We start from the raw sequence: 142429 nt of genomic DNA, 5'->3' as shown, positions 1-142429 counted from the left end.
ACTGCAAAAACCACGCATCCCTCACAGTCCAAGCCAGTCATCTTCGGAAGATTTTAACTCATGGACCTGGGGAATGCGCAGTAATGAATTACCCAAGCAATTAAGTTCCCGGCTCTGGCGATCTCGAGTTTCCGGGCGGCTTCTGTCTGCGGTCTGCTATCCTTTATTGTGCACCGTTAGGAGGCAATGGCCGCACCGCAGCCTCACCTCCTCACACGGACATGGCCGTAAGGAGCCTCCGTGGGTTCCTCAGGGACAGCCACACACGAGTGATCTCCTAACGCGTTATTTCACTGACTCCTAAGCACTCTGCACTGTAAATTATCATCTTATTTGATGTAGCATTTAGAAAGAAAAATGTGGACCAAGTAGCTGGTGACAGGCCTTGGGTTCTATGATGCAGGCCTACCGAGACGCAAACACCTCCAAGAGGCACTGGCGAAGGATGCCATTTGCACTCTGCAGGCCCCTGCACAGTGTGCGGGAGAGATGACGCAACTGCACTCCTGCAGCTCATTGAGAAACTCACCACCGAGTCTCCCAGTGACGGTGTTGCGCTGAGGGTGTCCCACGGGTGTTCCTCACCCTTCAGTTCTGAGACTGAGGAAGGTCGCCGCGGGCACCACTCGCAGGGACATGTTCCGGGGGACACGAGTCAGAACCACAGGTGCGGGCAACTGACTTCCCCTTATTATTTCTTGGGACAGTTTGGCGTTTTATTGTCCCCTGGGAAGAAATAAAAGACGCACAATGAACTGAGAAACATTTAGTTCCTTTGTTAAGTGTCAGCCACATTTTTTCTGGTTAATACCCGCACTTGTAAGTTTTTTTTAAATGTTGGTACAGCCTGGAAGATTCTGTTATTCTGCTGTTGATACTTTAAGCCCCAGGAGAAACCAACGATGAGCTCTACCAAGCAATCGGGAACTTTGGACACCTTTTTCAAAAAAAAAAAAAAATCAAACAACTGATTTATTTTTCTTGCCTCGGTCTGAATGGTGGCCGGGGTCTTAGTGTGTTTGGTTCAAACTCTGCCCTGCGCCTTTCAAGCTGGGAGACATTTAGGCAAACGTTTGCATTTGTGAAATGAAGTAATACTGCTCTCGCAGGGTGAGAGGAGTTACCGTACATAGTGTTTTCAGCTCAGGGTCTTGTATGTCTTGTTAGTTGTGATGATTCTTTTTCTAATACAAAAACGTTTTGAAAAATTTATTTTCAAAGACACACAGACACACATGGCAGGGGAGTGGGGAGAGAAACAGATCTTGTATCTGCTAGTTCATGCCTCAGTGCTTACAATAGCTACGGCTGGGCCAGGGGGACCTGGAGCCAGAAACAGGCTGGATCTCCCACATGAGAGGCAGAGAACAAAGTACTCGGCCCAGGCATGGCCTTCTGGGGAGCGGGCACCCCCAACAGTGACGACCTGACGGCTGCTGCTGCTACGCACGGCCTCTTTTGACCCAAAGTTGCCAAAAAGTTTCATACTGGTTCCTGAACGGATGCTGTACTGTCTTCCTATAGCTTGAAATTCTCCAATGGTAAACTATCACTACTGCTATTAAAATCATTATTAAGGGGGCCGGTGCTGTGGTGTAATAGGTTAAGCGTCCACCTGCAGTGCCGGCATCCCATATGGGCACTGGCTGCTCCACTTTTGATCCAGCTCCCTGCTAAAGCCACTGGGAAAGCAATGCATGATGGTTCAAGTCCTTGGACCCCTGCCCCCACGTGGGAGACCTGGAAGAAGCTCCTGGCTTTGAATCAGCCCAGCTCTGAGCCATTGTTGCCATTTGGGGAGTGAACCAGTGGATCTCTCCCTCTCTAACTCTGCCTCTCAAATAAAAAAATAAATTTTTTTAAAAATCACTATTAAGGATGTGGTTTTCTTTGTTTTTGCCTACGCTCCCCTCAAAACTTAAAATGAGCATTTTTTACATCTAGCTATGAAAACTGACACTCATTAGGCAATATTTCTACATGAGCTCCCTTTCCTATTTCTTGTTTTTTTTTTTAAAGACGTATTTCTTTGAAAGGCAAAGTTACACAGAGAGAGAAGGAGAGGCAGAGGCAGAGGCAGAGAGAGAGAGAGAGAGAGATCTTCCGTCTGCTGGTTCACTCCCCAAATGGCCACACAGCCAGAGCTGAGCCAATCCAAACCCAGGAGCCAGGAGCTTCCTCTGGGTCTCCCACGCAGGTGCAGGGGCCCAAGGCCTTGGGCCATCTTCGGTGGCTTTCCCAGGCCACAGCAGAGAGCTGGATTGGAAGTGCAGCAGCTGGGACTCGAACCGGCACCCATATGGGAAGCCGGCACTGCAGGTGGTGGTATCACACGCTACCCTACAGCGCCGGCCCCTTCCTTTCCTATTTCTAAGACCTGTTTAGGAGTGGGGTTTTTGAGAGTTCTCACTGGGGAAATGCCCCAGTCTTTCTTTCCCAATGCACTGAAATCGCTACCCAACCCTCAGCCTTGTTTTGGTCTTTGTTTATGGCCGAAGGCTTCCAATTATGATCGTCATTGGTGGTCTCTGGATGGGGGAAACAAACTCTTTTATGCACTTTTAAAACAATTTTTGAGATAAGGAGGAAGCATCTAGTAATCAGAGACTTGAGGGATGCCTGACACCCACATCAGACCTTTCTGTGCACGGACAGCTAGGGCGTGAAGATGGACAGGACGCGGTGTTTGCTGGGAAGAGATGCACAGAGTGAGGGCAGAGGCCCAGACCCGGCCTCTGAACCTGACTTCCTGCGCTGGCTGTGTGGCCATCTGGGGCGCGAGCCAGAGGACAGAAAATGTCTCCTTTTCGGTCCTTCTGCCTTTCAAGTAAATCAGTCTTTAAGAAAAGAAAACTATGACTCCACATCAGGACAGGCAGGGCTTGTGCCCGCCTTCTCACCTCCTTTCTCCTTTGTTCAAAAGTACATACAAAACAGGGCACAGATTTTCAAAAATGCATTCTTTTTTCCCCCCATTTGAAAGAGAGAGAGAGAGAGAGAGAAAGAGAGAGAGAGAGAGAGAGAGAGAGAGAGAGATCTTCCATCCACTGATTCATTCCCAAAGGGCTTCAACACCCAGGGCCAGGAGCCAGGAGCCAGGAGCCCCCTCCAGGTGGTCCACGGGGGGTGGCAGGGACTCCGGAGCTACCATCTGCTGCCTCCTAGGTGCATCAGCAGGAAGGTGGGCTCCGTCCCAGGCACTCAGGCGTGTTCCAAGCCTTGGCTTCACCAGCAGCATCCCAAAGCCTTTCCCAGGCCACGGATTTAAAACCCGGTCGCTCTGAGTGTAAACTCTCAATCTGCCACTCGCGAGCTGGGTGTCTTTGAGAAGGCTACTTAACCTCTCTGGGCCACACTTAAAGGGAGGGCTTTGAAACAGACCCAGGTGAGGATGAAATGCGACCAGGCAGGCAAGAACAAGCACTCAGGGAGGGGGCACCAGTGTCTAGAACAAGGCGGTGCAGCCTTTTTACTGAAACAGTCCTGGCTTTCCCAGTGTCAGCTTGTCACCCCGGTCGTGGTCGTGAGACTCTGTGGTTGGAGGGGCAGCCCAAATGCACCGGTGTGGTCAGTGCGCTCCTGACTCAGCTCAGCGAGCGCGTCCGGGCCAGAGAATCCATGAGGCAGGACTCAACTTCTGCCATCACCACGGACCCTCCTCCCATAAAAAAAAAACTTATTTTTTTATGGTTATTATTTTGGTAAAAAAAAAAATGTTCAACCAGACCCAAAGGCAGAGCACAGGAAACCCCACAGGCCATTCCCTATTCAGTCGTCACCAGGAATTTGCTGTGGCAGCTCCTGCTTAAGTTCCACAGACTTCACGTCATTATAACTACATACTTTAGCATTCACATTTTTAAAAAACAGTGTATTGAGGGAAAAACCCACCCGATGCCGTTCTCGCCTCTAACAAAATGTACAAGGATCGCCTGACGGCCCCGAACACCCCGCCCATCCTCGGGCAGCCCCCAGCACCTGCAGGGTGAGTGTCGGCTTTGCCCTTGGCTTGTTCCCATCGGGAGTGGACCCGCTGCATCTGGCTGTCATCTGAGACCCTGTCCTGGGAGAGCTCACAGTAGGCCGCTGTCGAATCTCTAACAACACAGAACACAAACAAACAAACAAAATCCCAACCTATTTTTCAAACATGTTTATCCAAGAGCAAGGGTGGTTAGCAGGGGCCCTGCAGACATGCAGGGGCTGTGGGGGTCGCCTGTGGTCCCTCGCAGCAGGCCACAGCCTCCCTGGCAGCAGCCCGCATCACAGCCAGGTGTTGAGCCTCAAGCCCACTTCAGCCATTGTTTACCGTCATCCCGCAGACTAATCCCCTGTCAGTCAAGCTGGAGATGCACCGGGAGACAGGCCTGCGTAGCATCCCATGTGTCAAGGCCCCGTGATACCCTTTATCTCCCCTTATCCCTCAGACACACCGTGACTCGGCGCTGGTCACGGCCCTGGGGCTTTAGAAACCGTGTGCAGCCGCTGACTGCAGGGGAGGCGGGGGAGTTTTTCTTTCTGTGCACAGAGATCATTGTTGATCTGATGCGATGTCTGTCAGGGAATCAAGTGTCAAACTGGGAGTGCATGAACCCGGAGTACAGAGGCGGTTACAGGGCCCAAGCCGCTTGCTGCTTCCTTTGGACCATGAGATCTTGCCACAACCGCGGACCCATTTTGTTTATTGATTTTGCAGATGCTGGGGGGTGGGGGGGGAGTGGGCAGGTGCATGTGGAAGGTAAAAGAAAATGATCGTTTTTCAAATTCCAGCGCTAAACTGGCATAACTCCTTACCCAAGAAAAAAAAGACATGGCGGTGACTGTGTTTTGTTGTACAATAAATATAAATGTAAGATTAATAATATTAAACCAATGTGCTCAGTGGAATTATTTTACTAGCTGGGCTGGCACTATGGCTTAGTGGGTAAAGCCACTGCCTGCAATGCTGGAATCCCATATAGGCTCTGGTTCAAATCCCGGCTGCTCCACTTCCGATCCAGCTCCCTGCTATGGCCTGGGAAAGCAGTAGAAGATGGCCCAAGTCCTTGGGCCCCTGCACCCATGTGGAAGACCTGGAGGAAGCTCCTGGCTCTGGATTGGCGCAGCTCCAGCCTTTGTGGTCATCTGGAGAGTGAACCAGCGGATGGAAGACCCCTCCCTCCCTCCCTCTGACTCTCTTTCTCTTCCTCTGTAACTCTGACTTGCAAGTAAATATATAAATCTTTAAAAAAAATTCCGATTAATTATACAACCAGGGCATGAATCCAAGTTGCCCTGTAGAAACATAAATGCTTCAGAGACAAAGCCAACAGTCCTTGTTGACTGTCATCTTACACTCGGTGTGCATACCCTCCCGAGGCAGCTGTGGCTATGAAGTAGCTACATACAGCCTGTAGGCCTTTATTTCCAGGCCTGTAGACAGCATTCACTTTATTTCTTTTTTTAAAGATTTATTGTATTTATTTGACGGGCAGAGTTACAGAGAGAGGTAGAGAGAGATAGTCTTCCATCCGCTGGTTCACTCCCCAATTGGCTGCAACGGCCAGCCGGAGCTGCGCTGCTCAGAAGCCAGAAGCCAGGAGCTTCCTCCGGGTCTCCCATGCAGGTTCAGGGCCCCAAGGACTTGGGCTATCTTCTACTGCTTTCCCAGGCCATAGCAGAGAGCTGGATAGGAAGAGGAACAGCAGGGACTAGAACCAGCGCCCATATGGGATGCCAGCGCTTCAGGCCAGGTTGTTAACCCGCTGCGCCACAGCACCGGCCCCTGATAGTCTTCACTTTAGGTTTAACTTTGAAATTGCTCCTGGGGTCATTATATGGGTGCTTACTAATGCTGCCTTGTGAAGAGGGTGCCTGTTTATTTTCAGGAGCTACCATAAAAAGGGTGACTCTACCAATTTATTGATGCTTATTATATTAAATCTAACCAACCACACAAATCTTGTGTTTGTTTTGCTGGACACAATTCCAATATGAAAAAAATACCGTTATCATGGGACAATGTCAAAAACAACAATTCTCTTACCTTCAGCCTTACATTGCTAAAATTGGCAAAGTAGAATAAAAATTCAGTTTCTTACAGCAAAGGGCTCCATTCATCTCACTTTTGCACTCTCCCATTAATATTTTAAAAAATTATTTATTTTCTTCTTATTTGAAAGGCAGAAAGATAGATAAAAGAGGACAGAGACAGACAACGATCTTGCATCTGCTGGCTCATTCTCCAAACACTAGTAACAGCTGAGGCTGGGCTAAGCAAAAGCCAGGGGTCCCCAACTCTATCTGGGTTTCACAGGGGAGTGGCAGGGCCCAACTACTTGAGCCATCACCCGCTGTGTTTCAAAGGTATGCACCAGCAGGAAGCTGGGATCAGTAGTGGAGTCGGCACTCAAACCCAGTTACTCCAATATGGGGTGCAGGCGGCCCAAGCAACAGCTAACTGCTCTGCCAAAACCCACTCTTTGAATATCATTCTGCGTTATTTTGCTGCCATGCGCCCTTCCTCCAATTTATTGAATATGTCAAAGAGAAGGTGGGGGCCAGCACTGCAGTATAGTAGGTTAAGCCTCCACCTGTGGTTCTGGCGTCCCACAGTGGGGCCGGTTTGACTCCTAGCTGCTCCACTTCCGATCCGGCTCCCTGCTACGGTCTGGGAAAGCAGCAGCAGATGGCCCAAGCACTTGGGCTCCTGCACCCACATGGGAGACCTGGAAGAAGCTCCTGGCTCCTCGCTTTAGCACGGCCCAGCTCCGGCCATTGAGGCCATCTTGGGAGGGAATCAGCAGATGGAAGACCTCTCTGTCTCTCCCTGTAACTCTGCCTCTCAAATAAATAAATCAATCTTGCAAAAAAAAAAAAAAAAAAAAAAGGAGAGAAGATGGAACTGGGATAACATAACCAATATGTACAGGTTCCCTTGTGAAAACAGAACTCATTTAAATATACAATTTCTATCTGATGTGGTCTTTGAAATTTCCCCAAGCTAGGTTTTTTTCTGTCTCTGTGAAGGTTCTGTTGCCTTTGCAAGATGGTTGCCTGTTACTAAATTCCTGACACCAGGCATCCTGCCATGAAGCCAGGCTCAGGGATGTACCGTGTACAGACAGAGAGCCTTGTGATCCCTCTTTTTTTTTTTTTTTTTTTTTTTTGACAGGCAGAGTGGACAGTGAGAGAGAGAGACAGAGAGAAAGGTCTTCCTTTGCCGTTGGTTCACCCTCCAATGGCCGCCGCGGCCGGCGCGCTGCGGCCGGCACACCGCGCTGATCCGATGGCAGGAGCCAGGTGCTTCTCCTGGTCTCCCATGGGGTGCAGGGCCCAAGCACCTGGGCCATCCTCCACTGCACTCCCTGGCCACAGCAGAGAGCTGGCCTGGAAGAGGGGCAACTGGGACAGAATCCGGCGCCCCAACCGGGACTAGAACCCAGTGTGCCGGCGCCGCAAGGCGGAGGATTAGCCTAGTGAGCCGCGGCGCCGGCCTTGTGATCCCTCTTAACATAAGTGAACACATCGAAATCTGAGTCTCCAGCAACAGTAAAAATAATGATCGCGACAGGTATTCGGCATGTCCCATGGCCTACACATCGAAGACCCTGTGCAGCAGGCACTGCTACCGTAGGAACACTAAGGAAATGGCACACGCAGGCACGGCACAGCGAGAGCCGGGGAAGCACGACCCTCCCCTAGCGAACTCAAATACAGACGCACCGATCAGGAGACAAATGGACAGGTCAGATTCTTTCAGACGGTGATGAGCGCACTGAGGTCCCAGGCAGACCAGTTGTTGGCCTCAGACACACGGCACACGGCCGCCGTGCCTCTCTCCAGGGCTGGGGTGGGGAGCCTATTTTCGGCCCAGGCCATTTGGATATTTATAACATCATCGTGGGCCATAGAAAGTTATCAACTTAGGAATTAGCCTGCTGTAGGGTTGTTGAATTCTGAGTCCTGCCTGTGGTTGCCTGGGCAGGGCCAGACCCAGGGATGCTGCAGGTGCCATATGGCCCGTGGGCTGATGTTCCCCACCCCCGTGCTCCAGATGAAGACCCGGGGGTTCCGAGCGAGCCTCTAACACCTCACAGGTGACAAGAGGCAGCTGAAGATGGCACCTAGGGTTCCGTCACTTTTCAATGCAATTTTACGTGGAAAATAGAAAACCAGGGCCGGCGCCGTGGTTCACTTGGTTAATCCTCCTCCTGTGGCGCCAGCATACCATATGGGCACCAGGTTCTAGTCCCAGTTGCTCCTCTTCCAGTCCAACTCTCTGCTGTGGCCCAGGGCGGGGGGCAGTGGAAGATGACCCAAGTGCTTGGGCCCCTGCCTGGTATGGGAGATCAGGAGGAGGCACCAGGCTCCTGGCTTCGGATCAGTACAGCACCAGCCATAGTGGCCATTTAGGGAGTGAACCAATGGAGGGAGGACCTTTCTCTGTCTCTCTGTCTATAACTCTACCTGTCAAATAAAAAACAAATTAGAAAACTAAAGAGAGGGGCTGGCATTGTGGCTAAGCCGCTGCCTGTGTCACCAACATCCCATGTGGGTGCTGATGTGCCTGGAAAAGCAGCGGACGATGGACCAAATGCTTGGGGCCCTGCACCCATAAGGGAGACCAGGAAGAAGCTCCTGGCTCTTGGCTTTGGCCTGGCTTGCCCCAAGCCGTTGTGGCCTTTTGGGGAATACCCAGCAGATGGAAGATCTCTCTTGTAACTCTTTAAAATAAAATAAAATAAAATAAAATAAAATAAAAATAAATAAATACATACCCAAAGACAGCTATTCCATTCTACTAAGTATAGAGAAATTTCGTATGTTTTTCAAAGCAAAAGAATTAAGAGTTCCAACCGCTCAGCCAATTTTTCTTGAATAACACCTGCATGCTTAGTTGCCAGGGATGGCGTGGTGAACTGGAGGCCATGTTCCCACAGGCTAGCAGGACGTGACCGTAACGCTGAGGACAGAGAGTTATGTGTACGATGCAGGCAGCCATGGTGCCCAGGTAGAAAGCAGCTGAGTAGGCGCACGCGTGGTGGTGGGCTCTCTGAGGATCTGAATCCTGGGCTGAAATCCGTGCCGAGATTATGCAAAAACTGTGGGGGAAGTGCAAGCTAGGAGGGGGATTAGCGCGCACAAAGAACAGGCAAGGAGGTCAGCATGGCTGACAGAGGGAGGCGGGGCGCTGGGGCAGGCCCTGGTGGCCACTCTGAGGGGTGCAGAGTTTACCTGGGAAGTCGTGGGAGGCATACAATCCTATCAACAACAATAACGGTACAAGGCAAGCACTGGGTGCACTGTTCAAGCCTTAGCTTGGGCCACCTGCATCCCCTATCAGAGCCTGGGTTCAAGTTTGTCTCTACCGTTCATCCTAGCTTCCCACTGACGCACACATCCTGGAAGCAGCCGGTGATGGCTCAGCGTCTGGAGTCTCTGCCACCCACCTGCGGGATCAGGATTGAGTTCTCAGCGCCTGGCTTTCACCTGGTTCTTGAAGGCATCTGAGGAGTCAATCAGCAGATGGGAGCTCTCTGTATGTCTTTCAAATAAATAAAAATAAATTTTTTAAATTTAAATTAAGATACTACTTCTTTAAAAAGGTACATCTTTTTACACAGGTTGAACATCCCTTATCTGGAAACCTGAATACTCCAAAATCTAAAACTTCTGCCTGAAACTTTTGAGTGCCAACGTGATGCTCAAAAAGTCTTGGCTTTGGGGGCACATGTTGTGGCGCAGAGGATTAAGCCACCACTTGTGACACTGGCACAGAACTGGTTCTGTGGGTGGCAGGCAGAGTTCTTGTCTCCTGGGTTCAACCTGGCTCAGAGCTGGCTAGTGCTGCCTTTTGGGGAGTCAATCAGCAAATGGAAGGTCCCTTCCTCTCTGTCACTCTGCCCTTCTGAAGACTTACTTATTATTCAAAAGGCAGAGTGACAAAGAGAGGGAGAGAAAAAGACAGGGAGAGAGACCTCTTCCATCCCCCAGTTCACTCTCCAGATGGCCACAATGGCTGGGGCTGGGCCAGGCTGAAGCCAGGAGCCTGGAACTCTGCTCAGGTCTCCCAAGCATCCTCTGCTGCTCTCCTGGGCTCGCTGTCAGCAGGGAGCTGATTAGAAGCGGAGCTGGGGCATGCACTGCACCCACACGGAATGCTGGCTTGTAGGCAGCGTTTAACCGACCGCACCTCAATGCCAGCCGCCACTGTGCCTTTCAAATAAATAAAGAGAGCTTTTTTAAAGTTTCAGATATTGCAACACTTCGTGTTATTTCCAAAGTTGGGGGAAAAATTCAAAATCTGAAACACTTGTGGTCCAAGCGTGTGTGGTAAGGGATACCGGACCTGTATGGTGTTTCTGTGAAGGGCGCCAGACAATGAGTATTTGGCACAGAGCCACCGACTTCCCCGGCATAAGGCAAAGGGGGGCCCGAACACCTATGTAAATTGAGTCTTGGAGGCAGGGTGGAAGCTCTGGTCATGTACTGCAGCTTTCAGAATTCGGCCTTCAGCCCTTGTTGGTTGAAGGATGTTAAGGCCAATGCTGTGCCTTAGCAGGTAAAGCTGCCGCCTGCCGTGCCCATATGGGCTCCAGTTCAAGTTCCGGCTGCTCCACTTCCAATTCAGCTCTCTGCTATGGCCTGGGAAAGCAGTGGAAGATGGACCAAGTCCTCGGGCCCCTGCACGTGCACGGGAGACCACCTGGCTTCAGATCAACGCAGCTCCAAAAATTGCAGCCATTTGGGGAGCGAACCAACGGATGGAAGACACCTCTCTCTATATATCTCCTTCTCTCTCTGTGTAACTCTGACTTTCAAGTAAAATAAATAAATCTTTAAAAAAATTTTTTTTAATATTTACTTAAAAGGCAGAGTAAGAGAGAAAGCATCAGAGAGAGAGAGAAATCCTCTCCCCTCCCACCCACTGGATCACTCCCCAGTCGCCTGCAGCAGTGAGGGCTGGGTGAAGCGGGGAGCCAGGAACTCCACATCCGAGTCTCCCACATGGGAGCAGGGGCTAAGCACTTGGCCTTCTCACCTGCGCTTTCCAAGGTCCATCAGCCGGGAGCTGGATCAGAAACAGAGCGGCTGGCACTCCGGTGCACCAGGCTGGAGCTGCAAGCCGCAGCTTCACCCACTCTGCCAACACCCACGCCCGTGGCAAAACATTTCTAAAATCTACACAGAACTTTTCCATACTAGACACTTCCCTCAAACTTTCTAAACTTCTTTACTATCTTGCTCAAAAATACGGAATTGTCTAGACACATAAATTTACTACACATATTCTTCTCCGTTAAACTGGCTGAGTATGTGATGGGGACCTTGTCCCAAATAGATGGTAAGCTGGTTATTTTTTTCCTACATTTTCAGAGTGCTTTTCCTCATTGCAACGCCACCGAGTGCTTACTGAGTGGAGTCCTTTCTGAGATGAACGGCAGACACCACGAAAGGGAAGCCACTTGCTGGTTACACATCATGCTTAACTTATCGTATTCTTTATCGGCTGTTTGTGGCTGTTTAGAGAATTACACGAAATGGTCACTGAGCCTTTATTCACCTGATTATTCTGGGGGAGCCCAGATGCTGGCGATGCCGATAAGGCGTGAAAAGCTGCTGTCTCTGGTGCCTGTTTTCTAAGGGTGTGTTAGGCGACGGTGACAAACACGAAGGTGCCACAATACTCCATCTTTCTGACATGGCTGTCACTGCTCTTTTCTATCAGTTAGTTGAACACACACACACAAAGAAAGGAAATTAAATAATAAGCCCTCAATGTGTGCACAGTTCAATAATTCAGATTTCGATTACCAGCCTGCCCATTGTGTCAGAATTTTTTCAACAAAACCCTAACACACCCACATTGCACACACACACACTCACAGGCGCCCAGGCACCTGTTGGGAATGTTCCTGAGGGTTACCACAGGGCTAGGGGGAAAAGAAACCACACATATGCTATTTGGTTTCGATGATACAATTGCTGTGGCCTACTTTTTAAATTCCAATTCTTTTCCTTTTTGAAAGGCAGAGTTAGAGGGGACAGTGCGGTGGTGCAGCGGGGAAAGCCGCCACCTGCAGTGCCAGCATCCCACACGGGCACTGGTTTGAGATGGCTCAGCTGTCCCTCTTCCGATCCAGCTCTCCGCTATGGCCTGGGAAGGCAGTGGAAGATGGCCCAAGTGTGTGGGCCCCTGCACCCACATGGGAGACCTGGAAGAAGCTCCTGGCTCCTGGCCTCAGATTGGCCCAGCTCTGGCCGTTGTGGCCATTTGGAGAGTAAACCAGCGGATAGAAGATCTCTCTCAGCCTCTGCTACTCTGCCTTTCAAAAAAAAAAAAAAAAAAAAAAAAACAATAATTTCCCAAATCACTTTTTAAAATATGCAGCCGTTTGGGGAAACAACATTTTCTAGAGCATTTGCTGATCCAAAGTCCTGATGTAACGAGGCACTAGTGAGGGGCCACATTGTGGCGTAGTGGGGAAGGCTCCGCCTGCGACGCTGGCGTCCCATGTGGGCACCGGTCCAAGTCCTGGCTGCTCCACTTCCAATCCAGCTCCCTGCTGATGCATCTGGGAACGCAGCAGAGGATGGCCCAAGTGCTTGGGCCCCTGTGCTTATGCGGGAGACCTGGAAAATAAAAAGGCACCTGGCTCCTGGCTTAGGCTTGGTCCAGCCCTGGCCACTGTGGCCATCTGAGGAGTGATCCAGCAGAGGGAAGATTCTCTCTCTCTCTCTCTCTCTAACTCTGCCTTTCAAGTGAATAATGAAATGAAATCTTACAAAAAAAAAAAAAAGTGGCATTGGTGAGCCCAGGTGAGTGTCAGGAACCACAGCACAGAAGTTCCACCTTGGGCAGGAAACAGTCCAGAACCAGGCCAACTCATCTGGATCTCAATTCTACAGTCTCCACTGGGGTGACTTTGAGCATGTCAATTTTTCTGAGCCTCAGTCTCCTCATCTGTAGAATGGACACGATCATAATCCGTCACAGACATAAGATTTAACAGAGGCCTGATGGGTTGAAAATTCTGAATAAATAATTTTGCTGAATGTCTCTGTATCCTTTTCCCTGGTCCAATCACAACGCCAGGTTCAAAGACGGACCAAGCTGGATTTGTTAGGCAGGTGAAGCTCAGGTTTCAGGTCCCTTTCACAGCCCCAGTAGAGGTCCTAGCAGTGCACTGCTTTTGTGGGTTCCGTGAGGAAGAGTCCCCTCAGCCCCTCCTACTGGGAAGGTTCCGGTCCCACCCAGTCCAGGTCTGTGCCTGGAGAGGAAGGGCCAGCCCACAGAAGCCAGGCCTGTTCACACACGGAGAGGAAGGGCCAGCCCACAGAAGCCAGGCCTGTTCACACACGGAGAGGAAGGGCCAGCCCACTCGCGGCAAGGAACCTGCTTCCCTGTCCCTGAGCCAGAATTCAACAATGGCCGCAGCTGCGCCATGACTGTGTCTCCGGACCAGGGACCCCATAGCTGCGGGGACTGCTGGCTCTTGGGCTGTGTGGCGTCCAACGCCTCCCCTCACTCCCCTGAGCCTTCGTGTCTCATGTGTAGCCTAGGAAGTGTTCGGGATAGCACAGAGCCGATCCCAGTGAGACCCTGAGCTCACGCTGGGAAGATTGAAAATGGCCTTCATCGTGATGGGATTCCACAAGCCAACCGTAAACATGGCGTCAACTGAAGCTGGCACTTGGGCCATCTTCTACTGCTCTCCCAGGCCACAGCAGAGAGCTGGATCAGAAGTGGAGCAGCTGGGACTCGAACTGGCGCCCATATGGGATGCCGGCACTGCAGGCGGTGCTTTACCCGCTAGGCCACAGTGCTGGGCCCTCTGTTGGTTTCTGAGGAGACACAGTTCTTGTTAACCCCAGGAGACAACCAGGCAGGGGGAGGCAGACGTGGAGACGCAGCAGAAGCGGGAACGCGGGAAGAGGAGTGTCTACATTTCCTTTGCAGCAATGGAGACCTGCGCTGCCAACTTCTACATTCTTATGTACTTACTGTTTTGTTCAAAATGCAACATTTTTGGCCAAATGGCGTGAGGTCTCCAAGAGCACGAAATGCCTCCGAATTCGGAAGCCACAAGGAAACAGAACAACAGATGGGCGGCTGGAGGCCGGCGAGGAAAGAGTTAATGACTCCTCTGCCTGTCAACCTCAGGCGCAGAAAAGGTCCCGAGTAAACAGAGCGCACCAGATCTGCTCCCTAATTACCAGGGGGCGGCCCTGGCGGGCAGGAGACGCTGGGACCCAGGGATGAGGGCTGGAGGGCTGGAGGGGACAGGGCTGCTGCGCTTCCTGGGTGAGTTTTTTTTAATCGAAGACTATTCAAATCAACAAATACTGAATGCAGTATAAGAAACACCCACCCGAGCCACATCAACACGTACGCAAATGCCTCCGAAGTCCTGGGTGCCACCGCTCAGCCCAGGGACTGCCAGGACCTCCCCAACGCGCCTCTGGGGCCGTGCGGGTCTGCCTGTGTGCGCGCATGTGTGTGCACGCGTGTGTGTGCGTGTATCTCTGTGCGTGCCTGTGTGCGCATGTGTCTGTGTTCTGTACGTGTCTGTGTGCGCGTGTGCCTGTGTGCGTGCGTGTCTCTGTGTGCGTCTGTGCACGTGTGTCTGCGTGCACACGTGTCTGTGTGTTCTGTACATGTCTGTGTGTGCGTGTGCCTGTATGCGTCTGTGTGCATGTGTCTGTGTGCGTGCGTGTCTGTGTGCGTCTGCGTGTATGTGTGCGCGTGTGTCTGTGTGTTCTGTACGTGTCGGTGTGTGCATGTGCCTGTCTGTGTGTCTCCACGCGTGGCACGCGCGTTGCTCAGCGGCCCCGGCTCACTTACCCCTCGGTTCGGTTCTCTCCACTGCGGACTCCCACTGCCCTCTCAGGAGCAGGCCGGGTCTCCCCCGGCTCCGCGGGACGGGCCCTGGCAGCACCTCGCTCCCCCGACAACCTGGTGGCGCGCACACGCCCCTGCCCTGAGGACACCGACACAGCCGCTCTCCTGTGCCCGGGCCTCCCACGTGGGGCTCACGCGGCACAAACAAAGCACCCGAGCCCCTGACCCACGAGGAGCCCCAGACCCGCACCGTCCGGCAGGTCACGGGAGCCCGGCGGCGGCCGTGCGTCTGGGAGCCGCCGCTCTAAGTTCACCGGACGCGAATGTGCACAGCTTCAGCCCCGCTACCTCTCTGGGCATCCGGGACGATGGACACCGGGTTTACCTTTCCAGCCACAAACGCTGGGACGCCAGAATTCAGACCGAGTATTTCCAACCCAAGTGTAGCCTCCAAACGCAGACGTGGCGTGCGGGAACGGACGGAAAACGCCTCCCCTCTCCAACACTTTAAAAAAGCCATTCAGACGCAACTGGGTTGAAGGAAAATAACAGATATGCTTAAAATTAATTCTACCTACTCCTTTTTAAAATCTGGTTACTAGAAACTGAAAACGGCACCTACGGGATTCAGTGTAATAAAACATATAAAAACGTTTAAAGACAAGTAACAAAAAGCAAGTCGTAATAATTCAAATAAAAATGAAATAGAAGCGACGTTAAAATGACCGGCACCTGCTCCTTCGTATCTGGCGACGAGAAACCGAGCCGCGCACGCCCGGGGCCGGCACCTCCTCCAGGGAGCCCTCCGGCCTGGGCCCCGCAGCCCAGTCCCAGCTCGCCAGCGCGGGCGCGGCCTGAGGACACACAGGGCCCGTCCATCGTCCATCGCCGCCCCGCGATGCTATCCGGACCATCCAGCCGGCATCTGGCCGTCAGCTGTCTTCCCCGCAAACACCCACGGCCCCGCGCTCGCACTGGCGCTGCCGCCGGGCTCCGGGTTTAAAGTCCCCACGAGAAACACACAACTTGCGGGTGGGGAAGGCGGGTTTACACTCATAAAATCCTTTGATAGTTTGGCCATCTGGTCAGAGTGACCCTCGCCCCCGCCCCGCGTACGAGAGGCCCGATGAAGGTCAAAGGGCACACTCTCCGCGGGTCAAGGGGCCCTGCCCGCGGTGGCTCCAGTGGACGCTGCTAAAAGGAAGCCTGACAAATTATGGCGCATTCCAATGCTCTCCGCGTTAAGCATTTGATGACAGCGCACAGGAATGCCGCGGCCGGCCCCACCTCGCCTCGGAGGAAGACGAGGGGCAGAGTGCCGCGCATGCGCACAAGAAGATGCCCGCGCCACGTCGGCCATTGCGTGCGTGACGTGGCGCATGACGTGGTGTGGCGTGACGAAGCAGGTGACAGGCGTGGGGTGGCATGACGAGGCGAGTGACAGGCGGCGCGTGGCATGTGGCGTGACTCCGCCCCGGCCCACGCCCGCTGCCTCCTAAGGCTGTGGCCAGAGGGGACGCGTTCCTGCCCCTGACTCTGAGGAGGAAGCGCACAGCGCCTCCCCCAGGCACCCCGGAAGCGCTCTGCTTCCTTGCTGCGTGGTAATAAAATGGCGACGGCCACCGGAAGCGAGCATGACTTCCGGTGTGACTGTTACCGGGACGAACCCCGTTTAGGCCGTTGTCTCTCTGAGGGCGTCACAGACGGGAGGGGACTGAGTGTCGTTTTCTTGAGAGGCCTGGACGAAAGCAGGGGAAATCCCGAGTTTATGGGGTCTTTGAAAACGAGGGCAGCGTGGGAATGGAGTCGAGATGCCGCGCGGCAGGTGTCCCGTGCCTTTGAGATGAGCACGAGCGAGCGGAGCCATGATCGGTAGCAGCACCCCTCGCTGTGGCCCTCAGCGTCACGGGCACGGACCCCGGGGCGCGTGGACAGCGCTTTCCCATGGCACACAGCTGCCGAGCCGGGAGGAAACGCACAGATCCGCCCACGGTGGGGCAAGGCTGCCAGGGACCCCCGAGGCCCCCCACGGCTCCCCACGAGGGACTGCGGAGTCCCAGGCTCCCCGTTTTAAAATTGTGGTTTAATCCAGAGCTGAGACGTCACCACTTGAAAGCGGACAATTCGCTGGTGCTCCCAGCCATCAGCTGTCAGCCCAAAAGGACAGCCCGCCTGCCTGGAGGCAGGACCCCAGCCCTTTAAAAACGGTGGTGGGGGCAACGCGGCGTGGGAGTGGCTTCACCGATTCCTTCCAAGAGTGAAATGAGTAAAGACACGTGCACACCCCTGTGCAGGCAGGCTGCACGGGAGGGGGAGAGGGAGAGAACGGCTAACGAGGCAGGTCAAGGGCAGAGAGGGGAGCAGCATTTCATCACTGCCCCCTTGAGGGAGATTCAAGTGCTGCTGACAGTGAGGGCCCCCGGGTCACTGCAGCCTGAACAGTTTGACATGGTGTGGGTTCGAGTCCCGGCTGCTCCACTTCTGATCCAGCTCCTTGCTGACGCCCTGGGAAAGCAGCAGAGATGGGCCAGGTGCTCAGGCCCCTGCACCCACAAGGGAAACCTGGAGAGGCTCCTGGCTCCGGATTGGCTCAGCTCTGGCCATTGCGGCCATTTGGGGAGTGAACCAGCAGATGGAAGCTTTCTCTGTCTCTACCTCTTCTCTGCAACTCTTTCAAATAAATCTTAAAAAAAAAAAAAAAAATATGACAGATCTTCCTTGCACTGGTTCACCGCCTCCCCCCACCCCCCAAACAAATGCCTGCAATGGCCGGATCTGCGCCAGGCCAAGGCCAGGGGCTGGAATGACATCTGGGTCCTCCATGGGGCAGCGGGGACTCACGCACCTGGCCACCATCAGCTCCTCCCATGGTGCTCATCAGCAGGAAGCTGGATCGGAATGGCAGGGACCAGGGCTCAGACCTACACCAGGAAGTCGGACATGGGCTACGAGCGTCCCAATGGCAGCCTCTCTCCCTTTCTTATTTATGGTTGTCAGAATTCATTTTCCCAGGAAAGGAGAGTGGGGGAGGGCATGAAGGAGAAAATCCTGTTCTCTTTCTAGTCTTCAGCAGTCACACTGTTTTGAAGCAGGGAATAACCTGAGACTTAAATCCAGATTTCTCCCTACCTGAAGGTGAGGGTGGGAGGGAAGCCGCAGCCGTTGTGTAGCTGAGCTGGGCCTGGGCCTGCTCCCTCCTCTCGCCCCTCCCTTACCATCCTGCCCCAGCGCCGGCTCCTTGGTAAAGGGCCTGGCTGCTGTGTCCACTAAGAATGGACTAGGGTTTCAAGGGTCCTTGGGCTCCAGCCTGCCCCTGGTCTCCCCCACCTCCCCTTCGTGGCTGACCCCAGCCCCAGCATCATCAGGGGCAGAAATGCTGGCTTACACAGACCTCTGAGCTCCCACTGTGGGAAGGGCCCTCTCCACTGCTACCCTGCTTCTCCGGCTGCCCCTGGCTGATGCAGACGGACCAGTGTGCAGCGCAGTGTAATGGGGCTGCAGGGTGGCGGAGGGCCTGTTAGGGACCAGACGCTTGTGTCCTCTCCCATTCACATGTGGAAGCCCTGACCCCCAGGGTGGGTGTACTTAGGGCTGGGGCGTTCTTCTGCCAAGGGCCACTTAGGTATTTATAACATCAATCACAGACCACACAAAATCAGCTTAAAAGTTAGCCCGCGGGGCCAGCACTGAAGCATAGCGAGGAAAGCCACCACCTGCCATGCTGCAATTCTGATCCAGCTCTCTGCTGTGGCCTGGGAAGGCAGAAGAGGATGGCCCAAGTGCTTGGGCCCCTGCACCATGTGGAAGACCCAGAAGATGCTCCTAGCTCCAGATCAGCTCAGCCCCGACCATTGCATCCATCTGGGGAGTGAACCAGCAGATGAAAGACCTCTCTCTCGCTCTCTACCTCTCTTTCTCCATTTCAATTAAATAAATAAATCTTAAAAAAAAAAAAAACCTGATATAGATTTATCAAATTCTCAAATTGCCAGTCCCGCCTGCAGTCGTCTTGGCAGGGCCAGACCAAATGATTTTGTGGGCTTTATATACAGCCTGCAGGACCGACTGCCCCCACCCTGCCTTAGAACAGCACGAGACACCAGCGCTGTCTCGCCACCATGAGAGGACACAGGGAGAAGGCAGCCGTCCACAGCCCGGGGAGGGAGCCCTCCCCAGACACTGCTCTGCTGGCACCTGGAACTCAGCCTCCCGGCCTCCCCAACCCTGAGCAAATCGATTCCCGTGGTTTAAGCGACTCCTGCCTCTGGTATTTTGTTACAGCAGCTGGGAGAGACAAAGGCAGACACGGGGAATGCCCCAGAGCACCGGGCAAAGGCGTCCGACTTCATTGGGAAGATCACAGCGCTCAGACCATCCGCTTCCTCGTCCATCAAAGATGACACCTGCGATAACGCCTGTCTACTGCCCTGGGTGGCTCCGGAGGGCGCAGGCTCAGAGCCTCGGCAGCCCTGGGGAGGCTCCAAGCTCTGCAGAGGTTGAAGGACTGCTCCTCCAGGCAGCAGGGGTGCAGACAGCGACTGGAAGACCGGGCTCATGTCCCTGCCATGCTCTGAGCACCTTGATCTTTCTGAGCCTCAGCTTCTGCATCTGTGAAATGGGACTAGGAAAGCCTCTCTCAAAAGGATGCGGCGGGGCCGGCACTGTGGCATCGTGGGTAAAGCTGTTGCCTGCAGTTCATGTCCCGGCTGCTCCACTTCTGATGCAGCTCCCTGCTAATGGCCTGGGAAAGCAGCGGAAGATGGCCCAAGTGCTTGGGTCCCTGCACCCACGTGGGAGTCCCTGAAGAAGCTCCTGGCTTCAGATCGGCCCAGCTCCAGCCGTGGTGGCCATTTGGGGAGTGAACCAGCGGATGGAAGACCTCTCTGTGCCTCAGCCTCTCTGTAAACTCTTTCAAATAAATAAATATTTTAAAAAAGATGCTGTACACATCAAGTTTAGTCACAAGCAATGGTGTCTTAAACACTAAGGATATTTGATTTTTAATGCTTATTTATGGATTTATTTGAAGACAGAGACAGAGCTCCCGTCTGCTGGTTCACCCCTACAACAGCCCACAAAGCCAGGATGGAGGTGGGGGGACTCAAGCTAGTTCTTCCACGTATGTGTGGCAGGAATCCAACGAGTTAAGCCATCACTGCTGCTTCCCGGCATCTACGTGAGCAGGCAGCTGGAATACGCGGAGCCAAGTATTGAACCCAGGCAACCCACGAGGGATGCAGGTGTCTCAACCACTAGTTTAAATGCCCCCCTCACATACGTAACACATAACAGGATGTCTCAGGACAGGCGGCCCCAGGTGGACCTGGTGCTTCAGAGCTACAGGTTCTGAGTGTTCCCTCTTCCAGGCTTGACACAGATGCTGCCCAAGCGGTCACATCCTCTCTCAGCCACAAAGACAGGAACAAAGGGAGTAGACAGAGCACGCCTTCCAGTATGGAGTCCCCCTGGCCACATGATCTGTCCCAGACCATTTAGAAAAAACACAATGGAATTCCTGTTCAGGACCTCTGGCATACCCCTTAGTACAGTGAGAGCTGGACCAAAGACAGGAGAACCAGGAACTCGATCCGTATGGGGGGCAGAGTCCACACACACGGGACATCACCTGCTGCCTCCCAAGCTGTGCACTCACAGGAAGCTGGAATCACACGCAGAGCCAGGATACGAACCCAGGCACTCAGCTGCGGGATGTGGCACCCCAGGCAGCCTACTATGCCCAATGACCACCTGCTATGCAGCAACTTGACAAAACACGCTACCGAGGGCAGGTGTTGTGGCGCAGCAGGCTAACCTGGTTGGGGACCCGATGCCCACATGGAATGCCTCGTTCAAGTCCTGGTTCCTTAGCTTCCTGCCAATGCACCTGGGAGGCAGCAGGTGATGGCCCAAGCACTTGGGTTCCCGCCATCCCTATGGAGAGTCCCTGGCTCCTGGCGTCAGCCTGGTCCAGCCGCAGCTGTTGCAAGCAGTTGCTGGACTGAACCAGCAGATGGACGATCTCTGTCCTCTCTCCCTGTTACTCTTTCAAATAAATAAATACATCTTTTTAAAAAAGACAACACACACACACACAAGGAAGTCATAAAAGATGCGTCTGGCTGTTGGAACTGTGGGGTATCTTTTCTCTTAGAAATACTAAGCTCTCAAGTCGATTAAAAACTTTATCCCCCATTAAATCCTCACTCAGTGATAGTGAACGATGATTGGTCCCACAGTGTCACATTCCCGGGGGGACGGGGTTGTGAAAATCTCTGAGCTGGCTGCTCTGCTAAGCCGTGCACCACCGCGCTCAGTGAGACAAGGGACATCTTGTCCATCCTGTTGGGTCACCTTGAACCGACAGCTGCGGATTTAATTCCGCCCCACCAGAAAGTCACACTTTATAGGGCTGGCGAAACAACCTTGGGGAGAGGGAACTGGCTGTCACAAAAACGGGTGCCGCTTTTACTTCCTGGAGTTGGGGGCGGGGGGGGGGGGACAAGGCAATGTTTTTAAGGAAAGTGCATGAGGTAGGGTATGGAGGTGGGGGGAAGGTCGCTAAGAATGGCTCCAGGCTGGGCCTCCAGAAGGCACAGTGTACATGTTGTAAGACAACAGGGGAGTGGCTGGTATGACCCAGTGAGTGAATCAGTCCTTGCTAGAAGAACTGTAACATCGCATAGAAAGGTAGAAAGAAAAACTGGAAGAAATGCCGGCCAATTTCCAAGGACTCCTGCCCTGGGGGTGCTGAACAGGAGGGATTTTGTTCCCCAGGGGGCATGTGGCAGTGCCTGGGGACATTCTCGGTTTTCACTACCTAGGGGTGCTCCTGGCGTCTCATGGAGAGAGACCAGGGCTGCTCAACACCATGTAGCACACAGCACGGTCTCTTTGAAGTAGGCAGGCATACAGGTTAAAACTGTTAAATTTGTGAACTGGAAGACCACGCCCCTGTGTGACCTCATGCTCCTACCTGATGCCTTTGCCACGCCCCTGTGTGGCCTCATGCTCCTACCTGATGCCTTTGCCACGCCCCTGTGTGGCCTCATTCCCCTACCTGGCCACACTGGGGTGCCCACCAGCCAATCAGGTTAATTAACCACTCCCCTTTGGAGTGGGTTAAAAGCCTAGGACACAGTGTGCCCGGGCCCTGCTCTTCTTCCCTGGCCTCTTGCCAGGACAGGGCTTGCTGTAGCCCTGCGCCTCCAGGGTGCATGGCCTTCGGGCCATGTGCTCTAGGCTTCCTGGCCTAGATGCTCATCCACGTGGCTGGTTCCTGGTGCTTGGTATGAACCCCTATTCACCTCCCTCCCCCAAATAAGCTCTCACCCTTCTATGCATCTTTCTCACTAAATAAAAGCTTAAAACGTACCATGCTGCCTCGTTTATCTGTGCCAGTATTTAGAATTCTTCTCTAAATATTAGGCAAGAACCCTCTCGGGCTTATTAATATCGGGGATTTAGTAAAAAGCCCATGGTGAAATCGTAAGGCACCCCAAATTCCGGTAGCACATGTGGCACTCCGGATAGCATTTCTATGGAACTTTAAGGGGCCACATTTCAGGGTAAATTTTAGGGGGTCTTGTCCGATTTCACCTTGATGAAGGATCCCGCCCACAGTGCCCAGGTGGGGAACCCACGGCCCAGGGTTTTTGAGAGGTGATTTACTGGACTACACTCTTCTTTTTTAAACGTTTGTAAAATTTATTTGGAAGGCAAAGTTACAGAGAGAGGTCTTTCATCTCCTGGTTCACTCATCAAATGGCTGCAATGGCTGGAGCGGGACCAGGCCAAAGCCAGGAGCTAGGAGCTTCATCCTGGTCTCCCATGTGGGTGGCAGGGCCCACACATTCAGGATCAGAAGTGGGGCAGCCAGACTTGAACTGGGGCTCATATGGGATACCAGGTTGCGGAGGCCAGCTTAACCAGTTGCAGTGCAGGCCCCCCAGTGGATTCTCTTGCGACTCCACAGGAATTCACAGCAGGTTCAAGTCCTGGCTTATTCTGATCTATTTCCCTGCTAATGGGACTGGGAAGCTCAACTATTTAAGTTCCTGAGGGAGTTCCTGGCTCCTGGCTGGCACAGCTCCATTTGTTGGGGCCATTTGGGGAGTGAATATGCGGATGGGAAGATTTCTGTCTCTCCTCCTCTGTCACTCTTTCAAATAAATAATCTGTTTTTTAAAAAATTAGAGGATTGCAGTGTGTCACAGTGGGTTAAGCTATCTCCTGGAATGCCAGCACCCCATATGAGCACTGGTTCAAGTCCTGGCTGTTCCATTTCTGATCCAGTTTCCTGCTAATGTGCCTGGGAAAGTAGCACAGGATGGCCCCAGTGTTTGGGCCCTTGCCACCCAACTGGGAAACCTGGAGAGAGTTCTGGGTTCCTGGCTTCAGCCTGGCCTAATCCCAGCTGCTGTGGGCATTTGGGGAATAAACCTGTGGACAGAAGATCTTGCTCTTTCTGATGCTCCACCTTTCAAGTAGATGAAAATAAAATTTTTTAAAGATTTGAGAGGTAGAGTTAACAGTGAGAGGGAAAAGCGGGGTGGGGGGAGGGGAACAAGAGAGCGAGCGAGGAGACAGAAAAGTTTTCTATCTGCTGCTTCACTCCCCAGATGGCCACAACAGCGGGAGCTGAGCCATTCAGGAGCCAGGAGCTTCTTCTGGGTCTCCCACGCGGGTGAAGGGGCCCAAGGACTTGGGCCATCTTCCACTGCCTTCCCAGGCCATAGCAGAGAGCTGGATCAGAAGTGGAGCAGTCGGGGCCGCCGCTGTGGTGTAGTGGGTTAAACTGCTGCCTGCCGTGCCAGCATCCCACGTGGGCGCCAGTTTGAGACCCGGCTGCTCCACCTCCAATCCAGCTCTCTGGCTCCTGACTTCGGATTGGCGCAGCTCCGGCCGTTGTGGCCAATTGGGGAGTGAACCAGTGGATGGAAGACCTCTCCCCCTCTGCCTCTCCTCTCTCTGTGTAACGCTTTCAAATAATTAAAAAAAAGAAAAGTGGAGCAGTCAGGCCTAGAACCGGCGCCCATATGGAATGCTGTTGCCACAGGTGGAGGATTAACTTACTGCGCCTGCGCCACAGTGCTGGCCCCAACTTTTTTTTTTTTTTTTTAAGTGTCTTGTGTATTCTTCTAGAGATATGCTATAGGAATGCATGCAAATGTGCATCCGCACACTGCCTACATGTATGTTTTGGCTACATTACACACGGTTCTATACCTTGCTCTCTTCATTTAGTTTATCTTCCAGATTGTTCCTTGTAAAAGTGGAACAAAAGAAATTTATGCCAGAACTAAATATTTCACATATTACAGTTGTGCAAGCAAATCCACTTAGTTTTTAAACTACTTTATTCAATAATTCTGTAAAACATAATTATTTCCTTTAAAATCCATTTATTTACAACCGATGCTACATTTGCTTGTTGGTTCTCATCGTATTTTAAAAATCTCCAGAGAGCTCTACTCAATTACTCCTTTATTTCCCAAAATCCTCCACCCCCTCCTCCCTCACTGGGGTTGGTAAAGTGGCTGGAGACGTCCAGACTGACCGGGGAGACGTGCCAGGGAAACGCCTCCTCGAGTTACTGGTTCCTGCTAATCAGTTTAGAGAGGATAAACCCTTCCTATTCTTAAGTTCCAGTTTCAAGGAAATGGGAGGCTTAAGTTGGCCCAGATGTGAGTGATGTCACTAAGAGGGCCCTTATGAGCTGGGCTGAGAAGCATCCGAAGGTGGTCAGGCCACACAGAGCCATGCGACGTGGCTCTCTGCTGATACAAGCAGGGCCTGTGTCTTCTAGAACGCTGTGGCCCCTGACAAATGCTGAAGACTATTTGCCTCTTATTGTTTCAATTTGTGAAGAAAGAAGGAAATAAAGAAATTTGGGGGGCAGGGCAGTGTTGTGGTATAGTGGGTTAAACTGCCTGCAATGCCAGCATCTCATATGGACACCGGTTCAAGACCCAGCTGCTCCACTTCCAATCCAGCTCCTTGCTAATGTGCATGGGAAAGCAGCGCAGGATGTCCCCAGTGCTTGGGCCCAGGCCACCTACATGGGAGACCTGAAATAAGTTCCCGACTCCTGGCTTCAACCTGGCCCAGCACTGGCCATTGTGGCCATTTGGGGAGTAAACCAGCAGTCTCTCTACATAACTCTGCCATTCAAGTAAATAAATACATAATCTATTTTTTAAAGAAATACTGGGAATATGTTCTTTACTGGAAATTTAAAAAATGTATTTATTTATTTCAGAGAGAGAGAGAGAGAGAGAGAGAAATACCTTCCATATGCTGGCTCAATCCACAACTTCCCAAATGGCCACAACAGCAGCAGCTGGTCTAGGCTGAAGCTAGGACCCAGAAGTCCATCTGGGTCTCCCACGCAGGTGGCAGGGACCCACGAACTTGGGTCAGCACCTGCTGCATCCCAGGGCACACATCAGCAGAAAGCTGGAGGGGAAGCACAGCCAGGAGCGAGCCAAGGCATTCTGGTATGGCACGTGGGGGTCCCAACTGCTGTGCCAAACACCTACCCTTTGGCTGGAAATGCGACCTGTGCACCCTCATGGGATATTTTCTTTAGACCAACAGGGCAGTGACTTGATGAGTTGTATAAATGCAAAAGAAAACCTTACTTTATTTCTGATTCCAAATTTACTAGGTGTAGTCATCCAGTGAGTATCCTGGGAGGGTCTACCCTGTGCCAGGCACACTTCAAGGTCTGGTAAGACAAGGATGAGAAGGCAAAGCCAAGAAGCAAATCAAGAGTAGCCAAACACGGTGCACAGGCAGCGGAGACTGCGCGTCCACAGGGGCCGGGGACAGTGACGGAGTTTCCCGATGTTCCCCTGGACGTATGCCACCAGGGGCTGCTGGTACAGCTTAGGAGGATGCTTAAAGAATTCATGGACAATGGAATTAAGAGTATATTTTGCTGCAACATTTTTTCATTTAAAATTTTTGAATACTACATGGAAAATATGTGCTGTGAATAAACTGTGCACAGATTTCAAAATTGCTTTTGCACCCAAATAAGCTCACACTTTCAATTCCATTTTCCTGCAAAGTTTTTGAAGCGCCCTCCTGGGCATCCGCAAGAGTAGACACAAGGGTGAGATGCCCGAGAACCCAGGAGGGGATGAGATCCTCCGAAACAACTACAACATATCGTCTTTAGTCTTGCAGGGCTCGCCTCCAAACTGCTGACACTGCGAACTATCCGCTATGCTGAACAGAATTTCCCTGCCTTTGTCGACTCAAGAATGGGTAAAAATGGATAAAAAGATTGTATACATACAATTAAATATTATTCAGCCTTAAAAATGGAAGTCCTGAGGCCGGCGCCGCGGCTCACTAGGCTAATCCTCCGCCTAGCGGCGCCGGCACACCAGGTTCTAGTCCCGGTCGGGGCGCCAGATTCTGTCCCGGTTGCCCCTCTTCCAGGCCAGCCCTCTGCTGTGGCCAGGGAGTGCAGTGGAGGATGGCCCAGGTGCTTGGGCCCTGCACCCCATGGGAGACCAGGAGAAGCACCTGGCTCCTGGCTTCGGATCAGCACAGTGTGCCTGCCGCGGCGGCCATTGGAGGGTGAACCAATGGCAAAGGAAGACCTTTCTCTCTCTCTCTCTCTCTCACTGTCCACTCTGCCTGTCAAAAAAAAAAAAAAAAAAAAAAAAAAAAAAAAAAAAAAAGGAAGTCCTGGCATCCCGCACGGCCCACACGCCCTGCCCGGGCCCTCTGTGACGCGGAGCGTGTCGCAGTGCCACGGCCGCTGCGGGTGCTGAGCAGTCAGCCGAGTGGGTGGCCACGGGCTTGCACCTGACAGCAGGGGGCTGGGTCAGGTTGTATGAGAGACACACTTCCTCATCAGAAACTCAGATCTGAAGAGAATTCATGGCTTTTGCACCAAAGAGACAGGAAGGGCTCAAGTCCCGTGCCTCGCTCACAGCCACACAGTGCCGGAACACAAACCTGCGGACTGGGAGAGGCAGACCCCGAGGAGGGTGGGCTCCCAGAGAGCAGCTTGCCTGAGGTGCCTGATGCGGCAAAGAACAATCCTGGGTCAAGACCAGCGCGTGATGAGACACCTGAGGATCGCCGAGGCCAAGGAGGCTGCCAAGGGAAACGAGCCTTCGACGAGGTGGAACACGGAAGAGAGAGACGCAGCAGCTGGGAGAGCCCAAACCAAGCAGCGACAGTATTGCTGCCGGTCTGGATTTTGGAAACCCTGGAGTCAAGTTGCATCACCAGGCCTGTATTAAAAAGAATGTGGTCCGAGGATCCCTTTCAAAGACACAGGCTTCGAACAAACTTGCGTTGTTCCCCCATTTCTGCTCTAGAGGTACGTTTTCTTGCAGGAAGAAATAAAAAAAAGGAAACGGCACACTCTGACAGCATGGTTGAAACTTGAAGAAGCTAAGCAGCCAAAATAAGGTGATCACAGAAAGACAAATATGCCTGACACCACTTAGACGAGTTATCTCAAAGCAGTCCAGTTCACAGGAGCAGGTGTGGCATGGGGCTATCTCAAAGCAGTCCAGTTCGCAGGAGCAGGTGTGGCACGGGGCTGACCAATCCTCGGACACCAGTGTCAGTTCCCTGAGAGAGGGACTCCACAGAACTGCTGCACCACACGGCACCCAGGGTCCACGCACGCCACACACTCACCCTGCTAACAGGGTAGAGCGTACTAACACAGAAGAGCGTTCTGCCTCTGCTCATCGGTCCACGTCACAGCAGAACGATAACCACGGAAGCAGACAGGATTGCTTATTGACGTCCGGCTAAGAGAGACAGGGGACAGGGCAGAGCGCGCTCCTGGCCCGGCAGTGGGGATCTCACACCTGCCTGGAGAGGCGTGGTTGGCACATGGGTCCTCCCCGGGGACAGACAGAGCAGGTCTGCGTGGCTCCCACACATGCACTTCCCTCTACAAAACCACGTACACAATGAAGAGCATCCATGACATCCATAAATCTGTATGTAGGAAACTGGGCTGTCATTTCTGAGCCACTGCACAAGGGGACTTTAAAAAGTGGCACAGCTGGGGCCGGCGCTGCAGCATAGCAGGTAAAGCCACCACCTGCAGGCCCGCATCCCATATGGGCGCAGGTTCTAGTCCTGGCTGCTCCACTTCCGATCCAGCTCTCTGCTAAGGCCTGGGAAAGCAGCAGAAGATGGCCCAAGTCCTCCGCGTGGGAGACCCGGAAGAAGCTCCTGGCTTCAGATCAGCACAGTTCCGGCCATTGTGGCCAACTGGGGAGCGAACCAGCGGATGGAAGACCTCTCTCTGCCTCTCCTTCTAACTCTGACTTTCAAATAAAGTCCTTGGGTCCCTGCTACCCACATGGGAGACCTGCACTGAGCTCCTGGCTTCCCAGCTTTGGCCTGGCCCATCCTCAGAGATCGAAGGCATTTGGGAAGTGAGCAGCAGATCAAAGATCTCTCTGCCTTTCAAACAGAATAAAAACTAACAATCGAAAGAAAAATTGAGAAAAGTAGAAATAAAAGGTAAGTTGATTGTGGTGCCAAAAAATTTAAAATCCACGCATAGGTTTATTACAATAGGCATTTTTTGGTAGCTTTGGGATCCGCATGGAAGGAAGGCCTATACTTCCAGGAATGGAAGATTCCTACCTGTACTTGGGGGTGGGGGAGTCCTTGTCAAGGTCCCCGTGGGTGCCTAAAGGTCAACCAATGAGGATTAGACCCGCCTCAACCTGTAACCCCCATGCCCTGAATCTATAAAAGGAGCCCTCCCAACCTCTGATGTACGACTTCCCTGGCCCCCACTCTGTTGGGACCGGGGAACCTCGCCCGGGAGCGGAATCCCAGTAAAAGCCTGTGAATTAATTGATTCGTCTGCCTGGGAAGATTTGTTACGCACCGGACACCTTGTATTTTTCATGAACTTTTCTAAGATCCCTTATATACACGGACTTCCAACTTTTTTACACCAAAACAAACTTATCTTTGAATTCCATTTCCCGTAACCTTCTGGTAGTACCCTTGTATTATCTTTTATGTTAAAAAAAAAATTATCTCACTGAATTCGTTTCCTTATTGAGGCGAAGTCGCCAGGATGTACAATGCAGTTTAAAGCAGCAGTTCGTGCATTCCAGATGTGAGGGCCGCTGACTCCATTATCTCCACACACGGGACAGCCTGGGGCAGGACAGGCTTCATTATTTGGCCTTTAGCAATTTAGTGCCCCTCAAGGACACCAGGGTCCAGCAAAACCTTCCCAACCAAGGCCTCCGGTTTAGACCGGTTTTCTGGCCTCTCCAAGGAGCTTTATACCACACCCAGCAAAGTGCAATGGTGAATTCACAGCCCCTGGATCTGTGGTTGTGAGTGGACAGTGAGAGAGAGAGAGAGAGAGAGAGAGAGAGAGAGAGAGAGAAAGGTCTTCCTTTTTGCCGTTGGTTCACCCTCCAATGGCCGTCGCGGCCAGTGCACTGTGCTGATCCGATGGCAGGAGCCAGGTGCTTCTCCTGGTCTCCCATGGGGTGCAGGGCCCAAGCACTTGGGCCATCCTCCACTGCACTCCCAGGCCACAGCAGAGAGCTGGCCTGGAAGAGGGGCAACCGGGACAGAATCCGGTGCCCCGACTGGGACTAGAACCCGGTGTGCCTGCGTCGCAAGGCGGAGGATTAGCCTAGTGAGCCACAGCGCCGGCTGTGGTTGGTTTTCAAAGCAAAGGAACGTGGGGGACTCTGATTGGTGAGTGCCAAAATAACAGAGATAACAGGAGAAAATGTTAATGATAAGCACATTTGGTCTTAAAGGTCCCCAGATACTAAATGTTTATACATAAACCCAAAATAACCTGTGCCATGCTGGTGCCCACGTCCTCCAGCAGACGGTGGGGCAGGTTCAGTCAATGCCTAAGGCTAAACATGTCCAGAATAAAAGCCAGGCCCCACAGCATTTAATATCTTTAAATGTACTGAAATGTGGAAGACAATGCAAGGCCTTTTCCTAGAAGGCGGAACTTGAGCCATGTCTCTTTAAATGCAAATGAGCTATTGGGGGTATTACAGGGAAAAAAAAAGCTTAAACTAGATTATCTGCATCCTACCGCAGGAGTATTATTCTAGAAATGACAAGGGCTTCCACAAGGACCAGCCCTGTTTTAACTTTCAGACAGGTCATTTCATGAAGGGCGAACCTTTATGGAACCTACAAACAAGCCATGCACTTTATGAAACGTGTGCGATCACACCAGTAGCAGCACGGATTTCTGGAAACACCATTTCAACAACACAAGAGTTCCTGAAAGTCTACACTTCCCGGCCAGCCGCTCCCACAAATGGAAACGGTATCAGATCTGCATCAGAATGGACCCTCCCGACTTCAGCCACAAAAGGAGGCGAGAGCAACAGAGAGCAGCAGCTTTTTTTGCAAATTTTCCCTCCCTTGCAGCCACCAGAGTCCAGCAACCAAATGACCATTGGTGGAACCCACCCACCCACGATCCAGGCTGATCAAGAATATGGAGCAGCACAGCCGCGAACTGCAGATCAAAACCCACGGGCGAGGGTTTTTGTTTGTGCTTTGGTTCTTCAAAAGCCAAGCCGGTGGAGGCATCAAAGCGTTCTGCCCCTGCGCTCCACCAGGAAACACGAGGGGGAGGTGCGAGAAAGCACGGGCAAGAGGGGACCGAGAAGGCAAAACTGACAAAGAAGAAGCTAAGCGGGGTTGTCCGTCCCGCTGTGCAGCCCATAATCCAAGCTGGGAGAGGCACCCCTGCTGGGTGGCTAATTAAAACAATTATAAATACAAAGGAGGTATCCATGGCATCCCCAGACTCAAACAAAGAGATAAAGCCCTGAAGATTTAAATTGTCAGGGGCCAATCTCTTCAGGCAGTTCTGGGGAGGCGTCAGAGTCCTGGGGACCCCAAACTCCTTCACACACTGATGCCACGGGTTACAATGGGACCCGTGTCCCCCTCCTCTGAGCTTACAGGCATCAATATGTTAATGATGGAGGTTATTGGTGTGCAGTTCCTTCACTGCTCCAGCAGGTCAGGGTAGTGCACCTGGGTTTAGAAATGTCTAATATGGAAAACAGTACCTGTTCCTCCTTAGGAAACCATAATTTCCAAAACCAGCAACAGAAAAGACCCTCAACGATTCCACACAAAATGAAAATCAAACGTGATTCATTTCTTTTTAAAGTAACATGGGCAATTTGAAGGTTAAAAAATGTAGCAAGTACAGAAGACACCCTTGTGGTACTTAAGATTTATTTACTTATTTGAAAGAGTTAGAGAGTTAGAGAGAAAGAATCTATCCACTCCCCAGACAGCAGCAATGGCTGGGGCTGAGCCAGGTGCTTCATCTGGGTCTCCCGTGTGAGCAGCAGGGGCCAAGCTCTCTGGTCATCTGCTGCTTTTCCCAAGCCCTTAGTAGGAAGATGGCTAGAATGCAGATCGGCTGAGACATGAACCCATGTACATATGGGCTGCCAGCAGCATAGGCACCAGCAGAGAGGGGCCCCACAGTTCTTAAAACTGAGGGGGTCAGCGCTGTGGCGCAGGTTAGGGCTGCGGCCTGTGACACCAGATCCCATAGGGGCGCCGGTTCAGGTCCTGGCTGCTCCACTTCTGATCCAGCTCTCTGCTATGGCCTGGGAAAGCAGCAGCAGATGATCCAAGTCCTTGGGCCCCTGCACCTGCGTGGGAGACCTGGAAGAAGCTCCTGGCTCCTGATCAGCGCAGCTCTGGCCATTATAGTCATTTTGGGGAGTGAACCAGCGGATGGAATCAATCTCTCTCTGGCTTTACCTTGCTGCTCTGTAACTGTCTTTCAAATAAACCGATTTGTGAAATCAAACATATTCCCTAACAAAAATGGAAACCTTTCCATTTTCTTAAACATGACTTTTTCCTTTCTGGGTTTTGTGCTTTGAACCCCTGAAAGGAACACTCAAAAGAGTAACAACCTGGAGATGCAGAAATTAGCTCATTGATTCTGGGCAAACTTGTCAAAGGACACAGAGCCACAAGCAAGACTGTACCTAGCAAAATGCCAGGTGACTGAGCAGCTGGCAGCACAAGAAGAAGTATGCTTGGCAAGCATCTACCAAAATGTGAGACGAGGGCTGGGGTGTGGCACAGCAGGTTAAACACCACATCAGAGTGCAGGGCTCAAGCGTTACACGCAGAGAGGAGGAGAGGCAGAGAGAGAGGCAGAGAGAGAGGCCTTCCACCTGCTGGTTCACTCCCCAGTTGGTCCCAACGGCAGGAGCTGCACTGATCCGCAGCCAGGAGCTCCTTCCAGGTCTCCCACGCAGGTGCAGGAGCCCAAGGACTTGGGTCATCTTCTGCTGCTTTCCCAGGCCATAGCAGAGAGCTGGATCAGAAGTGGAGCAGCCAGGACTCGAACCGGCACCCACATGGGATGCTGGCACTGCAGGCAGCGGCTTTACCCGCTACACCACAGCACTGGGCCCCACAGGTTTTCAACCCAGCTTCCTTCCTGCTAATGCATCCTGAGCAGTTGATGGCCCAAGCACTTGAGCCCCTGGTACCCATATGGGAGACCCCGATGGAACTCCTGGCTTCAGCCTGGTCCAGCTCTGGCTGTTGCGGGCATTTGGGGAGCGAACCAGCTGATGGAAGCTCTGTTTCTTCACCTCTCACTCTGCCTTTCAAATGAACAAAGAAATCTTTAAAAGACAACTGGGCAAGAGCAAGGCTCCAGATTCCTTTATGAAAAGCTAATCAACTTCCCAGAAGAGCCCAATATCCTGCCTAAGGAGCAGGATCCCAGGTTGCGCCGCACACACTCCTTGCAACTTCCTCTCAACCTGTGCCTGCTGAGACAGCCGCCCGGTGCAGTGCAAGGACTCTGCCATCAGCGTGGACTGCAGGAGTTTCTGGCTGGGGGCCGAGGGGAAGGGTCAGGTCCCTTCAGGAACTGGTGCCGCCAGCCAGAGCCCGCATTCTGGGGTCAGCCCAGCTGCGCCGCAGGGCAACGAGCTCAGTCTTAAAGGAAGTCCCACTCAGCTGCACCCCACCCCCGACTTCTTCAGCTCCTCCCTCCACGTCTTCCTCTTCCTCCCTGTGCCTCCAATGGCAAGCCGTCCATAACTCTTCAGGGCCAACAGCAACCTCCCACCCTTCATCCTGTGTTCTCTCTTCCATGAGAAACTGGACACATCTTTTTCCTGGTGTCAAAACATCAATGAAGGGGCCGGCGTTGTTGGCATAGCAGATAAAGCCACTGCCTGCAGTGCCAGCATCCTATATGGGTGCCGGTTCTAGTCCCAGCTGCTCCACTTCCGATCCAGCTCTCTGCTATGGCCTGGGAAAGCAGAAGACAGTCCAAGTCCTTGGGCCCCTGCACCTGCATGGGAGACCTGGAAGAAGGTACTAGCTTAGGATGGGTGCAGCTCCAACCGTTGCGGTCATCTGGGGAGTGAACCAGCGGATGGAAGACCTAACTCTGCCTTTCAAATAAATAAATCTTTAAAAAAAAAATCAATGAAAAGGGCAGGGTCTGGGCCTGAATGACAACACTGGCCCAAAGCATTTGCAACACGTGAAGGTGATGGCTCAAAAGAAAAACAGGATTTGACTGGAAAGACGTTTTCTGGGATGAAAAGGTTGCCTGACACGGCGCTTTGCTGCTTTATGCACTGAGGAATGATTAGGTATCTGTTTATTCACATAAATTCTCCTGGTTACCAGTGTTCCACCGAACCTTGACTGAACTAGGCTCCACGTGGCAGCTGTGCCGCGTGCCAACAGAGGGTGACACTGATCTGTCATCTGAGCGCCCTCAACGTTCTCAGGCCAATGCGAGAACCGAAAAAAAACCTCAGATGCATCCAAGGGGCAGACAGCCAGGCAGACCCTCCAGTGTTTGCGGGCTGTGGTTCACTGGCTGCACGCCGTCATGTGTGAAAGTCACACATCAAACAAAACATCCAACTCTCCCACTCTGAGAAGTATATTTGTAGATTCTTGTTTTTTCAAAAAGATTTTATTTGAAAGGCAGTTATATAGAGAAGGGGAGAGGAAGAGACAGAGCCAGACAGAGAGGAGATCAATCTTCCATTCACTCCCCAAATGGCCACAATGGCCAGGCTGCACCAGGCCAAAGCCAGAAGCCAGGAATTCCTTCTGGGACTCCCATGTGAGTGGCAGGGTCCCAGGTACTTGGACCACCTTCCACTGCTTCTCCCCAAGACCACCATTACCAGACCTCCGATGTGTTACACTGCACTATGCTCGTGTTTAGTTTAAGTTCTTCATCATTAATTCCTCATTTTGATTTCTCAGAAAGGCACAGAGACAGTGAGACATTTCCCGTCAGCCGGTTCACTTTTAAATCCCTGCAGCAGCTGGGGCTGGGCCAGGCTCAAGTCATGAGCAGGGAACCCCATCCAGGCCTCCGCTTAGGTGTCAGCCATCTGTCTCCCAGGGTCTGTATCAGCAGGAAGCTGGGATGCAAACACCTCAGGTGGCATCCTAACTGCTGTGCCAATCCCCACCCCAGCTCCCCGTTTTATTTTTATTTATTTATTTTTTGACAGGCAGAGTGGACAGTGAGAGAGAGAGACAGAGAGAAAGGTCTTCCTTTGCTGTTGGTTCACCCTCCAATGGCCGCCGGGCCAGCGCGCTGCGGCCGGTGCACCGCGCTGATTCGATGGCAGGAGCCAGGAGCCAGGTACTTCTCCTGGTCTCCCATGGGGTGCAGGGCCCAAGCACCTGGGCCATCCTCCACTGCACTCCCTGGCCACAGCAGAGAGCTGGCCTGGAAGAGGGGCAACCAGGACAGAATCCGGCGCCCCAACCGGGACTAGAACCCGGTGTGCCGGCGCCGCTAGGCGGAGGATTAGCCTAGTGCCCAGCTCCCCATTTTAAACAAGAATCACCAGAGCTGGGTGTTGTGGCTCAGTGGTTAGCTGCCGCCTGAGACTCCCGCATCCTGTACCGGAGTGCCTGGGTGTACAGCGGCACTCCAGAGGCCAGCTTCCGGCTGATGCACACCTTGGGAGGCAACAGATGATGGCCCAAGTATTTGGGTCCCCACCACTCACACGGAAGGTCTACACCGAGTTCCAAGACCACATCCAGACCACCCTGGCTGGTAATGTCTTGTACACTCTGAAAGCTTTTGATTTGGGGCTACCATTAGCCCTTCTGTACTGCAAAGATAGTACAGAGATTTCCCAAGTATGCTTTGCCCAGCCTCTCCTAATGTTAAGCCTCCCACATAACCACGTGTATTGGTCAGAAGAAATTACCACTGGGAGCACTAGCAACAGTTTCTGTCTGCATTTCATCAGTTTCCACTAAGGTTGCTTTGCTCTGCTCCAGGATCCAGTACAGAACACATCATCTGTGGAATCCTGCGCTTTGTTCTCTCTTGTTCTCTCTCTCCTCTGTGTCCCTGCCACCCTCCATAAACGACCTGCAGGTGCAAACATTATTGGACATCTCTCTTGAGCTCCACTGACAGCGCCCACACCCGGGAGTCAACCTCGGCGGAGCGTGATTTATGAAGGTTCTGGCTGTAGAAGACAGCACAATGTTCCAGGGCTCCAGAGTATCAGGTGTGCTAATGAAGGGCTCGTAAAGCCAGGTGGGGCACATCAGCACCTTGTCACCGACTCCGCCAGGCACTAGAGGAAGTGGGAGATTTGTTCCTAACACAGGGTCATTTCCTCCCTTCTCCACCCGGTGGCTTTGCTGCCAACAGCCAGTGGAAGCCATGGCCCAAGCCACTTAGTGACATCTTAAGGTGAGGCCAAGAACTGACAGGGCCGGTCCTCCCCTCTGAAGGGACCGTCGGCATCCGCAGTGTCCCTCCCGAGTGGACATCCCAAAATACTAACACAAAGCTTTGCTGCGCACTTTGGCCAGTAGGAGGTTGTGTTAACGGGTGAGGTTCATTCACTCACTCACGTTCACTGAATACCTGCTACGCTCCCGGTTCTATTTCAGAGGCTAAGCGGAAACTGTAAATGATGCAGCCAATGTCCTAAGAGTGCTGACACAGGAAGATCAATAATCAATTGTCATCCACAGACAAGTGGAGTGACAGCCAGTGTGGCACGTCATTAAATAAGTATTTGGGCACTTCTGTTTGCCAGGAGCTGTTCTAAGTCCCGGAGGTGTGACAGGGAGCAAATACCCACAGCTTCAGGGCACTAACACCGTTGCTAACACAAGGGGAGGCTATTTCATTTTACATATTCATTTCAAATTTTTTATTTCCTTGAGAGGCAGAGAGAAACAGAGACAGAGAGCTCCCATCTGCTGGTTCACTGCCCAAATGCCTGTAAGGGCCAGGCCAAGGCTGGGACTGAATCCAGGATCCCATGTGGCTGGGAGGATCCCAGTTACTCAAGCCATCACCTGCTGCCTCCCAGGGTCTGCATAGCAGAAGTGCTGGAGTCAGGAGCTGGGCATCAAACCCAGGCACTCAGATAGGGGGTGCCGGCATGTTTTTTTAAAAAAGTATTTGAGGGGCTGGCGCCATGGCTCACTTGGTTAATCCTCTGCCTGGGGAGCCGGCATCCCTTATGGGAGCCGGGTTCTAGTCCCGGTTGCTCCTCTTCCAGTCCAGCTCTCTGATGGGGCCCGGGAGAGCAGTGGAGGATGGCCCAAGTGCTTGGGCCCCTACACCTGGCTTCGGATCGGCACAGCACCAGCTGTTCCGGCCATTTGGGGGGTGAACCAATGAAAGGAAGACCTTTCTCTCTGACTCTGTCAAAAAAATTTTAAAAAGTATTTGAGGGGCTGGCTCTGTGGCACAGTGGGTTAAAGCCCCAGCCTACAGCACCAGCATCCTATATGGGCAACGTTTTGAGTCCCGGCTGCTCCATTTCCAATCCAGTTCTCTGCTATGGCCTGGGAAAGCAGTAGAAGATGGCCCAAGTCCTTGGGCCCCTGCACTCACATGGGAGACCTGGAAGAAGCTCCTGACTTTGGATCAGTTCACCTCTAGTCATTGTGGTCATCTGGATAATGAACCAGTGGATGGAAGACCTCTCTCTGGCTCTGCCTCTCTCTTTAACACTATCTTTCAAGTAAATAAAATCTTAAGTATTTGAGAGGTAGAGTTCGAGTTCAAGAGAGAAAAAGAGAAGGAAACAGAGAGGAAGGTTTTCCATCACGGTTTCATTCCCCAAATAGCCACAACAGCTGGAGCTGGGCCAGTCGGAAGCCAGGAGATTCTTCTGGGTCTCCCAAGCACTTGGGCCATCTCCCACTGCCTTCCCAGGCCACAGCAGAGAACTGGCTCTGAAGAGCAGCAGCTGGGATATGAATGAATGCCATATGGGATGCCAGTGTCCTAGGCAGAGGCTTGGCCCACTGCACCGACCCCTGGCATTTTTGTTAAGGAATTTATTATTTACTTCTTTGAAAGGGAAAGAAAGGAAAGCCAGACATCTTTCATCTGCTGGTTTACTTCCCCAAGGACTGCAACAGCCAGGAGTGAGCCAGGCAGCCCGGAACCCCATCCCAGGCTCCCAGTTGGGTGGCAGGAACCCTATGACTTGAGCCATCCTCTGTTGCCTCCCAGGCTCGTTAGCAGGAAACTGGATGGAAGGCAGAGGCAGGACTCAAACCCAGGACATGGGCAGCCCAAGCAACTGCTTAACTCACTGCATGACACTCCCTAGCCCTCCCACCCCTGCCTCAGGGATGCACATGTCCTAACCACTAAGCTAAACATCTACCCTAGGGAGGCTACTGCAGGCTTTATTCGAATAGCATGAGCAAGAGTGAGTGATACCCTCAGTCTGCCGGTTCACTCCCCAAATGGCGGCCAGGGCCAGGGCCAGGGCCAGGGCCGGGCCTGCCTGAAGCCAGGAGCCAGCAACTCCACACAGCTCTCCCACGTGGGTGCAGGGGCCCAGGCACTAGCTGTTTCCCAGGTGCGCTAGCGGGGAGCTGGATTAGAAGCAGAGCAGCTGGGACTGGGACTTGCGCTCAGATGGGATGCCGGTGTTGTAGGCTGAGACTGACCCCACTGCGCCACAACGCAGTCTGGAGGTGTCAAAGCTCTTTGAGGTTTTTGTGTCTTTTAAACAAAGTCGGGAATACACATTTCTATATTTTCTTCCACAACAGAGTTTTGCTTTCTGGCTGATTTATTTTGTAGCAAGAGTGAGGATGGGAATCTATGCCTTTCTCTACACTGACAGTTAATTGTCCCAGGCACATTTGTTGAATTATCCCCATTGTTCTTTTTAAGTTTTAGTAAGATTTGAATTGTATTATAAATTATATATTGTTTTCTAATGAATGAAATAAAATTACTTAAAGAGAAGGAATCCATTTTTCTTCTACTTGAAATGTAAAGAGACAGAGACAAGAGCGAGATCTTCCATCTGCTGATTTCCTAGGCACATTAGCAGAGAGCTGGATTGAAGTGGAGCGGCTGGGACTTGAACCCAAGAGTCAGATTAATCTGCTGTGCACTAAGCCCACCCTCAAACCACATACTGAGGTCTCTCTCACGCGCATCTCTGCTGTCTTGCACGATGCCAGACACGTGGTAAATACTCAGCAAATATTTCAGAAGCAGAGGCCCAGCCTTCCTGCTCTCTAACAGTACGTGGGCAGTGCACGGCTCGTGTTAGCTGCTCTACCGCTACAGGCGTGCTGAGAGAAAGTGTAGTAATGAAGGTTTTGTATTTATGGTGCTAGTTTTTAGTTAGAACCACAGAAGCCCGTTCTCCAGATGCTGGGACTGGTGTAGTGGCACAGAGGGTTACGCTGCTGCCTGTGAGCCAGCGCCTCGTAAGCTTGTTCAAGCCCCGGCTACTCCACTTACCATCAGCTCCCTGGCTAAGGAACATGGGAAAGCAGCGGACGGCCCAAGTGCCTGGGCCCCAGCCAACCCCAGGAGAGACTTGGATGGAGTTCTCGGCTTCTGGCTTTAGGCTGGCCCGGCCAGGCCATTGTGGACAGCTGGGGAGCGAACCAGGGGAGGGGAGATTGGTCTCTGCCTTTCAAATAAAACAGATCTTTATTTTTTTGACAGGCAGAGTGGACAGTGAGAGAGACAGAGAGAAAGGTCTTCCTTTGCCGTTGGTTCACCCTCCAATGGCCGCTGCAGCCGCCGCACCGCGCTGATCCGAAGCCAGGAGCCAGGTGCTTCTCCTAGTCTCCCATGCGGGTGCAGGGCCCAAGCACTTGGGCCATCCTCCACTGCACTCCCTGGCCACAGCAGAGAGCTGGCCTGGAAGAGGGGCAACCGGGACAGAATCTGGTGCCCCGACCGGGACTAGAACCGGCATACCGCCGGCACCGCAAGGTGGAGGATTAGCCTGGTGAGCCGCGGCGCTGGCCTAAAACAGATCTTAAACACAGCAATGTTGGGTGCCAGGATTCTGTTAGAAAAATGAAATTGATAAGCCATGGATAAACTTCACGCTGCGCACGCCCGTGAACGGACTACTTACATTTTCAGCCATTCTCACACTCCGCTGCTTAGCAGCCGTCCTCAGTCTTTTCCCAACCAATCAGGGAGACTTTCGACACAACGAGCAGCCCCCCACAGGCACTGGGTACACGTTTCTCCGTGTCACACCTGCGGAGCTTCTAGGGTCTCCAGGACCCAGTTCCTCCCTCCCTCAGGCCCCCCACCCTCCTCTGCCACAGGAGCTCTGTCAGCTGCTCCCCTCGCAGTACTGAAAAGCCAGCAAAGCTGTCCGTTTTATTTTATGGTGGCCCCACCCCCACAGTCCTTCCTGGACCAGATTTACATTCGAATATAGGCGTCTTAGAGGCCATTAGCAGTGAAAGGTAATCAATACCAAATGGTCCCTGAAGGGCGATTTTCATGCAGAGTCATCACCAAAAACCAATCTTGCCAGCAGCTTTGGGCCACAGCGAGCATCAGGGTTCCCTCCGAAGTCACTGCATGTGCGGGGGCCTGGGACTCACGCGCTGTGGTACTGAACACTGCTCAACACAGGGAGGAGCCCAATGCTGTTGGGGCACAAAGTCCAGAATTAATAGGCACATGCACACATGATGTATTTCCAACGATTTTATGTTTGTAGAGCTTTTAAAAAAAATTTTAGGGGCCGGCACTGTGCTTTAGTGGGCTAAGCCTCCACCTGTGGCACTGGCATCCCACGTGGGCGCCAGCTCAAGTCCCGACTGCTTCTCTTCCGATCCAGCTCTCTGCTATGGCCCGGGAAACAGAAGACAGCCTAAGTCCTTGGGCCCCTGCACTCGCATGGGAGACCTGAAGAAGCCCCTGGCTTTGGATCAGCCCAGCAGATAAAGACCTCTCTAAAATACATAAATCTTTTTAAAATTAAAAAAAACTTTTAAAATAAAGATTTGAAAGGCAGAGCTATAGAGAAAGAGAGAGGGAGAGACAGAGATCTTCCAACCACTGGTTTACTCCCCAGATGGCCAGCCAGGAGCCTGGAGCTCTATCCGGGTCTTCCACATGGGTGGAGGGAGTACTTGGACCAGGTGCACCAGCAGAGAGCTGGATTTGAAGTGGAGCAGCCTGGACTCAAACCAGCACTCGTACGGGATGTGGCATTGCAGGCGGCAGCTGAAACTGCTGCACCTCACTGCTGGCCCCTTTGTACAGCTGTGTGTCCTGACACCTGTTCACCAGAACAATCTTGAAATCTTTATTTAATAACTGTTAAATAAAAACTACACAGTAATGCTAAAAGACCTTGTATGGATTTTTACAACGTCCTCTATTGATGTCACGTAAAGTTCCAAATGTCATAATGATGATCAGCATACAGCAGTTCACAAAACAGTGACCAGTTCTGGGGAAGGGGAAGGGGAAGGGGAAGGGGGCGGTAACCTGGGCCACCCAGGGCTGCAGTGGAGAGCAATTTGGCAGTGTCCAGCCAGTCTTAACAACGCTCATAACCTTTGACCCAGCGATTCAATTTCTGGGAATCCCCCTGAAGTATGCAACCCTACATACGGAAAGAGCTTTATGCATTAAGGTGCTAAATGCAATATTATTTTAAATTACCAAAAACTAGGAGAAACCCAAATGCTCACCAAGGGAGTAACAGTTACGTAACTTACATAGAAGCACAGGAGGCAGAGCAAGGGCTGAGAGCGCAAAACTACAGATCTGGGGCTCACCTGGGACTCTTTCTGTGCTGTTTTGATTTTTCCAAAATTTCTATTAAAAAATGGAATTCAACGTATATAATTGAAATTATCTTGTAATAGTTTAAGATATTTTCTTCTGGTGTGAAAATGTCAATACATTATTGCACTAACAGAATATTAATTGTTCCTAAGAGATGCAATAACATGTTGGGTAATATTTTATTAAACGCACAAGAGTGGGAGGTTAAGTTACAGGTGGGATTCAGGGCTGAATTCTTCCTTTTTCCAGAAATGAGGTCAGCTGTTGAAATGACCACTACACTAACAGCATAAATTCCTATTTGACTCTGCAGTTAGAATCCTGGAGATCAGCAAATAAACTGGGGGAAGCTGTCGATTTTTCCAGAACCACATGTGGGAAGCAGAGGGGCCAGGCAAGTCACAAACTACGCTGTAAACAACTCTGTTATCCAATAACTTTCCAGAGACTTCGAGAAAATGCCGTCCAAGTGTCCCAGTGAGGGCGGAAGATGATCTGTGCAGAGCCAGGAAGTGGGTTGTGTGTGAGCGTGCATGCATGTGTGCACGTGAGCATGTACAGCATGCGTGCATGAGCGTAACGTGTGCAGCATGTGCATGTATGTGTGAGCATGCGCCTGAAACTCCTAGCAAGGAAGAAGTAAAATACAAGGTGGCAGAGTCTCCCGCAACGCAAAGGATCTCACACATAAATCAGTGTGTGTGTTCAGAACAGGGACACGAGGGGGAACACGTCAGAACCTGGCAGATAAATGTTTGTTCTTCATGCCCCACTTGCTTGCTGTAAAACGCAGAACAGGCAGGACATAAAGGAATGAAATCGAGGATAAACTGTCCCCACACCTGCTGCACTTACCAAGCCGGCCACCGCTAAAGGTGTTCCATGTCCTTTGAGACAACACCCATGCAGAGATCTTGCTCATTTACTTTACCTGAAAGAGTGACACACGGAGAGGGAGATGCAGATCTCCCACCCACTGGTTCACTCCCCAAATGGCCGCCGTGGCTGGGGCTGGTCCAGGCCGAAGCCGGGGGCCCAGAACTCAGCCTGGGTCTTGCACGTGGCTGGCAGGGGCCCGGAACAACAGTATCCTCCTGTGCTGTTTTCCCAGGCAGCTGGGACTCACGCCAGGGCTCTGCTAAGGGACGCTGGGGCGGAAGCAGCTCAGCCTGCTGAGCCACAAGGCCAGCCGCAAGCCGCGCGGGCGTTACCCGCCTGCGAGGAGAGGCGCCGCGGTAGCCACACGTTGCCATGGCTGGGTTATGAGCGCGATACCCTCATCTCGCCTCTCCCCATTTCCTCCAGTACCATCATCCTGCTCTTGCCGTAAGAGAGCAAAGCTACGGCCCGATCCTGCCGTTCTCAAGAGCACAGCTTCCCACAGGAAGGCGGCTCCCTTCTCACGTGCCCAGCGCCTGCAGCACCCACAGCCGCTCCACCCCAAGCGAGCTGTGTTATGGCAAACCACAGCCCTGCACAGCCCCTGCAGGCCACGTGGGCGTCTCTGACTGCACACACAAACCTGTGCAATACGCTAGGGCCACAGGACCAAGTCCAGACCGGCACATCACAGTTCACCCCTGCAGGGAAGACAGCCTGGCAAACAGAGAAAGCAGGCAGCCAGGGAACAGCCCAGGAGCAGACCCTGAGCAGAGCTACCCCTGCTTTGGGAAGGACATGGAGGCAGGCTCGGGGGCAGCTTAAAAGCCAGGGCAGGGCCGGTGCTGTGGTGTAATGGGTTAATGCCCTGGCCTGAAGCGCTGGCATCCCATATAGGCACCGGTTCGAGACCCGGCTGCTCCTCTTCCAATCCAGCTCTCCGCTATGGCCTGAGAGCAGAAGACGGCCCAAGTCCTTGGGCCCCTGCTCACGTGGGAGACCCGGAAGAAGCTCCTGATGGGTGCAGCTCTGGCTGTTGCGGGCAATTGGGGAGTGAACCAGTGGATAGAAGACCTGTCTCTGTCTCTGCCTCTCCTCTGTGTAACTCTGACTTGCAAATCAATCAATCCTTTAAAAAAAAAAAAAAAAAGCCAAGAGGCTCCAGCATTTAGTGGGAGGTCCCGCTCAGTGGGCCGGGGGCTGCTGCACAACTCCTCACCAGCACCCCCGTGCTGACGTCCGCCTGCTCCCCAGTTCTCAGGGCACCGGAGATCACTGTCGCCAGGGCCGCGAGACTGGCACCAGCCCAGCAGTGGCCGCCGCAGGGCCTGGGGTCTGGCTGCCTGGGTTGGAAACCGGCCTCCGTGACGTCCTCCTCCGTGCCCGGGGTCAGTTCCAGGGCTTCAGCTGACTCGTGTGCAAATGGGGACAGATAAGCTTGTGCTTCCTTCATGCCAGCCCCTGATCACGTGACCTAAGGTGGGTCAAGCCTTGGCAGAATGCCTGGCACAGAGTAACCACAGAACCAGCGCAAGCTGATGTCAGGACAGTGAGGGCACCTGTGGTCAGCGGGAGCAGGTGCCTTTAAAAAAATTTCTATTTACTTGAAATTAGAGACAGAGCAAGAACGTGAGCTACAGGGAAATCTCCCACGCATTGTGGGTTTACCCCACAGACACCGGGAGGCCGAGCCAGGCTAAACCCAGGAGCCAGGAACCCAACCCGATTTCACACGTGGGTGACTGAGTTCCCTGTTGCCTCCTAGAGAGGGGGAATCAGCAGGAAGTTGGAGTCTGGAGACCTGGGACTCCGACACTGGGACATGGGGGTCCTAACTGGAATCTTAACTGCTGGGCCAAAAGCTTGCCCTCTCCTGTATATATATATATTTTTTTTTTAAAGAGAGAGAGAGAAAGGTCTTCCTTTTGCCGTTGGTTCACCCTCCAATGGCCGTCGCGGCCTGTGCCCTGCGCTGATCTGAAGGCAGGAGTCAGGTGCTTCTCCTGGTCTCCCATGGGGTGCAGGGCCCAAGCACTTGGGCCATCCTCCACTGCACTCCCTGGCCACAGCAGAGAGCTAGCCTGGAAGAGGGGCAACCGGGACAGAATCTGGCGCCCCTGACCGGGACTAGAACCCGGTGTGCCGGTGCCGCAAGGCGGAGGATTAGCCTAGTGAGCCGCGCCGCCGGCTTCTCCTGTATATTTTAAGTAATCGCTAGCTGACTTAAAACGCCTTACACAATGCAAATGCTATGGAAACAGTTGTACTATATTGTTTAGGGAACAATGACCAAGAGGAAAACAAAAAGCCTGGACATGTTTAGTAGGGGCAGAGATTTCTTCAAATACTTTTTAAAAGACTTACTCATTTGAAAGGCATGGTGAGAGAGAGGAGGTGGAGGAGACACACAGAGAGCTCCATCTTTCATCTGCTGGTTCACTCCCTAAATGGCTACAATAGCCATGGCTGGGCCAGGTTCAAAATAGGAGCCTGGACTCCATCAGGGTCCCCTATACAGGTTGCAGGGGCCTAAGCACTTGGACCATTTTCCACTGCTTTCCCAGGCACATTGGCAGGAAGCTGCATCAGAAATGGAGCAGCCAGACTTGAACCGATGCTTTTATGAGATCCAACATTTTTGATCCGTAGCTGGCTGAATCCACACATATGGGAGTCGAGGACACTTGACCAAACTTACACAAACAGGCGGTAGGCGAGCTTGCTGACCCCAGGCATAGACTCTCCGGTTCTAGCTCTTTCCTTCCCTGTCATGGGATCACACAGCCACATGCTATATCCTACACAGCTCTCCACTGCCAACCAGATGCATTTTCCCAACTCTGACAGGTGCTGGACTTCCACGGATGCGATGCAAGCGGAAATTCGAGTTTTGAGTTTGGCTTGCCCTTCTTGCCCTTCTGCGAGATCACGGTCACCCTTAACCCCAGCACAATGTGCGGACCCATGGAATAGATCTGGGCTCCATCTAAAACCTGGAGCCAGGCCCAGTTAACCAGAAACTCATCGCTGAGCCCCCTGGTCAGCCATAAGCAAGAAAAATAACCACCTGTAGTAAGGCCCTCGGATTCGGGGGTGGTGTATCATGCAACATTATCTCAGCAATGGTTGACTGATAAACCGTCTAATGCTCTTAGCCAACAAGCAGTGGGGTGTGGCATCACACGGCTGGAGCAGCTTCTTCAGGGAGTTCCAGGATCAGTGCTCCCCACTGCAGTCTCCACTCTCCAGAAGGACTGCTGGCTTACAGCAGATAGTTTGACAAAAAACAATGTGGGTTTTTAAAATATATTGATTTTCATTTTATTTGGAGGACAGAAGATCTTAACATCATTGGTTCACTCTCAAATGCCTGCATCAGCCAGAGCTGGGCCAGGCCAAAGCCAGGAGCCTGGAACACCATCCTGGTCTCCCACGTAGGTGGCAGGGAACCTGAGCTGTGCACTGACAGGAAGCTGCCAGTGGAAGTGGAGCGAGGACAGGAATGCAGGTCCCACGATAATACGGGAAGCTGGTGTCCCAGGGAGCATGTCAACAGCTGGGCCGAACACCTGCCCACACAGGATAATGGCGATGGCCAGCCACACCCACTGGGTTAAGACGCAAGTTCTACAGCTGGAGGATGAGGCAGGGGCCCTATCTCCTGTAAGTCTTGGCTTACCCAAGAGCAATTTTTAATGCCCAAGTGATTCTAAAGAGCAGACGGTCAGGGTGCACCTCCTTCTCAGGGCTGGGTCTCCCAGTGTCCGCCGTGACTCTCACAGGAGCCTTGTACTCCACGTCCATCTCAGACGGAACAAACGTGAGGCCGGGGAGGGTAGGGAAGGACCGTCCCTTACAACTAGCCCGGAACTGGGGGCCTAGAGGGAGGGCCTTCCACAGCGTGGGCGATACCTCTCACGCAGGCCACCGGGAGCCTCAGCAAGGCATGCTCTGGAGCGCCCCCTACCGATGGCTGCTGCCTCTGCCTGCAGGAGTCCGAGCTGTAAGGCGGGGCCAGCATCCTCAGGTTGGCAAAGTTGTGGATGGAAGAAAGGTGTGAGCGCGCACAACATCTGGCACTGGGAGCAACAGTTCTTACTTTGGCAGCCAACCTGACACGAAAACATCCACGATGACAAATTTTAAATCAAAACTTTTATAGGAAGTTCCGGTTCTTGGAAGGAAAAATGAGCTACAGTGTTGAGACTTTCACTGCCCTTTTTTTTTTTTTTAAGAAAACATGTACACGTGTTATTGCTCTTTAAAAAGATAGAAGTCAGTGTTGTAGTGCAATGGGTTGAGCCACCGCCTGCAACACCAGTTCAAGTCCTGGTGGCTCCACTAATCCAGCTCCCTGCTAATGGCCTGGAAAAAGCAACGGAAGATGGCCCCTGCCACCCATGTGGGAGACCTGGAAGAAGCTCCTGGCTTTGGCCTGGCTCAGCCCTGCCCACTGCAGCCATCTAGGGAGTGAACCAGCAGATGGAAGACCGGTCTCTGTGTCTTCCTCTTAGTGTTTTTTTTTTTTTTTTTTTTAAGATTTGTTTAGGGCTGGCACTGTGGTGCAGTGGGTTAAAGCCCCAGTCTGCAGCGCTGGCATCCCATGTGGGCGCCGTTTCAAGTCCTGGCTGCTCTGCTTCCCATCCAGCTCTCTGCTATGGCCTGGGAAAGCAGTAGATGACCCAAGTGCTTGGGCTCCTGCGCCCACATGGGTAGACCTAGAAGAAGCTCTTGATCAGCTCAGCTCTAGCCGTTGTGGTCATCTGCAGAGTGAACCAGCGGAATGGAAGTCCTCTCTCTGTGGTTTTACTTCTCTAACTCTTTCAAATAAAATAATTCTTAAAAAAAAAAAAAAAAAAAAAAAAAAGATTTGAAAGGCAGAGTTACAGAGGGAGGGGGGAAGAGGAGGAGGGAGATTCCATCCACTAGTTCATTTTCCAAATGACTGCCACAGGCAGAGCAGGGCCAGTCTGAAGCCAGGAGCTTCTTCCAGGTCTCCCATGTGGGTGCAGGGCCCTAGCACTTGGGCCATCTTCTACTGCTTTCCCAGGCGCATTAGCAGGGAGCTGGATCTAAGTAGAGCAGCCGGGTGTTGAACCAGCGCCCATATGGGATGCTGGCACTGCAAACAGCAGCTTTACCTAGATCTGCTTTTTAAAGCTACTTCAATACAGCAACCGGTTTCCTTTGTAAACCTATACTTTAAAAAAAAAATGTTTTAAAAAGATTTATTTGAATCTTAGAGTTACAGACGCAGAGAAAGACAGAGAGGTCTTCTATCTGCTGGTTCACTCCCTAAACGGCTGCAACAGCTGAACCTCAGCTGATCAGAAGCCAAGAGCTTCTCCCAGGTTTCCCACATGGGCACAGGGGCCCAAAGATGTGGGCCATCTTCTACTGCTTTCCCAGGCTATAGCAGAGAGCTGGATCAGAAGTGAAGCAGCCGGGATTAGAAGTGGTGCCCACATGGGATGCTGGCACTGCAGGTGGCAGCCTAACTTGTTATGCCACAGTACTCGTCCCTTTCTTTAAATTTTTAAAAATATATTTCTTTTACCTATTTGAGAGGTGGGGAGATAGGCAGAAAGAGATCTTCCACCCACACTGGTTCACACCCAGATGGCCAGAACCACTGGAGCTGGGCCAGGACAGAGCCAGGAGTGCAGAACTCAATCTGGGTCTCCCACGTGCAAGGCAGGGACCCACGCACTGAGCCAGTACCTGCTGCCTTCCAGGGTGCACATCCGCAGGGAGTTGAAGCTGGGCCTGGAACCCAGGCACTCCAATATGGGACACAGGAGTCCTAAACAGCATCTTAGTCACTAGGCCAAAGACCCTTGTGTTGTAAAAATCACTGAGGGGATTATACCTGGATGACCAGAGGGGTCCATGATTCAAAACAGTGAAGAGCTCAGACTTGAAGCAGAGGTCTGGGCTGTTGGAGCTCCGCCTGGAAGCCCTGGGACGCAGGTTCTGATCCTGAGGTGCTGCTGGGCCTCAGCCAGCCTCCCCACCTCCCAGCTCCACCGGCATCTCTACAAATACACAAGCAACTCTAGCTACACTTGGGCAGCAAACGCGATTCCACCGTGAACATCTCCTGAGGGCGACTTCGCACAAGCTCAGGTGGCCGCTTAAACCCTGAGAGCCCCAGTCCAGTCATCCCCAGTGCTGTAACCTGCCTACGTCAGGGGAGTGGAATCTGTTAGCCCTGCAATACTTCAGAAAACTCACCGAGGGGAGGGGACGGGCACAGAGGTTAAGACTGCGCTTCAGATGCCTGGGTCCAACTGTCTGCAAGTGTGCACCCTGGGAGGCAGCAGATGACAGCAAGTCCTGGAGTCCCTGATGCCCAACAAGACACACATTGAGTTCTAAGCTCCTTGCTTCAGCCTGGCCCAGCTCTGGCTGTTGTAGGCATCTGGGGAGTGAACCACTGGATGGATGATCTGCCTCAGTCATTTTGCCTTGCCAATAAATATTTTCTAAACCAATGACTAATTTGTGGGGCCTGATGCAAAGAATGCAAGATGTCTTTGCAGAATTTTTTGGGAAAGATTTGAAAAGTAGAATTACAGACAGAAAAAGGGAGAGACAGAGAGAAAGGTCTTCTATCCGCTGGTTCACTCCCCACCTGGCTGCAAGGGCCAGAGCTGAGCCGATCTGAAGCCAGGAGCTTCTTCCAGGTCTCCCATGTGGGTGCAGGGGCCCAGGCACTTGGGCCATCTTCTACTGCGCTCCCAGGCCGTAAGCAGAGAGCTGGATTGGAAGAGGAGTGTCTGGGACATGAACCAGCACCCACATGGGAGGCCGGTGCTGCAGGCAGAGGCTGTGAAGTTCAGAATTTCATGATGGGGACAGCAGGGCACACAAGCAAGCAGGAAGTCTCCGACAGCATGGGCTATGCTCCCAGGAAGACAGCCCGGCTCCTTCCGCCGGTGCGGCCTTTGTCCATGTCACATCAGTGTCAGCGGCACAGCTGCAGGAAGTGCGGGCATGGGGCCCTCTCCCCAGAGGCAGATTCCACCTAATGCTTCCCGGGGGTGCAGATGGGCTAGGCTGCACACCACTTTTTTTTTTTTTTTTTTTAATTTATTTGACAGAGTTATAGACAGTGAGAGGGAGAGAGAGAGAGAAAGGTCTTCCTTCTGTTGGTTCACTCCCCAAATGGTTGCTACAGCTGGTGCTGTGCCGATCCGAAGCCAGGAACCAGGTGCTTCCTCCTGGTCTCCCATGCGGGTGCAGGGCCCAAGCACTTGGGCCATCCTCCACTGCCTTCCCGGGCCACAGCAGAGAGCTGGACAGGAAGAGGAGCAACCAGGACTAGAACCCGGGGCCCATATGGGATGCTGGCACTGCAGGCGGAGGATTAACCAAGTGAGCCATGGTGCCGGCCCCTGCACACCACCTTAGCTCTCCTGAAACACCCCCCACCAGGTGCAAAGTTAGTCCTGTGGACTCTAAGACACAAGTGCTGATGTGCAGACACATCTGGGCCAGGTGTGTCACTGAGAGCTCACGCAGCTGCTCCACGCCTGCACGACTGCCCAAGACACTGAGCCAGCCTCTCCTTCCAGGGCCTGACCCTGGGCACTGCCCCCCAGCATCCTCTGCAGACGTGGCTGTGGGACTGCACTGGGTGGAGCGCTGGAAGGTGTGTGCAGGGGAAGAGGGAGGGTGGGGTGACAGAGGCTGTGGTCAGTGCAGAGGCTAAGGCCACAGGGCTTGTTCTTGGCTGTTCTCACTCCCTCTGCAAGAAAAAGGGGTGTGTGTGTGTGTGATGGACATCGAGGCAAAGCAACCTGTTGTTTTAAGCAAACAGATTTTATCATTAGGCCAGGGTCTTGACACAGCCCATTTTACAGATGAGCAAACTGAGAATCTGAGAACAATCTAGCTATCGCCAGACAGTGTTACCCGGAGCAAGGCCTTCCTACCTCCCTCCTCAACTCTGCCAGCCTGTAACGCAGGGGCCTTCCCAGAGAGAACAGGGGTCCCCCAAGGACTGGGGAGAGGCAGATGACCGCGGTGCCAATCGGACAACACACACGTATACCAAGTCACTCACCGAAGGCGGATTACCTGTCATTTAGATAGTAAAGGCGGCTTCTTTAGGCTGGTTCTGTCATCACCCATCCAGACTACAGAGCCTGGGGCTGCTCTGCCCGGGGCTGGGACCTGCACTGCTGCACCCCTACCCTTCCGTTTCCTTGGCGACTGCAGGGACGAGGCAGGGACCAAGTAGGCGGGGTGACACTCAAATTTCCGTGATCAGAGTAAACACCCTAATGCAGGTTTTTAGAATCTGAAGGAGTCCGAGGATTTAAACGAAGACCAGATCCAACCCACTCCGGGGCCCAGCTCACCTGCCTGGACCCACTCCAGTCCAACTTCCAACAAAGCTTGGTTTAGAACAAAGGGGCTGCTCGTATTTAAAAAAATGCTGCATTAAGACGTTACCTCGCGGTGCCCAAGGCGAGCGGCTCACCTGCGTCACCACAGGCCCAGCGCTGGAGAGCACCAAGTGACCACAGACTGGTGTCACCTGGTTACAGCAGGAACCCAGGCCCATCCCCGTTCCTGGAAGGACATCCAGGGACGTGCACTTGTTGTGTGTCTGCGCCGCAGCAGGAAGCCGCGCGCAGGGGAGCCGATCAGCAGACGGCGCGGCTGGTTCTTATCTGAATGAAGACAGATCCAGTTTTCCCAGCAGCTAACCTGGGACTCCCCTGCAGCCTCGCATGAAGCAACACCTTCCAGGAGCCCAGGAAATGAGGTGTTCAAGGCACCTCCTCCTGCTACCCCTGGGGGTCAGCCATGCGGGACCCTCGGATCACCGCCTGCCCTTCGGGAGGTTCTAACAACACAGCTGCGCTCCCGCTCCCTTGTGCTCTGCAGCTGCACAGTGGGGCTCGGCCAGGCAGCAGGGCCGCACAGCCACCTGGTCTCGCCCTGAGAGCGCACGCGTACCTGTGCAGGTGACGTCGACGCTGCTTCAGGTGGTTTCCTGGCTTTATCCGACGACCACCTGGCCCAGGAGAGCCAGTCCGCGCCCCAGCTCCTGATTTCATTCAGCTCCAGCACCGACCTCTAGCTGCCTTGCCGACGAGATGGGGGAAAATCGCCCAGCTCCTGCAAGCGCCCTGGCACCACACTCCTCTCATGATGCACTCTGCCAAGTCCAGAGTTCCCAGTCTTTTTTTTTTTCTAATCGCACTCTTCACACTTCAACCCAGCCTTATTCCCCAAACCATGCTCTCAGCTCTGTGCGAACCCTGTCTGTCACATGGCCACGGCTTGGCGTGTTCTAGAAGTCACACGTGCCAATTCAGACCAAAACACACGAGGGCACTTCCGAAAGCTGGTGCACAGTGGAACGCAGAAGTTTATTCTGGTGCAAAACCCTTCAAGACGCTACGCACCGCCTTCCATGACACGCATCTTCCGGGCAGACACACCTCACCTTCACCTGCTTCTGTCAAGTTTTATGGGGACCCAGACCCATTTCTTCTGAGTCTTTGGCTGCTTTTGTGCTAAAACCACAGAGCTGAGAGGTCAGAAGCAGACTCTGGCCCTGTGATGCCCGAAAATTTAACCTCTGGCCCCAAACTCTTCACTCACCTCTGCTCCACTGGTGGTGGTGGTGGGGGGTCCCAATTTGCTGGGCGCCATCACGCTGCGAAGACCCTTGAAGTCTGCACGACTGTGGACAGAAAACGGCTTCCTCTGAAAAGGCTACCAACCCTCCGGCTCACCTGCAGCACCGGGACGGCACAGGCCCAGGCCCAGGCCCGGGCGCGCGATTCCGACCTACGGGCTCCCCCTTGAAAGGTTAACGGCCCTTCTGCTGCTACGACAGGAACTCAGACAAACAGCACAGAGGTGACGTCGGGATCTGTACAACAGCACCAGGGTCCAGGGACCCAACCCTTCTCTAACAAGACGAAACGAGCAGGAGCCGTGGCTGCGTCTCTGCCAGTTAGCATCGGCCCGACGGAGGCGGCCAATTTGCTCAAACTACCAGTGAAACGGCCCCGGGGAGCAGCTACCCGATGCCTTTTCACAGCCTTTCCTGGCTTACTAAGAACCCGGATCTGTTTCACCCGCTCTAAAAGCATCAAGGCTTCGCTCACCGATGGCACAGGATACTAACCGGAGGCAGAATCTCAAGAGAAGTCGACACGAACAAAGCGACTCTGCAGACGACACGGCCGCTGTGGTCCCCGGGGCCTCCTAGACGCCAGCCCCGCACCACAGAGCCCATCCGAGAAGGCCGGAGTTCCACCCGCCTGTGGGTTGATAAACACTGCCTTCCGGGATGAAGACGACGCTGGCCCCAGGACGTCCCACCCACCCTGTTCCTCAGACCCAGGCTCACTCGGGGTCTACAGCGCCTGCCGGTTTTTCTAATCCTCGGACAGTGACAGGCGGGATGGGTGTTAGCTTGATCTTTGGCGCCACCTTTGGATCATTTCACGTCATTGCAGTAACTGAGAAAGGGATGGGGGTGGTGGGTGAGGGTCCGACTGAGGGTTCTTCTGCATCATTCTACAGGTGTCTGCCTTTATTGTAAGACAACAGATAAAAGAAACCACACAGAGGTTTAAGGCGAACACTTCACTACCACCCAGGTAAGGGAATACAGCTTTTCTGACCCCCAGCCCCTTCACGTGCCCCCGTCCCCGTTAGAGATCAGTGCAATTTTGGTTTCCTACCACACCTAACAGGTTTAACAATCCCACCAGTTGAAGATGGAGACCCGTGACACAGAGGCTGCCCCCGGTGGACACAGAGCCGCTGTGAATGAATTCGGGCAGGCGAGTCTGCGAGCTTGGACAGCTCCCCCAGGGAGCTGGCTGCATGGGGACACGTATACACACGTCTACACGACGACGTGCCTTTGGCGTCTGTCCTGGGGCCAGAACTGCGACTTCTGGCACTGGGGAAGCCAGCCCCAGCCCCAAGGCCCCACAGCCTGGCCGGCCTCCCGGCCCCAGCGCTTTCCTGGGGCTCCTGGCAGCTGCCTAGAGGTCTTGGCTGGGCTCCAGCGGGGCCTCGAGCTGCCCCACGGAGACCAGGGGCCCCGAGGCAGCGCTCTCGGGAGGGAAGGTGACCAGGGCCGAGTTCCTACTGTCGCCCTGCTCGCCGTGTTGCTTCTTGTGGCACCTCAGGGAGTCGTCTCTGACGAAGGAGGCGCCGCAGGTCTCACAGCGGAAGGCCCGCTGGGTCACTATCTTGGCCACATGGGAGCCGCCGTCCCGGGGCCCTTCCCCGCCCTGCGGGGCCCGGTTCTCTGTCTTGGCCTCGTCCCTGTGCACCCGGTCCAAGTGCTTGGCCAGGCTGCTGGGCCGCTTGGTGTCGAAGCTGCAGAAGTCACACTTGAAGGGGCGGTCCTTACAGTGCACCCTGCTGTGCACGCGCAGGGCGGCGGCGCTAGAGCAGGAGTAGCTGCACTCCGGGCACTTCTCAGGGTGGGCGGCCTGGTGCAGCCGGCTGTGCCCCAGCAGGTCGGCGCGGTCCCGGCCCTGGAAGGCGCAGTGCAGACACTTGAAGGTGTGCTTGATGCGCACGTGCGCCTTGAGGTTGGCCTTCATGGTGCAGCGCACGTCGCAGAACTCGCACTTGAAGGGCTTCTCCCCCGAGTGCACGATCATGTGCCGTTTCAAGTCCGAGCTGATCTTGAACTTGGCGCTACAGAGCCAGCACTGGAAGGGGGTGTCCCCTAGCAACGGAAGGTGTGTTTCCATTAGAGCAGGCAGGCGACACAGAACAGCCCCCCCACACACACACACGCATCAGTGCACCTGGCCGCAGCGAGATGGTCGGGCCTTTTCAACTCCAACTGCTCGCCACCTCCTGATGGTGACAAAGCGTCCTGTGTCTATGGACTCGCTCCATCCTCAGACTAACCCTAGCCCGAGGGGTACTGTCATTAGCTGACCTAGCTCGAACCCAGGCATCCCGGCACCCCGTACACACTGCTGATGACATCTCAAGTCTGAACTCGCTCACTGCGACAGCTCGGAACTGCGTGTGGAAGAAGCGGTGACAGGTAAGTCACACACAACTGCACCAAACCGTGCCAAGACGTGGGGACGTGCTCACTTCGGCTATGCCAGTTACTGGCTCGTGTTACAGTGTCTTAGGTTCCCGACTCCGGACTATTTATAAAATCAACACGGGGCAGGGGGCAAATGCCAGGCTGTGGCCTCCCGGGAATCGGACCCCGGCGGCACCGCTGAGGCTGTCCGGCATTGGCTCCTACACACCTGTTCTTTGCCCGGGCCCCTCTGGCATCCTGGAGGTCATGCCGATGACCCTGCAGGTTGGACAGGTTCCCTCGATTTACTTCCCAAACTTAGTGAGGCTGCAGGTCCCACTCGGCCAGCTGGGTGGGTTCTCTGAGCCTGGGCTCTTCCTCCGCCTCCTCACTACCTCCCTCGTGTCCGGGGTGGCTGTGGTCCTGCATTCAGGCCCTGTCTCAGGAACGCCTGTGCTTCAGTGGTTTCAGATTTCAGCTTTGAGATCCAGGCTACACGTGGTACGACTGGGTGTGTGGCGGTCAAGCAGGACGCCAGGATCACACCCACGGCCTGAAAGGGCCACGGCCTGGTGTCACCAGCATTATGGGTAAACTGCTCACTTTCTATAGGCTCATTTGAGGCTCGTTTTAGCTTCCTTCTCGACTATGTCGTGCATTTCCAGAGGGGAAAAAATCATATCTGACAGCATCCAGTTTCTTAACGCATCCTTTTATTTTGGCATCAGTGGATTCTGAGTTCCCAATTTATTTAATTTGTCATTTTTAACACCGTCCGTAAAAGTAGTACCCAGGCGTTTCTCTGCTGCAATCCCAGTTAGCTATACTCACATATGTGTCCATCAAATCCCTCGTGTCCGATTGTTCCCTGCCTTGTTTTGCTGGAATTTATCTCCCAGTAAAGTCCATCCGCGTGGCCTCTGGGAGGAGCGTCAGGCCATCGCTTCCCTTCCTGTCCCGCTCTGCTAGCCAGGACAGAATTCTGAACTCACAATCACTGCCTGGCTCCTGGGCCAGAGCTCCTCCGCCTGCTGCCTTCGTCCTGGTGAGGACCCCCGAGAGCCTCCCACTCCCCAGGCCCCCTTAGAACGGGCGACTCCTCTTCTCCCTAGACCTAGCCAGACACCAGGCTTCCGGCTGCCGCTCCTCACACCTCTGATCTGTTTTCTCCCCCCGATTTCCAGGAAATTTCATTAAGTTCCTAACTGGGAACCCTAGTTTTAATTCCCTCCTCCCTGTTCTCAGTATCTCTCCGGAGAGCCCTCTTCGGGGCAGGGCGTAGGCAACAAGACCGTGAACGTCCTCATCCTCCCGCCGAGTATGGCTACCTGCAGGGGGTCAGCCATTCGTCAGACCTGCAGCATCCTACCCCACTCCCTGTCTGTAAGGGACCCACAGCCTTCAGTTGGCTGTTTAGGAAGGAAGACTGGTTTAAGGATCAGACCCGGACGCCATGGATTTCACCTGCTGCCGGGCTGGCTGGGCACTTTTGCCAGTAGGCAGTGGCTTCTGGCCAGAGCAGTGTGCAGGCCGGGGCTCGCCCAGCATTCAGGCACTCAGACACCAGGAGGAAAGCCTGGCGCTCGGCTCCGCTCGTCTGCTGGCGCACGGACGTCTGCCCAGCTGTAAACATCAGCCGACTTCTATCTCTTGCCATCTCCTGTGATGAACTCATTGGAAATTCTTGCTTATGAGCCCCCTTATCAATAACCCAGTCCCCATTCTGGGCTAGATTAGCTCTGTCATTACTTCACTGGGGTCCCACGAAAGGGGAGGACAAACATCTAGGACTAAAAATCTGTGATCTGCAATGATATTCGACTGATTTCGCTACATTTCTGAATTCAGCGATGCAACCACAGCTTCAGTTCCTGAAACACCTGGTTAATAGGTCAGATGTCTACTCGAGCTGCATCCTTTGCTTCCCGACTCTTGTACTGGGAACACTTCCCAGCTGTGTTCTGTGTGGTCAAGCTATAAATCCCACCCGTCAGACTGTCCAGTTTCCTGAAGGCTGGTGTCCTGGCCCCCAACACCCACCCCGACAATCATCACAGCACTGAAGGGTTACTTCTACCACCAGGTACCCAGTTGCTTGGGTTAAGGACTCGAGAGCTAAGAAATTCAAGGAAAACTGGTACCGAGCTGCCAGGCCAGGGACTCACCGGTGTGTGAGCGCAGGTGCACGGTGAGCTGGCTGGAGTTGCGGCTGGCGTAGGGGCACAGCTGGCACTTGTACGGCCGCTCGTCGGAGTGGATCCGCAGGTGCTTCTTGAGGCTGCTGCTGTCCACGGCCGCGTAGTCGCACAGGTGACACTTGTGTGGCTTCACACTGGTGTGGCACCGCATGTGCATGGTCAGGTTGTCCTTCCGGCTGAAGCACTTGTCACAGAACTCACACTTGTGTGGCTTGTCTCCTTCAAACATGTAAGGACTCAAGGTTTTAAAGGTTTCTCAATCGAGAGAGACTACACAGAGGTTTGCCCAGGACGGCAGCCTGGGCATATGAGTCTGCCTCCTCCCGTCCAAATGCCCATACAGGAAGATACTCAAGTTGAAAGTCAACACACTGGGGCCAGTGCTGTGGCATAGCAGGTTAAGCCTCCACCTGTGCTGCCGGCATCCCATATGGACACTGATTCATGTCCTGGTTGCTCCTCTTCTGATCCAGCTCTCTGCTATGGCCTGGGAAAGCAGTGGAAGATGGCCCAAGTGCTCGGGCCCCTGCACCCACCTGGGAGACCCGCAAGAAGCTCCTGTCTTCAGAATGGCTCAACTCTGGCTGTTGTGGACATTTGGGGAGTGAATCAGCAGATGGAAGACCTTTCTGTCTCTTTCTCTCTAACTCTACCTCTCAAATAAATAAAATCTTTAAAAACAAAAGACAACACACTGGGAAATGAGAAGGTACGCCAAACCTTGAGAGCTCAGAAGTTTAGTTTTGAGGAATCTTCAGGACACATTAGATAAAAATCAGATTGATGGGGAAAAATCTAGGCCAGATCTTGTTTGGGAAGGTAGGCGTGGTTAGAGAAGTAGTCAAGGTGGGAGGTCAAGTCAAGGCAGGTGTAGGGATCTAGGCCAGCTCTGGCCGCTGGCTGATAAGCCACACCAAGCAGAGGTGGGGAATGTCCGGCCCGCGGGCCATATAAGCCCCTAGACACTGGGTCTGGCCCTGCCAAGACAAGTGCAGGTAGAACTCCAAACTCAACAGATTCATAGCGAGCTAATTTTTTTTTTTTTTTGACAGGCAGAGTGGACAGTGAGAGAGACAGAGAGAAAGGTCTTCCTTTGCCGTTGGTTCACCCTCCAATGGCCGCCGCGGCCAGCGCGCTGTGGCCGGCGCACCGCGCTGATCCGATGGCAGGAGCCAGGAACTTATCCTGGTCTCCCATGGGGTGCAGGGCCCAAGCACTTGGGCCATCCTCCACTGCACTCCCTGGCCACAGCAGAGAGCTGGCCTGGAAGAGGGGCAACCGGGACAGAATCCGGCGCCCCGACCGGGACTAGAACCCGGTGTGCCGGCTCCGCTAGGCAGAGGATTAGCCTAGTGAGCCGCGGCGCCGGCCCATAGTGAGCTAATGTTGATCATTTTGTGTGGCTTGTGAACGATGTCATAAATATCCCAGCGGCCCTCAGCAGAAATAAGTCCCCCACGGCTGACACAGACAACGGGCAGTGAACGAGGCACGGAGGCCCCAGGAACGCACAGGCACCAGGCAGCTACAGATACAAGAGAACCCCACACCCAGAGCATCTACACCTGCAGGGAGTCCCTCCTCCCTGCCTGCAGCCACTCCAGGCCCCTCATAGCCAACTGGAAATCAGCGTGGGGGACCAAAAAGTGTTCCTGCACCAACTACAGAGGAGGGGGAGGCAGAGCAGACCTACCCCATATACACCTCTGCTCAGGCCTTGTGCTGGTCTTTGTTGTGATTGAGGGGACATGGAGAAGAAATTCAGTCTGGGGCCAGTGTTGTGCTGCAGGAGGTTAGGCCTTGGTCTGTGACACCAGCATCCCACGAGCACTGGTTCAAGTCCAGGCTGCTCCATTTCCAATCCAGCTCCCTGCTAGTGTCCCTGGGAAAGCAGCGGAGAATGGTCCAGTACCCGGACCCCTGTCACCTATGTGGGAGACTCTGATGGAATTCCTGGCTCCTGACTTTTTGACCTGGCCCAGCCCTCCCCATTGTGGCCACTTTGTGATCATTTTGAGAGTGAACCAGCGGATGGAAGATGTCTCTAACTCCACGTTTCAAAAAAAAAAAAAAAAAAAATCGGTGTCCTCAATAAGCAACCATGTCAGGAAAGCCAAAACCAGGAAGACACGTCCGACTCGAGTGAAGTCATAGAGCACATACAAGAACTGAAATTACAGAGGAGAAAACTTCTCTACGTTGACTATAAGCAAGCAGAAAGGATGTCAAAAAATGATGGGCACTGGGAGATATTTCACACATCTGTCTAAACCACAGAATGACGGCACCAGGGTCTCTGGGTGGCGACGTGTCGGTGGGGCTTCATCCACTGTAACCAACTCCTCTGCTGGGGGTAGCTGGGGACCAGGGAAGGGGGCCACAGGGCCTAAGGAAATTTTTGTACTTTTATTAAAAAAGATTATTTATCGGCCGGCACCGCGGCTCACTAGGCTAATCCTCCGCCTAGCGGCGCCGGCACACCGGGTTCTAGTCCCGGTCGGGGCGCCGGATTCTGTCCCGGTTGCCCCTCTTCCAGGCCAGCTCTCTGCTGTGGCCAGGGAGTGCAGTGGAGGATGGCCCAAGTGCTTGGGCCCTGCACCCCATGGGAGACCAGGAGAAGCACCTGGCTCCTGCCATCGGATCAGCGCGGTGCGCCGGCCGCAGCGCACCGGCCACGGCGGCCATTGGAGGGTGAACCAACGGCAAAGGAAGACCTTTCTCTCTGTCTCTCTCTCACTGTCCACTCTGCCTGTCAAAAAATAAAAAAATAAATTAAAAAAAAAAGATTATTTATTTGAAAAGCAGAGTTGGGGGAGACAGAGACAGAAACTTCTATTTATTGGTTCATTTCCCAAACGGCTGCAAGGGCCAGAGCTGGGCCAGGCCGAAGTCGGGAGCCTGGAACTCCAGTCTGGTCTCCCATGTGGCTGGTAGGGACCCACGTACTTGGGTCACCATCTGCTGCCTTCCCAGGCACATTAGAGGAACTGGATCAGAACTGCAGCAGGCAGGACTCGAACCAGCGCTCATATGGGATGCTGAGTCGCAGGTGGTGGCCCAACCCACTGTGCCACAATGCCACCTCTCCCTCCCCTTTTTTTTGTTTTGGCCATGTGCAAATATTGTGTTCCTGGAAAAGGAATCCTAGGATTTTCACTCTTGCTTCTTCATGACCCACAACGCCAGCCGAGGCTGTCAGCACAATGAAACCAAACCCGAGGGGCGGACGCAGAGTGCTCTGTGCTCTGCCATTTTTCTAGATCTTTCTGTCACACATGAACTCTGGGGCTGATCACTGCACACCTGTTCAACCTGCCCGTGAGGGTCACAGCCATTTTCCCAGCTCTGGGATCACGTAACCACACTTCGTCAGCACAGTCAGAAACTGGGCAACGACCGTGGAGCATGGCCTAACAAGAGCCTGGGCCTGATACGGGGGCACAACAGGTCACGCCACTGCCTGAGATGCAGGCATCCTGCATCAGTGCCAGTTCAAGCCCTGGCTGCTCCACTTCTAGTCCAGCTCCCTGTAAATGCGCCTGTGAAGGCAGCAGAGGGTGGCCGAGTACTTAGGCACCTACCACCCATGTGAGACCCGGATGGAGCTCCAGGCTCCTGGCATCAGCACTGGCCTTTGAGGTCATTTGGGGAGTGAACCTGAGGAAGATCTGTCACTCTGTCCAACAAATATTTAAGAACCAGATGACAAACTCTATAAATTGACAGTGAGTCCCATATATCAAAACTTATAATGGTTTTCAGAATAAAAATTATAGACTTAAGTTCATTTTTAATGAAAAGTTGAAAACAAGGGAACAGTATGTGACTTGAGAAACTAGAAGGGTGGACGGCGCTGTGACGTAGCAGGTAAGGCTGCCACCTGCAGTGCCGGCATCCCTTATGGGCGCTGGTTCAAGTTCCGGCTGCTCCACTTCCAATCCAGCTCTCTGCTATGGCCTGGGAAAGCAGCAGCAGATGGCCAAAGTGCTTGGGACCCTGTACCCACGTGGGAGACCTGGAGGAAGCTCCTGGCTTCGAACCATTGCAGCCTGTCGGGGAGTAAACCAGCGGACGGAAGATCTTTCTCCCTCTCTCTGTCTCTCCTTTTCTGTGTAACTGTTTCAATTAATAAATCTTAAACTAGAAGGAATTAAGGTGGAATATGTACAGCATTTGATTAAAAAAAAAAACTGATTACTTACAGTAAAAACTGGTTTGCTCCGAAAGAGGATACCAACAGCCCAGGTGTTCAACCCTGGCACTGCGGGATCTGGGGCTCAGGTAAGTCTTTGTACTGGGCTGTCCTGGGCAAGGCAGGGTGTTTAGCCACCCCAGCCTCTCCAGGACCCCCCCTTCCCTGGCTGTGACAACCAAAAATGCCTCTACATACGGCCTAATGTTCCCTGGGGGCCCAATGGAGCTGGGTGAAGAACCACCCTGATGGACTTTGGAAGAGAGAGGAGAGACTACAGGTGGAAGTAGACCACCAGACAAAGATGACTGGACAGGACAACCGATGGTCCCGAAGAGGCAAAGTTAAAGTCTAACCTGAGACGCAGAAACAGATCAGTAACCAAGAGGGCCATGTCCACGATCCGAACCAGCTCCCCACTCCCATTCCCCCAGGGACGTGTTTCCCCTTCTCAGGAATCTGTCAGAATTATGTCTCCCTGTCTCAATGGCCTCAGGCTCTGGCCAATGAACAGGAACAGAAAGGCAAAGCAGTGTGTGGTTTCTCACACCCCTGTCCCTTCCCCAAGGCGCCTTGCCACCATACACAGCAGGGGATTTTAATCTGGGGCCTGTGCATAAAAGTTAAGGGGCCCAAGAGCTACAGGTTTCTTCTCACTGCCTCTAAGTGCAATTCCTCCAATTCTGCACGCAGGCAACAATGCATGCAAATCACAGCACCTGAAACCCTGGTCAACAGGTGTTGACACAAGAACGTAGTGCACGCCACCTGCCCCCTGGTCCACACACACACGAGATGTGGTCAGGGCACAGCACGCCTGCCCCCGGTCAACCAGCACCAGACATGGTCACGGCACGTCCCACTTGCTGCAGGTCTCCAGGTGCCATTCATGGTGCACCACTAACCTCACTACTGGGGGAGTTCCAAGAGCAGTCAGTGGATGCCGACATCAAGCGCAGGGCTTCTCACTGTGCACACTGATCAGCTGGGGCAGGGCCTGGGACTTGGCATTTCTGACAAGCTCCCTGGTGATGCTGACACTTCAAGATACCACACACTTAACGTTTTCATAGACATTACGACAAAATAAAGATGTATCACATTTTATTGTTTGACAGTAGTTAGAGAGAGGTCTTTCTTCCGTTGGTTCACTCCCCAAATGGCCGCTATGGCCGGTGCTGTGCCGATCCAAAGCTAGGAGCCAGGTGCTTCCTCCTGGTCTCCCATGTGAGTGCAGGGGCCCAAGGACTTGGCACATCCTCCACTGCCCTCCCGGGCCACAGCAAAGAGCTGGACTGGAAGAGCAGCAGCTGGGACTAGAACCCAGTGCCCATATGGGATGCCGGCACCACAGGTGGAAGATTAACCAAGTGAGCCATGGCACGGGCCCAAAATGTGATACATCTCACCAGGGTTAGGAACACGCCGAGGAGGACACACTGGCTTTCCAAGACTTCCAGGAGCCGTGGCAGGAAAAAGGCCGAGAACACCTTCACCTGGTGCCGGCGCTGTGGCGTAGCAGGTAAGGCCGCCACCTGCAATGCCAGTGTCCCCTACGGACGCCAGTTCCTGTCCCAGCTGCTCCACTTGGGATCCAGCACTGTGCTAACGTGCCTAGAAACAGCAGTGGAAGGCAGCCCAAGTCCTTGGGCCCCTGCCACCCATGTGGGAGACCTGGCAGCAGCTCTTGGTTGCTGGCTATGGCCTGGCCCAGACCTGGCCTTTGCAGCAGATGGAAAAATCTGTCTCTCCCTCTCCGTAACTTTTTCAAGTAAATTTTTTTTTTTTAAAGAACACCTTTATCTGGCACGCCCCAAGACCGAGCTGGGCCCACCAGCTGCCCTCCAGACCTCTCAAAGAGCATAGCTGTGACTGCCCAGGGGTACCGCTGTGAACAAGCCATCTCGGCCGATTCTTCAACCTTTCATGTGGTCCGAGAGAAGTCACGAGTGCCGGAGAACAGCGAGCAAGTTCCATCAGACTTTCAGGGGAAAAGCGTCTCCAGTCAACTGAACGTTCAGTAACAGGGAAACCCCCGTCTTCCTGATCAATCCGAAGCAACCAATCCGAGCTGTGGGAAGAGGCGAGGGCAACGGGCCTGCATGCTCGGGACTCGTTCTACAACCTACAACCCTACAGTTCTACCATCTACAACTCTACAATTCTATAATCTACAGTTCTAAAATTGCTTTGGCTCTGCATCAGGACTCGTCTTCCCCCTAAAGATAACCAAATTCTCTGAACTGAGAGGCAGGGAAGAGGGTATGGTGAAGTTAATGGTGACCTGTGATTCACTATCTCAGCCAGTATAAATAAAAAAATAGGATTTTGTGTTTAATTAGCACCTCACTGCTTTGGGGCTATTTAAAAAGATTCTAAAAGCAGACTTACAAAATCATCCATCCATCCACTGGTTTCACTCCCCAAAGGGTCACAACAGCTGGAGCTGGGCCAGGAGCTCCTCCCAGGTCTCCCATGTGGTGGCAGGGACCCCAGTACCTGTTGTCACCTGCTCCCCAGCTGTACCAGCAGGCAGCTGGATTGGAAGTAGAATAGTGATATAGGGCCAGGTCTCTGACAGGCACAGATATGGGATGCAGGTGCTCATGTAGCAGTTTAACCCACTGAGCCACAACATGTGCCCCTGCTTTGGGGCCTCTCATTATTAGAATGCACATTTCTTAAGTACCTGTTTATATATTTTTCCAATGGAACTGGTTAACTTTGACTTACTATAGCCTTTCTGTTCTGAAATGAATTCTACCCTAGGTTATAAAGCCAGGACTCTAACAAGCACTGTGGTGGGATGAGAAGGCCATGCCAAGATGGCCGCTGGCAACAGGCTGTGATTGGATGGCTTCGGAAACCACATGACAATGGAGCCTGCCTGGCAACAGGCTGTGATTGGATGGTTTCAGAAACTGCCTGGCAACAGGGTGTGATTCGTTAGGGCACAGACCTCCCCTTGACTGGATTGGCTGTCTTGGCTATATAAGCTGCTGTACCAATCGAAATAGATGAGTCTGTGGGCTGCTCCCCTCTGGCCTGCTTTCACCCAACTCCTGGGATCTGTGTGGTGACTCTGTGCCTTTTGCCCCCACCACGTTCCTCCTCTCAGAACAAATCCACAGCAACACAGCACCACAACATGGGATGCCAGGGTCATGGTGGTGGCCTAGCCTGCTGTGCTACAATGCCTACCATGAAGAAGTCTCTTTTTAAAAGAAATTTTTAAAAATTGTTTTACTTGAAAGGTAGTGGGACAGAGACCAATCCTCCATTTGCTGGTTCACACCTCCCAGTGCCTGCACCAGCTGGGCTGGGTCAGGCTGAAGACAGGAGCCTGGACTCAGCTGGGGTCTCCCATGGGGGGGGGGGGTGCAGGACCCAAGTACTCTAGTCATCACTGCTGTCTCCCCACTCTGCACTGCAGGAAGCAGGATTCAAAGCAGAGCTGGAACCAGAGCCCGCAGTCCAATACAGTACAGAGGTCCCAAGCAGTGCCCCTACCACCGTGTCACTCCTCCTTGAGGATGCCTTTCACTACTGATACCATGAGAACCCAAAAGCAGGCACCGACGGCTGCACCGTGAGCTCAGCAGGGCACTTGCCCCATGTGGCACATCCTGATTTATCAGTCACTTATGTTTTTTCCTTATTAGCATTTGTTAGGCATTTACTCAAAAGTGACAAGGCTGTTTCACTGAAAGCAACGTGAATTCTGCAACAGGAAACACCTGGGGGACCTCCGCCTGCTACGTGAGGCCTCCACGTCCCAGGACAAGTGCAGCAGCCTGAACGTGATCCTTGGCACGTTTCCCCAGGTAAAGTACATGCGAGTACCCTGAACCTCCGAAATCTCACACTGAGGAACACTTAAGCTGCATGTAGGTTTTCCTGATGCGATCAGCGACGCTGACGAGGGGCCGTCTCCCTATGGTAAAAAGCCACAAGGCAGTGTCTGGAAGAACCGCATTGGCTGGTAAAGCAGTATTTTACAGACTACTAACGAATGGCGTGACCAGATCAACCACGGGCAGGGGGCAAGCTGCAAGATGGGCAGACCGATTCTAGTTTATCAGTTTGAAAAAGCCGTCGATCCAGCTGCAGATTCTATATAGCACTGTATTTTTAAGAAAGTACCATTTGTTGTGTCTTGGTGTAGCTTAAAAGTCAAGCAATGATCTGAAAAGGCTATCAAACAACCCTGCCCTACCTCCAGTAACTTGAGACATCAACCAATACAACATACCATAAAGAACCATAATCAATGAGTCAGATCCAGGAAGCCAGCTCATCAGTAATGAATGTTTTAAGGTTTAATTGTTTTAAAAGTTTATTTGGAAGGCAGAGTGGTAGAAAGAGCTCTTCTATCCACTGGTTCACTCCTCAAATGGCCACAGCCAGTCAGGTCTGGGTCAGGCCAAAGCCAGAAGTGTGGAACTCCACCCAGGTCTCCCACATGTGTGACAGAGGCCCAAGTACTTGGGCCATTATCTACTCCTTTCTCGGGCACTTTAGCAGGGAGCTGGGTGGGAAGTGGAGCAGCCAGGACTCCAATGTGGGCTGTTGGTAACCCACTGTAACACAATGCTGGCCCCATTTTAAAGTTAAAATTATTTGAGATGCAGATAGCAACAGACAGAACTCCCACCCACTGCTTCACTCCCCGAATGCCCACAATAGCTGGTGCTGCGTCACACTGAAGCCAGGAGCCTGGAACTTAATCAGGGTCTCCCACAGGGGTGGCAGGGACCCAAGTACTTGAGCCATCACCTGCCGCCTTCCAAGTGGCCTTGTGTGTCAAGGCGAGGATCAATGCTTCCCCACAAAGGCACCCAGCCCTCCTATCCACCGCAACACCCCATTCCCAGTAAAGACTCCTCGTTGTGCAGCTCAACGAGAGCGCCAGGTTTCAGCCGGGCACACGGCTGCCTTTCCTGCAGTCCCCCTCGATGCTCGCTGTGGCCATGGACAGTGTCTGTTCCTGTTTCACAAGGTCACAGGTACGCTGCTCTGGGTCACAGCACAAGGAGGGGGTGCTGTGAGCTCCCCCAAGAAGACAGGGAAGCTGCCTGGGACCCACGTTTGAACTTGTCTGTTGGAACGGCAGTGCCATTCCAGCAGCTGTGAGCTGCTTGCTTCCTAAGCAGTATTTGAGAAACAACCCCACGTTTAAGCTACTCCATTTGATTCTGCAAGAGCCAACAGCCGATGCCCCTGCTGACACAGGCAAGCGTGGAGTTTCAGATAAACTGGAGTTAGAGTCACCGCTTCAGGCTTCAGCACTGCCCGGGGTCTGGAGCAACGACTCGGCTCTGCCAGTCATGGGATAAGAGGTAAACAGGCTGCAGGGGGCCCAGGAGCCCAGCATGCAAACACTGCTACAGAAGTGCCTTCAAGGAGACACTTCTCTAAGATGATGGCCACAGCCTCTGCCAGCTCCTTCCTCTTCATCTCACACCCTTTTTGCTCCCTCCCCGACTGGCCTGGGTCCCACGAGGCAGAGCGTGTCTGGGTGGCTCCGCATTAGACACCCAGCACCTCCCTCACAGCCGTTTCCCACTCGGCCAGTGAGCCAAGGGGCAGCCACCTACCCGTGTGGATTCGCAGATGGCGGTCCAAGTCTTTCATGCCATGAACCGTTTTGAAGTGGCAACCTGGGTGGGGGAAGGGGAACAGAAAATACGGCTCTTCAATACAGACTGTTCCCGACTTCCGGCGGTTCAGAGTGACTGGTCAACGTTCCGACCTGTGGGTGTCTCACCATCCTGTGTGTCACTTTCAGCATGGTGTTCACCCATTCATAACGGTTATCACACCCTTTATGGTACAATAGGCTTTGTTACATGGTTTTGCACAAAGGTAGGCTAACATTTGTTTCAAGCATGCTTAAGGTGGCCTTGGCCAGGCTACTCTGTTCAGTAGGTCGGGTGTATTAAATGTTTTTAACTGGTATTTTCAGCTCATGTTGGGGTTTACTGGGACCTGACCCCAGCAGAAGCCTCCAAACAAGGGGGACCGAACGTGACGTCCTGGTGGACCCCAGAGATCCAGAAACAGGGTGAGCGGCAGGGAGGCTGTATGTGTGATGTCCACACGTTCGCGTTGTAACACAGGAGACGCACAGCGCCTCCACACCCACTGCCTGGCCCATCAGGTTCTTTACCTGGGTAGCAACAGTTGAACGTCCTTTCTCCGAGGGTTGCCGTCTGTTCCCTCGACTCCGAGGCACGGGCAGTGGGAGGGGCCTTCTCAGCGTCGTCGTTCTCCGCAGAGGGGCAGGCTGGTCTCGGGACCTCATCATCTGCTTCCGAGGCTGAAATCAAGGTATGAAGTTTTACTTAATTTCTCAAATAGACCTGCCACGCAAGTTTTAGGCTATGTAGGTTTGAGCTTCCTTTCCATCTCCCTTCACCCACCTGCCAAAAAAACTTCTTAAAAATCCAAGTGTTGGGGCCAGAGCAGTGGTGTGGCCAATAAGGCCATCACCTGCAGTGCCAGCATCCCATATGGGTGCCAGTTTGAGTCCCAGCTGCTCCACTTCCGATCCAGCTCTCTGCTATGGCCTGGGAAAGCAGAAGATGGCCCATGTCCTTGGGCCCAGCATGGGAGACTTGGAAGAAGCTCAGGCTCCTGGCTTTGGATCAGCACAGCTCCAGCGTTGTGGCCATTTGGGGAGTGAACCAGCAGAAGGAGGACCTCTCTGTGCCTCTGCCTCTAACTGCCTTTCAAATGAATGACAATCTTCAAAAAGAATCAAAGTGATGCATGTTCCAGTTAGTCTTGCACACATGTTCTGAGACTTCCAAGAATGGGGGGACAGAGAGATGCACTAAGACCATCGCAAACAGCTAACACAAATAACTCTCAGCACTTAAAGCACCATGAAGACCGAGCTTTTATAAAAACAACTTCTAATCCAAGTAACTTCTGTGAAATGAACTGAACTTGAATTCCGAGACAGTGAAGATGAATCTCAGAGCCAACTGCGAGGCCGGCTGCCATGGCAATTGCCACGAGGCTACTGGAAGGCTCATGCTTGATTGTTGTTTTGCTCAGTCCAGGGGACAGGTTGCAGATCAAAACCACTGTTTCAACAAATAATGCGAACACAGACAGAAGAAGGGAAAGACAAAGATGTAAAGACACCCATCTGCAATGCAGGAGCTTCATTTGGCTCCAATTTCAAGCATACAACAAAAACCTTGTGTGCAAAGGAAGCAATCAATAAGGTGGAGAGACAACCCACAGAACGGGAGAAGTATTTGCCAACCGTGCATCCGATATCCAATCACAACAATCCAGTTAAGAAAGGGACAAAGGATATGGAGAGGGATTTTTCAAAGGAACACATGGCCAATACATGGAAAAACGCTCAGGATTATTAGGGAAACGCAAACGAAATCCACAACGAGGAATCATCTCGCTGCACCTGGAATGGCTATTATCTAAAAATCAAACACCAAATGCTGGCAGGTGTTTGGAGAAAAGGGTACCCTTGATTCACTGCTGGAGGGAGTGCAAATTAGTACAACCACTATGGAAAACAGTATGGAGACTGCTCAGAAAACCGGAAGTGGACTACGTGATCCAGCTCTTCCCGCTCTGGGAATAACGCCAAAGGAAGTGAAATCAGCATACCAAAGACATACCTGAACTCTCATGCTGCCAGGGATGCAGCTGGAACCTCTACACACAGCACAGCCCTCACGAATGAGTATTATGGGGACCCAACGTTAACAGAGCTGAGGCTGAGGAAGCCTGCACTAGTCCTGCTCCATGTTTGCTCCAAGTGCGATCCCCACAGCATCTAAATAACAGGTTAAGTTCCCCAGGCCTGCCCCTAGCCTTGAAGACTTGGGGGTTGGGGCAGGAGAGTTAGGACAGCACCCAGGAACCTGCATGCTTCAAGCTCTCCCTGGGTGACGACCTCACTGTGCTCCCATGAGCCCCCGTGACCCTAAGAGTGGTCCCTGGAGCACCAGCCTCACACCTGGGAGCTTGTTAGCGCTCAGGCCCATCCCACACCTACAGGGTCCATCTGCATGTGGGCAACTTGAGGAGCACAGCCCACAACAAGGGGTTCCCAAATACAAAGACATCAGAATCATCTCGGAGACTGTTTAAAAACACGGGAAGGGCGAGGCCAGCATTGTGGTGCAATGGGTTAAACTGCGCCTGCTTCCCATCCGATGAGTGCCGGTTTGAGTTCTGGCTGCTCCACTTCTGATCCAGCTCTTGCCGACTCTCCTGGGACAGCAGCAGAAGATGGCCCAAATTGCGTGGGCCCCTGACACCCAGGTGGGAGGCCTAGATGGAGTTCAGCTCCGGCCATTGCAGTCATTTGGGAAGTGAACTCCCTCTCATTGCAACTCTGCTTTTCAAATAAACACATTTAAAAAATGTTTAATAGAGGCCAGCGCCGTGGCGCAGGTTAATCCTCTGCCTGAGGTGCCAGCATCCCACGTGGGTGCTGGTTCTAGTCTCGGCTGCTCCTCTTCCAAACCAGCTCTCTGCTATGGCCTGGGAAGGCAGTAGAAGATGGCCCAAGTCCTTGGGCCCCAGCACCCACGTGGGAGACCTCGAGGAAGCTCCTGGCTCCAGATCGGCGCAGCTCCAGCTGTTGCGGCCATCTGGGGAGTGAACCAGCGGGTGGAAGACATTTCTCTTTTTCTCCCTCTCACGGTAACTCTAGCTCTCAAGTAATATAAAGAAAATCTTTTAAAAAAGATGTTTAATAAGAAGTAAAACCACACAAGTGGCTGGATTCACTGCTGGCTCTACTGGGGTAGACCAGTAACTTCTTCATTTCTAACAAGCTCCCCGGGACACTGGTGCTGGAGTGGGAGCTGCCCTTTGAACACTTCTTCGGGACAAAGACATCGGCTCGGAAAGGACACCCCAGGTCACGGGGCTGGCCACCTGCAGCTGACCGCAGCCCACATCTGCCCCACCCACGGTGCCTCGCAGGAAAACGCCAGCAAAGCCTGACTCTTCAGCAATCCTCATGTCAAGAAAAGAAAACCAGTAAACCCTAGAGAGTTTTTCACCACATAGAAGCCACGAAGGCTGAAAACTAAGACCCAAATGAGGTGCAGTGTGGAACACAATGGGTGAGGGAACCGATTGGGAAGCAGCAACACATTCAGATTCCAGTTCCACCCTTTATTAGCTGCGTAGCCCAGGACACGGGCACTCATTCCCATGGCTGTACAGTCTCCAGACTTAGGAAGACCAGACTTGCATCAGCCTACACTGCCTACTTGTTACCAGTTTCATTGCTGTGCGCATCCACTATGTGTGCTCCAGGGCTACCAGGAAGGGAAATGCTTGCTTGCACTGCAGACTTAACAGGCAAAGGGCAGGCAGGTGGGTTAAAGCCGGCAGAGACGCACATCCAACAGGAAGCATCAACCAGGGAGAGCCCGAGAGGCTGCGTTGGGGCATCCCAGAACCTTCCTCCAGCTTTAGACAGAGGCTGTTGGGAACCCAGAGACACCCAGTCTGGCAGTGGAGGTGAGCAACACGTGACTGTCAGAAACCAGGGGCCCCACACTGTGGCATAGCAGGTAAAGCCGCCACCGGCAGTGCCAGATTCCCACATGGACACCGGTTTGAGTCCAGGCTGGCCCACTTTAGATCCAGCTCCCTGCTAATGTGCCTGGGAAAGCAGTGGAGGATGGCCCAAGTGCTTGAACCCCTGCACCCACATCGGGGATCGGGAAGAAACTCCTGGTCTCGGATCAGCCCAGCTCTGGCTGTTATGGCCATTTGGAGAATGAACCAGCAGATGGAGGATCTCTCTGCCTCTGCTCCTCTATCCTTCAAATTATATATATATAATTTCAAAAAACCAGTTCAGCAGCCTGAGCAGTTTAACCCCTTGGTGTGCTGAGGTCCTTGTCCTGCCCCTTTGTTATTTCATTAATGCTGACAGCAAGCCTACCTTTTAACAGTCCCATTATGCTTCTCTCCAAGAGAGACTTGGGTTTCAGATTATGTGGCCCACCCTCACAGCTAAAGAGGGGGCCTGCTCATCCTCACAGAACCAGGGTTAAACACATCACTTGGAAGACTGCTCCCTCCCCCCTGCCCCCACCCCGGGTTAGGAGGCACACTCCTGGGCCGCATCCTGCTCCCAAGAGGGCACCCCCAGTTCTCCCAAACACACAGCACCTGTCCCACAGCCCGTGCACCGGGCACAGCCCCACGAGGCACCTTTCAGCGCTGCCTGCAAGACTAATGAGCAGCAAGGCACAGCGACTTTCAGCTCCAGCCTGGGTCTACTCAGCTCTCCGCTACCAATGCTCCTGCTTAACACAGGGCCCCAACAGGAGCCTTCCCCGGCCCTGCCACCTGAGCAAGCTTTAGAAACGGCTTCAGGACAGCCTGGTTTGGACCACTGCCTACCCCCACCTCCGCGGGAAGGTGTGCACACCGCAGTCCACCCGGCCGGCCCGACTTCTGGAAGCTGGCTCCGAAGACGGCACAGCCTGCGCTCTGCAGGGTGAGCCTGGGTGGGGACCGGGCAGATCTCCCTCCCCGAGTTCAGCGCCAGCAAAACGAGGGCGAGCAGAGAAAGTCGGGCTGAAGCTCTGCTCTCCACTTCCCGCAGGAGTAAAGGGCACCAGCAAGGCAGGGGGATGCGCAGGAGAACCTCCCGGGTCTTTGAGCGCAAGCCAGCGCCAGGGGAAGCGCCCTCCAAGGCCAAGTTCTCCAACGCGCCTCTCCCCCTGGCTCGGATAAGTGGAGGCTCGGTGGCCAAGGGGCCTTGGGGAAGCCCTGGAGTCTCCGTCCCACGTGTCCACCTCCTCGGCCTGGGACCACGTGGCAGCCAGGCTGAGCCGCTAGGTCCGACCGTGTCGTCGCCAAGTCCGCCGAGTAATAGCCAGGTCTCTCAAGGGCCCGGCAGTGCTCCACGTGCAGGCTGACCGCCCCCTGGCCCTGGCACGCTCGGGCCCCGCCACCGGCGCCCGTCTGCTCTCTGCAGGTGTTCACTTGAAGGTGCCGCCTGGGTGAAGCCGGTCGTAGCCCCTTCCCCATCCATGCCTTCCTGGCTTAGTTGGGTCTCCCCCTCGGGTAAATGGAGCGCTTCGTCTCTCCCGCGCCTCTGGACCGGAAGCTCCGGGGGGCTGGGGCTCGGTCCTGGTCGCCCACCGCGGCAGCCGCCCCAGAACCTACCCGGGCTGGCACCCGCCGGGAACTCGCGCTTTCTGCAGATAATCCCACCCTGCGCCGGGACAACCAGGGCGAGAGTGCCTGCGCACCCAGAAACAGCCCCCAAGGGGGTCTCCGAGCACTCCGCCAGAGGGTTCGGAGGCGACCCCTCGTTCACCAGGGCCTGGGGGTACTGGCTGGGGGCACCCACGGTGGGAGGGGGAAGGAGTTTAAAAGGCAGGATCCTGGGGCACCCCAGCAGAGTCCCAGAGCCAGAATCCAAAGCGTCGCCCGCCTTTCCAACGCCCCCTGCCCGCACCGTGGACGCGCGCGGCACCCCCAGCTGCGCCACTCACCCGGCTCCTCCGCCACCTGCGGGGCCGGCGCGGCGCCCTGGCGAGCCAAGCGCCTCTGCTTGGAGTCGAGGTGCTGGGGCTTGGCTTGCTTTCGCCGCGACATGGCGCGCGGCCGGGGTCCCCGCGCGCGGCCGACTTCACGCCGCGAACCGCCGGAGTTGAGACATTCGCCCGGCTGCTCCAGAACGCGCTCGCCCCGACGATTCGGCTCCTGAGCCGCGCGGAGCGATTTATCCCGAGTGCTGACGGCCGATTGGCCCGGAGCCAAGACCTCCGGGGTCCGGTGCGCTTGGCCGCCCGCGCCGCGCCCTCCACGCGGGAGCTCGTTACCGACGCGGCCGCCCGGGCTCCGCCCCAGACCCGCTGCATCAGAATCTGCATTTTTAACAAGCTCCCCAGGTGATTCGCCTGCGCGTTAAAGAGGGAGCGAGCGCGTCTGCATTTTAACGAGCTCCCCAGGTGCCTCGCCTGCCCATTAACATTTCAGAAGCGCCGCGCTCCGGCAACTTTCCCGTGCGCTCGGGTCTCCCGGGAACTCGTTAAATGCAGATTCCGCCTCCGCGGGTCCTGGGCGGGGCCCGAGCGTCTGTATTTCTAACGAGCTCCCAGGTGCGGCCGCAGCTGGGCAGGCCGCGCCTTTGGATTCGGGTTTAATTGGTCTGGGTTGGGACCTGGGCCTTGGTGTGTTTTTAAAAAGCTTCTCGGGTCATTCGGATGCGCAGGCAAGGCGGGGGTGAGCGGCTCTCCACCTTGGCCGAATTTACAATTTAAAGGAGCCCAGAGCTGCTCCCAAGTGCGAGGTGGCGACGGGGGCGGGCTGGGGGCGGGGGGAGCCACCATTCCCGGAGGAGCCGGTTAAAAAGGCAGATCTGAAAGTTCTGGAATCTGCATTTTCGCGCCGCGCCCGCCCCCTCGCCGCGTGAGTCGAGTGCACGGTCGCCCAGGTCCCGGAGGACCGAGCTAATTGGCCTTCGTGCTCAGACTGGCCGGGCCCCGGTGAGACCCGAAGGGTGATCGGCGCCCATGGGGGCAGGAACGACGCCTACCTACCCAGGTGTTCGCTTTCTTCACCTGGAGGCCGGGGTGTGCCCCAAGCTTGCCTGAACCTGAAAGTCACGTGGGGGGGGGGAACCTAGTTACGAAAAAGGCCCGGCCTGGGAGGCCGCTTCCTGGCCCGCGCCGCAGGGCAGGTGTGCGGGTGGCGCACGGGAGAACGCGCCCGGGGGGCCCGCGTCGCCAGCCCCCAGCACCTGGCCGCCTCTAAGGCGGAGCCGCTTCCCTCGGACTTGGGGCCGTTTGCGTCGTCTGAGGTTAACTCTCCCGGAATCGGAGGAAGTTCCTACAGCGTGTCGCGGCAGCTGCGGGTATCCCTAAAGCCATCTGGAAGCACCCAGGAAATGGGCCTGTGTCCATGGGGGCTCCTTCGGGGAATGGCCCCGAGGAATACTGGATAAACGGCGGACCGGGACCCGGGAGGAGGGGGTGCGCCGGGGACCCCCTGCCCCGCGTGCGGCGTGCGTGAGTTTGCATTGATGCGTGTGTGCCCTTCTTTGCCCACGTGCACACCGTCGGATCCGTCAGTGCCTGGTACCTGGCATGGCATCGTTAATGATCTGCTGGTCTACCTGTGGTTGCTGGATAAACCGCGCCTGCATCTCTCCCTGCGCCCATTTAAATACACATACTCCCCACCCCCCGTATCTAAGTATTCCTTAAAAAACTACAGTTCTAGGGGCTGCTGCTTGGCGTAGCGGTTCCGCCGCGCCTGTGGCGTCCAGTCCCAACTGCTCCACTTCCGATCCAGCTCCCTGCTCAGCAGCGAGGATGGCCCACGTGTTAGCCCTGGAGGTTGCAGCTAACTGGGGAGTGAACCATCGGATGAAGGTCCTCTCTTCTCTCTCTCTCTGCCTCTCCTCTCTCTGTGTAACTCTGACTTTCAAATAAATAAATCTTAATAAAAAAAATAACACCGCGGCTAGTTCCTCTGTTCTCCGGCACTTGGAGCTTTGCAGGACCTCTCTGGGGTTCAAGAGCGTTAACCGGGATGGGACAAGAGATTCTGGCAAAGTCATCACACCAAGTGACACTGCCCACACTTGGTATTCCAAGTGCCTTCATTTTTGCTGTCTACAATGATACAAAATTCTATCTCACTTGGTCTTGATTTGCATTTTCCCTGAATATGAAATCTTAGCAAAAAACAGTGAAAATGAAGTATGATTTCCACAAATATAACAGCTATGTTATGCTTTCCACAAATGTGTAGTTTTACTTTTGAAAGGGTTGTTTTGTCAAATGTCCATTCAAAGTGTGAGTCCTAAGTTAAGTTGATGATCAGGTTATGTTGTGATGAGTTGCTTTCAAGGACCACAACTGAAGAGCTAGAACAACATACATATAGCCCTGCTCAGTGAGAGCAAAGGATCATTGGTTATGCTTCGTAGGTCAGGATCCTCCCTCCAACCCCAGTCCTTAGGTACAAATTGGCTACTCTTTTGCATTTAACTCCAGCTAATACAAGGGGGCCTTCAGAAAGTTTATGGAGAATGTGTAGTGTGAAAAAAACCATGGCTGAACAACTTTTTTTTTAACACCAGAATAAACTTATTTTAAATCCATTTTCCATGAACTTTTGGAAACACTCCCCCAAAATTTCATCTTTCCTGATACTAAACCGGTTTTTTGTTTCTTTCAAATTAAACTGAAGAGCGTGCCTCACCATATCTTAAACAGATTCCAAGCCCACAGACGCAGTTTCTTAAGCTGTTTAGACAGGTTAGAGGATTCTGCTAAGTCTAAACATGCAGCAGGAGTTTCTAAGGGTGATGGACAACTTTGCATTGCTTCAGCAAAAATGTCCCATATCAAGAGAATCATGGGGGAATGTGCATTCCAAGCTCTGCTCCAGTCATGTTTCTCTTGGAAACTGGCCACTCCTTTATTTTTTCTGTATTGGCTTGATTTTTTTTAAAAAGTAATTGTTACATAGCTGCTTTCTTCACAGAGAAAATTTTCAAGTTTTGTCATTTTGTGGGAAAAACATGGAGAATCTCTAATTTCCCCAGGTCGTAAGTATTTCTGACAAGAGAGAAACAATGCACCTCTGTGCACAAAACATCTTCCCGTTGTTGCAGGCTCCTGGCACCTGTCTACAGGTGTAAGGTCCTAACTGACAGTGGGCGCTGGAGGCAGCCTGGCTCCAGGACTTCGGGCGAACCCGAGCCAGCTGCTCTGTGGCCCATCTCATTAATACAGCGGCCCTGTTACTACAGGGAGGGTGCTGGGAGGGTGAATGAATGTGTGCAAACTGCAGAGAACAACGTCTACTACGGAGGCAGTGCTCACGGAGGGTCCACAGTTATAATATTAGGGCACGCGTTATAGTCGTCCTTCATAGTGGCCAGCACTCATCTAGAATCGGTCATTCCAGCAGCCAGGCACTCACAGGAATCATCTTGCAGCCAAGAGGCCTGTGGGGCATGACTCAATTCTTCTGAGTCGCAGAATTCCCACCCTCGGGCCAGCTTCCTTCATTCCACGCAGCCACAGAGTCAAGCTTGCGTGCTTTTTTAAAGAGAAAGAAATAGATCCAAACACAAAAGCGGTCTCTGTCATGGGTCTCTCGGGTGTGAGTACCCTGTCCTGGTCAGGTTCTCCTAAGCCAGGTGGGCTAACTTCTGTCATTCCACCCTGAATGCCAGAACGGACAAATGAATGTTTACCTGGATGCAAATGGTTCCCCAAAAGGCTTGGAAAGCCAGACAGGAGCAAAGCTGCTTCTTCACCGGGACCTCTGCCAGTTTGCATTTATTTGTTCCTCTGATAAGTGTTTGAGCCCACACAATTGCCTCACTTAATGGTAGATGCTGGAAATAGAACAATGTCCAAGACAGAGTCCAGCAGGGCAGTCAGAGAAGTGACTAATGAAAGAACATACAAGGTCATCTCAGAGAACAGCAGGGGACATGGACAAAACTGGGCAGGTGCGCGGTCACCTGAGTTTGGCTATAAATGATCCCTGTGTTAAAACACGAAAGTAATAGCCAGCCATGGGCAGAACCAGAGAGAGAGCATTCCTGGGAAAAGAATACGTTCGGTGTGTCTGAAGCACAGACAGGGAATTCAGGCCTATGGTTCCTAGAAGAGAGAAATACGGCCTACGAAAATGTGCGAATTTTCCAGCTCACTTATGATTGCATAAATACAAGTTGAAATAAAGTGCGCTGCTGTTTTTCACCTGTCTGAATAGAAAGGATTAATCAAACACACATGCATGCTGAGCTTGACCCAATTATTCCAAGCCTACCCTGCACAGCTCAAACTCGTTGTGCGTGAGAATCACCTAGGGATCTTGTTAAATGCAGATTCTCATTTCAACTCTTCTCAAACTTGGATGTGCAGAGGAATCACCTGGGGACCTTGTTACATGCAGATTCTGGACAACAAACACAAGAGGCATCAGCCTCGGTGATTATAAAGGGAGGAGTAGAACAACCATGAATTTCCTTTTACCATCCATCAGATCCATAAAAACTAAGAACATGGCCAGCATTGGTTGCTAGCAAGAGTGCAGGGAGCTGGTCTCGTATTGCATTGCTGGGCCGGGGGGCGGGGGGGATGGGGAGGGGAGTGTGAAGGTTTACAGCCACTGCAGAGGGCAATTTGGCAACATCTTGCCAATGACCTGTCAATTCTACTTTCCATCTATTTTCCAGAGGAATATTTGCACACTGGACAGAGGGGACTATCTGAGGATGTTGGTTGCAACACCATTGTCATAGCAAAAACATCCAGAAACAACCTTGGGGTTGGCATTGTGGAATAGCAGATTAAGCTGCCACCTGGGACACAGGCATCCTATGTGGGTGTCGGTTCAAGTCCCAGCTGCTCCAGTTCTGATCCAGCACCCTACTAATGTGCCTGGGAAGGCAGTGGAAGATGGCCTGAGTAGTTGGACCCCTGCCACCCACATGGGAGACCTGGATGAAGCTCCTGGCTCCTGGTTTTGGTCTGGCCCAACCCCAGCGGTTGTGGCCATTTGGGGAGTAAACCAGTGCATGGAAGATGCCTCTCTCTCTGCCTCACCTTTCTCTGTAACTGCCTTTCAAAGAAAAAAGAAAGACAAATAAGTTAAGTGCCCAACAATAGGGGGTGGCTAGTGTGAACTGAGGTTAAGCCATACCATGGAATAACAGGCAAGAGAAAAATCATCAGCCAGAGTTACAAAGAGAGGCATAGCGAGAGCTCCAGGATATACTGCAGTAGAGACAAAAAGCAGGCTCCACATGGGTATATAAACACATATTCAGATCCACCTAGTTTTGGATGATAAAATAGATATGCATGCAAATTCCAGGAAGGTAGCACTGGAAGAATACATCCTAGTTACAATTTAAACAAGGTTGGGGAGAGGAGTAGATTGGGAGAGGACAGATAGGAAAACCTAAATTTTCTTGGTGTGTATGTAATTATGAGAATATCATCCTTAGTACTGCTTAAGGTTGTTTTTTGTTTTTGTTTTTTTTTTTTTTTTTGAGATTTATTTACTTATTTTACAGAATGACAGAGAAGGAGAGTCACAGAGAGAAAGAGATCTTCCATTTGGTTCACTCACCAAATGGCTACAATGCCTGGGGCTGAGCCAGGCCAAAGTCAGTAGCCAGGACCCCATCTGGGTCTCCCATGTAGGTGGCAAGGGTCCAAGCACTGAAGCCATCTTCTGCTGCCTTCCCAGCATATTAGCAAGGAGCTGGATCAGAAGCGGAGCAGCTGGGACTTGAACCATATGGTATGCTCATATAGTATGCTGGTGTTGCGGCTTAACCCACTGTGCCACTACAGGCCTGTTTTTTTTTTTTTTTCTTTTTTAAAGGGAATAAGGTGAGTATTTGGTACAGTGGTTAAATCACCACTTGGAGGCCGGTGCCGTGGCTCACTAGGCTAATCCTCCGCCTTGCGGCGCCGGCACACCGGGTTCTAGTCCCAGTCGGGGCGCTGGATTCTGTCCCGGTTGCCCCTCTTCCAGGCCAGCTCTCTGCTATGGCCCGGGAGTGCAGTGGAGGATGGCCCAAGTGCTTGGGCCCTGCACCTCATGGGAGACCAGGAGAAGCACCTGGCTCCTGGCTCCTGCCACCGGATCAGCGTGGTGCGCCGGCCACACTGCACCGGCCGCAGCGCACCAGCCGCGGCGGCCATTGGAGGGTGAACCAATGGCAAAGGAAGACCTTTCTCTCTCTCTCTCTCTCTCTCTCTCTCTCTCTCACTATCCACCCTGCCTGTCAAAAAACAAACAAACAAACAAAAACACCACTTGGAATACTTGCATCCCATATCAGAATGCCTGGTTCAAGTTTCTACTACTCTGCTTCCTGTCCAGCTTCCTGCTAATGTGCACTCTGGGAGACAGCAGGTGAAGGCCCAAGTACTTGAGTCTCTGGACTGAGTTCTGTGCTCCTGGCTTCAGCTTGGCCCAGCCCTGGCTGTTGTAGGCATTTGGAGAGTGAACCAGCAAATGGAAAATCTCTGTCTCCCTGCCTTTCAAATAAAATGAAAATAAACAAAAAATTATTTTTTTAAAGATTTATTTTATTTGAAAAGCAAAGTTACAGAGAGAAAGGGAGAGGAAAGGTTTCTATTCACTGGTTCATTCTCCATATAGTGTTAATGGCCAGAGCTGGGCCAGTCCAAAGCCAGGAGCCAGAAGCTTCTTCCAGGTCTCCCAAGTGGGTGCAGGGGCCCAAGCACTTGGGCCATCTTCTGCTGCTTTCCCAAGTGCATTACCAGGGAGCTGGATCAAAAGTAAAACAGCCAGGAATTGAACTGGTGCCTATGTGTGACGCTGGCACTGCAGGTGGCAGCTTAACCCGCTATGCCACAGTGCCAGCCCCAATAAACAAAAATTTTAAGAAATAGGAAATGTATTCACATACTACTTTATAGTTAAAAAGTATCCATTAAAATTAATAACTAAATAATAGTACTTTTATACAGTGGAATAAATTCTATGCAACCATAAGAAAGACTAATGTAGGGACATGTGTCTGGGCTAGCAGTTAAGACAACGCTCGGACGCCTGTACCACGCACTGGAGTGCCTGGGCTCCATACCTGGCTTTGGGTCTTGACTCCAGCTTCTTGCTAATGTGCACCCATTGCACCTGGGCAATGACTCAAGTAGCTGGGTTCCTGCCAGCCAGAGTGGAGATCTGGGTTGCACTCCTGGCTCCCACCTTTGGCTCCTTGGCCTTTAAGGGCATCTAGGGAGGGAAGCAAAGGATGGGAGCTTGCTCTGTTTCTCAAGTAAATAAATAAAGAATAATGCACGTCTTCTATACGCAGTGATGCAGAATCCCCTTCAGGATATACTGAAATATCCCTACAACAGAAAGTATATGACTCTTGTGTGTATAGCTGTATATGGCTGTATATAACAACAGGAATTTGTGAATGAATGGGGGACTGCGGAACCTGTTGTCCCTGAGGTTGGGGACAGAAGTGTTTGTGGTGAGGCTGAACAGCTGAGAGCCTGCTACAGACTATTTGAAATCTAATAACACCTGACCTACATACAAGAATGTGTACAAGGGACAAAACAGACACCCATGGAACACTGGCAACTTAAGAGCTAGAACATTCTTCAGCCACGAAGCCCCTCCCCTGCTTTTCCTTCCTCCACCACCTTCCTCCGCCAGCTCCAACTTTGTCACGATTATTGAAGAGTTGTTTTGTCACTTAAACAATCTGTTGCTCAGTTCTTTTTTTTAAAAAGATTTATTTTATTTATTTGAAAGACAGAGTTACAGAGGTAGAAACAGAGAGAGAGGTCCTCCATCTGCTGGTTCACTCCCCACATGGCTGCAACGGCTGGAGCTGCGCCGATCAGAAGCCAGGAGCCAGGAGCTTCTTCCAGGTCTCCCACACAGGTGCAGGGGCCCAAGGACTTGGGCCATCATCCACTGCTTTCCCAGGCTACAGAAGAGAGCTGGATCGGAAGTGGAGCAGCTGGGACTAGAACCAGCGCCCATATGGGATGCCGGCGCTTCAGGCCAGGGCTTTAACCTGCTGTGCCACAGCGCTGGCCCCTGCTACTCAGTTCTGCCTTTTTTCCGACCTTGAGTGTTTTTCATTCTGTTGCTTCTTTAAGTGTGTGAGCTTCAACACATTCCGTCTTCACCTCCAAGGCTTATGGGTAATCTCCACTTTGGAATTCACGGGCAACGGGGTATGACCGTTCTTGCACAGATTTCCTGGCCGTGCAGGTCGGAGTCCCTGGCTCCAGGAGCTGCACTGAACAAGGTCCCTGGGTGCCCTGTGCGCATGTTGCATTTTGAGGCACCCTGGAATCAGAGTCTGCATTTAACCAGGTCCCTTGGTGATTTTATGCTCGGTGCCACAGCATAGGCTCACACTCAACTTTCTTAGGAAATGCCAAAGTACACCCATTTCCATTTCTATTAGCATACAGTACTTTTTGAATTTAAAAGAAAACTGATGACAAAGTCACCAGGGCACAGTCTTCGTGAAAAACAGAAGTCACCATTGCGCATTTGCTACCATTTCCTCCACTGTGTCTGTGTCCTCACACGCCAACCGTGTCTCCCGCATGGACTAGAATCTGTTGGGCGATGCAGAACGGGTCCCGTGTTCATAGAGAAAACAGCCTCCGGTTCTCCTTCTGCCTCCTACAGGTCTGGGAGCCCCTGAACCAAGGGCTTGGTCTCTGAAAACGGGGCGTGGCAGGCCTGGGGCGCTCAGGTGTCCCAGCTGCTCCGAGGAAACTTTCCCTTCCTTTGTGGCAAAGATGGGCTCACCCGGCCGACCTGGCCCGGCATCACCTTCGGGTCTGGTAACACCTCCATGAGTGACATTTGCTCCTGGGGGCACCTCAGATCCATTCGCTCATGCGCTTAACAACATTCCCTGGGCTGCCACTGGGGACGGCTGTGCTAACTTCTAGGGGTGCGGCAGGACGACAAGTGAACAGTCGGTGATAACTCAGGGTGATAAGGAAAGCCTCTTCCAGGGGTGCATCGGGCACCCTGACAGCGGAGGCAGGGAGGCCTTGGGCCGGTAAACAAGTGACGCCAAGTGGCCGGCGCTGTGGCTCAGCAGGTTAACCACCGTCTGCAGCGCCGGCATCCCATATGGGCACCGGTTCGAATCCCGCCTGCTCTGCTTCTGATCCAGCTCTCTGCTGTGGCCTGAGAAAGCAGCAGAAGATGGCTCAAGTGCTTGGGCCCCTGCGCCCACATGGGAGACCTGGAAGAAGCTCCTGGCTTCAGCCTGGCCATTTGGGGAGTGAACGAGCAGATGGAAGATCTCTCTCCCCTCTATATGTAACTCTGACTTTCAAAAAAAAAAAGTGAGGCTGAGAGGGTTTCAGGTGAGGGACAGGAGGTGAGGAGATGGGGGTTGAGAGACTTCAGCCTGGCTGGAGCTGCGGGGATGCAGGAGATGAGGGGGAGGGGTTGGGGAGGGAGGGCAGGCAGCCTATGATGCAATCACTCCCATCTTTCCCTGTGCAGTGCTCTGAATATGTGTCCCCCACTCCCCAGATATCATGTTGGAATCCTCACCCTCACAGGGATGGAGCCGTGGCCCAGAGGCGGGGCTTTGGGGGAGGTGATGAGGTCATGGGGGTGGAGCCTTCCTGAACCTATCTGTCTGCTTGCAAAAGGGGCCAGAGAGGGGCCACTGTCTTGGCCCAGCCGCTGCCTGCAGCACCTGCCTGCCGGTATCCCAGGCATCCCATATGGGCACTGGTTCAAGTCCCAGCAGCTCCATTTCCAATCCAACTCCCTGCTAATGAGCCTGGGAAAGAATTTTACAGTAGAATCACAATGACTGTTTTGGTTTTGTTGTGCCAGGCATGCTGGAGACGCACTGGTGAGAGACACAGAAGTGACTGCAACACTTACGTCTTCAGCCATCCCAGGAGGCCCTACTGTGATCCTGTCTTTAGTTACACTGCTTGGGGTTCTTGAACAGAGGCCCCAAACCAGACTTGAACAAAATACTAGGTTTATTTCTGCTGGACGAACCTCCAAAAGATCACCCGAGGACCTGTCTCTTTCTAGCTTATTGCTCTGCTGTTTCCTCTGTGTATTCCTCAAGGCAAAGACCCACATCACCGACCCAGCCACCGGGAGAGGAAAGAGGAAGAGAAGAGCAAGCAGCGCCTTTTACAGAGGTGACCAAGAGTGTGTGTCACTTCCTGGTTGGGTCCCATTGGCCAGAATGTAGTCATGTGGCCAAAGGGAGGCTGGGAATGTGGATTCTCATTGGACGGCTGCACGACCAGCTAACGCACACACACACACACACACACACACACACACACTTGATTATTAGAGCTGCCACTGAATAGGACTACACTAATTGACATCCTATGTGCCAGGTATAATGAGGGGGCCGGCGCTGTGGCTCACTTGGTTAATCCTCCGCCTGCGGCTCTGGCATCCCATATGGGTGCCGGGTTCTAGTCCCAGTTGCTCCTCTTCCAGTCTAGCTCTCTGCTGTGGCCCGGGAGTGCAGTGGAAGATGGCCCAAGTGCTTGGGCCCCTGCACCGGCATGGGAGACCAGGAAGAAGCACCTGGCTCCTGGCTTTGGATCGGCACAGCGCCAGCCGTAGCGGCCATTTGGGGGGTGAACCAACGGAGGGAAGACCTTTCTCTCTGTCTCTCTCTCTCTCTCACTGTCTAACTCTATCTGTAAATAATAATAATAATAATAATGTTATAATGAAGGCACTGTTGCTACTCCTGTTATACAGAAGAATAAACTGAGATTCAGAGACGTTAGGCCACTCATCTAGGTCAGATATCTAAGAAGATTTGGAGCAGGTGTTTGAACCCAATTCCATTTGATTTAAACAACCCTTGTGCAGGGGTAGGCACTGTGGTGCAGGGGGTTAAGCCACTGGTTGGGATCCCATATCCAAGCACTGGTTTGAGTCCCAGCTGCTCCACTTCCAATCCAGCCTCCTGCTCATGCACTTGGGAGGCAGCAGATGATGGCTCAAGTGTGTGGGTCCTTGTTACTCATGTGGGGGACCCAGATGGAGTTCCAGGCTCCTGACTTTGGCCTGGGCCAGTCCTGACTGTTGAGGAGTTAACCAGCAGACGGAAGGTGTCTTTTTCTCTCTGTGTCTCTTCTTCTCTCTGTTGCTCTTCCATTCATACATAAATAAATAAATCTTTAAAAGAAACAAGGATTGCATGGGGAGTGCCATAGACAAGTTTGTCCTTCGGTGAAAACAGTACTGTCCACAAATTTAAAAACAGAGGGGCAGGTGCTCCGGTGCAGTGGGCTAAGCTGCTGCTGGGGTGCCCACATCCCATGTCTGAGTGCCAGTTTCAGTCCAGCTTACACTTCCAATCCAGCTTCCTGCTAAGGCACACCCTGGGAGGCAGCAGGTGATGGCTCAATTACCGGGGTCCCTGCTACCCATCTGGGAGACTCAGATGAAACTCCTGGCTCCTTGCTTCAGCCTGGCCTATCCCTAGCTGTTGTGAGCATTTGGGGAGTGATTCAGTGGATGGAAGATCTCTCTCTTTTTTCTCTCTCTCTCTCGCTTTGCTTTTCAAATAATAAAAATCAACCCTAGGCCGGCGCCGTGGCTCACTTGGTTAATCCTCCTCCTGCGGCGCTGGCATCCCATATGGGTGCCAGGTTCTAGTCCCGTTTGCTCCTCTTCCAGTCAAGCTCTCTGCTGTGGCCCAGGAGGACAGTGGAGGATGGCCCAGGTGCTTGGGCACCTGTACCTGCATGGGAGACCAGGAAGAAGCACCTGGCTCCTGGCTTTGGATTGGCACAGCGCCAGCTGTAGCGGCCATTTGGGGGTTGAACCAATGGAAGGAAGACCTTTCTCTTTGTCTCTCTCTCTCTCACTAACTATATCTCTACCTGTCAAATAAAAAATAAATAAAAATCAACCCTAAAAAATGAAAGCAAGGTAAGAGGGAAGAAATCCAGGGCACATGTTGGGCACATGGGTTAAGGTGCTGCTTGGACACTTAGATCCTATATCAGATTGCTGGTTCGAGCCCCAGCTACTTCACTTCCAATCCAGCTTCCTGCTAAGGTGCCTGGGAGATAGCAAATGAAGGCCCAAGCACTTGAATTCCTGCCACTCACATGGGAGACTAGGACGGAGTTCCTGGCTTCTGGCTTTCACCTGGTCCTGCCCCAGCTGTCGCAGCCATCTGAGGAACGAGCCAGAGAATAGCAGTTCTCTCCTCTCTCTCCTCCCTCCATCTCTCTTCATCACTCTGTTCTTTCAAGTGAAGGAATAAATAAATCTTTAAAACAATGGGAAGAAACATTATAAGCACAAATACTTTTCCCCGACATATCTGTGTTGAAAGTAATTTAAAGGTAGCATTGTAGGGGAAGCATGGCTTCATTCACCCAAATACTGAGCACAACCACTCACTAGGAAATCATAAGCCGAGGGTGTGCACGCGGAGCCCACCACATTAGGCAATGTTTTCTACGTAAGACCCTCTAATGTCAAGGCTTGCACACGGTCCTCTGTTTCACTGTGGCCCTGAGAGGTTTACTCCTGGGCGGCGGCGGGTGTGTGTGTGTGTGTGTGTGTGTGTGTGTCATCCCATGTGTGTTCCTCTCTCCTTGGCGGTCGGCTGCTCAGGGCACCTTTTTCCATGACAGAGCCTTCGAGAGCGAGGAGAGGCACCACATCCTAACGCCGCCTTAGAGCACCTCTCCCCATCAGGCCCACTAGCATCCCACCGACCAAAATGAGCCACAGCTTTGCCCCAAATCAGTGGAGTCGGGGAAGCACTCCCCAGCGGGAGGCCAAGGCCGGGGAGCAGGGGGCGAATGGAGTCCCCTCAGGACCGCACTCCACGTGGCTGCTGCCACTGAGTGGTAACCATGCCACGCAGACACCAGACAGTAAATTCTTATCTGAAGTGTGACGGGGAAATCCAAACTCTGGCCTGTGACTTGTTCTTTTTCCTAAAACTGGATCTGAGGTGAGACCGGCATTGTGGGACGGCAGGCCAAGCCGCCATTTGGGACGCTGGCAGCCCACATCAGAGGGCCAGTTTGAGTGCTGGCTGCTTGGCTTCCAATCCAGCTCCCTGCTAAGGCGCCTTGGAAAGCAGCAGATGGCCCAGGCGCTTGGGCCCCTGCACCCCCGTGGGAGACCCAGTTTGGAGTTTTGGGCTCCTGGCTTGGGTCTGGCCCAGCTCCAGCCACTTGGGGAGATGGAAGATCTCTCTCTTCACCCCCCCCCCCCACTACTTTAAAATCAAACTTAACAAAAATTAAATAAATAAATAAGTTGGGCCCCGCCTCGTGGTTGTCGCGGCGCTCTACCGCGAGGGGGCAGCACTGGCCGCCCTTTCCCGGCCTCAGCCTCGCCGCGTGCGCCCGAGCGTGGTGCGGGCGCGGGCCCCCTCCCCAGACACGAGCCGCCGGCATTCCCCGAGCAGCGCCAGGCTTTCCCTGTGCCTTTTTCCTTCCGGCGGCCGCGGGGGCCGGGCCGCCTCGGACGCCGCCCGCAAGCGCCCGCTCCTGGCTGTGGGCTGGGCGGCTGCTGCCCACGGCCGCTCCGCTCGGCGTCGCCCGCGCCCTCCGGGGCCCCGCAGGCCTCGGCCAGGCGCCCCCGGCCCCCAGCGGGGTGCACGGAGCCTGACGACCTGCGGGTCTGCCTTGCCGAACTGGGCGCTGAGGGCAAGGACCCCTCCTGCCCCACGCAAGCAGCGGCTTCGGGACGGAGGGGGCTGCCGTGGCGGTGACCACGACGCGGGGCGCGGGTGGCAGCAAGAGGTGGGCAGAGCCCACCCTCCTCCGCCTCCCCTGCTCCTCCTCCTGCGCTGGCCTGTTTCAGGATTTGTGTCCCCGGGCGCTCCCCTCTGCCCCGGCTCCTCTCCTCTGTGCACACGGCTCCCTGTTCCCCACATCCCTGGCTTTGTTCCAAACAGAACACATCCCGTTTATAACCGCAGCGCCACCGCCGGCCCAGGCCCGTGCCCCTCATTGGCGCGACCCCCCACTCGGCCACAGCTGCATAGCCCGGGTCCGCTTTGGGGCCCTGGATGGTGTTCTGTGACTGTCCCTCACTGTAGATGCCACAGGGCAAGGTCACCCAGTAGGTGTTCAGTTAACTTCCTGCACATAGTAGGTGCTCAGGAAACACTGAAGCGACAAATGCGCTCCATGAACGTCCACTGAGCCCCTTTGTGGCGGGGTGGGGGTGGGGGGTACCGGTCAGAATCAGCCTCTCAAGTTTGGGAGAGAACACGGGAGCGCAAGGATCAGCGCACAGAGGGTAAGCAGCAGCCGAAGGCAGGGGCATGGCTGCGCCGGGCTGAGGCCACAGGGCTCCTGGCCGCTGTAGGAAGCTCCATACGTGTGTGCCCCAGAATGAATCCACACGTGAGGTGGTGACACCATAGCAGCAGACGACCGTCTCCCTCGGGCCTCCCTCTTCCTAACAACTCAGTTACACCCAACTCCACCTTCCACAGCCATTGATGCGCCTCCCAGGGAAAGACAGCGGTGGAAAAATACAGCCCAAGATAAGTGATGGTCATTACTGCTCAAGAACCACCAATGAGCATTAGAAACTGAACTACTTAATAAATTAACTCTTTGAACATAGTGGATAAAAATAAAGCAAAAAAAAAAAAAAAAAAGCAGAGACTGGCTCAAAGGAGACAATTCTAAAGTACTATTTTACTTAAAATCTTTGTGTTCATAAAATCTTGACTGTCCTAACAAAATGTGTTTTAAAAATGCGAATAAAGACACATCCACGCGGCTAAGGAAGCGCAGGTGCCTGGGATGTGTGTATGGATGGACCTTTTCTCCTGCAGATCCCTGGTTTTTCAGAGTTGGTCATGGGAGGCCATGGGTAAGTGCTTAGCAAGTAACTAGGATACAGTCCGTGCTCAATAAATGTTAGTTTATTAGAAATCAGGAGAGCGCCGGCCACGCTGGCACCCTTTATAATCCTGAGAGGGAAGCATTCTGTTTCCCTGCCACGTGCTACAATTTTCATACTGGCTACAGGGCTAGATCAGTGGGCTCGGCTTTGTGTGTCGCACAAGTGTGGACCAATGCACCTGGCTCTCCTAGATTTCCAACATGGGGTTCTGGCCGCACAACAGGGGTTCATCACTAGACGATTCAAGTCAGACCCCAAGTTGACTGGCTGCTGCCTACCTTCCCACTGCACTCGCTAACGTGGTGATGATCAAAACAGCTCTGAGGAGGGCTGCCCAAGAGCTATGAGTTACTGTGACTGACAGTTACAGCTCAACAGGTAGCAGATGTTACAATGAAAACTCATGAAGGGGGCAGGTGCTGTGCGGCAGTGGGTTAAGCCACCGCTTGGGATATCCCCATTCCATATCAGGGTGCCCGGTTTGAGGCTAAGCAACTCCTCTTCTGATCCAACCTCCTGCTAATGCCCCTGGGAAAGCAGCAGATGATGACGCAAGGACTTGGGTTCCTGCCACCTGCATGAGAGACCCAGATGAAGCTCCTGGCTGCTGGCTTCAGCCTGGCTGTTCAGCATTGGCTGTTGTGAGCACTTGGGGAATGAGCCAACACAGAAGATCCTCTCTCTTTTCTGTCACTCTGCCTTTCAAATAAATAAATCTTTAAAAAGCTCACAAATAGTTAAAAACCTGAATATACCGACATGTTTAAAATAGGGCAAACAATGAAAACAACCCAACCTTTCTCTAAACTGATAGAATGTGGTAGAGCCATACAACGGACTATTATTTGGCCATAGAAGGGAGTGAAGAACTAACATATGCTTCATTGCAGATGCACCTTGAACGTGGACGCTCAGTGAAACAAGCCAGTCGCAGAAGACCACATGTGCTAGACCGTCTTCCCAGGAAGTGCCCAGAACAGGGAAACCCACAGAGACAGAAGGAGGCCAGTGGTTGCCAGGGGTTGCTAATGGGCCCAGTGTTTTAGGGGTGATGAAAGGTTCTGTAATTAGTTACTGGTAATGATTACATAAACTTGAATATTCTAAAAATCACTGAGTCTTACACCTTAAAAGGTGAATTTTAAGGTGTGTGAATTACATCTCAACAAAGCTGTTATAAAAATAAACTAGTTGGGGGCAGAGCCATAGCGCAGTAGGTTAATCCTCCGCCTGCGGTGCTGACATGCCATATGGGCGCCGGTTCTAGTCCTGGCTGCTCCTCTTCCAATCCAGCTCTCTGCTATGGCCTGGGTGTTAGGAAACTGGTGCAGTTGTAGCCAGGTGGCCACATGGCCCAGCTACCTGAGCCAGGCTCCACTGCCATCCTAATGGGATTCGCTGCTCCTGCTTCCCTGCCCGCCCTCAGGCAAAGTTTTAAAAGGGCCTGTTCCTGCACACGTCCTTCTCTCCTGCCCTCTTGGCCTCTCTTGGCTTCTCTCCTCTCTCTTCTCCCTCCTCTGTCTCTCTCTCACAGTCTCCTTCTCTCTTTTCCCTTCACTGCCTCTTCACTCTGGTCTGTAGGGTGTTCCCCAATAAACCCTTTCCCTTACTCCGGTGTCCGGTGTGCTTTGCGACGGCTAACATTAAGATATAACATTGGGAAAGAGTAGAAGATGGCCCAAGTACTTGGGCCCCTGCATTCACATGGGAGACAGGGAAGAAGCTCCTGGCTCCTGGCTTCCGACTGGCGCAGCTCTGGCCGTTGTGTCCAATTGAGGAGTGAACCAACAGAAGGAAGACCTTTCTCTCTGTCTCTCCCTCTCACTGTCTGTAACTCTACCTTTCAAATAAATAGATAAAAATCTTTAAATAAAAAAAAACTAAGCAAAACAAGAACAAGTACTTATCTTTTTGCCTAACCTGTAGAATGAACACTTGCAATTCCATTCGGTTATCATCTCCCAATGCCCTGGGGTTGACTTCATCTGGCGCAGTGGGCACATGGTCCATAAAGTACTTTAATTTCTCTTAAAATCAGAGGGAAAAAAATATAATGCAGGCTGGATTTATTCTTGCTTAAATATCTATCAATCATCTATTTCTATCATCTATCTATCTGTCTGTCAATCATCTATCATCCATCTCTATTCTCTCTCTCTCTCTCTAATCTATCATCTATCTGTTAATCATCTGACCATATATCTATCCCTGTGTGGGAACCTCTGCAACAAAAGCATCCAGGTCCTACAACGTGCCCCCACCAGCTCCCAGTGAAATACTCCCAAGAAAAGTCACTTGGAGCGTGTGTTCTCTCATCTGGGGACTCATGGGGGCCCTCTTGCACTTTCATGGGTCCAGCGTGAAGTCTGAGGCACCAGCAGAAGCGTCAAACCAAACCGAACACAACGGAAGGCACAGCCCTGCCTGTGTGCGAGAGCTGCTAGCCAGTTACTCAACACCAGGGGAAGGCAGTGTGCATTGGAACAAGGGGTGGGTTGAGTCCAGGGGCCAGCAGAGTGATCTCTGGGCAAGTCGTTTGTCCTGTGTCTCTAAGCCTCTGTCTCTCCATCTTACTGGAAGGACGGAAGTAGGTCATGACAGAGCACCTCGAAGAGTTCAGAGCTCCCCCTACCTCCGTGCTGTGTCCACGGAACTGGCAGGTCCTGGCTGCAGTTAGGAGGCCCAGGGTGAAAAGCCCCAGGGGCCTGAATCAAAGAACCTCAGATAACCTGGGACCTAAAGAGAGGTGGAGGCAACAGGAAAGACAGGAAGGAAAGCTATTATGGTCCTCTGTCTCTCTCTCTCTCACTATCCACTCTGCCTGTCAAAAAAAAAAAAAAAAAAAAAAAAAAAAAAAAAAGGCTGGCTCACTAGGCTAATCCTCCGCCTTGCGGCGCCGGCACACCAGGTTCTAGTCCCGGTCGGGGCGCCGGATTCTGTCCCGGTTGCCCTTCTTCCAGGCCAGCTCTCTGCTGTGGCCCGGGAAGGCAGTGGAGGATGGCCCAAGTGCTTGGGCCCTGCACCCCATGGGAGACCAGGAGAAGCACCTGGCTCCTGCCTTTGGATCAGCGCGGTGCGCCGGCCACAGCGCGCCAGCCATGGTGGCCATTGGAGGATGAACCAACGGCAAAAGGAAGCCCTTTCTCTCTGTCTCTCTCTCTCACTGTCCACTCTGCCTGTCAAAAAAAAAAAAAAAAAAAAAGAAAGAAAGCTATTATGGTCCTTATTTCAGATCCTCACCCAAAGACTTTCCAGAAGATTCCATCCTGGCTAATGAATCAAAGAGAAATTTCAGATGCAAGCATTGTTTTTATTCTCAGAGGAGAATTCTTCTGAAGCCATCACCAAAAAAGTATGAACTAAAAAAATAACATGGGGCCTGTGCTGTGGCTCACTTGGTTAATCCTCTGCCTGCGGCACCGGCATCCCATATGGGCGCTGGGTTCTAGTCCCAGTTGCTCCTCTTCCGGTCCAACTCTCTGCTGTGGCCCTGGAAGGCAGTGGAGGATGGCCCAAGTGCTTGGGCCCCTGCACCCCCATGGGAGACCAGGAGGAAGCACCTGGCTCCTGGCTTTGGATCGGCGCAGCGCTGGCTATAGTGGCCATTTTGGGGGTGAACCAGCGGAAGGAAGACCTTTCTCTCTGTCTCTCTCTCTCATTGTCTAACTCTATCTGTTAAATAAATAAAAAAATAAAAAATAATGCAAAAAGCCAGGATCCACGTGGTGACTGCTTCCAGTACACAGCCTTGAAAACCAGATGCCAGAAGCCCTAACACTGGCTCAGCTGAATCAGCCACAGCAGAATAACGTGAATACTGAAATACGTTGGTGTCCAGAAGAGGCTCAGAGACATACACTGATTTTGAATTCCCCAAACTACCATTGTAAACCAAGGTGTAACAAAATCCACCCTTGGGGGCGGGTGCAGTGATGACACATAAGGCCTCCAGGCCTACCTCTTAGCCCCTGCTGCCACAGCCACAGAAGGGAGACCCGGGAATGGGTTAGACCAGGGGGGAGGCAGATTCCTGCAAACAAGCCCCGATTTAGGAAGTGGGGCCAAGGTCATGACTACTGAACACAGGCTGATTAAAAGGATGTGAGGGCTAGCTCCAGGATTCAAGCCCTTTGCTGTGTGACACCGGGCAGGTCTCTCACCTTCCCTGAGCCCCGGGTTTTTTATCTTAGCATTTCCCCTACAGGCCAGATCAGAGCAATCTCCAGAGGGGCTTGAACATACAGACTCCCAGGTCCTCGTCCAGATGCGCTGGATCCAATTCTCAGAGCTGGGCTGTCACTGTGGGCATTAGAACAACTTTTCCAGGAGAGTCTCACACAGGCAAGTTGGGAAACAGCCCCTTGTCTGCACAATGTGGGTAGTAACAGTACCTCCCTGCTGGGTTTTGGGAGCGTTAAATCAGAAGAGTACATAGTGCACGTAGTGCTGAGTCAGCATGTTGTGAGTCGGTGAATATTAGCTTCTCCTGGGGGCAGTGTTTGGTACAGCTTCTAAGAGACCCCTTGGGACCCCTGTATCCCATATTGGAATGTATGGGTTTGAGTCCTGGCCCCATTCCCAATTCAAGCTTCCTACTAATGAAACACCAGGGCCAGTGCTGTGGTGAGGCAGGCAAAGCCGCTGCCTGCAGTGCTGGCATCCCATACGGGCGCCGGTTCAAGTCCAGACTGCTCCACTTCTGATCCAGCTCTCTGCTATGGCCTGATTCAGAGGAATAAGACATCCTGGTTCAAAGGAAAACTCAGCAGTAAAAGAAAAATGCGCTTTTCTTTTAGCACTTTCTCCTAGGAATGCACCCAAAGACCCCTGCCTGGCCCCTCCCTGGGGATCTGTGGTCTCAAGCGTCAGCTGGCAATGCAGGGACAGTAAAAGGCCAAGCCCCTGCCCACGACACAGCTTCACTTCCAGTTTCCCTTCAGACTTTCACAGGCATCCAAGCCCAAAGCTGCTCCAGCCACAGAATCAGCCTGTGCATAGTCGACACGGTTGAAATGAAATAAGGTTTTACAGTAGAAAATGATGACCAGAAAAAGGTGACTTGTACCGAAAACTACAGGAACAACAGAACTTAGCAGAGATGAGATGAGAAGGACAGATGTCATAATTTATTAGCTATGATACACAAAAAGTGATCTTGCAGTCTAGCTTAAATGATTTGTCGATTTATCACTAAATATTTTGTTCTGTTTACAAAAATGCAATTTTAGAAAAATACATTCTGGGGTCAGTGTTGTGGCGCAGTGGGCTAGGCTTCTGTCTGCAATGGTGGCATCTTACGTGAGCACCAGTTGGAGTCCCAGCTGCTCCACTTCCAATCCAGCTCCCTGCTAATGCGCCTGGGAAAGCAGCAGCAGGTGGATCGAGTGCGTGGGCCCCTGCCACCCATGTGGAAGACCTGGTGGAGTTCCAGGCTCCTGGCTTCAGCCTGGCCCAGACCTGGCTGTTGTGGCCATTTGGAGAGTGAACCAGAGGATGGAAGATCTCTCTCTCTCTCTCTCTCTCTCTCTCTCTCTCTCTTTCTGTATCTCTCCTTCTCTGTCATTCTGCCTTTCAAACGAATAAATGAATCTTTTACAAAAAAGTCATTCTTTCCATAGGTTCATATATAACAATGCAATTTCAATAAAAATATCCAAAATGTTTTTGGTGCTCATTTGGGAAGTTGGCACTGCAGGCGGCAGCTTGACCTGCTGTGCCACAATGCCGGCCCCTGAGTCCCTCTTTAATTTATGATTAAACGGAATATTTGACACATGTTCATTTTATATTTGTATTCCAGCTGTGCTTTTTACTTTAAAAACTTAGCTTTCAAACATGCAGATAAAATAGAAAATGTGCAGCTTTCAATGTGTTTATTGTCAAAGGTTGAATAAGTGAACTCAAGAAGTTATAACAAAATAAACTGAAAGGGAAGCAGAGTGGGGCCAGACTTGTGGCGCAGTGGGTTATGCCGCCACGCAGCCCATAGAGGAGCGCAGGTGAGCGCAGGTTCAAGTCCTGGCTGCTCGGCTTCTGACTCTGCTCCCAGCCATCGCACCCATCCACTAAAAAGGAGTCCAGGGCTCCCGTCTTCGGCCTGGGCAAACCTTGGTTGTTGTAGTCATTTGGGGAGTGAACCAGTGGAGGAAGATTTCTCTGTCTCTCTATTTCTCTCCCTGTCCCTCTGCCTTTCAAATAAATAAATAAATAAATCTTTAAAAACAAGAAAAGCAGGGAAGTAGTTATTCAAGATAGGAGCTGAAAGGTAAAATGAACAAGACTGAGGCGGTGTAGAGAAGGAATAAGTAAAAGCAAAAGCTCCTTTTACTTTTTTTTTTGACAGGCAGAGTGGACAGTGAGAGAGAGAGACAGAGAGAGAAAGGTCTTCCTTTGCCGTTGGTTCACCCTCCAATGGCCGCTGCGGCCGACGCACCACAATGATCCGATGGCAGGAGCCAGGTGCTTCCTCCTGGTCTCCCATGGGGTGCAGGGCCCAAGCACTTGGGCCATCCTCCACTGCACTCCCGGGCCACAGCAGAGAGCTGGCCTGGAAGAGGAGCAACCGGGACAGAACCCCAGCGCCCCAACTGGGACTAGAACCCGGTGTGCTGGCGCCGCAAGGCGGAGGATTAGCCTAGTGAGCCGCGGCGCCGGCCTCCTTTTACTTTAATACAAATAACTAAGTAAATATACCCTTGGCCAGTCAACTAAGTCTAAGACTGAAAATACAAAAATAAAGTGAAAAAATACAGTAGTACCAAGACAGCTGACAGATCTCAAAACACCAAAGATATTAAAATCATTTTAAGACTATTAAAAGGTATAATAGTGCTACAGATTTGAAAACTTAGAGCAATGTGAATTTTTTTGTTTTTTCAAAATATAAATGACTGAAACGGGCCCCGAGGAGGTGCACAACCTGCAGAGACGGGCAATTACAGAGAGAAGCGGGAGCTCTGTGAGGGCGTCTGTCCAGACGATCTCTGAGACCATCAAACTATTGCAGGTCACCGGAAAGGAAGGACACGGCCCAGTTCATTTTCAGAACAGCAACATCCAGAGACGGCACAGAAAAGAAAACCTGAGACCACCTGCACTTGTGCACATAGCTGCAAAAACCCCAAACAAACGTGAGAAAATGAAATCCATGACGCACTGTGGGTATGATCCAACATCGCCGCGAGGGTTCATTCTGGGTCGTAAGGTGATTCATCGCCAGGCTACGACTCACACTGATTCACTGAACTGACCGATGTAGTGCAAGCCCCGAACAATTAAGGCAAAACAGAGGGAAGACATCCTGGGTAGAAGTCAGCAGCCCGCTCTGATAAAGACTGTAACTGAAAACTGGAGGAGACGAAAATGACCCGAGTCCCATTAAAAGCCTTTCCCCAGAGGAAAGTGTTCACTGCATTAAATTGGGAAATTCTAAAGCCGTTCCAGTTAAAGTCACGGACACATCAGGGATGCTGGCTGTGCTGGGGAATGCAACAGAAGAAAACAACACAGATTGGATACACATTGTAAGGGAAGAGAGTTAACAATGTGGAAATGAGGCGACTGTCTCCTAGGCCACCAGTCACCAGGGGCCATGTTTCTAAAGAAGTTCAGTACAGACAATGTTATGCTTACAACAAACAATTATCTAAAACTGAAAAATATCCTGTTCACAGTTACAATGGTATATATTTTTAAAGATTTAATTTATTTATTTGAAAGACAGAGTTACAGAGAGAGGTAGAAAGAGAGAGAGATCTTCCATTGCTGGTTCATTCCCTAAATGGTCACAATGGTTGGAGCTGAGCTGATCTGAAGCTGGGAACCAGGAGTTTCTTTTGGGTCTCTCACTTGGGTACAGGGACCCAAGGACTTGGGCTATCCTCTGCTGCTGTCCCAGGCACATCAGCGAGGAGTTGGATAAGAAGTAGAGCAGCTGGGGCTTGAACCGGCCCCTATATGGGATGTTTGGCACAGCAGGCCAGGGCTTTAACTCACTGCACCACAGTGCCAGCCCCATCAATGACATTATAGAATGAGAAAACACTGGTCTTATGTGAGAATAGGCTATGCATGAAGAAAACTACATATATAATTTTATTGAATACTTTTTACAAGAGGACTTGAGTAAAGATTTTTGGGTGAGAAACTGATCATTTTATTAGTTATCCTTTGAGGCAGGTGTTGAGGTACAGTGAGTGAAGCTGTGTCTTGTGATACAAGCACCTCACACTGGAGTGCCAATTTGAATCCCAGCTGCTGTACTTCTGATCCAGCTCCCTGCTAATGTGCCTGGGAAGGCAGCAGGAGACGGCTCAAGTGCTTGGGCCCTGCACCCATGTAGGAGACCAGGATGGAGTTCCTGGCTTCTGGCTTCAGCCTAGCCCAGACATGTCTGTTGTGGCTTTTGGGGAGTGAACATAGAATGGAAACTCTCCTCTCTCTCTCTCTCTCTCTCTCTCTCAGTCCCCATCTCCACTCCATTGTTCTACATTTCAAATGAAAAAACAAACCTTTTCTTTAAAAGTCATTCTTTTCATAAGTTCATATATAACATCAGTGTAATTTCAATCAAAATTCCCAAAAGGTGGCTTTTTGGGGGGAGAAGGGATTGATACTACATAAACTGATTGCATTTGGGAGGGTGAATATTAAAGAATTGCTGAGAAAATTTTCAAAAAGAATAGTTAGAGAGAGGCTTTATAAGTTGAGTAATGCTTATGTTAACACTACTATCATCCAATATTTGATGCCGGCGAGTCAGAGACATGGAATCAGCAGAACGAAACAGACTCCAGAAGTGGATCCTAGTAGATTTGGGAACTTTATTTACACTAAAGGTGAACTTTAAGAAATGGTTATGGCATAAGTGGGCAGCCACACCCATCATCATATATACATTACAAATATAAATGTGGATGTTGGCTGCAGTAGGTGCTAACCAAAAACAAACTAGCAGGCAATAAAAATGTGAGAGAAAGAAATTTAATCTCAGGACAAAAGGAGGTCTATGTTAGACAACGCAGAAGGCACAAGTGAAGCAACAGAAACACAAGCTAACCAAGCAGGCGTTGTGGTGCAGTGGGTTAAAGCCCTGGCCTGCAGCACCAGCATCCCACATGGTGCAGGTTCGAGTCCTGGCTGCTCTGCTTCTGATCCAGCTTCCTGCTCATGTGCCTGGGAAAGCAGCAGACCCCTGCACCCATGTGGAAGACCAGGAAGAAGCTCTTAGCTCCTGGCTTTGGATCAGCCCAGCTTTGGCTGTTGTGGCCTTTTGGGGAGTGAATCAGTAGATGGAAGACCTTTCTGTCTCTCTATGTCTCTAACTCTCTCTGTAAATGTCTTTCAAATAAATAAAATAAATCTTAAAAAAAAAAAAAGAAAGATGGTTGCAATGCCACTAAGAAAGGTGAGAAACAGCCGGCGCCGCAGCTCACTAGGCTAATCCTCCACCTGTGGCGCTGGCACACAGGGTTCTAGTCCCGGTCCGGACACCGGATTCTGTCCCGGTTGCCCGTCTTCCAGGCCAGCTCTCTGCTGTGGCCCGGGAGTGCAGTGGAGGATGGCCCAAGTCCTTGGGCCCTACACCCCATGGGAGACCAGGATAAGTACCTGGCTCCTGCCTTCAGATCAGCGCAGTGTGCCGGCCGCAGCGCGCCGGCCGCAGTGGCCATTGGAGTGTGAACCAATGGCAAAGGAAGACCTTTCTCTCTGTCTCTCTCTCTCACTGTCCACTCTGCCTGTCAAAAAATAAATTAAAAAAAAAAGGTTCCAACTTAAAAAAAAAAAAAAGGTGAAAAGAGATAGCAGGGAGGAACCCAGCCATCCTCGTGTGTGACACATCCTGGTTTCCCACTCCCCAGGGGGCAATGAGGGAGGAGGAGTGACAGACGTCAGGGGAACGTGGGTCACAAGGCCAGCTGGGGAGCACACAGGACCAGAGAGTCCTTGTCACTCAGCGCAGGGACCAAACTCGGGCCAGTCTGAGAGATGCAACCCACAGCTACACTGAAAAGTAATCAGTCTTTGCAAGCGGAAGCTGGTGGGACTCACTTTCGGGAGTGTCACCTGCGGGGACGACGCTGCGGCTGATCAGTGAGGAAGGGAGTAGGCCACTTTCCTCCGCGTGGCACAGTCATGGCGCTACCTCGTGCTTAAAGGAAAAGAAGGACGTGGGGACCACCGTACCGACCTGTGGGACCCTCAGGAAACGGAGGAGCTAAGGCAACTTGCAAAGACGTGGACTCTGGGCACTGGAAACAGGAAGAACCTTCTCTGAGCTGCCTTTTGCGTCCACATATGTGGGTGGGACACAGAAAACTCATTACCTTGGGTGGAGCAAAGCAGGGACTGGAAGCTGCTGGCTTGGTTTTTCTACAACTTTCTCTAGAGTCTATTGTAAAAAATGAAAGACAAAAACCCACATATGCATGTGTACGTGTGCATATACAAGGGGTCTTCAAAAAGTTCATGAAAAAAGCATAGCATGAAATTATGAAAATACATATCATGGATAAACTACACATGGTTTCAAATTTTTTTTGCACCAAAACAAGCCTATATTTTCATTCCGTTTTCCATAAACTTTTTGAAGTACCCTGGTGCGTATAATGGAGGCAGCTGCTAGGTAAAGATATAAGCATATAAAATAAAATAAAGAATATACAAAGAAACTACAACATTATAACTGGGCTGGGAAATACACATATGAGCATAGAATAAAAGATCAGAGGGAAGTCCATCTAAACAGCTACGATGCTTATATCTGTGTCATGGCCATTGTGGCCATCTGGGGAGTGAACCACTCACGGAAGACATCTCTCTGTCTCTCCTTCTCCCTTTTAAATTCTGCCCTTCAGATAAATAAATAAATAAATCTTTGAAAAAGGAGCTAAAAGCAATATGAGATGAAATTATTTAAATGATTAACATTGTCCACTCTAAGCTTTTTCCTTACTAAAACCGTAGTTCCTGACTTACTACATTGCTGATACAAAAATAGATCCTGGCAAAGAAAACACAGCACTTCCTCAGAACCATGTTCAAATATTAAGGATCAAAGAGCAATAGGAAGAAGAAATACCGGCTCCAACTCCACAGCAAGTCCAACATTCAAAGCTTCCAGGTTCCTTATCTCACTATTGTGCATCTCCCTGGTTTGCTGTTACCAAGACCCCAAATCACAGCTTCTTATAAAATGAGATGACAATTTTGAATAAATAGGTTTATACATTGGGGAACAAAGCTGGTAAAAACGTACCCACGTATTCTCAGAACGTTATAAATACACCTCTCTCACAAGAGTAACCTCCCGTTCCCCAATCTGCGCTGATGCCAGAAATCAGAATTTTAGGTCTAAGGCTGGGCATCTAGCTTGCTCTCTGGCGCCACCTCCTGATCAAAGAGCATTTCAACTCCAAAAACACAATTTGAATTTTCCTACACTTTGGGAAAAAAACCCAGGAGCTTTGCCAATGTCAGCCGGACACTGGAGTCCGCATTCCCAGGTGTTAGTATTTTAAAAACAGCATCCTAGCGGACGGCGGGCAGTGTCAGTGGGAGCGTGTATCACATTCGCCCCGAAACAGGGGTCAGGTCGCCGGTCTGCATCTAATTTACCCGTGACGGGGCGGGGGGCGGGGGATGCTCGGGCCACGTTCGGGACCAGCTCTGTCATTCTGTGGCCATCCCCACCCGCACGCTCAGGACTCGCTCGCATTCAGGACGCTTTATCGGGCAGCATTGTATGGGGGCCCAGGTGTCCCCGTGTAGGCCATGGCCACAGCTCCGCGGCGACTCCCGGGGCGAGACGCAGGAACCCTGCAGCAGAGCCGGAAGATGCCGAAGACCTGAATGCACCCAGCGGCGGCCCTGCTCGGCTGCTGCTCCGGATCCCGCGGCAGCCGCAGGTGGATGGAGCCACGCCCCTCGGGACACCACGGTACCAAGTTATAAAAACACAATTTATTCCTTCCCGGGCAGGGCTGCACCCCCATCCCCGGAAACAGGCAGCGCCCCAGCCCCGGATAACCCCGCGGAGGGGCCCCCGGTGTTCCCCGCCCGCGCTCCCCGCGCCTAGTCCGGGATGGAGTCGGCTGGACAGAGTGCGGCCGCGGGCGCCGCCTCCGGGATGATGGAGAACGTCTGCTTGGGCAGATCCTGCTGCGAGGAAGAGGAGGAGGAGGAAGAGGAGGTGGAGGAGGAGGAGGAGGACGAGGAGGTGGAGGTGGAGGTGGAGGTAGAGGAGGTGGAGGAGGAGGAGGAGGAAGAGGCCGAGGAGGAGGAGGAGGAGGTGGAGGGGGCCGAGGCCGAGGAGAATACGGGTGGTGCCGTAGTGGCCACCGCGAGGTTCTGGCCGCCATGGCTCACCACGGTCACTTCGGCCGCGCCCTCCTGAATGAGCGCGTTCAGGCCCTCGAAGTCGGCGCACGCCAGGCCCGAGCCGGCGATGAAGGTCTGGCCGCCCGCGCCGTCCGGGGGCCCGGCGGCGGCCGCGGGGAGCAGCGTCTGGTCGTGGGCGGCCAGCAGCACGGCCGGCTGCGCCACGGCGCCCGCCTCGGCCGCGCAGCCCGCCGCCGGCGCCGGGGCCAGCAGGCTGACCTGGCGCAGGATCTGCAGCCGGCCGCTGCCCGGCAGCTCGTCCGCGCCCTGCGCCACCAGGGCTGGCGGCACGATGTTGACCGCGGCGGCCGCGGCGGCGGCGGCGGCGGCCGCGGCCTGGACGATGCTGTCGGCCGGCGGCACCTGGTGGCCCACGATGATCTTGACCCTGCCCTCGCCGAACGCGGGCACCTGGCTGGGCTGCAGGGGCACCTGCAGCTGCCCCACGGCGAGGGGCGCGGCGGGCTGCTTGCCGGGCGCCAGCTGGAACTGCAGCACGGCCACGTCGGCGTTCTTGCTCTCGCCGTACTCACTGTGCTGCCGCTTGTGGCTGCGGAGCGAGTCCTCGCGCATGAACGAGGCGTCGCACGAGTCGCAGTGGAACGTCTTCTTGGCGTCCAGCCTGGCCACCTGGCGGCCGCCCGGCCTGCCCGCGTCCCTGCGCTCCAGGGCCTCGGCCTGCGCCGCGTCCGCGTGGAACTTCTTCACGTGCTTGCTGAGGTTGCTGGGCTGCTTGGTGTCGAAGCTGCAGTGGCTGCACTTGAACGGGCGCTCGGCGCAGTGGATGCGCTCGTGCACGCGCAGGGCCGCCTTGCTGGAGCATGAGTAGCTGCACTCGGCGCACTTCTCCGGGTGCTCGGCCTGGTGCACGCGGCTGTGCTTGCGCAGGGTGGCCTTGCTGTCGCCCGCGAAGTCGCAGTGCGGACACTTGAAGCTGTTCCCGCTGTGCTTGATGCGCACGTGCGACTTGAGGTTCCCCTTCATGGTGCAGCGCACGTCGCAGAACTCGCACTTGAAGGGCTTCTCCCCCGAGTGCACGCGCATGTGCCGTTTCAAGTCCGAGCTGATTTTGAACTTGGCGCTACAGAGCCAGCACTGGAAGGGGGCATCCCCTGTCAACACAAGGTGAGTTTCCATAAGAACAGGCAGGCAACACCACCGCGGATCCCCCCCAGCACACACCCAGGGGGGGCTCCTCTACCTGCGGCTCCTGGGCAGGGGGCTGGGGGTGGGGGGGAAGGGCTTCGCTGCTCGCCCCCAGCCTGAGCCACCACCTCTGTTATCAAACCCAGCAGGAAACCAAAGCAAACCAAACCAAACACCAAACCGGCAGGGTGGAGGAGAGCTATTCAATCGTCCCAGATAAAACACGATTTGCAAACACACTCAGGTTCTTTAAAATAATCACGCTTAAGGCGCCCACTTGGCTAGTCAGTGGTTCACGGCCGCACACTCTTGCGTTTTCCGCTGGTTCTGATCGGCTTACTGGGAACAGATTCACTTTCAAATGGCTCAGCTCCAAGCTCCACACAACGGTTGAGACACCCAGCTTATGCTTCATGCGGATTTTTATGAATAAAGATGTGTTTATTGCACACAATTTATCCCACATTTTCCAGCTGCCTTCTTCACTCGTGAAGTTACAAAATCCAGCTGCTTGATTTAAAAAAAAATTTCGTATCTGCTGGAAGATGAGCAGGGAAAGTCAAGTTGCAAGCATCTGAATTGATCGGAGACTCTGCATTTATTTCCTCAGTGACCGCCAAGTCCAGATTATCTAAGGCACAGATGATTCAAACGGGTGACGCCCCTGTGTCAATATTGTGCACACAAGTGGAAGAGCAGCCGCTGCTTTCTTCCATTGCTTCTGCCAGGTGGAACGCTGCACTAGAGTTGTCTCCCATGATGCTGGCACCAGCCCCGTGAGGTGGGCACTCTGGCCGGCACCCTTAACACCAAGGTCCAGAGGAGGACGCTGACGCCTACAGGACTAGGAGACTTGCTCATGGTCACCCAGGAGGAGGGTGGCAGGGCTGGGACTGCAGCCCAGGCTGATTCCAAAGCCGATATTCTTTGCTGCTACATAATTATCTGCACAATTAACCCATGTTCTCTTTCTTAGGTCATCAGCTCCAAAGACTGGGATTGTGTTCCAGCGTTTTGGCTTAGGGTCAGACAACATGACCACCGGCTTCTTAATAAATGCAACTAAAGATGGCAGGGAGCAGTCTTTGAGAAGCTTCTCGAAAACCAAGCCTAAACCTAAACAATGGTTTATGTGAGTAAACACCACCAAGATAAGTACTCTAGACTCTAGAACAAGGGATAGTAAGCAACAGCCTGTAGGTCAACTCGTGTCCATGGCTTAATTTTACACATGGCTACTCTCACACTTTAGTAGCAGGGGTGAGTAGCTGTGACAGAGACCATATGGCTCCAAAGCCCAAGATGGTTACCCTCCGGCCCTTTTCTGCCCTAGGATGTCCCATCCCCCCACTTTTTATGCCATCACCCCTTTGGGGTGGTTTCACGAAGCCCATGGAGTCCTTCTCAGAATCATGTTTCAAATGCACAAACTAAAGTGAAATCACAGGAATACAAGAGAAACCGATTATATTGAAATAGTTATTAAGCCACTAAAAGGGAAAACGTGTGAGCTGGCAATGTGCGGGCCTCCCTGACGCAGTAGCAGGATGTGCAGGTCTCGTAGGCACGGCAGTTCACAGAGAACGTGAAAGATGCTCTCATCTGCTCACCACCACTGTGACGGAGACATCTGTGGCTTCTACCGGTGCCGAGTTCACACGCACTGCTGTCGACTATTTTCATAATTGCAGGCCATGTCAAATTTCGGTACAGCTGAAGATGTGATTTTTTTTTCCCATCCAAGTTCATGGACCTGCTGAATTCTACTCATGGATTCCTGGGGGAAGATGTCTGTAGACCCAAAGTTAAGAATCCAGAATGTTCTAGTAGGTTTTCTGCTTATACAACCCTGCCCAGATTATAGTCACAGGTTTTTGTTTTGTTTTTTAAAGCAAAGAGCAGAAGTGAAACTCAGAACAATCAGATACTCAAATCTTACTGCTAGGGTACACAGCTTAACAACAGTTTCTGATATGAAAGCAAAGAATTTAAATCCCTTTATCTCTGTCTTTTTTACCTTTTTTAAAAAATGTTTATTTTCATTTATGTGGAAGGTAGAGTGACATACACAGAGAGAGAGGTCTTCCATTTGCTGATTCACTCCCCAAATGCCTGACATAGCCAAGGGCTGGTCCAGGCTGAGGCTAGGAGCCCAGGATTCCATCTGTATCTCCCACATGGGTGGCAGGACCCAAGCACTTGAGCCATCATCTACTGCCTTCCAAGGATGCATTACAAGGAAGCTGGATTGGAAGTGGAGGAACCAGGACTTGAACCAGCACTCTAATATGGGATACAGCCCAGGAAGTGGCTTAACCTGCTGTGCCACAGCACCAGCCAAGTGAGGTGCACTGGTCAGACAGTCCCTGGACTGTAACCTCTTCAAGGCTAATTAATGTGTTTGTTGCTGACCACTTCCTGATCTCCAGTGTCTGGTGCACAGAGAGGCTTTAGTGATGTTGTAGAATGAATAAGCAACTGATATTTTTAAGCTACAGAGCTTTCTTGAGTACAGATTGCTACGAAAATGCCTGAAGGTGTAGCTCATCAAATCAGTGGAAGCAGAAAGGAGGGATCCTGTGAATTTAAAAATTTCACAAGGCCACAGCTGTATGAAAGGGAACATGAACATTCCATGAAGAGAAGCCCTAAATGGCACCTATTTAAATTTTTAGAAAAATACATCTTTCCTAAAATACATCTTTTCTAGACCAACTTAGAGATGCCACTACAAGTAGTAAGTTCATCCTTATAAGTCCAAATGAGCCTATTTCATAAATGAATCCTTCAGTTTCTCTGACTCAGGCTGGGGGAATTCCTGAGGAAAACCATTCGAGCATCAGTTATGGTTATGCAATGTCCTCACCTCCCACTCCTATAGCCAGGGCCTCTGTGTGCTCACCACCCATCAAGTGCAGGGTGATCTGCCGTGACCATGATGACAGGCTCAGTCATGTTACTGGATTTGCCCAATGCTGTATTAAGTAGACTTGACACCAGTAATGGCTTGAAATGCACTTGTCATTGGGGCTTACTCACACCTTGGTCATTGCCACATAATGGTCACTCCTGGCCTAGCCCCCTGATCCCAGAAGGATGACAGGTGTGTGCAGCAGAGCTGGCTACCCCAGCCAAGCCAGTGGGCAGCCAGCCCATGGCCAGCAGGTCTGCGGACTTGTAAGTCAGCTTAGCCAAGATCAGCAGAACTCCCTAGTGCCAGCTGCTGATGGCTGACACGCGGACAGATAAGGCACAGGGCGGTGCTGAAGGAGTTGTGTGGGTTTTTTGTGATGATGCTGCATCATGGTCATGACAGATAGTCACATGGATATTGGTATCTAGAAATGAGATGTTGCCGTAACCAAGAACCAAAGCACGTATTGGTTTTGGGATTGGGTTGCAGTGAAGGCTGGACAAATGGCAAGGTACACCATGCAAAGGCAAACACTTGATAAAACTGCCAAATGCAGTGACTCAGGACAGAAAATTCACATAATGAGTTTTGGACTTGAGAAGGAGTAAACTCCAAGTAAAACAGTGCAAGTATTTTCTAAGTTGCATGGGATAAGGCACTGAAAGAGACAGACTCCAAACTCAACTTGCCATTTGCAAAGCCAGACTTCAGAGGGAACAGAGAAAGTAAAAAGATTTGTAGAATAAGGTTTCTCATCCCCAGCCAGCATAGCCAGTCAGATTTCCAAAGTCACCTCCGAAAGAATCCACAGGAAGACGAAAGCCTGGGGACAAAGATCATGTCTAGGGGATTGGTCTCAGAGCAAAGACCCAGAAAGAAATGTGAGACCTGAATGTAAGACTCTTTGTTAAGTTGGTGTCAGGTGGATTCTCTCAGCTGGACAGAAGGACTCCTAGTTCCCACAGAGTCTCATGTCTTAGGAAATGCACATGTAACTGAGTTTAGAAAGAAAAGCAAAACTCCAAAGGAATTGTGGGTGTAGATTCTGGTGTATGGATGCCTGGGAAGCTCACAAGGTTTCTAAGATAGCTTTACTGGCAAAGCTGTCACCAGCCTAGAGTAAGACAAGATGTAAAATAAAAGGACCCCCAGCTTTCAGCAGGTGGGAAGCAGCTGAGAAGTTCCTCAAGGGTGGATTTCCAGTCCTTTTCTGAAGCGGCTAAGGAGGGTGATGGCAGGATGCTCCCACAGGCAGAGGCAGAACCAAGGAGCCGAGCCACGGCCTCATCAAGACACATGGCCTGTCCCACGTGGGGGAACCTGGGGACCTCTGCCCAGGTGCCGCCCCCTCTCCCCGCTCCATATGGGATCGTCACAACAGTCTGTCTCAGTGTCACCCACATATCGTGGGGATGAAGAGGAACACAGCCCGCCTGAGGGAGACCACACAGCCCTGGTCTCGAAGCCTGAGCCCACGCTTGAAGGAGACCTGTGGGGCCATGGGAGGGTGTGGGTACAGGCTGCCTGTCAGAGAGATGCAGATGACGGAGGGGTGCAGGCGGACCGTGGTTGTGGTCCCAGTTCTCCACCTTCTCTCTGCACCCCTGGCTTTCTTGGGATGCTTCCTCCCATCCCTAGCACCAGGCTCAACTGGGCGACTCGCTTTAGCCAACAAGATGTTTACGGACGATGCAAGCAGAGGCCTCAGCAGGGCTTGCTTGCCTGTGCCTCTAGCCTGGATCTTAGAAGATCAAGCCTGGGTTGGTCCGTGGTCCCAGGAGGAGGATCAGAGATGCACAGAGCAGCCCGCAGCCAGCAGATCCCAGACCAGGGTTGGTGGACACCCAACCTTCCCCACGCAGGTGACTAAGCCGAGCCACATCAACAGCAACCAGTGTTTACCACAATGCACCGCGCAGAGCTTGTAGTAGTTGTTACACAGCATCACCCTACAGCCAGAAAGACAACACGCAATTTGCTATTCTCCGCTCACTGCTGTGTGCTTGCACTGTACTGAGTACATACAGGCTACTGAAATGTCTAACCACAAGGCGGAAATGTATTAAGGACGCATTGCTTATAGCCCTGTTTCATTCAGTGCATCTCCTCCGGGCACACTTCACTGCCGCAGCACCGAAGTCACAGCTACAGAGATGCACAGGAAGTCACACACTCAGTGTCTTTGCCTATCGTGCTGCCTAGCGTGCCGCCTGGGAACCAGCACTGCCCGCGTGCTTCCTCCCGGTGCGGCTGCACCCTCCAAGGTGCGCGTGATGTGAACAGGGAGCAAGTGTGCAGCAAGGGCGACAGGCGGCACTCACCGGTGTGTGAGCGCAGGTGCACGGTGAGCTGGCTGGAGTTGCGGCTGGCGTAGGGGCACAGCTGGCACTTGAAGGGCCGCTCGTCGGAGTGGATCCGCAGGTGCTTGTTGAGGCTGCTGCTGTCGGCGGCCGCGTAGTCGCACGCCCTGCACTTGTAGGGCTTCACGCCCGTGTGGCACCGCATGTGGGTCTTCAGCTTGTCCTTCCGGCTGAAGCACTTGCCGCACACGTCACACTTGTGGGGCTTGTCTCCTTCAAACACACACAGCAGCAGGAAACGCGATTAAACAGGAAAAGGCTACGGCCCAGCGCCTCAGGACACAAGTAAAGTGCTTCCTTAAAAAACTCCAAAGCTGCATGGACCACTGGCAGAGAGCTGGAATGCTGGGAGGGAGGGGTGCCTTGTTCTATTTTGCTTATTGGCATTTTCTAATTTTTTTCCACAATGCACAGCGATTCCTCATTAATTAAAAACAGAGGGCTACTAAGATAACATTTGAAAGTATGGCTAAGTAAAAGAAGAAGCTGCTAACTGTCTCTCGTGCTCAGCTTCTCCTTTTTCCTCTGCAGACACACGCTAACTAAGGCCTCGAAGGCCACATCTCTCAGCCTCACTTGTGGTGAGGTGGGATTCTGTGACGAGTTTTGTCACCGCTATAGCAGAGATGGTGAAAAAGGGAACTGCTTGGTTTTTTTGCTTGTTTTGTTTTGTTTTGCCTCTTTCTTCTTAGCTGTAACTAAGACACAGGTGTGAGAAGGCAGGTAAGGGCATGCAGCACACCTGCATTTAGTGGAATGGTGTAACTTGAGATCCTGTGAGATCTGGCACAGAGCTGCCCACTTGTCCTGCACTAGCTGCTCACCCCCAGACAGCGATGTGAGACAGACACAAACCCAGCTGTCTGAGCTGCTGTTTGGGTCTGTTACAGTAGCTCCACATGGACCTCACCAAGGCCTGGATCACCTTGCCGCCTGTGAACAACTGTGAACTATCTGACATAATTTTCAGATTTTTTTTGGCACAAAAATACCTCTCTGCTAACATCAATTTAAACACTGCCCTTTTAAAAACATTTCTAACCACTTAAAAAAATCATTTATTTGAAAGACACAGCGAGACAGAGAGAGAGAGAGATCAATCGTCTGTCTGCTCGTTCACTCCCCAAATGCTTACAATAGCCAGCAGCCAGGAGCTCAGTCTGGATCTCCCATGTGGGTGGCAGTGATCCAACTACTTGAGTCATCACAGCCTTCCAGGGTGCACACCAGAAGGAAACTGGATGGAAGTGAGTTTGGGATTTGAGTCCAGAGACTGTGATATGAGATGCGAGTTCATTAAATATCCACAGCATGCTTTAGATGGCTGAATTAGTTCACTGTATGAATATGCCTTACATCATTGACCCAATTCTCTACTCGGACAACGAAAGAACGGAACAACTATACATATTGTGTTGGAAAGACATCCAGTGTTAACTGAAAAAAGCCAGTTGCAGTGAAAATGTATAATGTGATACATATACAAGGAGGTGGTACAATGTGACATTGTGGTAACTTAGAAAAGTGGATTGTAAGTTTTGAGTCCTAGAATAGGTAGGCAAAAATATTAAAAAGGCTACACAGTAAACCAAAAAGACTGCTGCTGACTTTTGGCCAAGGGATTAGGAGCAGGTGGGCTGCAACCTTGGATTTTTCAATTCTGGCTTCAGACGTCAACTATGCATTTTGGCCAAATCCTAAAAAGCCAAGTGCCACAACTAACTGTCAGCCAAAGCTGATCACTGTCATCTGCTGGGATTTAAGAATTCATCAGGACTCTTAGTAAAGGTTTTGCTTTTATCATTAGAAATGTCAGTAGTCAAACGAGAAAACCCAGGAACATCACTTCCCAGGGCTGACGGCCGCCCCAGAGGCCCTGGAGTCGCTGCCTGTATCTGCGACGTGGGCAGAGGTTGGAGGGTGCAGGAGCCGGGCGGCTGTCAGCCAGCTCTGCCAGGAAGGACCCCCGTAGCCCCCACGGGCTAAGGTTAAGGTCACTGCTGTCCTCTCGGGAGAGACACCTTCTTGTTAACTTTCGGTCCTAAGGATGTCAAGAGACACTTCCGTGCTACAGAAACTCTCCCATGACACAGGCTGGCTGACTGCGCCAGGGCGCTTTCCGGTCAGCTGCGGAGACTCGAACTCACTGCCCTCCCGTGCTCTTGCAGTGTTTTCCCAGGCATCCCCAGTTCTCAAAGCACTTAGCTTTAGTGATGGTAAACACGACCGCTACAGCTTCAGCGTTGCCCACAGGGAGAGAGAGGTTCACTGCCTGTTATGTTGAACGCTTATGGATCCTTGAAGCTTAACATTTAGACAGACAGAAAAAATCCAGGTGACACGTCACCAAGGCTGACGGTGACCCCAAAGCACCAAGGCACTCATTGATCATGGCCACGGGATACAATCAATAACCATCGGGATACAATCAATAACCATCGGAATACAATCAATACTATCGGAATACAATCACTAACTAGCAGACTTTGGTCCAAGTGAAGCCAAAGCCAGATTCCACTGTGGTGTCCCTCATTTCTCACACTGAGGCTCCCAAATTCACACACGTCTTAAATAGCAGCACTGAATACTCTAAGAAAGGCCTAAAAGTAATTCTTTTCCCATGCAGAAAACTAAGGAAACATAAAAATAAGTTAAAAAAATGAAAATCACCAGAATAATCGACTTTTCCCCTTTGGATTGGATTGATCTTTTTCTCCCCTTTAAAAAAAAGCATTTAACTTTCCCTTTCAAAATCAGAAAAATAACACACACTCATTGTATCCAATGATGCAACGTAAAGAAATGCATAATATTACTATGATTTTTCCTTATTCCTCTACACTTACGCAGATACACACGCACATACATACACATGTGTGTACACACACAGACACCCACGTACACGCACACATCTCGAAATGCAAACACATGCAGTCCAGTTTCCATGAATTGTGGCCGACCCATTTTCTTTTTTCTTTTTTTTAATTTTTTGACAGGCAGAGTGGACAGTGAGAGAGAGAGACAGAGAGAAAGGTCTTTCTTTACCGTTGGTTCACCCTCCAATGGCCGCCGCGGACAGCACGCTGCAGCCGGCGCACCGCGCTGATCCAATGGCAGGAGCCAGGTACTTCTCCTGGTCTCCCATGGGGTGCAGGGCCCAAGCACTTGGGCCGTCCTCCACTGCACTCCCGGGCCACAGCAGAGAGCTGGCCTGGAAGAGGGGCAACCGGGACAGAATCCGGCGCCCCGACCGGGACTAGAACCCGGTGTGCCAGCACTGCAGGAGGAAGATTAGCCTAGTGAGCCGTGGCGCTGGCCATGGCTGACCCATTTTCACAACGGCAGTGGCAGCTCATGTTTCTACTTGCTAGGTTGGCTCACAATCTTCCCTTCAATGCCAGATTTTATGGCTTCATTTTCTGCCAAAATCATGTGTAAAGCAGCATCCTGTTTGTGTTTAATTTGTATTTGTATTCCTGTGACAACCAGCGAGGTTCTGAGTCAACCCAGAGTCCCAGCCCCCGGCAGGGAGCAGGTGTTCAGGGCACCCGGCTGAAGAAGCATCTCATACCTGTGTGAATTTTTAGGTGCCTCTCCATGTCCTTCATGCCGTAGGCAGTCTTGAATTGGCAACCTAAAAACAGTAAAGAAGGAAGAATTAGAAAAGGAAACATGGCCGGCGCCGCGGCTCACTAGGCTAATCCTCCCCCTTGCAGCGCAGGCACACCGGGTTCTAGTCCCGGTTGGGGCGCCGGTTCTGTCCTGGTGCCCCTCTTCCAGGCCAGCCCTCTGCTGTGGCCCAGGAGTGCAGTGGAGGATGGCCCAGGTGCTTGGGCCCTGCACCCCATGGGAGACCAGGAAAAGCACTTGGCTCCTGGCTTTGGATCAGCACCGTGCGCCGCGCGGCCACTGGAGGGTGAACCAACGGTAAAGGAAGACCTTTCTCTCTGTCTCTCTGTCTCTCTCTCTCACTGTCCACTCTGCCTGTCAAAAGAAAAAAAAAAAAAAAAAAAAAAGGAAACATCGTAACTTTAGTGGGGGAAAACTGGCAGAAACTTCTGAGCCAAGTGAGAGAAGTAAACAAGCAAGAGGATGAACAGATCTTGTGGGGCTCTGGGCATGATGCACCAAGAAGAACACAACACCAGTCTTGGGCTTCCACCAAAACCCCCATGCAATCATGTCACACAACCCAAATGAGGTACATCCCGCAGCACAACTGGCTATGCTTTTCAAAAATGCCAAGTTCACACAAGACAAAACCTTAACTGTCCCTGATGAAAGGAAAAAGACACATAAACACTGTTGCAATCAGTGATCCCAGCCGCAGCCTGCACCAGGAGGGAATGTTGTTGTTGTTGTTTTGGACAGGACAAGAGGGGACGGTTGGTGGACTCTGAATATGCCGGCAGATCTGATGAGTAGCATGAACCTTAGTTTCTTGATCTTGATGACTGTGGTTACAGAGAAGAATGTTCTGTCTAGGATACACACGCTGGGGTGCTGGGCAGTAAAAGGAGCCATGACTGCAATTCATGCTCCAGTGATTTGGGGGAGAACACGGGTGGACATAAAAAGACTGACAAAGCGAATACTGTAAATGTTAACACTGGCACTCCAGATGGAGGAGAAAGAGGGGACTTTTGGTGCTGTTTTTGCAACCTTTCTGTGAGTCTGAAATGACTTTCAAATAAAAAGTTTAAAACAAACAGAAGTAAGGATAGAAAAAATAATCTTGGATGTCTTCTTGGAGACATTCCCAGAGGCCTGGAGTTCCCAGTTTCATTTATTTCTTTTTCAATTTTTTAAAGATTTATTTATTTTATTTAAAAGGTAGAGGGAGGGAGGGAGGATGAGAAAGAGAGAGAGAGAAAAAGAGAGAGAGCAATTGATCTTCCATCCATTGATTCATTCCCCAAATGGCCACAAAGGCTGAAGCCTGGAGCCATGAACTTCTTCTGGGTCTCCCCTGAGGATGCAGAGGCCCAAGCACTTGTGCCATCTTCTGCTGCTTTCCCAGGTGCATTATCAGGGAGCTGGATTGAGAGTTGAGCAGACAGGACTTGAACCAGAACTTATATGGGATGCCAATGTCACAGGTGGAAGTTCACCCTGCTGTGCCCCAACGTCAGTGCCCTCAGTTCCTGTGACTGTGAAAGCCTGGGAATGACCAGGACACGTGCTCATGGCAATGCCATGGGCTCTGGTTTGGGGCCAGGCAATGTGGCGCACACCTGCGTCCATTCATGAGAACTCACGAGCCCTGCAATATGATTTCAATGTCACATCCTCTACCATCCCCAGAGGATGTCACACTGCCATTACCTGGATAGCAACAGTTGAGCCTCCGCTGGGCAGGTGGGGTCGCTGGCTTTTTGGTGCGTGTCTTGGCAGGGAGGGAGATGACGGTGGCTGTCTGGTTTTCATTACTTTCCGTGGGCAGATAAGTTTGATAGCCATGTTCAAAAACAAACTCTGGAGCTGAAACTAAAAGATATGGTGGTTACTAATTTTCGTAATATGAAGGCTCCATAGTTACTCCTTTCGCTTAACTTCTTTTTTTAAATGATTTATCTATTTCAAAGGCAGAGTGACAGAGAGAGAGAGAGAGAGAAAGAGAGAGAGAGAGAGAATCTTCCATTTGCTGGTTTACTCCCCAAATGCCCAAAACTGCCAGGGCTGGACCAGGCTGAAGCCAGGAGCCAGGAACTCCATCTGGTCTCCCATGTGGCCATGTGGGTGGCAGGAATCCCAGCACCTGGCCACCATCTGTTTCCTTCCAGGATGCACACGAGGAAGCTTGTCTGGAAGCAGAGAGCCAGGACTCAAATGGGCACTCTGAAACGGGGTGTGGCCACCACAACACCCACCCCTTTCTATCTTGCGTTGCTGCGGGTGAACAAGCTCGCTTGCTTCCCAGGCTCCTTTGCTGCTGAGAGATGACCACATGGCCCAGGTCTGGGCGATGAAACACTAGAGGGCATCCCTGGGGAGGCCTCTATGAAAGATTTTCCTCCCTGATTAAAAAATAAAAAAGAACAGAAAGAGAAGCAGTTGAAGAAAGCTCATTCTGTCCTGGCTGCCCCAGTTCCTGTCCTTGGACACACGAAGGTGAAGATGTGATGCGTGGATCTGTGGCAGCCATTCTTTAACCAAAAAAGAAAAATCTGGAGAATCAATGCCGAGATAGAGCTCTGGAACTACACAAAAGTGGAGAAGAAATGCCCCTATAATTTATAGCATATGCATTTTTTAAATATTTCTTTTATTTACTTGAAAGAGAAAGAGAGAGAAAAAGAGAGAGAGGTCTTCCATCCGCTAGTTCATTCCCCAATTGACCGCAACGACCAGAACTGAGCCGATCCCAAGCCAGGATCCAGGAGCTTCTTCCAGGTCTCCCATGCAGGTGCAGCGGTCCAAGCACTTCAGTCATCTTCCACCGCTTTCCCAGGCACATCAGCAGGGAGCTGGTTTGCAAGTGGAGCAGCTGGGACTTGAACTGGTGCCCATATGGGATGCTGGCACTGTAGGCCAGGGCTTTGACTAGCTGCACCACAGTGCTGGCTCCATTTTTATAACTATTTTATTGTTAGGCACTTCATAAGCTCTAACACAAAACCCTAACAGACTACCAGAAAGGAACTGATGAAAGGAATTTTGGGCAAAATTAGTCTACTTAAATTCTTCTCAGCATAAATTTTACAAATGTGTATGTGCACTCGCGCGTGTGTGCACGCACACCCATGGACTCTTCAAAAAGTTTATGGAGGGGCCAGCACTGTGGCGCAGCAGGTTAAAGCCCCGGCCTGCCGTGCTGGCATTCCCTATGGGCACTGGTTTGAGTCCCAGCTGCTCCACTTTCGAAGCAGCTCCCTGCTGTGGCCTGGGAAAGCAGCAGAGAATGACCCAAGTCCTTGGGCCCCTGGGAGATCCAGATGAAGCTCCTGGCTTTGGGTCGGTGCAGCTCTGGCCTTTCAAACAAATAAATCTTTAAAAAAATGCAAAAGAGACCTAATATGAAATATCATTGTAAGATAAAAGATATAGGGCTAGAAGTTCTTTTTTTGCTTATAAAATTTTTTGGGACTTCTTTGTTAATTGAGTTTATGGTTTGGGGCTTGGGAGTATTTTCTTTCTTCCTTGATATTATCAGAGTCTGAAGTCCCATGGAGATTGCCTTCAAATGAGGGGTGCATGTCAGCAGTGGGGGCTGCTCCCTGGGTGAGTCCTCAGGCTAGAGACCCGGGTGACAACTCTGAGAGTCACTTTCATCGTCTGTTCCCCAACCTTCTGTCACCCAGCCACCAGCTTCGACATCGTTCCCACTCTATTGACAGAATACATTGGTATTAATTTAAATCAACGGAAGCTTCACTTCATCACCTATTTTGGCTTTGCCCCAAGCAATAGGACCCAGACTGCAGGTTTAAGGTGCTATACGTTTTCTGTACCTAAGATGTTACAGACTGAAAGAGGCACCATTATTTTACACATGAGAAAGTGCTGCCCAGTAAGCACATGACGGCACAATGCTCCCATATCCCTTCAGTATTTTATTTGATATTTACTGACAGTGCTCTGCTGGGATGTTGGACGTCTAGGTTCCTGACTGCCATCACTCTGATGTCTCTCGGGTCACACCTGGGCTCCGTATTTGGTGTCTGAGTCAAATCTGGATTTCCATTTCTCAGTGGAAAGGTGCTGAAGGAAGTCAGCTGCCCTCTGTTTAAAGTCAGCAGGAAGAGTCGACAACTGGTGCCCCCTGATGTCCCGGCTTGGACCAAGTCTCTCTGCTGCGTGCATCAGCCGCACCTGCCTCTCGCAGCGACGCTGTCACCCACGCCATGGCACGTGGCTGTTGTTCCAGCTTCCGCTCGCTCTGCTTAGTTCTCAGCGCATGGTCCCCAGCCAGCAGCACGGCAGCGACCTGGGAACTCGTCACGGGTAAGCCCTTGGTCTGCCGAGGCTCGCGTTCTGGGAGTGCCATGCAGAGGACTGGGATACTCACCTGAGCCTGAGAGCCAGCAGCATGGCCATCCTTCTCCACGTATCTCAGCAGGCAAACGTTTTGTGCCCTTCTTGGGGGTCGCCTTGCAAGAACTTGGGACTTTCTTCATTCCTCCAACAACAAACATTTGCTTCCTATTATCAAAGTGACCTCCTGAGCTGGTTCCAGATGCTCCTGGGCACACAGTGCCATCATTGAACTAAATCATCATGCAAGATCTTGGAGGACATTTTGAAAGGTACACACAGTTCCAAAAGCACACAATACGTGATCACAACAGATGTGATCAACTACCCTCAAGTTCGGTCACAAATTTAGGGGACTGTCTGTTGGCTGAGGGCACTCTCATTGGCTTTGAGATACACTGCTGTTCAGATACATTGATACAAAACCACAGGTCAGTCAATGACCACATGGGTGACCACAGGCCGGCTATGGAAGCTCCCTGAGCCTCGGCTTTCTCCCGTGAATGAGGACAGTCACTGTCATGTTGCCAAGGTTAGGGTGCGAGTCCAGCAGCACAGGAAATGCTGCAGTGAGTTCACAAAGAACATCAGCTCCTCCCGCTGAACAGGGCTCGACTGGGGCACTAAACTTTCTTTTTTTTTTTTTTTAAGATTAATTCATTTATTTGAGAGGCAGAGTTATAGAGAGGCAGAGGCAGAGAGAGAGGGAGAGAGAGAGGTCTTTCATCTGCTGGTTCATTCCTCAGATGGCTGTGGTGGCAGAAGTTGTGCAGATCCGAAGCCGGGAGCCAGGAGCTTCTTCCAGGTCTCCCATGTGGGTGCAGGGGCCCAAGCACTTGGGCCATTTTCCACTGCTTTCCCAGGTGCGTTAGCAGGGAGCTGGATCAGAAGTGGAGCAGCCAGGATGCCGGCACCATAGGTGGTGGCTTTACCAGCTACACCACAGCTCTGGCCCCCCCACCAAACTTTGGGAATGCTCAGGCCCCTGGGTGACCAACTGTCCCTGCTTGTCTGGGACTGGAGAGTTTCCCAGGACACAGGATGCTCAATGCTTAAGCCCAGGCTGCTGGGTAACACTAACCAAAGCTCCCAACTTTCTGCTCTATGCCTTTGCACCCAAGAGGCCAGGCCTTCCCTGCAGGTCAGCTCACGGGGTCCCCAGAACCCTCAGGAAGGCCATTGCCAGGTGCCACAACCTCCTGACCCTCCCTCCGCCTCCCTGGAGACCAGCTTGGCTGCTTCTCCTAAATGCCCTCTGCCCCCGCCTTCCCGGGCAAGTCACAGCAGAGAGAAGCCGGGCAGTATCCCCGATCTTAACCCTTTGCAGAGACGTGACTTGCAAACTTCTGTTCCATGGCTTGCCTTGTCATTCGTGGTCTCCTTTGATGCTCAGAGGGCTTAATATCTGATACCGTTCCGTTTGTCTCTTTTCACTTTTGTCGCCAGTGCCTTTGATGTCACTGGGAGGCAGCGGGAAGCACCGCGTGCGGGCAGGTTATACATAGCAAAGGGAAGCAGGTGCCTAATCGCAGGGATTCTTTTCAGGTTGGGACAAATCAGACGCGTGAACTGCCCCAGGGTAGACGGCCATTAGGCCAGGCGGGGCTCGCTCCAGAGCAGGCCCTTCCTTCCCGTGCCTTAGTTTCTCCATCTGTAGAAGGGGAACGATTTTCATTCCCGTCTCTCAGGGCTGCTGTGAGGACCGGAGATCAGGTATGCCAAGCTGTGGTTGCTCTTCTCATTTATTCTTTAATTTTCTCACCGACTACGTATTAAGCACCTTCTGTGTGCCAGGCTGGAGACAAAATCCCCTGTTGTCATGGAGCCAACACGCTGACTGGGAGAGGTGCACGCAGCGAAACGCCACGGAGAATTCCCGGAGGCTGGGACGTGCGATCTTCAGTACGACAGTGCAGTTTGGCCTCAGGGAGAAGGTGGCACTGGATGTGAAACACAGAAGCACCAGAGCCTCGCAGGTCTCTGGAACTCAGTCTCTGGATGGCAGCTTGCGGAGCCCCCATGCTGGCTTTATCAGGGCCGACCCATACCTCCCCTCCCCACACCTTGGCTTCTTCCCAGGATCCTCTGTGAACGGCAGGGCCTGCAGAGACACGCCAGGGAAAGGCTCCTGGTGGCCTTGACCCCTGGGAGGCTGCTGCTGACAGTGACGCCCTCGGCCCCTCTGGGGTTCCTGTGTGAGTGGAGGTGGAGGGTGTGGGAGGCCAGACTGACCCTGCAGCAACTTCTGTCTCATCACTCAGTAGTCCTGGGGCCCTGACCTGGTCAGTTCCCCGCTCTCCAGCTCTCAGACGTCGGTGAAAAGGTATGTTAGCGGTGACCTTGGAGCTTAGACTATTGTTCTGGTAAAGACTCGAGGATGGGGCCGGAGTTGTGGCACAGTGTGTTAAGCCGCCAGCCTGCAGTGCCCACATCCCATATGAGTTCCAGTCCCGGCTGGCTGCTCCACTTTCAGTTCAGCTCTCGCTGGTGTGCCTGGGAGAGCAGCAGAGGATGGCCCAGGTCTTGGGCCCCTGCATTCACGTGGAAAACCAAGAAAAAGCTCCCGGCTCCTGGCCTCAGCCTTGCCCAGAACAGGCCGTTGCAGCCATTTGAGGAATGAATCAACAGTGGAAGACCTCTCTCTTTCTGTAACTCTGCCTTTCTAATAAATAAAATAGATCTAAAAAAAAAAAAAAGACTCCAGGAGATGTTTAATCGTCTCTATATATGAACTTCCACAAACGAGAGAAAACGTGATATTTATCCTTCTGGGTCTGGCTTACTGCACTTGACATAATGATTTTTTTTTTTTCTTGACAGGCAGAGTTAGACAGTGTGAGAGAGAGACAGAGAGAAAGGTCTTCCTTCCTTTGGTTCACCTCCCCAAATGGCTACTACAGCTGGCGCACTGCGCTGATCCGAAGCCAGGAGCTGGGTCCTTCCTCCTGGTCTCCCATGCGGGTGCAGGGCCCAAGCACTTGGGCCATCCTCCACTGCACTCCCGGGCCACAGCAGAAAGCTGGACTGGAAGAGGAGCAACCGGGACAGAATCCGGCGCCCCAACCGGGACTAGAACCCAGGGTGCCGGCACTGCAGGCGGAGGATTAGCCTAGTGAGCCGTGGCGCTGGCTGACATAATGACCTTCAGTTTCATTCATTTTGTTGTACATGTTAGGATTTCATTTTTTATGGCTGAGCAATATTCCACATATATAGAACACACACACACACACACACACACTCTGCTTATCCAATTATCGGTTGGTGGACATCTAGGTTAATCCCCTATCTACCATTGTGAATTGGGCTGCTGTAAACATGGGAGCGCAGGGATCTCCTTTATCTGCTGATTCCATTTCCTTTGGATACATTCCCAGAAGTGGGTCAGCTGGGTTCATTTTTAGTTTTTTGATGAATCTTCATACTGTTTCCCACAACAGTTGTACCAACTTGCATTCCCATCCACAGTGTCCTAGGGTCCCCTCTTCTCCACAACAGTGCCAGCATCTGTTATTGTTTGATTTCTGGAGAGCAGCCATTCCAGCCGGAGTGAGGTGATGCCTGGGTGTGGTTGTTATCTGCATTTCCCTAATGACGACTCGAGGAGAACGAAACACCTGAGATCTGGGCTCACTCACGAGCTGATGCTAGCTCGCATCGTTACCCGCAGTGACAAATCATTCATCTGGGTTCAGGGGCGGCATAACAAGTGGCATTGGCCTTGGGGACCAGTGCACCCGTGCAGCAGTGAAGTCAGTGGGGACAATCCAGACCTCAGGTCCACTGGGCTGGAAAGACCCACAGCTGTGGCTGGGAGGTGCTGCTTGCACAGGCATGATTTGCATCCAGCCCCTCTTCACTGAGCATGGAGCAAGGGCTGTGGCTTTAGGTTGGGGGGGGGGTCTCATTTCTGACTTTTGTATGCACTCGGGGCCTCATCCCCTGCCGCTGTTGAGATCAGAACCCCAACAGAACCCCAGTTGCTCACGGCCCCATGCACCTGCTGCGGCTTTCAGTTCGGGTTTTGCCTCCTGGGGATTTCCCTTGCTTTCCTTGAGCCTGGGCATGCAGCGTGGGGCGTCAGTGACTCAGCCGCGATGAGACTGCTGCATGAATTTCATAGAAAACTGACACCTTCTTCTCGGAAGTTTATACCCCTTGTGCCTTAGATCTGCTGGCTTCACACGGACCCGTGCAGCTCCTTTTGAAGGGAATTTTCTGTGAACCACCTGGAGGTGCCTTCCATACTGCCCTGTCCCATTTGTTTCCCCTTTCTCTTCTTCAATTAAAAAGAAAATCCCTTTTCATTACAATTTTTATTATTTTTCCAAAATAAAAAAGTAAACACTAATTGAAGAAAGCCTGGGAAGTATCAAAAAATGTAGAGAAGGAAATAAAAGCTCCCCAGCGCTGTCCTAGCTCAGCAGTACACACCCTCACATCACGTGCTTGCTACAGCCACACTCTCTTTTAAAGCACTGATCTCTGCTGTGATGAGATGAAATTACCTAATGATTTTTATCAGCCTTCATTGGGTTGGATGAGCCATGACAGAGGTCTTTCTCCAGCACTGTCTGTTAGTAGCTCGTGCAGAATCTGGTGATGCTCACAGAACATCTGTGGAGCTAACGATGGGCTACATGTGTTCTTTGTAGAAAGATCAAAGTATCAAACCGGGGAGCCAGTGTTGTGGCGTAGTGGGTAAAGCCACCACCTGGGATGCTGGCATCCCATATGATGTCAGTTCGAGACCTGGCTGTGCCTGAGAAAGCAGTGGAGGATAGCCCGAGGACTTGGACCCCGGCCACCCAAGTAGGAGGTTGGGAAGAAGCTCCTGGCTTCAGCCTGGCCCAGCCACAGCTGTTGCAGCCATTTGGAGAGTGAACCCATGCATGGAAGATCTTGCTCTCTCTTTTCTCCCTCTCCCTGTAAATCTGCCTTTCAAATAAATAGATAAATCTTTTTTTAAAAGTATCAAACTGGGTTCAGAGCATCAATCATTTGTTTTCTTTTTAAATTAAACAATTTTGCCACATTGAAGCATTTAGTTGTGTTACCATTTGCCCAAAACATCAATTTCTAGCGGCTGCATCATATGCCATCATTTGGGTGTAGCATAGTTTAATCAGTCATTTTCCTTTCCTGGACACTGAGGATATTTCTAGATATTTACTTTTTATTTTAAATTATTTATTTATATTTATTTGAAAGGCAGCAACAGAGAGAGATCTTCCATTCACTGGTTCACTTTCCCAATTCCTGCAACAGCCAAAGGTGGGCCAGGCCGAAGCCAGGAGCTGGAGCTCCATCCAGGTCTCTCATGGGCGGCAGGGACATGAGCTGTCACCTGCTGCTTCCCGGGGGCTGAATGGGAAGCCAAGGTGGGACCTGATCCAGGCACTCCACTATGGGATGCAGGTGTCCCATGCAGCACCTTAACCATGCCAAACACCTGCTCTGGCATTCACTTTTATAAATAACAGCTACCCAGAAGTGTTAACTTATCCTTAATGTCTTTGGTTGCACGTCTTTAAGTTGAAGAACTGGGGCAAAGTAGTGTGGAGGTCTTGTTGCTTGGTGAATGGTAGTTATAGGATCCTTTGAGAAAATGGAACTAATTTGCTTTCTCTCCTTTGGCTATCACAGAACAAAATGAGATCATTGTCGCTTAATTTTGCATTTCTTTATAATTAGTGGGAATTAACTGTTCTTCAGCATTTTTTACCCATTCAAATACCTACTTCGGTGAATGCTTGTGTCTGCTATTAGCTCTCCTTTTCCTATCGGAATTTTTACTTTTCCCCTCATTGATCTGTAAATATTCCTTACTGATTGCGCTGTCACTGCACCATCGCATATTCTGATCTCCCACTGTTGTACGCATGTGGGATTCACACCTAGGGTTCTTGATTACCAGACAGCTGGAAACGTGGACTTCTCTTCTGAGGACATCCACCTCCTTCTCTTAGACTGTTCCTAGGGGTCCTTTTTTAAAATTTTTGACAGGCAGAGTGGGCAGTGTGAGAGAGAGACAGAGAGAAAGGTCTTCCTTTGCCGTTGGTTCACCCCTCAGTGGCCGCTGCGGCTGGCGCACTGTGCTGATCCAAAGCCAGGAGCCAGGTGCTTCCTCCTGGTCTCCCATGCGGGTGCAGGGCCCAAGCACTCGGGCCATCCTGCACTGCACTCCCGGGCCACAGCAGAGAGCTGGCCTGGAAGAGGGGCAACCGGGACAGAATCTGGTGCCCTGACTGGGACTAGAACCCAGTGTGCCGGCGCCGCAGGCGGAGGATTAGCCTACTGAGCCGCGGTGCCGGCCTCTAGGGGTCCTTTTCATGTGCTGCCAATCATAGTCAGCCCAACTGTCCCCCTGTCCTTAGGGATGAGCCTCGGCTACCAAACTCCCTGACCACACCCCCTCTCTGCCTCTGTGCACTGGTCCAGTGGCAGACACCTGGCAGGGGTGTCTCACCTGGCCTGGATTAGGCGCTGGGACTAAGATGCTCAGAGCTGGTGTGGATTTTGCTTCTGTAAAAGGCAGGTGGTTCAGCGGTCACATGTGCCCAGACCATCTCTGGGTGTCTCTAAAATGCAGATTCTCCCCCACCAGTTCTGAGTGGGGAGGAGGAGTTGCCCTTCCAAGGCTCCAGGGTGGTGGCTATGGTCCTTGGACCACACTATGAGTTGTCAATGTGCAGGAAACCCTAAAACAATTCTAGCTTCTGCTTCAGTCTCACTCTGAGATCTGGCTGCACCACTGCCCTCAATTTTCCATTAGTTCCTATATCCTGAATAAAGCCTCTTCTTAGCTTAAACTACAGCCAAAGCATGGGTCTTGTAAGCAAACAGTTCCAAGTAACAGAAAAGCAACTTGCACGAACCTGGGGATTCACCACCAGGGAAAATCAGAACCAGCGGGTAGACCGGGCCCTCCTTCCACACTCACCTCTCCTCCCCACCCCTGGGTTCTGCTGCTTTTTCCTCAGGCCTGTGGAGCACCTGCCCCACCCAGACCTGGCTGCTGACAGCTTTCCTTCCTCTCTCCCCCTTCTCCTGTCCAGGAGGGTTCAAACTTGGTGGTGCCCAGCCACTCTGATGCGCACATCTCAGGCAACGTCTGGATATTGTTACAGCTGCGTTTTTGACAGCTTTTCCAGGACATTCTCTTGCACACTGGCATTTGAGAATTCAGGCACCAGCCCTCTGCAGGGGTGGGGCAGGGCGGGGGTGGGTGCTGGGGATAGGATCTCTCCTTCCTTGTCTCTTGCTGGCCCAGCTGCTCCACTTCAGGGCCAACGGGCATGCGCCTGTGCCTCCATTTTGGCGCTGGGATCGGGGGTTTGTCAGGGAGCACATCCTCCCTGACGGGGACAAGTCGCCCCTTTCCCTGTCTCTGTGCGTGGCTGATGTCTCAAGCAGGAGCAGCCATCTGCAGCCATGGAGGTCAAGGGCATTGGATAAGAGCCCGCAGCAGAGGACAGCAAGAAGATGCAAAGATCCCACCACGTCTGAGCTGCAGGATGGGCCCTGGACACGCCTTGCCCCATCTGCTTAGAGAATGAACATCTTAGCCAACCAAGCTGCACTGTGCTTCATGCTGCTAAGAGCAGCACACGGCATCTGAACTGACCTGACCACTGCTGGCTGACTGACACGCCCGGGGGAGGGGCCTGGGAACCTGCATTCCCACCAGAGACTCACAAGCTTGAGAGGCACAGCGAGGAAGACTGCGAGGGGCCGGGGGCTGTCGTGGTTACGAGCACAAATCCCACAGCCGGAGAGCCCGAGCGTGAGACCCGGCCCCACCACTTCCTCTCTCCGTCTTTTGGGACAAGTTACTGAACCCTTCTGTGCCTCAGCTTCGCTCCTGGCAAACTGGGGATCATCACTACACTTAGCTTAAGCTCCTGAAAGCCACTTCCTGTAGAATACCCGGATGAGCACACGGCACGGAGCAGGCACTACAAAAGAACCAGCGCTAGCATTTGAATTCGCCAGACCCTTGTAGCAGTCCCATCACCGTCTTCCTGCATTCCTCGTGCACTCAACAACTCTCAGGGGCTCCCAGCTCCTCCTGAATGACAGCCAGAGCTGAAGCATGACTCCGACCACAAGCCCAGCCCGGGTCGTCCCTAGCCACCTAGGGACTTCAGATCCTGCTCTGAGCATGCCCCGCTCCAAAGCCTCCCAAGGAAATGCCCTCTTCCCGCCTTCCTTCTCCCAAAGGCCACTGCGTCTCTTAGAGCCTATGACGCAGTTGGTCCCGTTCCCAATTGCTTGCCCTGGCTTTCCCCGCTGGGACGGACTGATGCCCTCTGTTCATCCTCTGCACGCTGCAAGTCACAGCGGGGCGTGCGCGTCTGACAGCGAAATCCTCTTCCCCTCCCTGAGAAGCGTAGACTCCTCCAAGGGCAGGCACTGCCATGGTCTCAGCTCCAGCACCCAGGGCACAACACCCATGCAACCCACACTGAGCTCTCCCAGTGGGGCGGACGCCACGCCATGAGCCTCAGGCACACGGACAAACATGATCCGTACCACGGCATTTTCCTGCACTCACTCAAAGCACCTAGGATGTGCCAGGCTTGGCGCTGTGTGGCAGGAAGATAAGATCCATCAGACTGCTGCTTGCGGTGAGCTTTACGATCTAGTAAACTAGAAATTAATCTGGGGGCTGGGAGGCCGAAGTGAGCCTTCAGAGTATTTGTTTAAGGCTGTCAATATCAGTTAGGTGAGCTGGGGTCTTGCCCTGTATCAATGACCCCCAGCCAGAGACCACCAGACACCTGCAGCTGGATCTGTTCATGGCTTGTCACAGTGAGGCAGCCTCCCACCACAGAACCACAGGCCATCTCAGTAAGAGGGAGCTAGAGGCCGGCGCCGTGGCTCACTAGGCTAATCCTCTGCCTTGCGGCGCCGGCACACGGGGTTCTAGTCCCGGTTGGGGCGCCGGATTCTGTCCTGGTTGCCCCTCTTCCTGTCCAGCTCTCTGCTGTGGCCCGGGAAGGCAGTGGAGGATGGCCCAAGTGCTTGGGCCCTGCACCCCAAGGGAGACCAGGAGAAGCACCTGGCTCCTGCCTTCGGATCAGTGCGGTGTGCCAGCCACGGCAGCCTTTGGAGGGTGAACCAACGGCAAAGGAAGACCTTTCTCTCTGTCTCTCTCTCTCACTGTCCACTCTGCCTGTCAAAAAAAAAAAAAAAAAAAAAAAAGAGAGAGGGAGCTGGAACGCATTTCTCACGGGCTTGAGGCCCATGCTAGATGCTGCTGGGAAGAGTTCTAGAAAACCTGCACTGGATGGGGGCTGTCCAGAGGGGAGGGCAAGTCCATGCCTTGGCATCTCAGCAAGTATCATCGGAAGGAGAGAGAGGATGAGAGAGGCTGAACTTTACTAGGTAAACCAGGGAAGGGGACGCTTGGTGCTTTGTGCCCTGAACAATGCGCCTGTTCTATCCGGGCTCAGACATGATTACAGGGGGGTCTGGTTTCTGCCTTGTTCCACCAAGGTCCCTGAGCACCCTTATCTGATGCTGACATTCTGTGAAACTGTTCAATAGGACAGCACGGCTGGCTGGTGAGAGCCGGCCCAGCTCTGGCCATACCCAGGCCCAGCTGGCGATGACCTAGCTGGTGATGGTTGCCGGCTGGCTGTCTGGACTGCTCTCCTCTCTCAGCTACTTGGCCAGACCCTCCCCCACCCCATGTAGAACCAACTGTTGCAGACAGTTGCTACTGCCTAGCTCCTGACTGCCAGCCTGACTTCTCTGGCTAATTAAAGACTGCTTGTAACCGAATAAACAATCAATTAAAACTGATAAATGCTACCTGTGATAAATGCTACAGGGGAGGAGAAGGGAAAACCAGGCTGGCTTCTAGATGGAGGTGCCTTTTAACCTAGGACCTAATGGACAGGAATGAACCAGAAGTGGTGGGAAAGCGCATTCTCAGTCAAGTGATCCACTCTAACAATGGCCAAGGGCTGGCCCCGCGCCGGGCTCTGTGCTAACGTTCTCCGCGTGCCGTTGTGTTTAGTTCCCACAGCTCCTGTCATGGTTAGGTTCAAGAGCTAGCATTGACAGCTCTAAGGGTCTTCCATCGAGGAGCCCACGGAAGCCTGGCTAGGATCCTCTGAGGTGAGTACCATCATTGCTCCCAGTTGACAGCTGGGAACATGGAGACACGAGCCTCACCAGTCACCTGCCCGGGTCAGGTGGTTAGCGAGCAGTACAGCCAGGGTTTGAATCCAGGTAGTCCATCTTGGGACTTCAGGCCTTCAACACCAAACCTGTGGCCCTCCATTTATTCTCATCCCCGTTTTATGATGAGACTCTGCAGGCTCTTGTAATCTGCCACGGTCACATGGCCACGTGGTTCCTGAGGCTCTCACCAGCCAAGATTCATGCTCAGAGACCTGACTCCGACGCCCCAGCATGTTAAGCCATGAACTCAGCGCACATGGGATGCTAATGTTCTCCCATCAGCATCTAATTTTACTGCTCTAGTGTGAAAGTTCATAAATCACATGCCAACAAGAGGCCGCTTGCAAAGCTGGCAGAGAGGGAACACATCTCACTTTACATTCAACTACTGTCGGGCAGAGAGGAGATGCAGGAGCTGAGGGAGGAGGGACCAACACGCATAGGACCGCCTGCAGGAGGGTGTGTGCAGCCAAGTGCCGTGGGGTGGGGGGTTGGACGGTGGCCTTGGGCGGTCAGGGACCCTCTGACCTGGCTGACACCCACTCTCCCCTGGGAGCCTGTTACAAACTCAGATGCCTGAACCCCAGCTCCAAGACCGCCCCACTCAGGAGGCGGAGACCAGGCACAGGCATCTGTAACAAGCTCCCCAGGGATTGTGGTCCGTGAGCAGTGTGGGAACTGGCAGCTAAAGGGATGCTGAAGCCCAGGAAGCCAATCTTGTAAATGGGAAAAGGAAGCAGAAGTGGGCTTGTTTTGCTGGCACAGAGGCAGGAAGAATCAGGAGGAGCAGCAGAGACAAATGCTGCGAATCGCAGCTTCCATTCCCCACCTCTGTGTTAGGTTCTGCATCAATAAAAGCGATCGCTCCTTGAACCTTGGGCCCCATCACTGGAACCCTGCATGCGGATTTTCACCCAAGCATCATTAGGAGGAATACCAGGAGAGAGCGGGCACCCAGAGGCCAGGGCTGTTAGGGACTGGGGCGGGATGGAAGTTCAGCCATTTGTCGCTGTGGCTTGTAGCTTCGTTCTGCATTGTGCAGGCATTGCTTCCATGAGCTGGATGGTAAGAGGACAGATGCCTGGCCTGAGTGTGCAGGGCAGTCAGCAAAACTCAAGCATGGAAAGATGAAGTGATCAAGGGCAGTGGAGATGCTGAGGAGGATGAGGAGCTAGGGAGACAAAAGAGGGAGCAGCCGTCTTGTGTGGTCAGCTTCCGTGGTGGACGTGACCTCTGAGCTGTTGCTCACACTCCACAACTAACCAGTGCCTTTGAGCCAAGAGCGATTCCAGGTGCTGGGAGGTACAGTGGGGAACAAGACAGGTGTATCTCTTTGGCCTCATGGTACTTAGGGGTCAGAGATGGGGACAGACCTGAATTTGCTTCTTGGACAGTTAATGAATTACAAGGACATGAGTGGGCATGGGAGAACAGTGTGTGTACATGTGCGTGGATCTGTGTGTGTGGTGTCAGTGAAAGGCTCTTTGAGCTCAGCTCTGACAAATGTGGAAGTTGACTAAGTTCAAGGCAAGGAGCAACACATACAAGTGCTCTGAGGTGACAGGCAGCATGGCTGCTATGACACAGGTGACCCAGTGTCCCAAGATGAAGCCAGATGCTCCGTGTGTCAATCATCATGAACCTCAAGGTCTTGAGTTGAGTTGGTGTCAGGTGGGGAAGGTATTAGGCAGGGGGAACAGCAGATGCAGTGGATCAGAATCTAGAAGGTGCAATAGCCACAGAGCACACGTGGGTCTGAACGACCTTCCACCCTGGGTGTGGGTTCCTGAGACTCTGATTTTAAGGCCAGGAAAGCAAACATGAGGGCTCTAAGAAGACCATGAGGGTAAGGGCCAAAGAGGTCTTCAAAAAGGTCATGGAAAATGCACATTCAGAGAAACTATGCCTGGATCTCAATGTTTTGGGGCACTATATAAACTTCTTTTAGTTGCATTTTCTTTTAAAGATTTATTTTATTTGAAAGGCAAAGAGACAGATAAAGAGAGAGAGAAAGATTTCCCAACTGCTGGTTTACTCCTCAAATGGCTACAGTGGCCAGGGCTGGGCCATGCTGGAGCCAGAAGCCAGGAACTCTAACCTGGTCTCCCTCTTAGGTGGCAGGAGCCCAAGGACTTGGGCCATCTCTGCTGCATCAGTAGGTGCATTAGGATTGGAACTGGAGCAGTGAGGACTCCAATATGGGAGCTGGCATCACAAGCAGTGGCTTAACCTGCTGTGCCAATGCCCCCACTTGTAAAGTACATTTTCCAATGAACTTTTTGAAGTACCAAGGTCTGTTCCAGGACCATCCTGACCTTATGATTGGGACCCTGCCCAACTCTTTTCAAATGCAGTTTCATTCTGCCCAATTGTAAAAGAAGAAGGTGGGTGGCCTCCAGCCTTTCGTCAATGTTCCCACTTTTTTTTTTAACTTTTATTTAATAAATATAAATTTCTGAAGTACAACTTTTGGATTATAGTGGCTTTTTCCCCCACAACCTCCCTCCCACCCGCAACCATCCCATCTCCCACTCCCTCTCCCATCCCATTCACATCGATTCATTTTCAATTATCTTTATATACAGAAGATAAATTTAGTATATACTAAGTAAAGATTTCAACAGACTGCATCCACAAAGACACACAAAGTATAGAGTACTGTTTGAGTAGTAATACCGTTAATTCACATAGTACAACATATTAAGGACAGAGATCCTACATGGGGAGTAAGTGCATAATGACTCCTGTTGTTGATTTAACAATTGACACTCTTATTTATGACGTCAGTGATCACTCGAGGTTCTTGTCATGAGCTGCCAAGGCTATGGAAGCTTCTTGAGTGCGCCAACTCTGATCTTATTTAGACAAGGCCATAGTCAAAGTGGAAGTTCTCTCCTCCCTTCAGAGAAAGGTACATCTTTTGATGGCCCATTCTTTCCGCTGGGATCTCACTCACAGAGATCTTTTATTTAGGTCACTTTTTTTTTTTTTTCACAGTGTCTTGGCTTTCCATGCCTGAAATACTCTCATGGGCTTTTTAGCCAGATCCGAATGCCTTAAGGGCTGATTCTGAGTCCAGAGTGCTGTTTAGGACATCTGCCATTCTATGAGTCTGCTGTGTATCTTGCTTCCCATGTTGGATTGTTCTCTCCTTTTTAATTCTATCAGTTAGTATTAGCAGACACTAGTCTTGTTTATGTGATCCCTTTGACACTTAATCCTATCATTATGATCAATTATGAACTGAAACTGATCACTTTGACTAGTGAGATGGCATTGGTACATGCCACCTTGATGGGATTGAATTGGAATCCTCTGGCACATTTCTAACATTTTCTTGGTGATTTCCTTTAAAATGAGAATTACAATAAGCCCAGGAGAAAGTGAGAAGATCAGGTACTCTTACTAAGGTCTGTGAGGTGATTGGTTTGTTTTATTTCAATGTTCTAAAAGCTCAGTAGAAACATTATTTTGGGTGCATTAAGGAAAAAACCCACAAACCTTTGCTTATTGACAAAAAAACTCAAACATCACAGCAATTGTTTGGTTCATATGGTGGAAACTGATGCCCCCGCCCCAGATGCCTCCCCCTTCACAACTCCACAGGAACTACTTGGTAAATATTCTCTGAGAATAAGCTAGAAGCTTGTGGGATTAATCAGCCTTCTAGAGGTACCATGTTTGGCCAGCAAAGTTTTAAAACTTGGAAAATTTCACATTTTTCAGTTTCTCGGAAAAGCCCAAATAACCAAGTGACTGCATCCAAAGAGCAGGTGTGATTTTTCTATGAGTCACACAGGATTTATCCACTTGACCACAGTCCCACCTCTGCCATGTCACACACAGCCCACGTCCACGCCTCCTCCCTCTTCTAGAAGCTTCCTGTGAATACATTCTACGGCATGTATTATGACTGTGTACTACATATTACAATTTTATATTTCACATGTGCCCTGATCATCTTCCTGTGTCTGCTTTCCAAGGCTAAGTCACAGGGCACTGTCTGAATCTCTGGTATGTGTTTATCTAATTTCCTCTTCACATGGACATCGAAGGCTCCACTTCATCTTTAGTATATCCTGTAAGCGAACAGTTTTGTACGTTTGTTTGGGAGTATTCATGGGATACACACTCAGAAGTAGAGGTATTGGGAAAATGTGCTTATATATCTTTCTTCTTCTTCTTTTTTTTAAGATTTTATTTTTTTACTCGAATGGCAGAGTAAAAAGAGAGAGGGAGAGACAAAGAGAGAGGTCTTCCATCCGCTGGTTCACTCCCCAGATGGCCACAATGGCCAGAGCTGGGCTAATCTGGAGCCAGGAGCTTCATCTGGGTCTCCCACATGGGCGCAGGGGCTCAAGCACTTGAACCATCTTCCACTGCTCTCCCAGGTCATTAGTAGGGAGCTGGATCGGAAGTGGAGCAGCTGGACTAGAACTGGTGCCCATATGGGATGCTTGTGCTGTAGGTTGATGCTTAACCTACTACGCCCCAGCCTCGGCCCCATTTATATACATTTTAAAGCTGAGACATCTCAAATTTACAGTTCAAAAGATAGCACAAAACTGGACAGGTTACATAAGTGTACGTTTCAGGAAGCGCAGCCGGCTGCTTTCCCCTGCCTCGTGTCAATCTGTGGTTCTTCAGCACCCAAGGCCAGAGAGCACCCCTTCCAGCTCAGGGGTCTCGTGTCATCTGTTTTATGTTTTCTCTCCCCTTCCACTGCTTTTAGGACTTCCTATACATGAGGGGTAACATGTCTTAATCCTTCAAAAAGTTTAAGAAAAATGGAATCAAAAGGTATGTTTCTTTTGGTACCAAAAAAGTAGGAATCCTTAGTTTTTTTCATAATATGCATTTCCTGTGAATTTTTTTGAAGATCTTTCATATGCATGGATTTCAGTTATTTTGGTACCAAAATAAACTTACCTTATAATGCCATTTTTCCATACACTTTTGGTATATAAAGCACATCCCCCTCCCCTAGTTATGGGTTTGCCTTTAGACTTTGTTCATACTTCATTTTTACTTTGGAAAAATTGTATTTTTATTTGCAATCTCATTTATCATTCTGTACCTTTGAGAGTGAAGGGGCTTATTCACAGCTGGTCTTCTTTGGAAGGAATGTTAATATTGTTCTTAAAATACAATTTGAGCCGGCGCCGTGGCTCAATAGGCTAATCCTCCACCTTGCGGCGCCGGCACACCGGGTTCTAGTCCCGGTTGGGGCGCCGGATTCTGTCCCGGTTGCCCCTCTTCCAGGCCAGCTCTCTGCTGTGGCCAGGGAGTGCAGTGGAGGATGGCCCAGGTGCTTGGGCCCTGCACCCCATGGGAGACCAGGAAAAGCACCTGGCTCTTGGCTCCTGCCAGGATCAGCGCGGTGCGCCGGCTGCAGCGGCGGCCATTGGAGGGTGAACCAACGGCAAAGGAAGACCTTTCTCTCTGTCTCTCTCTCTCTCACTGTCCACTCTGCCTGTAAAAAAAAAAAAAAAAAAATACAATTTGGCCGGCGCCACGGCTCAATAGGCTAATCCTAGTGGCGCTGGCACACTGAGTTCTAGTCCCCGTCGGGGCGCTGGATTCTGTCCCGGTTGCCCCTCTTCCAGGCCAGCTCTCTGCTGTGGCCCGGGAGTGCAGTGGAGGATGGCCCAAGTGCTTGGGCCCTGCACCCCATGGGAGACCAGGAGAAGCACCCGGCTCCTGCCTTCGGATCAGTGTGGTGCGCCGGCTGCAGCGCGCCGGCCATGGCGGCCATTGGAGGGTGAACCAACGGCAAAAGCAAGACCTTTCTCTCTGTCTCTCTCTCTCACTGTCCACTCTGCCTGTCCAAAAAAAAAAAAAAAAAAAAATTGAATACCTTAGTGTCGCTCCCCCTCTTCGTAGAGGAACGATACTAAACCCTGCCTAGGTTTCCTATCCGAGTCACGGCACCATTATGTCGCTCCTCCTCTTCGCGGAGGAACGACACAGGACCCTGCGCTGTTCTTTTTATCTGCTCGGCCCTCCCCGGGTTTGCTGCTGGTTCTTCCCGGGTTGGCTACTGACCCTTCCACCTCCGTGGAAGGGCGGTTCCCCCTGCCACTTTCCCCACTTCCGCAGGGGAGCGGCACACCGCCGGCCGGCTCTCTCGGGGGCTGCTCAGGTGTTCCTTCAGATAGATGTTCCTGGTGCGTGTTGTCTCTCTCCTCCTTTATAGTCCTCTTCCACCAATCCCAACTCTGCTACCCACACGCCGAGTACGCTGCTCTCCTCCAATCAGGAGCAGGTCCTGCTGTTTATTGGTGGAACTGGAGGCAGCTGTGTAGAAGCTGTTTCCTCCTCTCCCAGCGCCATATTGTGGGAGAGCAGATGTATAGAATAAGTCTTAATTCGAGTAACAATCTAGTCCGAGTTGCTCCCCACACCTTAGGTGAGGAACGTATTCTTCATTCTCCCACAGGACCTGGGATTGTCTGTACTATTTCATATGTGGGCCGCTTTATGCTTTCAAAGTTATCTGTTGTGGGGGAGTGATTTGGTGGTGTAGTGAGTAAGGTTGCCACCTGCAATGCCAGCATCCCGGTGCCAGTTCGAGCCCCAGCTGCTCTACTTTGATCCAGCACCCTGCTGCATTAGCTCCTGGGAAGGCAGCAGAGGTGGCCCCAGTGCTCGGGCCCCTGCACCCATGTGGGAGACCCAGGCTCCTGGCTCCTGACCAGCCCAGCTCCAGCCATTGCAGCCATCTGGGGAGTGAACCAGCAGATGGAAGATTTCTCTGCCTCTCCTTCTCTCTAATTCTGCCTTTCAAATAAGTAAATTTTTAAAAAAGTAAATAGTTAGTTATCTGTTGGATCCCTTAAGACAGATCACATGGGCATTAAGTGTAGGGATGTGTGTGTGTGTACACATATGTGTTACTTCTGTGTGTGTACACATATGTGTTGTTTCTCTATGTGTGTACACATATGTGTTATTTCTGTGTATGTGTACAGAGCTGCTACATTTCATCATGCACATGACCACCGTGGCCCTCTGTGAACCGTTTTTGGTGGAGTGCGGGGATTCGATCAAGAGAACAGGGACGACTTTTCTGGTTCCCCACCTGGCGATGTAAGAAAGGCGAGACTGCCTCTTTGTAGATTTGTTTTTTTTTTTAATCTGTTTTCTTGCCCTCACACAAGCAATGCCAAGGTCAGGAATCATATCCCAGCACCCAAACAACCACCCTTTTTATTGCAACATATTTCCTGCACATATTATTTTTAGCATAGAGGTTTTTTTTAGAAGCCTGTTTTTTGTCTGTCATGTAACCACTTTTACAAGGATGCCAGGATTTCCATTTCTTTCTTTTTTTTTTTTTTTTGCACCAAAACAAACCTATCTTTTAATTCCATTGTCCACAAACATTCTGAAGGGCAGTAGTGTCAGTATTAATGGCTAATGTTTTAACCTTGTAGCTCCCCAGCCTGTGGGACAACTGGCTTCCCAATGGAGCTAGTTAGAAATAATAAACCAGCAGCCCCAGGAGGTGGGCCCTGGGCATCTATGCTTTTAACAAGTTCCTTGGAGGTACCTGGAACACAGACCACATTGCTCCCCCGACCTCCCCATCCTAGAGCTGTACCTGTGACCCCTCCCCACCTAACCATCCTGCAGTTGTACTTGTGATCCCCCCACCTCCCCATCCTGGAGCTATACCTGTGACCCCCCCACCCCCACCCCACAGCTGTACCTGTGACCCCCCACCCCCACCCGAGCTGTACCTGTGACCCCCCACCCCCACCCCAGAGCGGTACCTGTGATCCCCCCCTATCTCCCCACCCCAGAGCTGTACCTGTGACCCCCCCACACCCATCCTGGAGCTGTACCTGTGACCCCCACCCCCATCCCAGGGCTGTACCTGTGACCTGCACCTCCATCCCAGAGCTGTACCTGTGATGCCCCCATCACCTCCCCATCCTGGAGCTGTACCTGTGACTCCTCCCCACCTAACCATCCTGCAGCTGTACTTGTGATCCCCCCACCTCCCCATCCTGGAGCTATACCTGTGACCCCCCCACCCCCACCCCACAGCTGTACCTGTGACCCCCGCACCCCCATCCTGGAGCTGTACCTGTGATGCCCCCATCACCTCCCCATCCTGGAGCTATACCTGTGACACCCCCACCCCCACCCCAGAGCTGTACCTGTGACCCCCCCACCCCCCCATCCTGGAGCTGTACCTGTGACTCCTCCCCATCCTGGAGCTGTACCTGTGATGCCCCACCCCCACCCCAGAGCTGTACCTGTGACCCCCCCACCCCACAGCTGTACCTGTGATGCCCCCATCACCTCCCCATCCTGGAGCTGTACCTGTGACCCCTCCCCAATCCCCCCATCCCAGAGCTGTACCTGTGACACCCCACCCCCACCCCAGAGCTGTACCTGTGACCCCCCACCCCCACCCCACAGCTGTACCTGTGATGCCCCCATCACCTCCCCATCCTGGAGCTGTACCTATGACTCCTCCCCACCCCCCCATCCCAGAACTGTACCTGTGACACCCCACCCCCACCCCACAGCTGTACCTGTGACCCCCCACCCCTCCCCACAGCTGTACCTGTGACCCCCCACCCCCCCATCCTGGAGCTGTACCTGTGACCCCCCACCCCCATCCCAGAGCTGTACCTGTGATGCCTCCCCACCCCCCCATCCTGGAGCTGTACCTGTGATACCCCACCCCCATCCTGGAGCTGTACCTGTGATGCCCCACTCCCACCCCAGAGCTGTACCTGTGATGCCCCACTCCCACCCCAGAGCTGTACCTGTGACTCCTCCCCACCCCCACCCCAGAGCTGTACCTGTGATTCCCCCCCCATCTCCCCATCCCAGAGCTGTACCTGTGACCCCCACCCCCACCCCACAGCTGTACCTGTGACTCCTCCCCACCCCCACCCCACAGCTGTACCTGTGACCCCCACCCCTCCCCACAGCTGTACCTGTGATGGTCTGGGTCTCTGAAGTGATGGTCCTGGTGGTGGTCTGAGTCTGAGCAGCAGGCACCGTCTCCTCTGACACAAACTGGACCGTGCTGGGGGCTGCCCCGGCCGCCCCGGTCAGCTGGCAGCCGCTTTGCTTGTGGGCTACAAAGGCATCCAGGTTGTTAAACTGCTGCTTGCAGATGCCACAGATGTGGATGTCAGGAGTCAGCGCCACCAGCACCGTCGTGCCGCCCGGAACTCCACGGAGCAAAGGGAAAGCCGCACGTTAATCCCACACAGCTGTACAAGTTTATCCATTTTTATTTTTCTCAAAGGCTTCTGATCCAGACAGCTTCTAATGACAATGCAAACCAGACTCATGGAAGGAAAACAGGCAAAGTGGCAGCTCGCTGCGGGCCCGTCCCCATGCCAGAGAATCCCTGTTCTGTGCTAGCAGCAATGTGCCCAGATCCGAGTGATGGCTCACGATGCACTGGTGCCCACGCCACCAGTTACATTTTATGTACAAAAGTTTTTGGATGTGCACGGTTTCCCTGCTCTTTGCAGGACCAGTAGCCATCTTGCACCCTAGTGTAAGGGTCAGTGTGAACACCAGTCCCACCCCACTTCCAAATGCCCACCCTACCATGAGAACCACCCGTTTAAACCATCCTGGTCTCTGACATACTTGGGACCTCCTTTAGCACACCACTGGAGGACTTTCTGGGAAGTCTGGCGTTCATGACAAAAAGGAAACAGACATGACTGGCACTGTCTCTGTTTTCTGGTTTTCAATGCAGATACAATGACAGGGGCTTCTGCAGCTGTCTTGTAACTATGAATAGGGTGCTATGATCCCTATAGATTCCAGCTCTTACTTCAATCCCCTGATTCAATGCAGGAAACAACCAAGTCCAGATTTTTTGTTAGGCCAGTACAGTTTGGGCTTCTGTCACTTGCAGCCAAGTTACTGACAGGGACATTGTTTCCAATAGTAAGGACACTAAGAGATTTTTTTTTTTTTAAGATTTATTTATTTTACTTGAAAGTCAAGAGTTACACAGAGAGAGGAGAGGCAGAGAGAGAGAGAGAGAGAGAGAGAGAGAGGTCTTCTATCCATCCATCCGCTGGTTCATTCCTCAATTGGCCGCAACGGCTGGAGCTGTGCCGATCCGAAGCCAGGAGCCAGGAGCTTCCTCTGGGTCTCCCATGTGGGTGCAGGGGCCCAAGGACTTGGGCCATCTTCCACTGTTTTCCCAGGCCATAGCAGAGAGCTGGATAGGAAGTGGAACAGCCGAGTCTCAAACCGGCACCCATATGGGATGACAGCACTGCAGGTGGCGGCTTTACCCGCTACACCACAGCCAGGGCCCTGACACTAAGAGTTTTAATACTGTGTTAATATTTGCAAAATACTCAGCACAGTATCTGGTACTATATTAGAAAGTACTATATATATGCTAAATAACAAAACACAATTAACAAATTTCTAACTAATAAGACTACCTTAATTTTTATTTTTAAAATTTTCTTTGTATTATTATAAGGAAATTCATGTTTAAACAGAAAATTTTGAAGAAACATATAAAGAAGCGGGGTGTGTGTGTGTGTGTGTGTGGAAATCACAGATAATCTTCACTCCAAAGCTTCCCATGAATGCTGTGAAATATCTTCTCCCATTCATTTTCTTTACACTTAAAAACTACTTAAGATGATTATGTATTAGGGCCAGCATGGCGGCTCAGTGTGTTAAGCTGCTGCTTGCCACAGCATCATTCTACATCTGAGTGCTGGTTCTAGTCCCAGATGCTCTGTTTCTGATCCAGCTCTCTGCTGTGGCCTGGGAAAGCAGTGGAGGACAGCCCAAGTGCTTGGGCCCCTGTACCCACGTGGGAGACCCCGAAGAAGCTCCCAGTTCCAGCCTTGACCGTTGTGTGGCCATTTAGGGAGTGAACCAGCAGAAGGAAGATCTCTCTCTGCTTCTCCCTCTCTCTCTAACTCTGCCTTTCAAATAAATAAAATAAAACTTTTTTTTTATTTGACAGATAGAGTTACAGACAGTGAGAGAGAGAGAGAAAGGTCTTCCTTCTGCTGGTTCACTCCCCAAATGGCCGTTACGGCTGGCGCTGCACCGATCTGAAGCCAGGAGCCAGGTGCTTCCTCCTGGTCTCCCATGCGGGTGCAGGGGCCAAGTACTTGGGCCATCCTCCACTGCCCTCCCGGGCCTCAGCAGAGAGGTGGACTGGAAGAGGAGCAACCAGGATTAGAACCCAGCACCCATATGGGATGCCGGCACCACAGGCGCAGGATTAACCAAGTGAGCCATGGCGCCGGCCCCTAAAATAAAACTTTTAAAAAAGATAAGTGGAGCCAGCGTTGTGGCTAGTAAGTTAAGCCTCTGCTTAACTTGTCTTGGCTGCTCCACTTCCAATCCCGCTCCCTACTAATGGCCTGAGAAAGCAGCAGAAGAGATTGGGCCCCTGCACCCACATGGGATACCAGGAAGAAGAAGCTCCTGGTTCCTGGCTTTGGATAGGCCTGGCTCTGGCCATTGCAGCCATTTGGGGAGTGAACCAGTGGATGGAAGACCTCTCTCTCTCTCTCCCTCTCTCTGTCTGCAACTCTGCCTCTCAAATAAATAAATAAATCTTTCTTTTTTTAAAAAAAAGATAAGCTACTTTGGTGCAAAATTTTTTTATATCTGAATAAAAAGCATCTTTAAAAATTCATGGAAATGCATATTATGAAAAAACTATGCATGGATTTCAAATCTTTTCTGCACCAGAGTAAACGTTCCATGACATTTTCCACGAACTTTTTGAAGCACCCTTGTGTGACAAGTGTCCCAGTATCACCATTTCCTGAAAATCTGTGACATTTACATCACACCCAGTCTTCCCCAGGCCTGGGTGGATTGCCCAGGAGCGGGATCGCGCTGAGAGCGCCCCCTGCAGGCGGGTGCTGCGGACTCAGGGACCCAGAGGAGGAGAGGTGCGGCGACTCGGGGTGCAGAGGATTCCCGGTGACGGAACAGGACCCACACCAAGGACGGACTCCGTGAGGAGGGGCGTCACGGGGACCCGCACCCACAGGGGCCCTCCCGACACCGTCACTTTTTAGCACGGCCTGCGGGCTTGGCGCTGTCATCTGCGAAGTGGGGAGCAGGGCTATGGTGAGGATGGAGCGGCCCTGCGCGGCCCCCGGCCCCCAGCCCCACGCCCCTGCGAGCGGCCCGGCGCGCTGTACCTGGGGTGCCCACGTACCTGAGGGCCGCCCGGGAGAAGCGGCGTCGCCCTGGGGTGGGCGGGGAAGTCCCGCTAGGAACACCCAGGCGAGTCGGGGAGCCGCTTCGGGCGCCGCGGGGTCGCCCCGCCGCACCCCGGGGAGGCGTCACTGAACCCGCGCTCGGCCCCCGGGGGCAGCGTTTGCGCGCGGTCCGCGGACCGCACTTTGGGAAACAATGCCGCGGGCGAGCCAGGGACTTGCACCAGGCCGGGGTCCTCCTCGGGAACAGACGCGCGAGCCCCAAACTCCAAGAACGCGACCGCGGCCCCACTCCCCATCCACGCCTCCACCTCTGCCGGGCAAGGAGCCGGCGACACCTCGTGAGCCCAGCCGCTGCCCGGGCTGCAATTCCGAGCCCCCGCGGCCCAAGTTTTCCCATCCCTGCTGCCCGGGTCACCCCAGATCCGCGCTCCCTCCCTCCGCGCCCCAAGCTCCGCCCGGCGGGGCGGGAGGGCCCCGAGGGAGTGGCGATTGTCTGCACGGCGGAGCCCTCCCCCCAACCCCGGCCCCGCGCCCTGGGGTCTCTCGGGGCAGCGCAGCGCCCCCCGCCGCCGGCCCACCCCGGCGTCCTCTGTTCCGCGCGCCCGCCGCGGTTCCCCGCGACGCGGCTGGCGCCCGTCACCCCGATTTCGGGGCCCCGGGCCTGCGGGCTGCGTCGCGGACGTGCCTGGGCCCGGGCCCCGGACCGCGCACGGCGCCCGGAAAAGCACTCACTTTGCACGGAGCCGGGGAAGCTGTCGCCCTCGCTGCTCGCGTTCATGGCCGCAGGCTGGGAGGCCTCCGCGCGGCCGGGGCGCCAGGGCGCGGGGCGCGGGTCTACATGGTGCAAGCACTTTTCCTGCTATTTTTCCACACCCCCCAGCCTGCGGTCTCCCAACTCTGCAAGGCGGGGAGGACGGATGTAAAGCGAGCTCCACTTCCGCTGCCTAGAGGGCGCTGCCCGGGCCCGCCGCCCCGGCCCGGCTCTGCAGTCGCCGCGACTCCCAGGCCCCGGGCCGCGCGCGGTGCACGGCGGCGGGCGGCGCGAGGTGCGTGCCCCGGGCCGCGGGAGCCCGCAGGTCTCGGCGCCGCGATCGGCCTCCCCGGCTACCGGCGCCTTTGCACCTGCCGCTTCCCGGGGGCCGCGGTGCGCCCGGACGCCTGGGTCGTTTTCGGAGAGTCCCGCGCCCGGCTGCCGGGTGCAGGGGCGCAGCCCAGGCTTCGGGATGCGGAGGGCCGTGACGGGGTGGGTAATGGGAAGAGGACAGGCACTGGAACGCCGAGGGGCCGCGCTCCGGGGGCCTCCGGCGTGGGCTCAGCACGGTCGCCAGGAGGCGGTGTTCGGACGCCGAGTGCCCGCCCACCCCTGCGTCCCAGAGTGAGGAGTTTGGGCGGGGAGAGGCCCGAGAACGAGCATTTGTAAGTTCCCCGGGGGAGGTCCCTGAAGTGGGCCGGGGTCCACACTCGGGGCCCTGCGCTCTCTGATGCGCTCCCCTCGCCCGGACGCTGGGAGGAGAGGTCTCTGCCCTTCCCAGCTTTTTCAGCCCCGTTGGCGACCTGCAGACAAGGCAGCCCTCTGTCCTGCCCTCCTGGGCCTCAGGGCCTTGGCAGTCACTGTTCCCTCCGCACCCACCGCCACCTTTCCTGACCCCTACAGGCCTGGACTCAGTTCGCAGTCTGTTAATTAATTAGAGAGGCAAAGAGAGAGCGCGCTCCCATCTGCTGGCTCCCTCCCTACATGTCTCCCCCCTCCCATCATCTGCTGGCTCCCTCCCTACATGTCTCCCCCCCATCATCTGCTGGCTCCCTCCCTACATGTCCCCCCCCCATCATCTGCTGGCTCCCTCCCTACATGTCCCCCCCCCATCATCTGCTGGCTCCCTCCCTACATGTCCCCCCCCATCATCTGCTGGCTCCCTCCCTACATGTCCCCCCCCATCATCCGCTGGCTCCCTCCCTACATGTCTCCCCCTCCCATCATCCGCTGGCTCCCTCCCTACATGTCTCCCCCCCCATCATCTGCTGGCTCCCTCCCTACATGTCCCCCCCTCCCATCATCTGCTGGCTCCCTCCCTACATGTCTCCCCCTCCCATCATCTGCTGGCTCCCTCCCTACATGTCCCCCCCCCCCCCATCATCTGCTGGCTCCCTCCCTACATGTCCCCCCCATCATCTGCTGGCTCCCTCCCTACATGTCTCCCCCCCATCATCTGCTGGCTCCCTCCCTACATGTCCCCCCCATCATCTGCTGGCTCCCTCCCTACATGTCTCCCCCCTCCCATCATCTGCTGGCTCCCTCCCTACATGCCCCCCCATCCCTGATGCCGATGCAGGAATTCATTCTTGGGAGGCCTTCCTTGGCTTCCCCGGTTCTAACACTGCGATACACTCTTCCCCTTCCCAACCGATTTATCTTATTGCATCTACCTGGTGAATATCGTCTCCAGTATCTCTTTGTATATGCACCTCTACCTGCATAGGTACTTAATTTGATTGTATATTATCTCTTCTCTACCCCTCTCCCCCTTTTTATAAAGTTATTTTATTCGAAAGAGTTACAGAGAAGGAGAGAGAGAGAGACAGAGAGCGCGAGAGAAAGAGATTTTCCATCCACTGGTTCACTCCCCAAAGCCAGGGCTGAACCAGGCGGAAGCCAAGGGCCAGGAGCTTCTTCCAGGTCTCCCCATGGGTGCAGGGGTCCAAGCACTTGGGCCATCTTCTGCTGCTTTACCAGGCACATTAGCAGGGAGCTGGATCAGAAGTGGAGCAGCTTGGACTCAAGCCTGCACCCTTATGGGATGCCGGCACTGCAGACGGTGGTTTTACCTGCTGTGCCACAGGTGCCAGCCCCTCCCCTTACTTTCAATAAGCCCCTGTGAAAATAGGAGTTTTGACAATTCTCTGCTTCCCTGATGTATCCCTGGTGCCTTGCCAGTGCTTGACCTGTAGCAGGCTGTTACTGTAGCTTGTGTAACTAATGGGATTTCCCCCTGCTACTTCCTTTGAGAGTTTGCTTATTCCCAGAGTGGCTGTCCATTCCTGTGTTTGCCATGTGCCAGGCACTGTGCTGCCCCCAGAGGTCCATCCGCATCCACTTGGGTGCAGTATTGCTCTAACAGAATCTGGCTACAGGCTAAGGAAGCACAACCAAAAACAGTCATGTGTTGCATGGTGACATTCTGGCCAACCAGGGGCCGTGTGGACCATGATGGTCCCATAAGATGGTAATGGCATTGGAGCAGGCATTTTGACACATCAGGTTAAGCTGCTGCTTGGGACACCCACATCCCATATTGGAGAGCCTGGTTCAAGTCCAAGATATTCTGCTTCCAATCCTGCTTCCTGCTCATGCGCCTGGGGAGGCAGCAGATGATGGATCAATACTTGAGTGCCTGCCACTCACACTGGAGACCAGATGGAGTCCCAAGCTCTAGCTTCAACCTGGCCCAGCCCTGGCTGCTGTAGCCATTGGGGGAGTGAACCAGCAGGTGGAAGATCTTTTTCTCTGCTTCTCCCTTCATCTCTGTCACTCTGCCTTTCAAATAAATAAAATTAAAATCTTTTTAAAAAAGTATTGCCCATAAATTCTGTACAGTTCATAATACTTGGTGATGAAATAAACAACTATGTTACTGGCTTATGTATTTGCAATGCTATACTTTTTTCATTTTTTTACAGTGGATTCCTTCTATTTCTATAAAGACGATTAGGACAGAATGCTGTGTTACCCTGACAGCATCAAGAGGCCAAGTGAAGTGAGTGTCCTCTCCTGTGGGTTTTGTGATCATGGCACCATGATGAAGTCACGTACCCACGGGTTTCGCTAAGTGACAAGTGACTCATCAAAGCAGTAGTGTAATTTATTGGATGCGACAAGATCTCCGAAGACTACAAAGCAGGGATATGGTGGCAGCTTTGGGAGTGGCCCAGAAAGGCCCCTCCTGCAGGGAATGTTTGAACAGGAGGAGGCGACCTTGTGGGGAAGGGGCAGGGCAAGTGCAGGTCTGCCCTGCAGCTGGGAGGAGCTAGCTGTGAGCCCTGCTGCTTGCCAGTCCTGCAGATCTGACCACTCTCTCCTGTGTTGCCCTGGCCAGCTTCTCCCACCCATAGCTGCAGCTCACACAAGCCCATGCCTTCCTGGCCCAGGAACTCTGCAGCTGCTCCTCTTCTGCCTGGACTGCTTTGCCCTGATCTTCCCAGGGCTGGCTTCTTCAGGGTGGGCAGGGTCAAATGCAATGTCACCTTCCCCAATAGACCTTTCTTGTCTCTCATCTAAAGCACGGATGCATCCTGGGTAGGCAGGAGATGATGGTTCAATTGCTCGGGTCCCAGCCGGCTCACGTAGGAGACGTGAATAGAGTTCCTGGTTCCTGGCTTCAGCCTGGCCCAGCCCTGGCTGTTATAGGCATTTGGGGGAGTGAACCAGCAGATGGAAGATCTCTCTTGCTCTCTCTCTCTGCCTTTCAAGTAGATGACAATAAATAAAAAATTTTAAAAGATTTATTTGAAATTCAGAGTTACACAGAGAGAGAAGAGAGGGAGAGAGAGGTCTTCCATCTGCTAGTTCACTTCCCAGTTGGCCACAATGGCCAGAACTGTGTCCATCCAAAGCCAGGAGCCAGGAGCTTCCTCTGGGTCTCTCACACGAGTGCAGGGGCTCAAGGACTTGGGCCATCTTCTACTGCTTTCCCAGGCCATAGCAGAGAGCTGGATCAGAATTGGAGCAGCTGGGACTTGAACCAGCGGCCAGGCCGGCACTGCAGTTTACGGCTTTACCTGCTATGCCACAGCACCGGCCTCAATAAATAACTTTTTTTTTTAATAAAAAGATCTTATTTATTTGCTTGAAAGTCAGAGTTAAAGAGAGGCAGAGAAAGAGAGAGAGAGAGAGAGAGAGAGAGAGAAAGTCTTCCATCCTCTGGTTCACTCCCTAAATGGCTGCAATGGCTTGAGCTGAGCCCATCCGAAGCCAGGGGCCAAGAGTTTCTTCCAGGTTTCTCACGTGGGTGCAGAGCCCCCAAGGACTTGGGCCATCTTCCACTGTCTTCTGAGGCCATAGGAGAGAGCTGGATTGGAAGTGGAGCAGCCGCGACTCGAACCGGCGTCCATATGGGATGCCAGCACTGCAGGCGGTGGCTTTACCTGCTACACTATAGCGCCGTCCCCTGAATAACTATTTTAAAAAAGAATTTCCTGGGGTCCAGACCTGGCAGTTTGCCTGTGCTTATTTCACAAGTGCCCCAGATAACTTCTATGAGAATGTCAGTCTGGGCCTTCCCAGCTCCGTGGTTAAGTGTGCAATTCCTGGCCTCAGGTTATTCAACGCCATACAAAATCCTGTGGCTGCTGTGTGGGATTAGCTGGGTGACCTTGGGTAAAAGAGTCAACTGCTCTGTGCTGTCAGCCTTTGTAACCTGGAGCGAATATTGGCACCTACTTCATTAAGTTGCCCTAGAACAGCACCTGGCTCCCATAGCTGGGCAGCAAATCCAGTGATTAGTGTTCTGTGTTCATGCTTTGTCATTGTGCGTCTCCCCACCAGAGTGTAAGCCCAGCAAAGCGTGTACTTGACCTTGTTTGTTGTGTGTGTCCGGGGTCTAGGACAGTGCCCCCCACTACAGTTTTCTTTGCTGTGGAGCGGACCCATGCTTGTTGCCCTCAGCCCGCCTCCACCCTGAGCCCCCCTGGGCCCTCCCCGCCTGCTCCAACACAGGCCTACACCATTGTCAGGCACTTTTTCTGATCCTAAAATGCCCTCTTTTTTGTTTTCCTGTTCTTTTTTTTTTTTTCTTTTCTATAGTTGTTTTTCTTTACTACAAGAGTTTTTCCAGTTCTTGGTTAGACAGTGGGAAAAATACAGAAAGATATAAGAAGGGAAATAAACCCATTTATGGCTTAGTCCCCAGAAATAACGTTTTGATTGGTGAATGCATGTAACGCCTTTTTATTGGTGTGAGTATGTATGCACAGATACACACAAATTGTTTTCATACATTTTATAAAAATGTGATTGCAACTTAACATTCTACAAATAATGCCTGGCTGCCTGAGATAGCTGGTGTTTACATCTTTATTAAATTTTCATTGATTTGAGAGACAGTGCTCATCTATGGGTCCACTCTTCATATGAACTCCGCCTAGGCCTGCCTGTGGGTAGCAGGAAGCAGGCGCCTGAGCCACCACCACCGTCCTCCAGGTCTGCACTCCCAGGAAGCTGGAGTCAGGAGCCACAGCCCAGTATCACACCCAGACACTGTGACACGGGACACAGGTGTGCTAACCTCCAGGCCAGATGCCTGCCCCAGTGTTTATCGCTTTCCAGGCTGTATATCTTTCTAAGCTCTTTTTTTTCTGAAGAAATATTATAGAGTGAACTAGATGGATTGCTGCTATTTATCGATTCTTTGCTTAGAAGCCATAATTTCATAGGAGTTTACTGTATTCACAACACTGATATTGTACTTCTGGTAATTGCTGCTTATGTACCTAACGTCAGTCTCTGAAATTCTACTAGTAATGGAACTCCTGAGCATACGGCTAGGAAATCACCTTTCTCAGCTTCCCGTGTAACAAGGCATGCA

The 142429-nt window shown here is 52.4% G+C and overlaps 1 protein-coding gene and 1 pseudogene across 4 annotated transcripts; one reads left to right on the top strand and one right to left on the bottom strand.

Moving 5' to 3' along the window:
- Positions 1-52362: 52362 nt before the first annotated feature.
- On the bottom strand, positions 52363-137200 carry ZFP64 (ZFP64 zinc finger protein). Of its 4 annotated transcripts, XM_051832673.3 has the most exons (9): positions 136584-137197; positions 132603-132842; positions 110803-110964; positions 109049-109111; positions 105439-105690; positions 66419-66568; positions 65847-65909; positions 56025-56276; positions 52363-53541 (listed from the first exon to the last, which is right to left on the bottom strand). In XM_051832673.3, the coding sequence occupies exons 1-9, from the start codon at positions 136627-136629 to the stop codon at positions 52844-52846; spliced, it is 1926 nt and encodes a 641-aa protein (XP_051688633.1). In that variant the 5' UTR covers positions 136630-137197; the 3' UTR covers positions 52363-52843. The 4 variants fall into 4 exon arrangements, with proteins under 4 accessions (XP_051688633.1, XP_089163145.1, XP_002720929.1 ...); XM_089307019.1 differs by lacking the exon at positions 105439-105690 and having other exon boundaries at positions 136584-137200; XM_070051683.2 differs by lacking the exons at positions 52363-53541; positions 56025-56276; positions 65847-65909; positions 66419-66568 and adding an exon at positions 91779-100169 and having other exon boundaries at positions 136584-137192.
- On the top strand, positions 57703-57809 carry LOC127487364 (small nucleolar RNA SNORA51; annotated as a pseudogene).
- Positions 137201-142429: the final 5229 nt, after the last annotated feature.

Source organism: Oryctolagus cuniculus, chromosome 11 (assembly GCF_051225735.1).
Source record: "Oryctolagus cuniculus isolate XC-2025 breed Fujian yellow rabbit chromosome 11, ASM5122573v1, whole genome shotgun sequence".
NCBI classification, from domain to species: domain Eukaryota; kingdom Metazoa; phylum Chordata; class Mammalia; order Lagomorpha; family Leporidae; genus Oryctolagus; species Oryctolagus cuniculus.
This window is presented reverse-complemented; position numbering and strand designations above follow the sequence as displayed.

Excerpts from the sequence above, each read along its gene's own strand:
- ZFP64 (XM_070051683.2), bottom strand. The coding sequence starts at position 136,629 with ATGAACGCGAGCAGCGAGGGCGACAGCTTCCCCGGCTCCGTGCAAA. Across the intron at positions 110,965-132,602 it reads AGAGACCCAGACCATCACAG|TTTCAGCTCCAGAGTTTGTT; the intron begins GTACAGCTGTGG and ends CATATCTTTTAG. Across the intron at positions 105,691-109,048 it reads GCACCTAAAAATTCACACAG|GAGACAAGCCCCACAAGTGT; the intron begins GTATGAGATGCT and ends GTGTGTTTGAAG.